Consider the following 111868-nt stretch of genomic DNA (forward strand, 5'->3'; position numbering starts at 1 on the left):
TTTTGAATAATCCAACAGAATTATTTATTTCTACACAACAGTGCATAGATATGCAATATTATTATAATTGTTTACACTCATTAAACCTTGTTTAAAATAAATATATTATATTTTTCAGCCTTGTCCGTTATTGATTTCCTTTAAAATTATCCTGCCGAGAGACTAATCCACTGAACTATTGAATTGGCAGTTCGAGCCATAAGCTAACCCTTTAAATTCGAACAGTAACCTTGTAAAGTCAGAAATGAATATTTTTATCTTTTTTTAGTTATTTTTTATAATGAATGTAGTAATGTCTCTATAAAATTTTTTTAAGGAGCATTTGCAAACATTCTTCACTTAACCCTTAGAATACATTTTGTCACAAATATGACATAGGTAAGTCGATAGAATCGTATTAAAAAAAAGCTAAATACATTAATAATGAAATTATTAATAGTAATAAGTGTAATTAAATAACGTATAGAAATATATAGAAATGATATAATTGCATTATAATAGTTAAATAATCGAAATATATTAAGTATGTAAAATGTATAATTATATATAAAGAATTGATTAAAACATTTTTGCTTTTATTTTAATTAAATGTTAGAATTGAAAACTATAAAATCATGCAAAACAACTTATAAATAGGATCAATAGTTGAACATTTCTAGATTTCGATTTCAACCTTTTAAAATCAATTGATAGTTTAACTACAATTCTTAAATCCATAATTTAAATAGAGTTTCATTAAAATATTGTTTAATTTCAAAATTGAGTTAATATATATGATATCTTAATTATTATACCTATTATTATATTAAGATTCTTTATTCGATTTAAATTTTCATTATATATCTTCAGTAGTAGCCTTTATATAGTTCAAAATGTTTAAAGAGGATAATAAGATAGATAATAATCTATCCTTGAAAGCAGTTAAGAATAAAATTTAATTGCATTGTGTATATTTCCAAAACTGTTTAAACTTTTATATTACATGCTTTTATTAAGAATTTGATTTTTAAATATTTTGATCATTTTAGCTATTTGAAAGTATATAATTATTTCATACTTATGAATAAATAATCTGGTTAATGATTATTTTATAGCTCTATTGGTTGCAAAAATTAATTTTTTTTCATTAAAATTTAAACAAATTTAACGTGTTTTTTTAAAAGTTCATAAAAATATATAATTTATTATTTTACATATGAATACAATGATTTTATGTATAAAATATAGATATGTTACATAACCGACAAATTCAATAATACTTTTTAAATTTATCGTTAAATCTATATAAACTCTCATTTATAAAGATGGTAAAGTGAAAAAAATAAATATTTCAAATTGATTATTTGAAAACGATTACTCAAAAATTATTTAGATGTAACGTAAATGCTCGCTTAATGTGCCTACTATATACTTTATAAATGGATTGTATAGTGCAATAAATTTAATTATGCATTTTAATATAATTCTAATTTATCAATAGTCTATTAAGGACGAAATAAAAAACGACGATTAATCATTTTATTATACATATATAAATCATTAATAAATAAATACAATTAAGATATTCGTATGGTATTAATTAATGTTTATTTTGATTAAAATAAAGAACGGAAAACCCATTTATTGGAAAGTAAATTTTTATTAGAAAAAATAGTTTTTTAAAATCCAAATTAATCATCGAACTCGACCAGATGGTGAACGTAAATGCGATTTAATATATCCTGTTCTATAATCAATGATATCTCTTGATGTTCCTCCAGATATTCCATGTCTGTGTCGTCGGCTCCAACTAGAATAATGGCTTTTATACATATACGTATCAATATATTTTAATCATATTCCTCTCTCTCTCTCTCTCTCTCTCTCTCTATATATATATATATATATATACATGTACTTTTTTTAGCATTTTTGAGTGTAAGATTATTGTATTAAATTAAACAGAAATTAAAAAATAATTTTTAAAAACTCAATTTCTTATTATATGAAATTATTTCAAATTAATAGAAGATTAATCCAATATAAAAGCAGAAAACTTGGATATTTTTGAATATCGTTTCTAAAAACCAAGGTAAAGGTTTAAATTTATTTTAAAAACTTGTTAAAAACTTCGTATTTAATATGATTTATCTGCATACAATGTATTTTGAAATAATATTTAAAACGCGTAAATCTGTTTGTTTTACTTCTGATATAGATTTTTCGATGTAAATTGTTGTCTTTCACCTATTTTTATACAACATTATTACCGGAATATTATTGAGTCATGATTTGTAACCTCTGCATCTTTCTATTTTTTTGTGAACATAGTACAGATTTTAAAATTAAAAAAAAAATTTTATTTTATTTTTTCATTTGTTGATAAAAGAAAGCAATTTTTAAGTAAAGCTACAGATATAAAAATGTAAATTAAAATATTTTGAAAGTATACATCAATTGACTTATATAAAAGTGAAATAATGTTGAATAGTCACTGTTAGTTTATTTTATCGCGTATTAAAATATGCACTACAACAGTATGCTTATTAATTCTGGAAACTATTTTATCAGGAACAATAAGTAAAAAAAATCATTGTTTTAAATGCGCAGGTTTCCCAGTTGCCAGGCTCCACAGCATATTTCAAAGCTCAAGGCCAATTCAAGCTACAATTTCCTATTATTTCCACAGCCTGTGCCTAAGGAGATTTCCGCTCTATTTGAAGGCTCGTGCCCACTCACATGACTCATTTATTTAGAGGAATTTGCAACTCGCGCCAAGGTTCACGACTCACAGTCAAAGAACTGTAGCGTGTCCCTAAGAGCACGACGCAGTCACAGTTTCTCCACGTGGAACTACTCGAAGAAGCTTTACAACCTCTCCTTTTCTTATAAATTTCTTATAAGTAACAGTTGGAAAATGCAAATTCTTCCCTCTCACTCTACCTATTTTATTGAATGTCCTCATTAATGATTTATTCTAAGCAATATATTTTCTATTTCTTTTATATAATATACTTCCATTTAATTTAATTTATCACACTTAAAAATGATATCCGATTTTAAATTATTGTAAAATTGATTTGAAATTATATAAATATAAACATAAAAGTAAATTTTAAATAAAGATCAAGTGAAGGATATTGCCATTATATTTTTATTTTTAATTTTTATAGTTAGTTTAAAATACTTACCGTAATAGACGAGTAAAATAATCCGGCCAATTATTTGGAAACATTACTAAAAAGAATCCAATTGCAATTAAAATCATTCCAGCAAGTTTCATTCCCATGAAATGAGCTCCATATAGGATAACATCTAAGGCTATTTGAAAAAGATAATAATAAGTCATTAACATTCTTTGTAACATTATTATGTAAATATCAATAAATAATTAATAATGGTTTCTTGTTATTTTTATTATTATAATATAAAATACAGAAACATGACACGAATATAAATATATAAAATAGGATTAAGATAGCAATAGTTATAATTAATTACATTACTTCAACAAAATAATGTTGTACTCTGTATATAATGTATACATTTTAGAAAGATCTTTTATTTCAATTTTTTGATATTTATTTGACACGAAGAGTATTTGAATAAGTAAAAAGTATCTATAATATATATATAGGGATACACCTCTGACAAATCTGCAAATTACATATGTTTATAGGTAAATTATATTGATACATTCAACTTAACAATTTTTTAATTTAGATTTGACTAAATATTAAAAATATACGACAAGCTTAAATCTTAATAAGTATAATTTAAAATCTGAATGTCAAAAAGTATAAATGACAAACTATTTATAATAAAAAAATAGGTTTGTAAATGTTTACATACATGTAACTTTTATACTCATCTCAAAAACTTTTTCTAACGAGGAATATATTATTTATTTAAATTAATTTTTATATTAAATTTAAATTTTATTATAAAATAAAATACTAAATTTTCATAAATGACAAGCTTAAGAAATAGTTTAATCCTATTAGTAAATAATTAGTTTAATATAATTAATCAATATATTATCAAATTAGGATACTTCAATTTTTATATGAGTGGCTGTTGTCATTGAATCTTAGATAAAAGAAATAAATTAAGTAAATTAAATAAATAAAGAGATAAATTGTATTCTTAATAAAAATTTAAAAATTTAATTATTCATCTTATGTTGTGAATGAAAATACTGTGTGATAATATATGTAAAAATTACTTAAAGCATCAAAAATAAATAGCAAAGGATTATAATTTACAAATTAATAAATGATAATATTTTCAGATCAGATTGATTTTGTCACAGTTGATACAAGTGTACATAAAGATATAGAATTTAGGAAAGTAGATAATTACTCAGTTTACAATTTCATGTTGGATGATGTATGTTTATCACAATATGGAAACACATTGTTTCATTATATTGTCTTCTATTTCTTTTTGTTTTATTTTTAATTATTCTTAAACTATTATTTGTTAATGATCAATTGTATTATAGTTACGTATTTATATTAATTTGAATGTATTTATTGAATACAAAAATGGTTTGATATTAAATGACATGTATTTTTTTACTTTACAATTAAATACGTTTAGTTATTTTTTTTATCACAGCAAAGCAATATCATCTAATTAACTTATTAATTATTAAATTTTTTCATAAGAATAAAGCTATTTTTAAGTATTATATCAAATTTTAAATTTTTAAAGATAAAAATTAACATAATCTATATTTTTTCTAATAATGTTTTGTTATTTCTTTATGAATCATGATTAAATGAAGTAAATATGATAAAATGTCGAGTGTTAAGTTAAATAAACAAATTGAGTAAATATCCAATAAAACAGTTAACTGAACATCTTCGATTATTTCGTAGTTATTAGTATTTTAATTTTTGTATAAAATTCCATATGATTGAACTTGACTATTATTCGCGTTTGTCTGCATTATCGCCTAGTTTTTACGAGAAGTCATTAAAAAATGTTGTTATTGAGATAATATAGTATTTTGTGTTCTATAATTTTTATTTTATTTTTATCATTGCTTGCTCGAGTATGCTTTCAATTCTATTAATCAGATGTTTTAATAATTTTATCAGATGTATTAATGTTACTACATTCTTTTTCAAGTTATTTCATTCAATAATATAAAATTTAATTTGTTAACACTTATTACATATTTAGTTAATTGATATTAACACTTTTATTAAAACACAATTTCGCTTAGTTTGTTAAGAATGTAAGATTACATAAAAAATTTTTGTACATGAAGAAATTGAATAAGATAATTGTAAATTATGAATGAGTAAGCTCTTAGAAATTTAGAATCTGTGAAATACAATTTTAGATTTTTTTATTTTACTTAATATGAGATACAGCTTTGATCAAAATATCTTACTATATTCTTTTTATATTTATCATAGTGATGTTACTTTCAATATATATATATATATATATTAATATTTTTTATGTCAGTTATTATTCCTCTTATTCACAATTTAAAAAATTTAATCAGTATTTTGCTCAATTTCAATATTTCCTGTTAAATCATTAGAAAGTTATATATTGTACAATAACTCATCTAATACAGTTATCGAGTGGCTATAAGTTATTAGTATTTAGCATGTAAATATGTAATATGTTCACTATTTTTCTATCTTCATCTATCGATTTATATAAAAATATTTAAATAATTTATTTGTTACTTATTACATGTGTAGTTTTCGTTCTTTTTGTAAAAAAATATAATAGAAAAATATATACTATTAATGGGAACAAATTTTTTTTTAAAAATAAGAACATGTTTTCGTAATAAATTTGAAATTTCCTCCCCTGTGTTAAAACTTATTTGATAACAAATGACTGCTTAATTATATTTGTGTACACATGCGTCATTTAACAGGATAATAAATAATAACATTAAAGAATAATTAACTAAAAATTATATTACAAATTTTCCATTAATCATTAATCTTTTTTTACCCCTTTTTTTTATTCAGTATATCGTTTCCAATGATAACATTACATTTTTTAGTTTTTAATTAATATTTAAGCTTTGATAAAGTTAACAGTTATTGGAATATGAAGATTCATAGTTTTATTCCTCAGATGACTATTAATTAAATAATGTAAAAGTATTTAAAACGGTAATTTTAGGAATAATGATGATTTTACAATCATGATAATAAACATAGATATATTTATAAAGCTATTAGAAATAATAAAGATAGGTAGCAAATAATTAAGATTGAGTAGATATCTTCAACAAAGTTAATAATATAACATTAATTTAACTCCCATGCATTAAAATCTATACAATTATTGCTATGCAAAGTTATGTTAAAATCAACAATTTAAAAATATTTCTAGAATTATTCTGAAAATATTTATATAAATATTATTAGGATGGTTTAAAAATTCTTATACTCGAATTTCATTACCCAGTCATTTTCTAAGTATTATTATAATCGTATTCACCTGGTTTATTTTTATATATTCTAGATTGCAGCATATTTTTAGCTAAAATATAGAATCTTAAGTTCTTATTTCTTTTTCTTATATAACATACATTATTTAAATACCAATGTACATTTACATTGGTTATATCGTGTATTTTTGTTTATAATTGTTATATTATTTTTTTCACTTGTGTACATGCATTTCTCCTTATACATTTCTTCGTGTTGTTTTATTTAGGGCATTCACAGCATTTTATCTCTATTATTCGCATATTCGATACTGTATCTTGGTACAATGTGTGCTTTCTATAAGATACTAAATATGAATATTTTTATCACTTATAAACACCTATAGTATTTTTCTTATCTACGATTTGTATCATAATTCGACATTTTTCGTTTATTTGTAATGAGCGAGTAGTTCTACTATAAATTTCAAATAGTTGTTAATGTAAACTTCATTTTCAATATCAACTTTATTCAGTACATACCACTACTTGTTAAAAAATATTTTGTGTTAGTACATATATTTTGTTAAATAAGTACTATTATTTTTTGTTATAAGTCGATAATATAATTTATGTACACGAACGTTTTGTTTCTTATGTTAATGAGCAATTTCAAGAGGATATATTCAAACGGATACAAATGATTAAATTTGATAATCTATTTCGATATACTTATTTTAAATTGTCTTTATATTACAAAAAGATTAAAATTTTTTATAATAAATAATTACAATGTTTTTAGAATTAACTGAAAGGCCATGAGATGTTATGTGGCAGAAATATGCAGGCAAGTGGAAGGGACAGCGCATTAATTCAATATTTAACACATCTGTTTGTTGTGCTATATATTCCGTTTAATTTCTAAATACAGGAATGATTTTTGTTGATAAATTCAATTGATGAACTCTTGGAGTTCTGTGGCGATTGACACTTGCCGTTAGTATGCACTACATGCGGAGGTAGGAAGTTGAAAGTTTCCTGATACTCGTGACGAAGTGCGCTTGTGGTAGATTACCGTGAGGCGTGAGAGGTTGTAAAGCTCTTACTACTTCTTCGAGTAATGCCACGTGGTGAGTCTGCCATTGCTTCGTGGTTGGAGCACGAGCGGTTCTCCTTGTAGGCGTGTGCTTCGTGCGTGTGGGGCACGAGCGGTTCTCCTTGTAGGCGTGTGCTTCGTGTGCGCGGGGCACGAGCGGTTTCTCCTTGGGGTACAAGTAGTAGAATTAGTTAGTATAAGGTTGCGTGTACTTTTCAAAGTGGCCTTAATCCTTGAAATATGCTCGGTGATCTGGCTCCTGGAGAAACCTAGAGTTGAAGTTAGTGGCTATGGCGCCTGTTGAGTTGATACTGTTACCAGTGAAGACATGGCTTTGGACTCTGCTGAGAAGTGAGAGAGTGATGGCTCGTCGCGTGCTTGCCTTATATATCCACGCGGCAGCTTACTTATCTGGCAACAAAGCATTGTTGCTATACTGTAATGTTATACGAGGGGCAGAAAGAAAACTCTAGAAGTTTCGAGACTTCTAAAAAAAAACAACGGTTAATAAATTTGGAGAATTCCAAGCGACGTTACTACTGGAAAATAATATAAAATTGTAGACCATTTGAAACTAAAACATAACAAGTACAAGCAAATTCTCATACCCAAGTGTTTACAGAAACTTCAGAGCTAGAGACTAGCGATGTTGACAGTCAACGGTCTTGGAAATTGCTTCAATCTCAAACACAATTAATTAAATACATAATTAAACGTAATTGTAATCGAAATTTGTTTGAACGGACTTTATTAAACATAAAAATATCTAAAAAATACTTTAAATTTTTTAATATTAAAAAATATTATGTAGTCAGTCGCATATTTATATAATGTAAAAAATATATATTACTAAAACATTAAAAATATGTGAATAAGGAATTCAGTAACAGACATACAATTAGTAATAGATTTAATCAAATATTTTAATTAATATTTAAAACTTAAGATGCTTTTTTGTAATCAAATTACTTTATAAATGAGGAGCTGAAAAGGGAAGGTATGTGTTAGCGTTGCTTTTAGTAGAATGCAAGAAACGGGCATGAATTTCTAAGTTTTATTGAAAGGCAGACAGTCCTATTAATTAAATTTTAAAAAATGCGAACTATGTGATGTTGCGTTTATATCGAATTAGACGTCCTTGAATAAAAATTTATACTTCACATCATTATGCGGAATAATTTTGAATTTAACTAGTTTCTATTCTTAATATAAAGTAATACTCGAACACGGTATCTCGTAGTGTATATACATTTCTATACACGTGTGGTGCAATCACATTGTATTTCTTACTTTAGATGATTTAATATTTTTTATTTATTTACTGTTACTTTAATTCTTAAGCTTCCTTCTTTTCTTTCGAAATATTTATATTTTCATAAATTATATAAGGGATATAAATGTAATGAATTATGTACTGTAGTAAGATACACGAATGTACTCAAAATGTAATACTTGTACTTATACCATTTAATGAAAAAAAAAGATGCAAATGCTATAAAATTTCATTTTCTTTAATCACTATGACATCAGAAAAGCAAAGGAAATATTGACTTCATTTCTTATTTAAACAATTAAAAAACAATTAAATTATCCAAAAATTAAAGTTAAAGCATTTCATTTTCTTTAATAATATACATTAGAATAATTCGAAAAATCATAAACGCTAATATCATCACAGTTTACTCAATAAAAAATAGAAATTAGATATGTGTTATATAACGTATATAATATAACATATTTTATTCAGTGGACACATGTAAAGAAATTGATTATTAATGTATAATTATCTTCAATCAATTTTCAATTTTAATAGAAAATTAACAAGGATGTTAATAATTAAAAACTACCAGATGCTAAATTTATAAAATTAATAAAACTTAGAAAAGAATAAATATGCTATTTCTTTTTGCATACCATTATCATAAACTTTTTATAATTTACCTCATTAATTCTTTGATTAATCTTTTGTTTTTCTTAAAATTCATCAAGAACAGATTTTTCTCTCTCTTTTAAATACGAGTGCATGTGAAATTATTCAATATTTTATAATCGTGAATTAAAACAGCAAATAATCATGGCATAAGAAAATAGAAATGTATTTTTTAATTTCTCAATACACAAATGTTTAAAATATTTTTATGGGTAGATACTATATATATTAATATGTAATTCTTTTATTACAATGATAAATATTATTTAATATTGTTATTATAATTAATACAATGAAACAAACCAGCAGATACTGGAACAGCTGTTATTAATCCTAATGTTACAAATAGGTTATATGTTACAGCTATACTAAAATTTCCAAGCATATTAGCAGCTGAAAATATTTATTGTAATTAAGGATTTAGATTAAATGGTATTAATTCAATACTATTAAATTTTCAGATACCTAGATGTAAAATACTTGCTGCCAATAAGACTATCCATGGAAATTTCTCCCAAAGAATATATTCTACTCCAGAAAAGTATAGAACAAGACATATGGGCCATAGTAAAGCAGCATTGCATATACCAATAATTGAAAAAAAAAGAGATATTTCTCCAAATGTAGTATCTCCAATAACTTTTTTAAATAGAACCTATAAGAGATAATATAGAATTTTATTTAAAAAAGTGTATTTCATAGATTTTATTTATTTATTATTTTAATAGTATCGTTATTATTCATTAATTATAAAAATAATGAAGTGTTCTACAAATTGTAAAAGTACTGAAAACATTTTTATTATAGCCTAATTAATCCAGTTATACGGGAAGGTAGAACAGCTATAATTATCGAAATCAAAATAGTTATTTTTATTTTATAAAATCTATATATGTCTTCTAATGTAAGTAGTTTAGAAACTATTTTATAAAATTGATATAAATCATATTAAATTAATTTTATTTAATATACAGTGGTTTTTTTCAACATCTGATATACTAAAATTATTGATTTGAGGAGTTAATCTAATAATTTGTTATCATTTTTACTTGTATATGATTGAGTAAAACTAATTTTTCTATATATGATCATATTGATATATTAAATAATTATTGTTTTTTTATATATAAGATGTAAAGATTCGTAATTTTTTAATATACCAGTTTAACGTATTTTATAATTGAAAATATAATTTCTATTCTATATATAAATTTTTTATATAATATTAGGTTCGAAATAGTTATTTAATATGACGTGAATAAGAGATAGTGTGTTGTATAATATTTTTAACAGGTAGAACAATACATTACATAAATTATTTAAATGTCAAAATTGTTGGGAAGAATAAAAAATTAGTTAAAATAATCGTATTTGCATAAACATGAAGTATCCTTTTACGGCTGATAAAAATTTTCTATGCAACGGGTGTACTGCACAGTCAGATTCATTATTCAATAGAGTTTAATGGCTTTGTATGCGATATATTTGTGCTCGCTGTGACGTTATCAAGATTCACATCAAGAAAACGTATATTTTTATGTTTTGACAATAAGGAAATTATAATATTTTATAATCGTTGGTATTCTTTCTTATCTTTACTTTATCCTATGTTGCATAGAGCACTTTTTTCCTGGTCATTAATTCAAATGAAAAATTACTTTGAATTCTTTCTGAAGATTATATATTATTTGGTGACAACATTTGGTGATAACATTTGTCAAATAAGTTTTGACAATTAAGTTAGATTGTAAATTACATTAGTTTTTAATGCACTGCTTCGTTAAAAATATATAAATATTTACTTAAAATTGATCAATGTTGCAAATATAATTTTGAATTATTCACAGTAAATAATGGAATTTCATCACTGTGAAAGATTGATAAAATTGTTAAAAAAATTAATTGCTAACGAAAATGTAATGTATCTAGATGAAACTTTATTGAAAAAGTAAATATATTAAATAAGAATTAGAGTTGTTGTAAAAAAATGTAATTTTTATAATAAAATGTAATACTATTTTTTTAAATCTAGCTTTATATCTTTATAAATAAATTAAAATAATTTTTTACCATGAAATTTAGCTCGCAAATATTTATGTATTATTTTGTTTGTATTTTTCTTTAAATGTAGGTCAATCAAATCGTTTACACTTTTAAATTTCGAAAACATTTAATTTATAATCATTTTAAAAATCATAGTAGATTATAAAACATTTATTTATTATTACATTTTTTAAGCAGTCTGCAAACAAAAATCAATCAAATATCGAATTATTATTTAACATTATATAACATTAAAAACTAACTAAATCATACATTCAATACCATACTTGACCTAATACCTTATAAACAGCTGATCCAGCAGCTGCTGAAGCAGCTAGAACAACACCACCTAGAGTTGGGCTGCCTGTTATGCCATCCATATAAGCTAAAAGAGCGATACCAGTGTCACATAATATCACAGCAACAATCTGAAACACCAAAATAAATTTTTGTTCTATTTATTAAATGGCGAGAACGGGTAAGAGATTAAACTTAATAAAAATTATATATATTACTATATTTTGAATTAAGTATAAATTTTAAAATCTAAAATGATTATACAAACATTAATTTTTATATACTATGTTAACAAAATATATGGATTTATAATAAAGTCCATTGATATTAAATATTGTTAATTATTATTAAATGCATTTTAACACATTTACATAAAAAATTTCTTACACTTATTGTTATATGAATTTTTAAAAATATTTATTATTCAGAGATTTTTATCTTAATACAAATTGTATGACTTTATTCGATTTTGGATGTGTGTATATGCTAATTAAATCAATATTAATACATATTTATTTAATTTATAAAAATCATGAGTTTAAATCAATAAAAGCAGTGAAGCAATTAAGCACAGTTTCATCATCTGTTCGAAAAATTAAAACTTTAAAAAGAACTTAAAAGTCACATTATGAATACGTGCAGTTTAAATTAAAACTTTCTTTTCTTTGGCATTTCTTATCATCAACAACGTTCATAAAACTATAGACACTTCATATGAAATAAATAAATTCGTTTCAATTAAAAAAAAATGTTTACGCATTAACGAATAGTTAAGGCACAGAAGCGACAAATATGTATAAATCTAAGATGCAATTATTGATAATTTTTACCTGATTTCCACATAAATTCATACTCATTTTCAATTTATAAATGATCATGGTTTTTTTTTTATTTCATCTTCACTTTAATTTCACTTCATTAGTAACAAGAGATAATATATTCTAATTAAATAGATAGTTGGGAAAACTAGAATTACAAATGTTATTTTTATTTATTTTTTCTAATATATTTAGCAGTTGTAAAAATGAACATTATGTGATGTAAATTAATTGAATGATAATCGTTAGTAACTTGTAATAGATATTAATAAATATGTATAATTGCAAATTTATTAGTTAAATAATCGAGTTTTTGTATATTATAGTATATCAATAAAGTCTCATTATTTAATTATCAATTATATAAATAAATTATATTTATTATGCATGAAGGATGATATTGGCTTATTTAGCTTTTATGATATAAATAATATAAAATAAGATTTATTTTATATTTTATTCCTAACTTTTACTAATATGCCTTTGTTCTCTATTTTCTTTTTCATTCTTATTATTCTTATTTGTCGCTGTTTCCATTTTCTTTATAGTATACTTTCTTAAATCTTGATAAATTTTAATTATTGACTAAGTGCTTTTTTTTAGATATATTTGTATTTTATTTCTTAATTAGTCATTAGATTATATAAATTGGATTGCATTGTGTTCTAAATTCTCATTTGCCTATATATATTTTTGAGTATAACTGAATAAATATGTATCTTCTGCTCTGTGTACGAAGTCAAATATATATTTCCATACAGAAATATTAGCATATTAAACATTTAATTTGGATATTTATCTGTATTAAAATACTTTAACGGTTATCAATCATTATAAATAGAAAGTTTTATTTATATAAGTAATAATAAATTTGTTCTTTTGAAAATCCTACCACTAATATCTAATGCAACAAAATTCATTATTTCTCAAACCCTGATTTTTTACTATTCCCTTCTAAAACTGAATCAAAATTATTTATTTGCAATTTTAACATTTCTACAGGTTAATAGTAGTTTTTCATGTAAATCTTTTAAATTTTTTGTGAAGACAAAATACATTAACTTTATTTTCATTTATATAGATGAGTTATCTGTATTATACTTTACATTTTTTTAAATATTGTAATAAAATGTGTGAATAAAATATTTTCATAATTGTGAATCATCCTAGATTCAGGAATTATCTTATTTATTCATTAATCTATCCTTACTTACTTACTTCAACTGCTATAATATATGATTTCAGTTTTGCTTCAGCGAATCTTATATATATTATTACTTCTTATAACTATTAATTTTTAACTATTGAATCTCATATCTTGTATTTTTAAAATAATACTGAGTATATTGATAAGTACCGAGAATATTTTTTATAACTTTTTTTTCATTTAATTAATTTTGTGATTGGTATATTTGCTAGGCTAAGATTTGTATATAGTACTAAGATATTATAGTGTATCTGTATTTGAAATTACTTTGGTAATGATATTAATTTAAACTATTTTATCGTTACTTGATATCATATGTTATTTAAAGATTATACATTTTTTTAAGTCTGTTGCTTTATGTGCTAGCTCATTACATTCTCTCTATTTTCGTATATTTGTATTAGCAAATCTATTATATATAATCTATTATACGTTTTGTAATATTTACTTTTAATTTACAATTTTTTATTAAATTTTAATATTATTAAAATGTACTATGTTAGTTAATTCGTGAGGAAATAAAAATTGAACTATTATACCAATATGATAGTTTAATACTGATATAAATAATCCAATATTTTCTTTGTTGAATCATTCTTTTTCATCATTGTATAGAAATCTTACAACAATAATAATTTATTATTTAATTTTTTCCTCAGTATGATGAAATTCAATATCTTTGAATATATTTAGTGATTTAATTTTTTTTAATTTAAGCCCAATTAAAAGAAAATTTAATTATTTAATACTATAGTTAATGATTTTTGTATATTATTTTCGCCCTTATTGATATATACTTTGAACGTAGATTTCAATTACTTCAAGATTTCGTGTAACATTACAGAATTTTTTTTCTCAATGATATTTAGAGTCCTTTACATTTACTATACAATTTAATTAATCTATTAAACAATAATTAAAAAAATTCTTCTATTAAATATTAATATTGTTTGAGATTCAGAGAATCACAATTTATAATATGCTCAAAATTCAAACAAATGACAGCATTAGAAAGACACAATTTGGTAAGAAGCTACGAAATATGCTTCACTTGTTTAAGAGACCACACGGGTCTCTACAAAAGCTCCATATAATGCAAAAGATGCTCCAAAGAGCACCTCACTCTACTACACGAGGAAGGCAATAGAGAACTCACTAAAGCTAAAGATTTAAATTCATCATTCAGATATGAGATGATGTCGCAATAGTAAAAATACCGGTTCATTCTACAAGATCATTAATTGCCACGACCATAACCGTAATACGGTCAAAGACTAATACCGTACAAGTTCATTTTTTGATTGACACGTGCTCTGAACTTTCATTTGTCAACGAGAACCTCATCAGACAACTCTACATTCCTGGAAAAAGTACAATCCATCACATTCATGGTATCGGGGGAGCTCAACTCACTTAGACACAAGGTGTTGTGTCACTCACTCACCGCTCAATCCACTCGGAACTCCATAGTCATCATACAGACTCACATTCTTAAGACATTGACAAAAACTTTGGAAAAACTTAACATTAGCCGATCCGCAATATCTTACACCTCGATTAGTAGACATCATTCTTGGAGCAGACATGTATGGGTAGATCATCAAGCCTCGCGTCATCACCCGTTCTCCATCCATGCCAATAGCGCAAATATCCATTTTTGGATGGCTCGTGCTAGGATCTGTCAATTCCATAAGGATTTCGAACTCTACAGCACACCATACATCAAAATAGGATGACGAATATACGTTACAAGAACTACTGACGAGGTTTTGGGTTCAGGAAGAGGTAAAATCAAACAGAGATCATAAATATACACCTGGATATAAATATACCATGGAGGTATATCGTTCGGATTCCTCTAAACTCATCTACCAACCGTCTCGGTAATATATTCAACACAGCACGCCACTGCTGACAGAGTATGCCAAGGAAGTTTTCGAGAGAACATTTAATACCAACGTCAGTATCAACAATTCATGAAGGATTATGAAGATCTCAATCACATGACGAAGGCCTCTTCAGTGTCAAATCATCGAATTCAATATTATCTGCCGCCTAACGGTGTACTCAAATCAGACAGCATGATAACCAAGTTAAGAGTCGACATTATGCATACTGGACCCAATTTGAATCCAGATATATCAGACATCTTAATTTGGATCAAAAGACAAAAGCATCTATTTACCACCGACATAAAAAAATATACAGGTAGATAAGAATCCACAAGGATTACTGGGATCTTCAGAGAATCCTGTGGATAGATGAACTACAGGCAGAATTGCCATAACATTTGACAACAGTCTACGAAACAAAGGCTGCCCAATTCAGGCAGTTAGAACATTGTTTCAACTAGTAAAGGATGAGGGAAGCAGGTTCCCTCTTGCCGTGCCTTCCATCATCCATGGGAGATATAAAGTAAGCCCGAGTAATCGATACACGTCTTGGCAAGGATGGATTGACCGGAGTAGCTACACTAAAAACAGCTTCGACCACCATGGTAAAACCAATCAATAAACTGACAGTGCTACCAATCCTGAAACAAAAGGAATAATCGTGAAGTGAATTGCTGATGGTGGGCGGAATGTTTGAGATTCAGCGAATCTCTCGAATATTATCATTTTGGGGAAAAATTCCAACCGCTATCGTTTCAAGGAAAAACCTTTTCGGGGAAATGATTCAACGGTCATAACTTCTAAGAAAATTCTTCAACGATTGTTGGAGGTTTGGAAAAGCCGGTACATCTGAAATGATACAAGTGCACAATCACCTCCATTGTTTCTCGCACCACAGTTACACCTATTATTTTTAGCGCTATGACCGGCCCTTTGTTGTCAGCTAACAAAGCTGCCGCGTGGCTATTTAAGACAAGCGCACCATGAGGGGAATTAGTAGACTTTCAGTTATTGAGGCAGTCCGTCATGGCATTCACCTATGCAGACTAGTAGGCCAGCAAGCTACTCACCACGATAGAAAGAAAACACTAGCTGATACAAGACATACTCGCTGATCAGCAGCGTGCATACTAATTGTTGATCCTTGCAAAACCAGCAACAATTTATTACCATCAACAATGAGCATTCGTAATGGTGAACTACTTATTACAGGATCAGATCAAGACTACTGCATTACTGTGAGTAAACAAAGTCTGTACTTAATTATTGCCAGTCCATACATGACTAGCATGACGCTATTACAAACATAGCAAACCCATACTCTTAGGAGTATACTTAATTATTACCAGTCCTTACAATGCTAGTATGACGCTATTTTTAATAGCACAAATCACACTCACTAATAAGGAGTGTGTATAATAAGTTTCTGATCCTTATAACATCAACATTACCATCATCAAGGACCATCTCGGGTACATAAATCCCCCACCACAGGATCAGGTCCAAACAAAGGCACTTTTCTGATTACCATAGGATACACCTTTCCATCGCATAATTTTAACATATCAATGTCATTGTAAATAAACCTTAATAAATCATATTTATTCAAGAAGCACACACTGTACTCTACAGTCCTTCTATTTAACTCCTTCACAAGCACCCGCTAGGGCGGGCGGTGATTAAAAGCTATCGAAACATTGGTAGTTCGAGCTAAGAAATAAAACAGTTTCGAACAAATATAATAATAAAAATGTACATACTCGCATTTAAATTCGTAGTAATTGAGATAAAATGAATATTTTCTCTGCATAAATACAATTTTATGCTATAATAAATTTTTTATATATTTCAAAATTATTAAAATTCTTTTTTGAATAAATATATCTTTACTTTTTATATTATATAACCATATAAGCGTTTCCAAAGATTAATAAACAAATATCATCAATAACATTTATTAATTTGCTTTAATTTCTGTTTCTTATTTATGTATTGCATAAAATTATTCGTGTTATTCATATGTAAATTTGCTTATTTAATAAAATATTTTTATGAGTATTAGCGGTCATATTTACAATAGTATATATAAATTTTCCATTTTTTGTATTTTTATTTTGATAATTAATTTTAACTCTTAAAAGTCGTTAGTATAGCATAATATTTTATTTAAGTGATCATTTTTTCCCATAGTTTTGTCGATAGATGTAGGCAACCCTTTCAATAGATTCAACTTTTTATCCAACTAGTCATTAAATTTATGATTATAACCAATGCATAAACAACATTTTTATAGATAGAACTAATTTATGATTTCTTCTAAATATTTCCTCAGAATAATTCATGTGCTTAAATTAAAATTTTTAATAAAATATTGAATTAATTTTTATATTCTGAAATAGTTAGTCATACGTATATATAACAAAATTTGTTTTTAGTCTAATTAACTATTTAAATTGATATTCTAGCGAGATAAGTGTAAAAATAAATAGAAAAATATGCTATAATTTGTTTTCAGGTGAATTACGTCAATATTTAATAAAATATTTTTTATTTTAATTCATTAATATCCTTTTCCATTCGTTTATATAAAAACCTTTATTATTTATTTTATTATTATCTATTATTAAAATCATATTCGCCTTATAGACTAAAAATTCTTTTAGCAACCAATTTATTGGCAACCAAAAAATTGATATTCGCGTATTCTTAAATTACTTTTATAATAGTATATTTTTATTTAAATCTATTTTTATAAATAATGTTCTATTTAATTTGATAATAATAGTCTGTAAATCTTTTAAATTTTCAAAAATTTTGAAAGATACTTTTAAAAAACCGTAAACATGTTTTTAAATATACAAATATATTTCTTTTAAATGTACTATTATATGATTAATAATTATGCAATTATTAATTATAAATAACAATATTCCTTTATCTACCTTCAATAATATTCGATAATTGTAACGTTTCTGATGTTATTTATTAGTACACATTTAATTATACATCAAATGTTAATTGGTAACAAACCTTGTTTTCGAAAATGTTAGTTAATTATTAATACAGTACTAAAGTATTAATACAGTATGTATTCTTTGATATATTTTAAAAAATATTTTCTCCGAATTTTATTTCATTTTTTATTTTATAAAGTTTAGTTTGTTCGTAGATTACTATATTTATATGCTTGATTATATGTTTAAAAATTTTGAGATGCTTAATGCTAAAAAAATCAACAATTATTTCGAAAAATATGTTTTTATCGAGTAGTTTTTTTATTTATTTATTAATTATTTTGAAAAATTTGTTTTTACTAAGAATAAGAATTTAATAATCACTGTTAAATTTGAAGATGAAGCGTTATTTTGATATAAACGTGCTTTGATAATATTAAAAAAAAAAATTATACATACCCTTACTCCAACAAATTGTTCATGTAAAATAACCCATGATAAAAGATAAACACAGGCAACATTCGTAGCAAATAATGTCATTACATCAGTTGCCAATAATATGCGAAGTGAATGAATATACATATAATTTGTAGCAACCCAAAGTCCACAAAATAAACTACAACGAGTTAAAAAACGGCCACCACTAAGTCCTTTATCTCTAAATCCTCTTAAACTTTCAGTAATTATTTCCGATGGTGTTGAACATTTTGATTTAATAATTTGTGTTATAAAATATACTGGAAAATATAAAACTGTCCAATTGGTACAAAACCATGTTGTGAAAAATGGCGCATTATAAGAGATTGTTTGCTGGAAATACAAAGTTTTTTTATGCTTACACATTACTAGAAAAAATAAGGTTCACTATAAAAATGTGATTAAAATTAAAAAGTTTAATATTTTCACACACACACACACACACACACACACACACACACACACACACACACACACACAAATTGTACCTCATTTGTATGATATATTATATCTATGGAGTATCATATACTATCATGTACTATCTCTTCTTATATATGAAATACTATGGAACTAAAAAATCTCCAACACAAGTGTATGAATATAATTAGAATTAAACATTTACATTCTTTTGAAACATTATTAATAAATATATATAAATGCACGTTCATATATGCATGGCAATTGATTTCTATTTACTTTTAGTAAATAAGAGAGACTGACTACACTGGGGGGTACGATTTAGTATTTCCAACTAATTTCTAGTATATAATCCAGTCATGCAATGAAATGTCTTATGTGTTAATTTCTATATTAATAAAATTTACGTATAATCACATACACGTTAGAGTAATTAAATTAGTATTACATGTAAAAGTAAGTAAATTTTAATGCAATAATATAAATTTTATAAATGAACCCATACTCTTGTTCGAAACTGGTATGATTTCTGGGCTCGAACTCCCAATGTTTTGCTAATTGGAAGTTAAGAAGTGGAAGGGTTGCAGAAATCTGTAGTATGTGCAGACTCCGTTGACATATAGTTTATTAATAGCTACATTAGTAATAAACAGTATTCACTTGTCATAGAAGAGTGTAAACTTTTGTCTTGTCGCAATGATGCTGTTGCTTCTTGATGGTGACGATGTCGTGGCGTCTGCTAAAGTTCTAATTAGCAGGAATATGCGTATGTTCCCATATAGGACGTGTGGCCTGAAAGTGTATACAGTGAAAGCGTATACAATGAGAATTGCTTCTGCTAATGTTGTAAGAATTACCTTAAGACAATGCTTCTTGTAGCCGTATAGTTTCTCGTGATGTAATGTAAGCATGTATTCCTCGGGATGGCTTTATTGCGTGAGTTTAACTGAGTGACTAGTGTATGGCAGAAAGCACTAGCTGAATAGCGTAGTTGAATAGCGTTATGACTAATAACCGTTTGACTGAATAATTTACAATGAACGTCTAGGCATAGTATGCTTCTCTTAAATATTCGCGCGGCAGCTTATTTAGCTGGCAACAATGCATTGGTGTTGCTATACTGGAGTTTTACATGAGGCGCAAAACGAAAACTCCAGAAGTTTCGAGAACTCCGAGAAAAACAAGGCTTAAGAAATTTAGAGAATTCTAAACGACGTTACTATGCGAAGACCATATAAACATTGTAGAGCATTTGAAAAATTCAAAAATTCTTGTACCGAAATGTTTACAGAAACTAGAGAGCTAGAGGGACTAGCGATTCCGAGAGCCAACGGTCTTGGAAATTGCTTCAATCCCTAACAACTCAACATAATATAATTATCGATCAAACTCTGAAATTATGTACATGTCAAAGGAGAATCAGTTTAGGTATTCAATAGTTCATTAAAAAGGGCTTATTTCCACTTGTATAATGAAGTAGAAAATGCACAGCGTAATAATTTATGATAAATACAAATTTAAGATTATAGTCTAATAATTATCATTATTTTGTACTTCTTTCTCTCAAAGATCCATTTTAATATTCTTTTCTTGAGTGTATCTTTTAACTGTTTTAATCATCTTTTATTGCGTTCTCTAATTTCTGAAAATAAATGTACTACACAAGCAATTATTCTGAATGCGTTATTCGGTACATTATTTCAAACTTGTGAATGTGATTGAATTATATCCATCGAAAATTAGTAAGTGTATATCAATTAAACCTGTTGTAAGTAAATTGGTTGTGTTCATTAGTATTTATGACTAAGAATAATGACATAAAGTGCTTTTCTAGATTAAAAATAATTTGAGATTGTAAATAGTAAGCACTAATAATTGTTAATAAATCATCTTGATTCAAATAGTGTTGCATTATTTTATGAACTTTTATGAATTTTTATGAACTGTTATAAATTTAATTTAGAACTAAAAATTCCTTTAACGAACCCTAAAATCTCGAGTAATCAAGTATTAGCAGATTATTAGAATATTTATAGTATATAACATACTATGTGAATCATAATAATTAATATTAATAAATAGAAATGTTGATTTATTTAAAATTTAACGTAAATATGTTACGTAAAATTTGTAGTTGTATTAGTTTTATTTTTATAACAATGTGAATATAATATAATATTATTGTTGCGAAATTGATTTTTATACTCAGATTATAGTTAAATAAAATGCTGATAAATTTGTAATATTTAAATTTATCTTATGTTAATACTACGAAAGGTTCCCATATATGTTAAGCATTTTTTAAATTTATATATATATAATAAAATTTAAAAAAAAACCTGTATTTTATGGAGTTCTATAATGTTCCCTAACTTATGTATAATGATTTTAATACAATATATGATATATTTTTATTTTAATAGTATAATTAGTGAACCTACCAATTCAATTTATCCTAATATAAATTATTTTATATTCTTAATCTAGTTAATATAAATGAATTCAAGTGTTCTTACAGGAGACTAAATAAAGTAGTTTTTATGTCATCTAATACATTTTTTCATCGTTTGCTTATATCATCATATCATCATATTTTTAAATTATGGATGTAATAAAATATATTGAGTTAATTGTTTGTTTTGCCATTAACACATAGTACCATCGAAAAGGTAAAATATCAAATAAACTTTTAATCAATGTATTCTGAATTAAGTTTGTTAAAAATACTGGATAAAATATAGTCAAAAATAAAAGTACAATATTATCATTAGATTAAAGTCGATAATCAACGTCAGAGAATATAGATCTTAGAAGTTGCAAATTAATATCATACGAATAAAATTACATAAAAAGCAAATGTTAATGTAAAAATCAGATATTATAATACTACAATTATGTTAATTATTTTTAAGTACATATTCAATGTATATCTTTTAATACTATTACTGGATAAAATATACAAAATTATGAAAGGTTTAATTTGCATGAAGTTCTGTGATTTATTTTATAAATTTAAAAAAGTGTAGTTACCTTTTTAAACTGTTGATCTGAATAGGTAGAATTGTAAATAGCACTTGAATTAATAATTATAGTTTCTTTTTGAAAATAAAGGAACTTGATAGAATGAGTGGCACCAACCCAACTAGCAGTAACAAAAATCGTGACACAAACGCCAAAGTAAATCTATAATAATTATTAGATAATTATTTTCAATGTTAATATATTATAATGCGTTAAATTGCAAGAAATGTACAAATTTCTATTTACTACTAATAAGTTTTTTATATATTTTCTATATGAATATAGTAGTATCATAAAAGTTACGATAGTATCTAGAATTAAGATCGACACATTATTTTTTGACAGTTCACATTCAAATTTAAAATAAGCACCAATTAAATTATATACAAGATAGTCTTAGTTATATAGTTAATATTTATTGAACATAAGTGTAATTAATTTTTAACCTTAGGTCACCATTAGAGGAAAATAATAATTTGTCTTTTCTTAATTCGTTTTTCGAATTTGAAGTAATTAAGACAAAGAGAGTAGGAAGTTCTTTTCCAAACGTATCTATTATAAAAGTGTTTTAGTATTAGTTCATAATTCAAGTGATATAGTTCAGAGAATTTGGTATGAGAGATAGTAATAGATTTATATATCTAAGTATATTATCATAAAGCAATTTAACATATGATAGTATATATTTCATGTCAAATAGTTTCTAAGTCCAATAGTCGCATTCTTAATACTTAATGTTGTTTGCTGCGATCTGGGTAATTAATTTTGAACCAATATAATATTGATATTCAACTATAAAAGAAATCAAGTTTGTCTTGTATTATAGATGTTTAATTACAGTGAGCTAAGAAAAAAGATGAATGTAGATTTGGCTAGATTCTCAGCTGTCGCACATTATTTTTCTCTATGGATATAAGCGTTTCTTTGATAATGTTCTTTTTTGTTCAACTAATATTGCCGTCCCTGCCAATGTTGCATTTAGTAATACTACTTTAGTACTCCATCCATCAAGGAGTTGATACTTGTTGACTGTTTCATAATTTATTAACAAAGCAGTATATAAACTTACTTTAATACGAATTAATATGAAAATTATTTTACACATAACAAGTTCAAATCTGGTTTTATTAATAAATGAGACGTTCATATGATCTTTCTAAATTAATTTTTTCCAAAACTAATAAGATCTTTAGTAAATAATTAGTTATCTAATTACAATCATAAAATTGCCTTTACTAGATTACCATTTAAGTGGTAGAGACTCACAGATAAGTAACTCTAATTCGTTTTAATTCATTTTATTACAAATTAAAAGTTATTCTAAATTCAAATATGTAAATGAAGTATAAATAATAAGTATAAATTTATTTTGGAACAATTTGAAACGAAGTTATTGCAAGTGTTCATATTTTGTGAAATTACGTACTTTCCTTTTTAAGAAAAAAGTTATTTTAATATTTATTTTAATTATTTTAATTTATTTCAATATTTTCTCCATTCCTATACAACGAAATAGTAAATATAATAAAAATAATATTTTTATTATATAAACAATTAGGAAGAATTTTGTTTTTAAAACGTTTAAACAAAATTTTACGTATTTTAAGTATTATAATTATGACTATATCAAATTATTTAAAAAAATTTTATATTCCCAGCTTTATGCTGATATAATAATGTCAAGAAAACACATTGATCACGTATTTTCTAAACAAAATTTATTAAAAATAATAAATGTTTTAAAATAAGATATAATATAAACTATAAACAATAGCATTATATAAGCTTTTTAGAGTTTTTAATAAATTATAATTTTATTCTTATTTTATCAGATATTTAAAATTTATAACATCATTAAATGTATAAAGTAATTATTATCAATCGTGCTAATTTAATAAAATTAGAAAAAGGTGAAAAATGTATTAATTTTTTTAATTATTAACTTACAAACACTTTGTGACTGTTGTCTATAATAATAAAAATATTCTATCAATCATAGATGGACAATTACATTTAAACCTGTTAGTTCTATTAAAATGATCTTGGACATTTTAGATACTTTGATTAATAAATTTATTCTTTAGGTATTCATATAAAATTTATCACTGTAAAATTTGCAATGGTTAACAAGTTTATTTTAAAATATTACTTATTAATTTTGAATTATTTATGTTATATTAGAACAGAAATTTTTTATGGAAAAAATAAATTTTTTTTATTCATCTAGTTTTATGTAGTAAGTATTTAAATAAAAATGATATAGACATTGCAATAAGTGGCAGAATTTAAAATTCTCATAAATATTGAAGTTTGATAAAATATAATAGTATATAAAAACATAATATTAGTATTTTTAAGCAATATCGTCAGAGGTTTAATTATTTAAATTTAACATAAAAATTTGGTATATTTTAGATTAGATTAGTACTTCTGTTTGACAAACAATTAAGAATTTGTAGCAATAGTTATTTTATATGACCAGTTTGTTTAATTTATTGCATCTTACAAAAAATTGCCTATGTTTGTTTCTTATGTGTATGGATTCAAAGTTTTTTCTTATAGGCTATTTTTAGTATGAATTAACAATTTTCATATTATTTTTGTCTGTAAGTAATCAACTGATATTCATTGATCACTATACTATCCGTTACCTAGATAAATGTTAGTTCTTAAATCTTCAACCCAAATATTAATAATAATTATTAGTATAGTTCTTGGAAAAATATAAAAAAAAAAAAATTTATAAGTTATTAATTTTAATAATATTATGACAGATGTTGAAAATGATATATCACTAAAATTTTGTATAGTTATACTTGATTTTAGTTTTTTGCTAAACTGTTAAATGTATATTCTAAGTTTATAACTAGATTTACTGCTACATAATTCTTTAAGAAATATATGAATTATTAAAAACTGATATTGCTATTTCTTTATTTGTTCTTTTTTTCTTTAATATTGTCATCACATTTTCTCATTTTTTATTTATAAAAATTATTATAATAATAAATATTTTATATTACTATTTTATCTCAATATACTTTTGATATTAAAAGTATAAAATGAAAGTTCATCCATTATATTACAATTTTATTACATTTATAAAAAGTTTCAAATTTAATAATTATTCTATATTCTTGAGAAACATAAATATTTTCTATAGTACAAATACTTAATTAATTTTCATCCAAGCATTTAATGAATTATCTTAGTAATAATTTTTATTATATATGTACAAAATAATGTATTTTACATTACACATAATTATTTTTCTTAGGGAAATTTAAAATAACAAAACTTAATGTTTTTGTATTTGACCATTGTACTTATACTAGCTTTTAAAAAAACTTAAAGTATAATAAATATTTAAAATATTTTTCCTATCTTTTGAATTTTTTAAAAAAATTTATTTTGTAAAAAAATATTGACCTAATCTCATCTATAATGCTCATTTGATTTAGTATACTGAGTACTTAATTTGTATTTATGATACAATGTTAATAAAATCAATACAGCATATATACTAGTAATTTCTTTAAAGAATCAAAATTATGTTTTTTACAAATTTGATAATCCAGTCAGCCAGTATGGGATACAATTCCTCTGACAGTATTGGAAATAAAGAAGTAAATATGGTTGTATATGATGTCCATTCTATAATCTTGAATATTGCTCTTGTGCTTCAATAAATATAGATGCCTAAAAATATAAGGATGATGTCAATAAATTAGTGCATGAGTTTTACATAATCTTTATTTAATCCTGAATAGAAAAGACATGATTACATATATTAGTTCATCACAATGAATTATATAGCTAGCTGCAAAGCCCATCCAAAATTAAACTGAAATTATGTTTTTGCTAATAAAGTCTTGATTGTATTTAATGAATATAATTATTAATATATATATATTAAATTATCTAATAATACAATTATTGAAATTTTTAAAGAAGTTCATATAACCATTGCCTTATATACATGCATAATGGTTAGGTAACATAGGAAGAACTATGTTCCTTGATTTTAAAATTAACACCTATTCTTAATAACGTTAGATAACTATAAGAGAATTGAAGTGTTATTAAAAAATGAAATATAAAATAGTTTAAAGGTTTTTATTAAAGTTAAATCGATTATATAAAATATTTTTCAAAAGTTATTTTTTCCAAATATATTTGGCACAAAAATTTGAAATGGTATTTATGCAAAAATTTTTAATAATATATTTGTCACAATTAATTACGTTTACATTATAACTTCAGTTCATTGATTTTATAACAATAACATAATAAATTTTGAAAGAATATTAATATAGAATCAGTAACATTTTAAAATAAATATTAAAATTGTACACATTATGAAATTATCACATTTTACAAATTTCATTATGTAATCTAAATAAATATACATCTATAGCAAAATATATAATTTTTATACAATTATATATCGATATTTTTATATTTATAATTTATTAAATATTGTTTTAATTGTATCCAAAAAATTTTCTTGATTTAAATAGAGTATAAGACGAAGTGTTCTTATTGTCTAATATATTATTATTTAATAAAATTCACTTTTACCTTTTTGGCTAATGCTGCACAACAAGATTGATAAAAAGTTGAAAGAGATCCTCGATATGAGTAAGAATTATTAGAATGAGTTCTGAATTGAAATATTGGTTGATTTTGTGATGGACATTGATTAGTATTTATTCCACAACCTATTACAGCTGTATTTGTAACATTATTAATTGCATTTCCAGGAACAGAGCTATTAATTGAATCTGATGTTCTGCAATTGTTGATGCACTCTGAAGTAAGATTACAATAATGTGGATCATCTAAACACAAAATTTATTGTCAGTAAATTCTAATATTAACAAAAAATAATTTTTAAACATAGTTATATGAAATAAAATTATTATATATACTGATTTTTAATTAGTAACAAATTTAGATTAATAAAATATTTTGAAAACTTTGGGGTAACTAATTGTATAATGATAATAAATAATGTTAAATATAATATAATATATTATTATATAATGTTCTATATGAATAATTTCCATGATTATAAAAATAAGAATATAATTAAATGAATTCTTTTTAATAAAATAATAAATAAATTTTTTAATAATATTTATAAAAAAATTTTAATAAAGAAAATACACAATTTATATTTATTATTTATATCATATACGTTTATAGGTAAGAATTTAGAAAAACTAATTTACTGTTCATAAATGATATACCTGTTTTTTGTGTAGTATCTATTTCATTATTTTGTTGTTCATCGCAATGCGTTAACACAGATGGTCGGCATTTTTTAGGATGAAAAATTGTCGATACTTCGTTTGAATTTGAGTTTTTCATAGCACTATGAATTAATTTACAAATGAATAATTCTTAAAAATTATTAAGATCTTCATGAAGTCAAACTATGTTTTACATTTAAGGTTTATTTTTAATAATATTTATAAATATATTTGTATTTATATGAATAATTAAGAATTGTAAACATGTTTAAATTTTACAACATTGCTAAATATTGATATTAATTACAAATATGTAAATATTTTCCATGTCAGTATAAAATATTAAATATATTGGTTGATTTTACAAGTTATATACAAATTTATACATTACAAAGTCTTTTTACTAATCATTGATTATTGCTGCACTATACTTAGAAGGAATAGTTACACAGTTGCTTATTGCGCATGTGTTACTGCAGGTATTGCCGACAAGCGAATTAAATTAATAATAACAATAATATTATGTCGAGAATTCATTTATTCAGACAGCGATTAATTATTTCTAAAATTTGAAAATGAATAAAATAATACATATACTAAATATAGTTTTACTTTATAACCAACCGCATTCAAATTTTAATTGTAATACAAATCTAATTAAAATCCTAATTATTTTTTATAAATAATATTCTTTGATAAATTAATATTAGTTTTTTTAAGTTCATTTAAATTTAAACGATTAATTATATTCAAATTATTAAATAATTTACATTTAATCTATACTAAATGTAAATTAACAAAAGCTTTGATGTTTAAAATGTCATTTATTGTGTTAGATTAAAAAATTAAAATTATTTTATCTTTATCGATCTGGTATTTATGGAAAATAATTGTTCGACGATAATTCTTTATAATGTATTCGATTTTCATTTTTAAGTAGTTATAAGTTAACATTTTTATAAGTAATTACATTTTTTTCTATTCTTTTTATTTTTGTAAAAATATTGAAATTTCTCAGATGGTGCAACAGGAAATATAAGTAATGAAAGCGACCATAGTTTTAAAATATGTATAGCACGTATAGAAAAACATTGGTATACATTATGTAACTTTAAGAAAGAATTCTCATCACTTTCACAGATGAAAGAAAAATTATAGATCATATTTTATAGTCATTATTTATTCGGAAATTATTTCTGCACGTACAATACCGAATATAATTTCACCACTTTATATCTTAATTAATCAATGTTAATGATAAAGTTATTAAAGCATTTAAAAAAATATGCAGATTTAATTACTACTAATTTATAAAAAATATATTTAAGAATTGAATCATATAATAAAAAAGTAATAAACTCATTTATATAATGGTTAATCTAACATTTATCTACATCTTTATTCGATAAAATAGTCTTACCAATTTTGTTTAATGAATGACATTTGTAATTTTAGTACTAAATAGTTTATTCGTTATTGTTCGGAATTAGTATTGGAATATTTTCCGCATAGTAACGTCGGTTGGAATTCTCCAACCTTCTAAAGCTTTGCTATCCTGAAGTTCTCGAAAGTTCTAAAGCTTTAGTTTCGCACATATGCATTATTGCCAGCTAAGTAAACTACCGCGCGGATATTTAAAGGAAGCACATAACGCTATGGCGCTACGACTAGAAGATAGACAATCTGTAACGCTAAAACAGTGAAGTCATTATAAGTAATACACGTTTAATTCTCAAGTGCACAACAATTAACAAGCAGTCTAGGGTGCTGACTGCATTACAAGAACGAGCACGACTACAAGAAGCGCAATATCAAGGCAATCATCACAAGATCAGCCAAGGCAACTGTGCCACTAACAATCTAATACAGAAGTAACAAAAGGCCAACAAAACCTTTCCAATAATAGTGCGTCTAGTACAAGGCCAACAAGGCCCTTCCGAGAGTGCGTCTAGCACAAGACCAACAAGGCCCTTCCAGCAGCACGTCTAGCACAAGGCCAACAAGGCTCTTCCAATAAGGAGACACAACAAATTACCATCACGTGATACTATACGAAAAAGTGTCAAGAGATTTACAACCTCCTATCTCTGCATGCAGTGCATACTAACGCCACGTGGCAACCACCATGGAACTGCAAGATTCAACGATTCTCATCACCAATTTAGAACCATTATTGTGTAGTTTATAAAGTTAAACGCAATAAATAGCAGGAAAAGCAAATCTATGTAATTATTGAACAAATGCGCTATCCCTTCCACTTTTTTCCCACTAGGAAACTGGTGGCCATAGTCTAACCCAATCATCTTGGTCCTTCGATTCTAAACAGGAATTCTAAACAGTTATATACAAAAATATGTATCAATTGTATCAAAACAATCTAGAAATATAAAAAGATGACATTATAAATGAAAACAAAATTTGTTTAAATATAACATAATTTATATAAACGATATTAACAAAATTATTATAAGTACAATTATTTACACGTAGAAAGAATTTTCAAATTATCAGTAAAAGTTTTGAAAACATTTATATTTATTTTAAAATGTTATTGCAAATAAGTAAACAAATCGGATTTTTATATTTAAATACCCTTCGCGTTAAATTACCATCTAATATATCATGAACTTGTCATTTAACTTACAATAAACTTTTTATAATTTAAGATATTAAATAATATAAAGTAATATATTTATAATTATTTGTTTTATTCTTATATTTATATATAATTGTTATAAAAAGTAATAAATATCCTATATATCAATCTATAAAACTAACTTTTAGAAAGAATTTAATAATAAAGATATATAAAGCAATTTTTCGGTTACATTTAATTGTATTATAAATCAATGAACTAATAAAAAAATTATCACAGAAAATAGATATAAATATAAGAATGATATATTCCACTAAATTCGACTATTATGTGTGTACATAATGTTTTTAATATATATTTCAAATAATTATGTATGTTAATATATATAATGATATATAGTAATTTTTCTTAAGTAACTAAAACGTCTATCAGTTAGAAAGTTCAACTGGAAAAATTGATGTTGTACAAGCAATGAAATAAAAAGGAAAGAAAATAATTAAATCAGCCATAACTTGAAGCCGATTATAAAACTAAATATAAATTATAAAAATATATTTAGTTTTAAAATTAAGTTACATATATGCAAAAGAGAAAGTTAAAAAGAAATAGGAAAATAGGAAAAAATAGAAAAAATAAGTAGAAAAACGAGAATGGAAAGTGGCAAGAAAGTAAAAAGAAAAAAGTTTGAAGCATAAATAGAAGCAAAAAGAAAAAAAGGAAAAGAAAATTTTTTAAATAATATTTTTATAATAAATCATGTAACATTTATTTATAGCTTATACATATATCTTTTTGGACTTTTTATAACAGCTTTTATGTATAAACAGAAATATCCGTGAATAGTTAATGTATGTAACCACCGTAATTCTTACTTTCTTTGTTTGATTTGTTTCTTTTAGGTTGATACTTTTCCGGTTTTTAATTTATAAATTCTTTATATCAACATTGTAATTTCCTTAGAAGTTATTAATTGATTACCTATTTAATGGATAACTGTTTCTTTTGTTAAATCGAGTAATTGCGTTAATCACTTGCTTATATTATTATTTTTAGCATTTTTCTAATCTATACTCACGAATTATAAAATCCCTTAATTAAATTAATGTATCAAAATAATAAATTTTAGATTTTTGAAACAATTTATATACGAATTATATGTTTTATTACATATATATTTACACACCATATATTATCATACATGTTATCATAATTTTTCAAGAGTTATATTAATTCACTATATCCGGCTCGAAGGACTAATTGTTAAATAGTTTATTAAATTTGCTGCACTCCTTAGTGGATGGTTGAATATTGATGTCGATTACATTTATCAATTACATTATTGATGGGTTGGGTTTACTTCTTATAGGAGAGTGTATCTATGCTATGTTCCATCACAGTCATGCAGTTACATTAACCCGATCCTGTGATGAATAGTTCACCATCGCGAGAGGCTCCGTGATAATGGTGACGATGCTGTTACTCATCTTGTAAGGATTAGCCATACACTGTCCGTGATAAGGAATAATTCGATACTATGTTTCTTTATATCTAATATTTTCTTAAAGTGGGAGAGATGATGTTACTGAGTTGTTGATTATTCCTTCCTACACTTTTTACTGCCGGTTAACGTTGATGAATACACATAGGAGAATGACGCGTGTTGCTTTCATAACGGCCTCACTAAGAGAGAGCTTTTGGCTCGACTCGTGATCGCACTAAAAATCCACGCGACAGCTTAGTTAGAGCTGACAGTAATGGATGCGGTTGTGTTACTAGATAGACACTAGATAAAGATTGTAGAAATTCCGAGAACTATAACTCCGAGCTTTAGGAATTCTGAAAACCAGAAGACTTGGAAAATTTCGAAAATCGTAAGGCTTATAGAATTCCGAGAACGAGAAGACTTGGGAAATTCCTGGAATCCCGAACAGATATGATAATTGTATACATATCAAAAAATAATAACAAGTTCAAAAGGAAAATAAAAAACATCGAATATAATATTGATAAGAATATAAGGATACACAGATATGTAAATTAAAACAATCAAGATAATATGTGGTAGTATCACAATGATAATAATCGTAAATATTACAGAATAAAATTTATTATATGTACATCTAATTAGATTATATATTTGTCAAAAATGGAGAGTAAAAAATGAATGAATAAAAATGAATAAAAACAGATGTGATAGCTTTTTCATTTAGAAAAGTGATTTAGAAGTTTAGAAGTTTAACAATCGCTTTTGCCCACTTGCTGCAATATACCATATATGAAATAGTATATTATTGTATATTAATGTGATACACGTGTAAATTAGTTAATCAGTACATAATCGAAACTGTTAAAAATTCTTTTCATATCATCATATTATATGATAATCATAGAGTGATATTGTTCAGTATTTTATTTTATTTATCAATTATAAAAAATAATCTTAATTATTGATCTTATATAATAATATAATAATTGATCTTTTAAATTCTGTATGGCAATGTTAACATATTTATTAATGTTATTAACATTAACATTCATATTTAAATGACTTATTCCAATAACATTATTTTGTTGTTTATAAAATGTTTAATATTTTTTGTTTATGAAACAATTCTGCCTAAACCAAAAAAAAACTAAACAATAAAAAAATACTAATACATCAATTGGATGAATAACATTTTACAATTTGTAACAATTATTTTTTATACAACCTTTATAGAAAATTACTCAAAGTAAAATTAAAATTTTAAAAGTTAAAAAAATCTATTTAATATATAAAAATATGATTATGTAGCTTTATAAATATGTGTGCATGTGTGTATGTGTTTGTGTATTGAATTTGTTTAATAAATTTAATTATAAATAAATATTATATACAGAGTTACTTCAATTTGCTCTTATTGTTTAATAATTTATTTAAAAAAAAATTAATTTTTTTATTAAAATAATTACTTGCTTTCTTAAAGTTTTGCGCAGAAGCAAACTAATCATTGGCTACTCTTGTAAATATATATAGTGTAAGTATATGAAGTGACAGTACAACAGGATTAGATCAATAAAAATTAGAATGTTAGAATTAATCGTGGAATAAATAGATGTATAGTATTCAACAAAATACATGTTTTTAATTTATAAAAATGACCTTTACAATAAAATTCGATATGTAAACAGTTGATGACATACCTTTCGTAATAAAAAATATAGAAAAATTCTATTTTTAATTTCTATGATGTTACTGTGGGTTGGTGGCAAATCAAAAACAATAATTATTGGAGTTTGTTTTTACTTAGCACAAGAACATTATTGTGTATATGATACAAAATATATTCAGCAAATAATAAAAATTAATAAACTAAATGCTATTAAAAATTCAATTTAACAAAATCAGGATATTAGTTTTGAGAAAAAAGGTAATTCAAGTTCAATATAAATAATCTACATATTTTTAATAATTCAAAAATGAAAAATATTTTTGTCTTAGATTTTGGCATAAGAATTTTAAATACACTATATGCCCTCATGCATAATATAAATATCAAGAATTAGTACAAAAATAGGAAAATTTATAATTTGATCTAAAAATATCAATAAAGGTTATACATCATCATTTTATAACATCTGTTTAAACAAGTATATTGAAGTTATTAATGTTGTTACTTTTACTTTCTTTATATATTAATTTAAGTAATTTAAATCAAGTTTATGATTGAAAATAATCATTTAATAAGAAATTTTTTTATAATATTATGGTGGCTTTTAATTGGTTAATTTTTAAAATTATTTTTATGATTTGATAATAGAAATATTTTATAACTTTGATATAAAATGTATATATATCTAACACTAAATAGATGATATACTAATATAATAGATTACCTAGTCCATTCTAGAAAGTGTAAATACAAATAGGGAAATGGAGTTTCAATAGTAAATCATTCTGTTTGTAACTCTTATTATAACAATGATCATGTATCTATGTATAATTATTAATTATATATATATATCTTCATTAAAGGATTGTATAATAATGAACATTACATAAACCATAACTTCAAAACAATATTATAATTTACTTTTAAAAAAGTTTTGATAAAATATGACCTTCATTATAGGAATATTATACATTCAGTTTTAAATAATATTTGACATATTGTAAAATTATACAAAAACTGATACATTTTTAATGAAAAACTTTAATTATTTGCTTGAAAACAATAAAGTAAAAATTTAATATAGACAAAAAATGAAGATTTAAAGTTAATGATATAATATGCTAACCTAAAAATGTATAAAAGAAATTTTAAATTGTCAATAATGGTTATTGAAAATTTTGTTTTAAATTAATTGCATTCTATAAATTTGCTTAATAAATTCATATTAGAGTAATCTGAAATAGAAATAATTTATGTTTTCGTAAGTCTTTATATCCAAGAAGAATCTTAAGCAACTGCAATAGAATTGGTGATATACTATCTAGTAACCTTAAAGTAATAAAAGTTGATTTCAATAGTCCTCGACTTTTTGACAGAGTAATTTATACAAAGGGTATAAAAGATATTTTAACACGCGACATGTTGCTATGGTTATCTTAATCAACCCGATGAGTAACTCAACCACGATGAGTATTTTTATTGAAAAGATTTCAGCATGTCAGTTTTTCATTAAATTTACGGAATCTTTTACATCGAGAATACATGTTCCATTATTCGACGGAGAATTTAAATTAAATATTGCCGTTATTAATGTTATAATTCTTACTTATTAACTCAACAATTTGAACCTTAAAAGCGAAATTATTACTTTATTATTTGTCTAAATTGTTATGCTTTATAAGGGTTTACATTGTAGATTTTTTTATAAAAAGAACACTCAAATCAAAATTATGTAAAATTAAAATATTTAAATAAAACGAAAAGGCATCAATAAAGATAAAAGATCGAATAAATATTAGTTTAAAAAAGATAATATTCTTGCATGTAGTACCTTTGGAATCGTGATTAATTACATAAATAATAGTTCATTCGTAATAATTAACAGGAAAAAAAAATTTATGTATATCGTGATTAATTCAAGTATGATTAGTAAAAAAAAAACAAAGATTCGTATTACCTTGAATCTAGTATTAAAATAAGGAATCAATGTTAAATTAAATATGAAGTTTTACATAAAAGAGGATGGACAATTGATATTTGGTTAACGATGGTCCTCTCGATAATGTACTTGTAAATAAATGAGGAATAAAGAGAAGTAAATAATTATTTTACGACTAAGTTTTCGTTGCAAATATCTAATTCATAAAGAGAAGCGAGATAAGGGAAATAAACTATGATTGGTAAAATTTCAAGTTCAAAAATGAAACAGAAAATCAAAAAAATATAGATATGACAATTCTAATAATTAACAAATTTTAAGTAGACTGAAATGCTATTTAATCAAAATACTAACTATTTTTAACTTTTAACTCATTGAATAAATTAAATGATAAAATGTGTATTCTAAAATATATCAATCGTCAGAAAATTTAGAGGTTCAGACATATTGAAAAATTCTCATATAATTAGAAGCTTATTAAATATTAATTATTATAGTTTTGGTTCCAAACATCCAACATAATTGTTTAAATCTAAACAAGTTAAAATTATTATTATGGCGTTAGCAAATATTTCATTGAGCAAGTGAATATAAAATTAGAAATTAGTGCAGAAAAAAATATGAGACTTACCGTAAACTCCGTTAATATATAATTTTTACGAAACATTCATATTTTTCAAAATTATATTAATATGCAAAATTCGATATAAACTTGATAAATTGCTACCATTGTAATTCAAATAAATATATTGATATTTTATTACGAATTTATACTAACCTAAAGGTCTAATTTCTATTTGTAGTCTTTGTTGTTATGCCAAGTTCTGCTAATTGCTTTTCTGCATTGCAATGATTTTTTACCAGAATAAAGTTCTGCTAATTGCTTTTCTGCATTGCAATGATTTTTTACCAATTACCCACCTGACATCGTCGACATAAAATATAATGCTTGCCAGAAGCATTTTTTAAATTTTATATTTATTTATCAAATAAAATTAGAAAGTATATAATGAAATATAAAAGCGTATAATTTTTTGCTTAAAATTGTATGAAATAATAGTGAGCATATTTATTTCGTTAAAAAATCATTAGAATGAGTAACAAGTATTAACAAAATAAAATGTGAAGTAAATTTTCAATTATCAACATTTTTCTTAATATTATTTAGAATTGCAATATTACTTTTTATTTAGATATAGTATAATTTTTTTTTAATTTAACAAAAAAAAATTGGGTATTTTAGATGTTATACAAATTAAAATTTTGTTAAGAAAATGACATTTAAAACAATAAATATTGTTATTTTCATTGTGTGCGTATATAAATTTTCAGTATTAGATTTAATTTTTAATATTAGATATTATTTATGTGATCTAAATATTGGTTTAATTAAAATTAGTATTATCTCATATGACAAGTATACAAACATATTTTAAATAATTTTTTATCAATATCTACATTGAATCTCTAAAATAAATTATATTTACAGATGTAAAAAGTAAATACGATAATAAATATTATTTCATAGAAGATTGTAGGAATAACAGAAATAATTCCGATTTTTAACGAAAGAAAGTAATCAATTATGTGATATTTTGTTAATGAAGTGCTTTAAAAAAAATATATAACTTTAAATAATTAATATTAATTTATTCTTTTTGAATTGCGATAAACCAGTCGAGTACTTTTTATACGATATAGATATTTATGATTCTTAAATACTTCCTTTATTGATGAATATTTTTAAGTTATCGGAGAAGTCAATAAATAATGCTGATTTCTGAAATTATTTTTTTCAAGGAAAATAATACATATTTTCATTGTTTATATTTTTATAATATAATTTTAATTTACAATACTTTTTTAATATTTGTAATCATTGTGTATGCATACGTCCAAACGTATGTATTTATCATTTAACTAATTCCAGATTCACATATGGAAAATAAGTCACATGCTGACCATAGCAATGTCTCCAACTTGTCAGAAAGTAATTGTCAGAACGTACGAAAGTTGATACCTGTGGATTTCGAATTTAAGGTTGAATGAACAAGTTATTTATATTAATGAGTATAAATATAAATTTTTTGATATTTTTAAATAAATATAAAATTACTAATTTTATTTAGTTAGATGATGACGAAGAGAGTAATGAATATGATGATGTAAATACTATGTTGGAACATAGTAATTTAGATGAAGAGATAAAAAGAAAAAAATATTATACTTCTACTAGACAAACAAGTAATTAATATATGTATAAAAAAGATAATATTTTACTAGGTCAAAGACTATTGGTAAAGGAATTCGATTAGGCAAAAATAAATATCACTAACTTTTTAATATTTAATTTAAATATAAGAAGTTTTACTTGGTATAATTTTTATAAAGATTGCTATGTGCATTTTTACATTTAGCAAAATTTAAATACTTTAAAACATCAGTTAATTATTATAAATGTTATTTTTTTAAAAATGCACATCTTTTAATATTGCAAAAGATGTATGTTTAGATTAATATATCAGTATTCTGCGTTTTCTATTACTATTTCTCATATCTGTATTGTATGCAGATATATTCTTATACAGTTCGATTTATACATACTATAAAGACTGAAAAATAAAGAAGCAAGCGTAATAATTATGTTCTTAATGCAAAGATAATTTTAGTTTCTGTATACAAGAATTCTTCACATTTGTAGTCTATCGATAGCCATTGTAATAACGAGCCTAAATCTTTCATTTATTCTGTAATCATAGAGAGCTCTTGTGATGCCTACTCTTGAAGTTTAGAAATCGCTTGAATGCAGTTATATATGGATGACATTTTTTATTTTAGTTTATCACATATTTATACCTTTCAAGGTATATCTATATAGACTTCTTTTTCAATTTAAGTTATAAATTTTTAGTTATAAAACAGATAAGGATTAGGTATTCAAATTGTATTAAAATTTGACAAAGAAAGAATGGTTTAATTTATATGCTTAATTAATTTCAGTAATAAGAGAGAATTGTAGTGTGAACCTAGACTTGTAAAACATTTCTAACTATACTTATTTAAAAAAGTCCATTTTGTTTAGGTTCAAATATCTTTCTGACTACTATTTTTTATATTAACTTTCATAATCATAAGAATTTTAAGAAACTTAATATTTGAGTAGTCTAAGATATTTCTTACAACTCCATTGTTCTTGAATATACCTTATTTGTATAATATCTAATCATTCTGAGTTGTATTGCACTCTTGTTGATCCTTGAGATTTTTATTAATGAAATTGCGATAGAAATAAAATAAAATTATATGAACAATTATCACAATATTATCACAGTTATTTTCTTTTTATTTTAATTCCCTTTCTTTATCTCAGATCTTCTAAATTTAATATGTTGTTTGCGATTATGTGAACGTCAAACGTAGAATCATAAATATGGAATTTGCATATCTATAATCGATATTGATTATGACCGTCAGTGTGAATCATGTAAATATTTTTATATTCATTAATAATTAAAAATTTGGCAGTATTATGTAAATTATTATAAGTTTTTACCTGTTTTTTGCCACCTTTTTGTTATAATTTATCAATCTTTTTCATATTCAGTATTTAAAATTCAATTTAAATTATTAATAGAAATTGTTACTTTAGAAAACCGAACTAAAATAATTTATCTTTTTAAAATCTCTCATTTATGGTATACATTAATATGATTACTTTGGGTAAGAGTAGTTGTTTATAAATTTAAGTTGTAATTTCCGTATAGTCTTTCAGAAAAATTTTATTGGTTCATATAAAGAAAATCTTTATTACACTATATAAACAATTTCTAGTTGATAAGAAATAATTTTTAATCAGGAAGTAAAAGATTTATTTTTTCATAATCAATATCTTATATTTAATTGACTCATATATACATGTTCAATTCATGCGGATATTATTTTTTAATTTATTTTATGTTATAGCGTACGATGTAGCAACGCAATGTTCTAGTAAAGAAGTATCTGCTAATAAATATAAAATAAATAAAAGTGTGTTACCATCTGTATTACCCACCAATATTTACACGACATATTCAAAACTTGAAAAACATAGTAAACTCGAAAGTACATCTCAAAAAACAGACTATGACTTCAAACAATCACATGAATTTGATTCAAAAATTTCCCCATCTAATATATTTGTATCAACAGCAATTAACAATCTGACGTTAAAAGATTCGAATTCTATAAATATTGGGTTAAATGATAAGGTACACTTGTGAAAGAAAATGTAAATATTTAATATAATTTTTAATGTTTGAAAAATTATTAATTTTTATTTGCAGAATAGGTATTCAAGTATAGGAGAAATGTTTCTTGAAAATAAACTTTCATTGACATTAGAAGAAATAGTTCATATTCGTTGTGTCCTTACCAAAGCTGAGTTGGAATCACTGCCTGCTGAAGCTAGTGTAAAAGAAGACGTTGAAAAACGAAGAGTATGTTTTTTATGTTTAAAAACTCGATTTGGTTTACTAGGACCATGGGGTCAACGATGTAGACTTTGTCAAAAAACAGTTTGTGTAAAGTGTTATTCGAAAATGAAAATTCCCACCGAACACTTTGCAAATGTTCCAGTTATATTATTATCTCCAGGATTATCCGTTTCTCCATCTTCCACTGATTCTAATACTGAAATTTCCAAAAATTGGTCTAAAAGTACTATTATTGGTTCAGCTCCAACTTCACCAGCAACAAAACGGTAACATTTAATTAGAATATTTGTATTCAAACTAAATATGATCCATTAATTTTGATGATAATATTAATATACATTAAAGTATTAGAAGGAATCATTTTTATTTATAATATCTGTTTGTATAATATGCATATTTAAAAAATTATATATATTTTATATACATATATATAATATTTATTTTAGATTTTGAAACATTAATAACATTATATTCATTTTTAATCAGAAAACTTTAACCAATCAACTTGATTTGAATTTAAAGAACATCTTAAAATTAACGAAATTATACTTATGTACCGTATTCAGAGTATTAAAAATAATCTGTTTGTTGAATTTGACATACAATTGGTTACTTTATAATGTGTTTACTTTTCCGATATAAAAGATTTGTCGTATGTCTTTATATTTTTAGACCATTTTGTTCGTCAAATATATTAAGAAACAAATGTATAATAAACATAATCTCATTAATAACGTATAAGCGTAGCTTTTGGCATGATGTTGTAATGAGACGCCATAAAAAAGGGGGAAACGTAAGGTGAGTCCTACGTACAATAGTAAAATGCTGTATAGTGTATAAGAGTAAATAAAGTATATTACAGTTTAAAATATACATATAATAGACACAATAATACTTAATAAAACAGATACAAAAATTGAGTATGAAAAATATAAGATAATTAATTCACAACATAAGCAATGGGCAATATCTTAGTAAGTTATTTTATGTTATATTTTAATAAATTAATATATGCCTTTTCAACTTTTGTACTATAAATAATATAACAGCGATTTATCCTAGTAAATTTGGCTTTTGAACGAGCTGTGTTAAATTACTGGATAAAATTTTGTAGTATATGAAATATTTTTCGAGACATAATAAATATTTTGTTTGATAGTAATATAATTAAAACAACTTATTGTAAATGAGGTGTGATTGCAATTGAATTTTATGTAAATATACGCACTCTTAATCGGATTTTTATATAATTTTATTTCTGTGCTTTATATAACAATAATGTATTTATACTGAAGAGTTTACTTTATTGAAATAAACATATAACTTAAATTTACATTGATTTAAGTGCATGTAAAAAATACTATTATTGTGAATTTTTAATAAAATATTTTATCCATTTCATCTCTTCTATTTCTAAATATACAGATTTGAAGTTTTTGATGGATTGTATATTTATTTTTATTCGAGTGCAACATTTTACCTATTTTACCTACAATACTATTATTAATTCTTATCCTTGACATAATTAATTTAAATCCATGGCACTTTTGCCACAATTTATCGATAATAACTAGCTAGTAAAAGCTAGAACAGTTTACATTTAAATTTTACTAGAGTAGAGTCAACTTAAGACACTATAGATTAATATCTAAGTTATAGATGACTATAATCTAAATATCTAATATCTATAAACTAAGAGAATATTTATATATTAACAATTTCGTATGTATTTTGTAATATTTTATCAAAAGTCTAGTTTTTAATTATTAATTTATATTTTTAGGCAAACATTGTTAATTTTATATTTACGAACTAAACAATTTTTTTTATATATCGCCATAATACACCACAATAAAACTTTTAGCATTTATATTTTATTGTTACATTCACATTAAGATCATTGTTTAACAGGATCTATCTTATCTATTATACAGTCATATTATAGTTATCTTTATTTTAATTTATTTTCTATTTTATCACTTTTGATTTTCGATTCTAATTACTATATAGAACTGTTAAATCATGTTAAAAAGTTTTTTAATTGTATTAAAATTAAATTTACAATATATATTTATATAAAATTTAATTAATTTAACATCCATGAACTAATCATACATGAATGAAGTAGCTAATTTATCCAATTAATACGTTCTTGAATAGGTTCTTGTAACCTATTATCATTGTTCACAATGTTTACAATTTTGATAACTGCATAATTTAAGAAAAATGTAATTTTAATAATAAATTGTTAAATTAACTATACATTTTAGTAATCACTAGCTCGGTAACAAATTTTTAATTTTTAATTAAAAAATTATTAAAGTAAAAAAAAACTAAAATATTGCCAACTTTAATTTATATTCTTATAATTACTCAAATTTCTATTTCAGTCTAATTGCCTATTTCTTATATTAAATATCATATTTCTAAATATCGAAATATTTTTAGTTCTTTGTAACTATATTCTACTAGATATTGTTCATATTTAAAAATTTTCATTAATTTATTAAAAAATATTATAAAATTTATTCAAGATTTTAAGTAATATCTACTTTTACAAATAATTAAATTTAAGTATCAAATAGATAATATTAGATTTGAAATTTCAAGTAGAAAATACTTTGATTAATTGTGTAATTTCATTAGTTATTTCATCTGGTAAGTGACTAAAAAAAGTCTTTTATACTACCTCTTCCATTTATTAAAATATATTATAAAGACTATGAAATTTCTTTATTTGATTATCTTTATACTTTCACAATTGAAAATTAATTTTTGGATAAACCTAAAACATACTTAAAATAAATACTGTTTTATCGTTTCTCAAATCTAGTCCTTATTTTATTAATTTGTGTGATTAAATTGTCATTAAAATGACAAGAACTGTAAATTTCTGTTTCAAGGAGTTACACCAAATGATAGAGGATTCCATCTGTGAAATCTGTGTGCGACAAACGCATTTGGTATACTTTTATATATCGTAGTCTCTTATTTATCTTTTTTTTCAATATAGAAAGTAGTAAAAAGATTCCTGTATGTAATTAATTTTTACCCAAAATCTAATAGAAAATAATCTCAATTTGTAATAAAATTGAAAAATATTAATGAAAAGATGTATCGACATACGATTTTTTTACATTATTTCATTGTCTCGTTCAAATAAATTGTTATAGATTTTAGCTTGGGATATGTGACTTTTCAATTATTTATGTATATTATCTAATACATTTATTGTGAAAATATAATTAAAATTAAATAGTAATATATTTTATTTTATATAGAATTCCCCGGAAATTTTTTGGAACCTCCTCTAAATTATCTAATATTGCAACATTTGGAAATATAGGCAGACTAAATAGAAATGACGAGCTAGATGCAGAACTTATCCATGGAACATTGATGGTTGTATGTCATGATTGCCGTATAATGCTTATTCAAATAATCAAGAATTCTCGTTTAACACGATCTAGTATCCGAAATAATGTCATATCTCGTTTAACTCTTGACGTCTTACCTGTATATGTTTAAATAAAGTAATTAAGCAATTAAATATTCTATTAGATGTGTTATTTTTATATAAATATAATTTGTATTAAATATAGAGTAATTTATAATTCTACTATATCTACGTAATAATATTATAATTATATATATATAATTATAAATATCGTGAAAATTATTATATCGCTAGCTTTACTACTATGGTTGTGCGACAATCTATTTTAATTGTTTTTTACAACTTATATTATATTTTCATTAAATTTTTATTTTTATTTATGTATTGGTTATTATAATAGTAATATTTTAATATATAATATTTAATATAATATTTTAATAGTTAAACTTTAATTTAAATAATTTATTAGTTTATTAATATATGTAAATATAAATAAATATGTAAATAAATTAATGTAAATATTCAAGATTCTCAAATTTAATTTATTTTAATTTTTATATAATTGAAATGGTCATTTTTTATTTATTAAAAAAAATAGAAAACATAATTAAACTAACTTAATCTAATATCACTTTTTCTAACAATTTTTTATTTAATATCGTGGATAATTAATTAACCATATTTTTATTAAAATTATATAATTAATTAACTATTAATGTATTTCCTTTTTTTCTAAAATGTATTGATAACTTACAAAAATACATTTGTATCTTTTGTAATTCATTAAGAAAAATATATAGTACAAGTCAAATTTTAATACCAACCTCTTTCTTTAATCGATGAATTTTTTTATAAAAATCTATTTAACAAATTAATGTATTATGTTGAGATAAAAATTGTTTACAATTTGTTACTGCTTTCCATTTATTTCAAAATTTTATAACATTGTAACTGTTAAGTTTTCTTCGTATTATTTCTTTGTGTAAATATAATTTTTGTATTAGATTTAATTATTAAATGCTGTAGTGATAGCGTTTATTTTTAATTTGTTTTTATACATATATGTAATTTAATATATAAATGATAAAAAATACATTCATTTATCGGAAATTTTTAGATATTTTATTATTTATTAGTTTTAAAAGAAAATCACGTAATATAGATCATGTAATTTATAATCCATATAAATAATAATTATATACAATTAAGCAATAATATACAAATTCTACTTAAAAACATATATTGGTATTGTAGCTATTTAGTACTGATATATTAAAGAAAGAAAATCAACAATACTATTTCTGTCACTTGATAAAAGCAGTTCTAAGATAGCAGGAAGTTACAATAAAGGGGAGAGATGTGTAAGAGTATGTTTAAATTGTACATACCTAATTTTGAATTATGAATATTTAATATGAATTCTTTTTAAACACAATTATTATATATGTGCGAGAAGTTAGCATGTATTGTAATATTTAAAAATATAATTGTTTAAGAATACAATATGTTGTTTTTAAACAAGTTTTATTATTTAATCATTTACTTCATTTTAATAAAAATTAATATTGCAAATTAATAATAACAAATAATCAAATAATTTTTATTAATTTTACAATTTAGTAATGTTGTAGTTGTAATATGCTTAGGGCATTTATAAACTTCTGAATCTTATTTGAGGCTCTAGCGCAACGAAGCTGACTGGAATTAACAGTGTGTTTAAGACTACCGAAGCTTCAAGATCAGTACATTGTCTAAGGTTTTGATCTTTGGAATATGTGTTCGATTTAATTTAAATAAATTTAGACTTAAATAATTTTTGCATAAAAAAAATTAAAAATTAATTTTTTTTATTAAAGAAAGTCAACAATATGAATAAATTTGCACTACTCCTTCTTTGTAATATATTGTTATTAAATAAAATTGGTAAGTTAAAAAATATTCATTATATTTACTACTAGCCTTACTATTAAACATGTTATGTAAAATACGTATATATATACTTTTTAATCGTCTAACTTACATTTAATTAAGATACTTTAAATGTTATTAAATAAATAAAAAAAAAGTGAAACTTGATCAGCGTTACTGTTGTAAACATTATTTTATTAAATTAACATACACAAATGTTTATTAAAAAAGAAGAATAATTTTATATTAAAAAATAGTAAATTATTTAATATTATAACAATATGTAAAATATATAATGTACTATACACATCGATTACATATTGTTAGATTATTACTTTATAAACAATATTGCATGTCAAGATCAACAAATAATAAATATTTATTTTAATTATTAATCAAAAACAAATTTGAATTATATATAGTATAATAATATAAAAAACTAAAATCAATCTTATTTAAGTGAATCATATTTTTAAAATTTAAAAAATTTAAAATGAGAATGATATACATTATTAAATGCAGTACTATTATATAGTAATAACTTATTAGAATTTTCCTATTTAATATTATGTAATAGAATTTTTTATAGAAATAAGTTTTTATTTTAAAAATGATTGAATTAAAGAGTAGACTGTGATGATTACTCTTAAGTAAATAAGTATAGTATTTTAGATAATCAAATCAACCCGTTATACATTGAAAATTACACAAGTTATTCTATGTTAAATCACTTATAAAACATGATGTTCTTAGAAATGTTAGTAATTTTATTATATTGCAATCACTGAAGTAATTTTATTTAATTTTTAGTTTCATTTGATGTATGTGTATAATGTTCTTCTAGGTATTAAAATATAAACATCAATTTGATTGACCTCAATTTTCATCTATAAAAAAATAATAAATATTTGAAATTCTTCTGCTTTTCATGTAATACTATACTGAAAAATTTAATAAATTAATAAATTGTTATATTTACTTGATACAAAATTTAAGATTTAATTGTAAATATTATTTACCTATATTATGATTAAATTTAACTATATTATGTTTATCAAAATACTCATTCTTTTATGGCCAGTGAAACATGTATTCATGCGTATATAACGACATATATTTTTTAATTATAATAATTTTAATGATTGTATAAATTATTAACTTTTTTCTATATACTACTAAAATACATACTAAAATACAATATTAATTTTACTTATTATTTTTAAATTCTTTTAAACAATATTTTTAAGTATATTTGAATATTGTATAAAATAATAGTTAATAAAATTTTTTTAATTCAATAAATTAACTATATAACTTATAAATATTATTTATGAAACTTATAAATATTTAATCATTTTCATAATATATTAGATATCAATATTTTTTCACTAATAAATAGATCGAAATCCTGATAATTATATCAGTATAAATAATAAAATTTTAAAATTAATTAATCATTTTATTTAAATGACTAAACTTGTAGATTAATAAGAACCGTAAATAAATTTATGGAATTATTGTTTTATTAACAAAATTTCTATAATACTCAGCTTGTATTCTTAAATTTTAATGTTACAAAATAAAAATTTTATAAACATGAACATGAAGTAATGTTATTTCGCAATATATCTTCACTTTCACAATATCAGATTACTAACAAGAGTAAAATTTGGTTGCATTCAATACTTGATCATAGACATAAAAATTTAATTTCAGCAGTTTGTAATAATTTAATTCATAGCTATAGCATAATAGCTATTATAGTAGTTTATTTTATAAATACTGATAAAAAATTCAGTAATTGATTTCCATTTATATTTTATTAGTTTAAAATAAAACAGTGTTAAAATAGAGTAAATATATTTAATATATTTTACATTTTTCTTCAATCAATTGTTTTAATGTAATATATTTGTATAACTAGAATTTTTGCCATAGTTTTATATTTGCTTATATATTACTTAGTATTATTTTGAATATTTTTATTTCCCTCATACGTATATTGGTAAAAAAGAAATAAATCTTAAGTTTAAATATATTATTGTATAATTATTGTAACATACCCTATAAATTAGTCTAATATTTAACGAAATATACTTTAATTGATTTATATTAATCCTTGCCATTGAAACGATAAATAAAAATGAACAATAAAGGTTAATAAAAATCAACATATATTAATATATATATATATATATATATATATTATTTTAAATATTCAATTAAAATTTTAATTCAATTGACTACTTAACCTAGTTTTCTAAACTTTAACATAGTTTATATGTTATGAATTTTTGTCAGACCAGTATATGTAATCATATAGTTTTAATTTTTTATTTTTTATGATTTTTATTTTTTGATTGATTTATTTGAGTGACTTGAGTGATGCATGAATTTTTTAAATGTAAAAATTTTATGGAAATTCATATTTAACACCTTTTAAGCTTTTTAAGTATTTATTGTCAATGTTATCAATACTGTAAATTGTATATTGTACAAAATACTTTATAAAAGTTATATAAAAATTTTCCATATATCTGACAATTATAGCTGATTATATTGTAACAAAAGGCAATGGATACATATTTTTGTTCAGAGTCTATCATCGGTATTAATTAGAATATCCCGAAAAACTCCATACTGAAATTTTAAATTTAAAATTTTTTTTCATGAGTTATAAACTTTGACCGTCATTAGATATACAATAAAATTTCACTGTTTGATACGCATGACTATCCATCTAATTGTATGGGTAGATTTATTCACTCTTATAAAAACCAATGTATCCTGTAATAGATTCATAAGTTATATAACAAAATTGAGTGAGTTATATTAAAAATGAATACTCCTTCTAAGATGTACTTATGTACTTAATACGAAACATTAATATAAAAAATATTAAGAGAAAGTAGTTGTTTGACGTAATAGTAGTATTGGTTATATTATTCAAATATACTATTTGATGTATATCTTCTTTTAATAGAAAATGAAAATATATTGATCGTTAGAATTAAAAAATTGATTTAAAATTTCTATTTATTATTATGTTTACTTAGATGCATGACTATTGAACATTTTTAAAAATATTGTTTTAAAAATATTAGATTGTATTGATTTTTTAAGATATTGATACGAATATTTATTGAGATAACTGCATATTATAAGGTATACTTATATTGTATGATTGATTAAAAAAAATAACATAAATATTCATAATTCATAATTATATTTGATATTAATAGTTTATAAATATAATTAGTCTCAATATTTTCCAGGTATACATGCTCTTCGATGTTATGACTGTAATAGTGTTACAGATAGTAGATGTTTTGATGACAAACCTCCAGATGCTCTAAAGAAAGATTGTTCAGAACTTCGTGATGGCTCAAAATATACAATGTGTAGAAAAATAACTCAAGTTATTGAGTTTAGCGTAAATGGATGTGAGTATAAAATTGGTTAAGAATAACATAAATTAAATATATTCAATGTGGAAAGAACTTTTTAATTTTATTATTTATATTTGATTAAAAAATATAAATAAATAATACATTTTAATTTAAAAAAATTAATTTAAAATTTATAAAATGTGTTTGAAAACTACTACGTATCTATTTATAATATACAATTGTAGTAAATGCAGTAATTAAATAACTTCAAACATTCATTTGATTAGTTAATAATATGTTAATATGTTAATTTAATATGTGTAAGCGAATTGATTTGTATTCATTCATATATAAAATGAAATTTTAGATAGGATAAAAATAAATTCACTCACACATACATACACATATACATTGAGTTTAACATTTTTCATATATATAAGAGAGAAAGAGGGAGAGAAAAGAAAGAGAGAAAAATTCAATATAATAAAACATGTTGTAAAGTAAAAATAAAAACTTATTTCCAATATTCCGTTTGTTCTGTTGTCTTTACATTGAGCAAACTAATATAATATAACAATATTTACTAATATAAATGAATATTTATCATTTTACAAAAATATCTGTGTGTAATATGTAACGAAATTTGGTACAATTACTGACATTAACTGTATATATCATAAATTTATCGGGGGGAAAGAAATTCACAGAAAGAGAAAAATTTACACCTATTAGTTATATATAATACTTAAGTACACAAAAAAGAAATAGCCAATTTTAATAAATTTGAAAAAAAATATAAAAAAAAGATAGAAGATTTTTAATTATGCCGATTGAGGATAAGATAAACAAATGGCAAGTGGAAAGGTAGTAAGGAACAGTGAAAAATATTCTAACAGCAGAGAAGAAAAATAATGAACAAAAAGGAAGATCGACATCGAGAATGCAAGAAAAAGGAAAATAAATAAGCGATATAACAATAAATAGGAAGATATTCAAGTTTGTAAAATGTGATATCAAAGAAGCATCTTGAAAATTAGGCAAGAATTAGATTTAGACGAACTGTTGTGATATTATGATCAGTAATTATTTTTAAATATCGATTTTAATTTTTTTTTTAATAAATATAAAAATATAATGTTAAAGCTGAAGTTACGCGATACTTACTTACCAGCTTAAATCTGTTCGGTATAAATTGAATAAAATCATCTTATAATGCAGGTTAAAGTAAGTAAATTCTAAATATTTTAATGTTTTATCTAAATTAATATTTTAAATTTCAATAGATATCAATTAGAATAATATACAGATTTTAATTTGTATTTTTATGTTTGGTAAAAATTATATGGAAAACTCCATACTTAAAAGTATAAAATATAAATATACATTATAAATATACATATTTTATATATTTATTCATTATTGAAATAATGAATTACCATGAATGCAGTATAAACGTGCTGAATATAATCAGTTTCAATTATTTGCTTAGACAAATTTATATGTATAATTATCAATTTTGTATTTCCTGTATATTGTATGCTTCTTTTTTAGAAGAAAAGCGTTGATAATAGTTTCAAATTATTTAATATAATCTAAATATGAATTATTCAAATAATAAAATTTATATTATATATTATTTAATATTTATTTTTTTAATAATGCAGGATAGCTAGCGGTATAAATATGGTTGTATAATTTGTAATTATCAACTCGTTTTATCCTAATTTAATATACATTTTAAATGCATGATAACAAAAATGAACATAGATACGATGAATAGAGTATAATGATATAATATTGAGGTAATATGAGATAGTGTAAATTAATTAATATTTGTAAATATAATACTTTTTTGTAGAATAATATTATTTATTAAAAGTAATAAAAAATCATCCATCAGATTATTATATAAAATTATTAAACTAGATTTTTTTTTATAAATATTTTTCTAAAATCTGAATAAAACATAAAATAATATAAAGTAAATGTATACTTTATATGCAATAATAAAAAAAAATTACACAATAACAAAATTTTATTTATACTTTTATTTTATTCAATAAGAATTTTATAAATAATAAAAACATATTATTATTTACATGAAACTTCGTAAAAAAAATGTCCAAATATTCCAAATAAATATAAGTGTTTTGGAATTTTTACAAATTTATTTTGAATAATATTAGAACAAAGAGCAAAATAATTTATTTCGTCTGTATATTGGAAACAAATTATAATTTTATAGTGTCGGAAGCAGTCTCTTGAATACTCGGTTGAAATAATTTTTCTACGCAACCTATGGTATTAAAATTTTAGAAAAATTATAAAATAAAATGTAATATAATCTGTTCAATATAATATAAATACATTCTATCTCACCATTTCATATAAATATCATATATTGAGACAATCCTTCATTCAATGATCACACTAGAATGCTTTATATTTTTGCTTACCATTAAAAATTATGATCGTCGTGCTTGAAACCTAATGAAAAGTCTCAAATTCCAAAGTATAAATGTTTTTATTATTTATATATCTTTATAAAGGTATACAAAATCTGAGTTTAAATTTTGATTGCATTATTTAAAAATGTAGTGTCAAATATTTTATTTATGCTATTATATTTACAGTTATTATAATATATATACATTTATATTATATTTTTTATTGTATTACCCGTTGCTAAACGTGCCTAAAAGCAATTTATAATGCAGAAGTTATTTCAAATAAGCATGTATCTAATTGATTTCCAGCCAAGAAAAAAGAATTTTTAAATTAATTACTGCCCCAATGTACTTGTTATTTATTATATAACGATACCGTTATCCCTTTCTCTCTTTTCCTGCTTTTCTATTTCATTACTTACTTCTCTTCTCTGTCAAATTATTCCACACTACTTGACATTGATCTATATGCAAATATACACACTATATACATGAATGTAACTTTTTGAATATACTTACGAAATAGTTAAAAGTATTAAAATTAAATTAAATTAAAAGCATTAAATAAATTTAATTATAGAATCTTATTAAAGGAAATTTAAAACTACAATGATTTTTTGCAAAGTTACAAAATAATTTTCACCTATAAAAATATTAAAAATTTTTCTATATGAAAATGAAAGAAATACGGAATTGTAAATAAATCTTCTATTACGATTGAAGTGAAAAATAATAATTTATTTATTTTACTATTGTCTTTTTCCAGTACCAGCAAATACTCGGGTAATTAGAAGTTGTGGCTGGGATGAATCTAATTATAAAGGAAAATGTTATCAAAGAGGTGGTTTTGGAGGAAGACAAGAAGTTTGCTCTTGTACAAGTGATTTTTGCAATGGTGCTTCTAACAACAAATTTTCGTTTTCATTGCATTACATTTGGGTATTAAATATTATTTTAATATTTGTAACTTTATAAACGATTATATGACAGCATTATAATAGAAAAATAATCCTGAACTTTTAAAGATTAAAAAGGTTTCAAATAAATAAACTTCCGTCTTTTATTAATTTAAAGTTTTAACATATTAAGTACTCAATTTTGTAAGGAAAAAATTTTATATTAAAACATTTAGCATATTTTGAGTATATGAAGAAATCGTTTGTATTATTCTATACTACTTATAAAAATAAATAAAACTTACCATTAATAAGGATTAAAAATTAATATACATAAATGATTTAATTTGTTTATTATATCATAATTTAAAAATAAAGCAATAAACATATTTAAAACAAACATCTAAGTCTTCAATTTTATCTAATAAGTAACAATCAATTTTGTACCTAAAGTAAAATATCTATTTTAATCTCTATCATTTATAAAAATGTGTATTGCAATTCTAATATAGTTTTTTTGAGTATATATAACTTTAAAATTAAAGTAATAAAGGATACTATTTCTTGTAAAGTATACGTAAATAAAAGATAAGATAATTTTTAAAATTATTACTATTCAGCATACTGCACACAATACACGTACATTATATACATAAATATTTAAATATTTATGCCTTTGCAGAAGTGAATATATATGAATACATACGCGCTCGCATATACATACATACATAAATATGTATGTATATATATATATATATATATATATATATATACACATACACATGACATGTTATTTGTACATTTTTAGGTCAATGTTTAAAGTATATTGTTACATATACACATATAAATATAAAATATAAAATGAAGTCATATATACTATTAAACAATTACAAATGTTAATAATGACCCCATATTTCAACTCAAAATAGTATATTGACACAAAATGAGTTCAAGATAATCATTCATCTTGTAACCATTTATATTAATATTAAAATAATAAGCATACTGTCGAGAATGTACTAACTATGTACTATTAGCGATAATTAACTTTTTTTTTCTTATAATACAAAATATTAATAAAGCTTTCAGCAAGTATCTTTTAAATATTTATTTTAATATATTTAATGTAAATAAAATCTTTAAAATTTTAAAGAATATGAAAATGTTTACCAAATTATAATTATTAATACAAATAAAGATATTACTACGAATAACCTTTACCCAAACTAGAATTATGTAAAAATAATATTGATCATTGTGATAAAAATGCAATGTACCAAAATCGAGGTTGTGTATTTTCCTCTGAATATTAACATTAATAATCACTTGATAATTGAAACTAATTAAATATGAATTATTTTATCAAATAAATAGAGAAATATAAGGCATAATCGAATGCATCATCGGTAAATTTTAATAAAATATGAATAATGTAAGCGTTGTTTGTGAATTGTCCAGGTACTTCAAAATTTTATAATATATTTTTTAAGTCTTTATCTTAATAGTAAAATCAGGTTATTAATGTCAAGTAAAGATATATTTAAAGTCAATTCTTAAATTATAAAAATAAATTTACATTCTTGATCATTTTTGTAAATTTCCTTTAATTCCTCCTAAATTATACACATATTTATGCAAAAAAAAAATACAATTAAAAATTATTAAGTTACATTGTGAATAATTGTGAATAATTACAGTATTGTCATGAAGTATTATTTCGAAGCGGTATTTGTAAATGTAATCAAATTAATACTAAATCAGTTTATTCCCTAAAGTAAAACTAATACCATATTTTTAAATTAAAAAACACAAATAATACTTTTATAAATAATTCAGTTTAATAATAATAAAATCATATTCCACATTTTTAAAATCAATTGCTTATAAAATTAAAATTATTATATACTGAAATTTATGAAGCAGCATACATTTTTAAATAAATACTTTTGATTAAATGTGGAAATATATATCAATTTATTTTCATACTTTTATAAAATTATATTTATCAATAATTAAATTACATGAAATTATTTTAATATTATTTTTTATATTTTTAAGAACAATAAATATTCTACTTTGTATAAGCAAATATTTATAAAGCTATTACTGTTAGCAGAATAACTGTCTTCAACAATTACAATTTAAAAACACAATAATTACTATTAATTACTAAATGATACAAGAATAAAATAATGAATTATTTTAAACAAAATAATTTATGTATATATATGTTATTAATAAAAAAAAATTAATTGAATTATAATTTTTACGCTTTAACAGCAAATAAAAATAAAAACAACGAAGAATATAAAAAGAAAATCTAATTACTCCCCCATTCAAAAAAAAAAAAAAGATTAAAAGAATACTTTCTCCTTATCACATTCGGTTTTATGATTAATATTATGTAGTTTACTTCGTATTGAAGATTAACAATATTAGAAATAAGTTAAATATAACATAGCATAAGTATTTGTAAATAAAATTTCATTATATTGATAGATATATTGATTATAAATGCTGATGAATATATTCATATAATTCAAAATATGAAAAAAAGTAAAAATTTTTCTACATAAAAGTAATTCTAATAATTTTATATTATTCTTTTATTAGATATAATTTATGTATACAAATTCAAAATAAATAAGCAACAGAATTATTTGTACAAATGCAAATATCTATTAATAGCTTTAGCAAATTATCTAATTTAACAGCTATTTGTATAAAATGAGATTAGGTAGTTAAAGATAAGAATATGATCAATTGAATTATAGTAAAATAAAAAATATTTACTAATGAATTATGTAATACTTAATGTACTTAAAAGTATAACAATATAAATAATGATTACACGATATTGTATATTAAAAATAAACTGTGAATATTTATTGTTAGTAGATAGTATTTATAAAATTAATTTCAAATTGTTTTATCTACATGTATAATTTCATATGTTATTTTAAATAAAGTATAATATTAGATTCTTTCTATAAATGAAATTAAATAATAAAAAATTTTACCTAAATATAGATATTATTTATAGTAAAATAAGTAACATAAAATTAAATAACGTATAATCTAAATAATATTTATATTGTAGCTGATTGAAATGATATTAAAGATAAAAGATTTTATTATTTATATAAATCAAACAGAAAATATGTAATAATAATCTTATTTTATATACAGTAAATTTATAAATGGTAATTTAAATAATGAGACCTTCCGCAATTTAAATAATTACTGGAACAAAACAGATCTGTTTATTGAATAATATCTTTCTTCCCTTGGGTAACTTTTGTACAAATCAACTAACTTACTTGACATTTAATATGTTGTGAACTTTATAAAAAAATTATTATTTTTTTATAGTTTCTTTAAAATTGTTACAAAATAATAAATGACATAAATTAGTTAACTCGGGAAAAATTTAGCTACAATAAGATATATATATATATATATATATATATATATATATATATATATATATATATAAAGTATTATTGTAAAATTATGAACGTTTATTGTATTTTTTAATGTTTTTTAATAATTTCTTTATGAAGATAAAAACAGAATAAATGATTAGAAATTTAATTGAATCGTACAAAATTGAAACAAGGAAAGGAAGATATTCGTTAAACAGACCTGTCTTGTTCAAGTAATTATTTAAATTGCGAAGGTCTTATAATTAAATCACCAATTATGTGACATATATATAGTGCGTGTGTGTGTATGTGTAATCTTAATAAAATATAATAACGTAAATAAATAATATATGTAGTAATTTTATTTTAAAGTATAATTATATAATAATTTGAAAGTTATAAGTTTAAAATGGTTTATGAATACACGTTTTATAGGTCAAATAAGTAATTGTATCTATATTATTCATATTATTAATTCCATAAACATTTTTCATTCATCATACATAATTTTTACAGTTTGTAATATTTAAAAATTATTTTGTTCAAATCAAAATTAGGATGATCAAACTCATGAATTAAATAATTGACCCAATTACTTATTTAATATTTACATTCGTCTATATATATATTTAAATTATCTACCCTTTAATTTCATTTTTTTTATTTATAACTCTTTAAAAATTGCGTTCTAAATACACTTATAATTTTTTATAATCTATTTAAAAACATATCCCTCATTTTTTTAAATATTTGATGCTATATAATAAAGCTATTACTCGTTAAGTAAAGAATAAACATTATTGTTATTATCCACTCTAGTACACATACATACAAATTATTTCTGATATTGTTTAAAAAATATACCTTATTTTAAAACAAAACTCTTTCATGGGTTACCTAAGAATAAGATAGCCCTACTTATATATAATTTGTATATTAATAAAAATATTTTCTTATACAACAATGGATTGATACATTTGGCTTTTGGACTATATATTTATAACCAAATCTGATCGCAATTTAATTCTGACCGAAATAATAGTGCATTCGCCATCGAAGCAATAGATAATTTAAAGTAACTATAGAGTAAATAATTGACTCGAGTTGATTATTTTGGATATTTCTCCTTTTTTGTAAATTTAGCACAGTTTACGTTTATAGCAATTTTGTTAGCTTTATTACCAATTTAATTTTTTATCTTATATCTATTATATTAATTTTTAATTAATTATATTAAAGTCCTTAAAATATTCAATTAATGCTAAAAAAAGTGGGAGAGGTATGAGCGCGTGCAGCATTGTTTGGTAAACATTGGCCAACGGACTCAACGAATGCTTCTAACCGAAAAACTCGAACATACGACTATAATTCCGAGAAATATTAACAAATGAACCCCAAAAAAGCTATGCGCTATTGCCGTCACGACAAATAGCGGCATAGTAACAGCCACCGATGCGCTATCGGCGCATCCAGTTCGTACGAGAATGTGAAAGGAGCTGCACGTGTCGCGATTGCCCTGCTAGTACCAATCATGCACTCTTCACGGCGGGCTTGCTATCCAACCTTGCCATCACCATTGGGAGGCCATAGCAAGCATCAAGCAACCTAAGGACCTAATAGCGATGACACAACTATACTGGCACCCACGCCTCAGTAAGCAACGCAGATGCTCGTTGCTTACTATTTCTTCTAGTTATCAAGCACCCGTCACGACAGGACCGCGACTACTCTACATTCGCGGTTTACGCCCGCATCGGTTCCTGCCAACTCAAGTAAGATGCGACCAGACGCTCGTTCTTACTACCTCATCACACAGTTCCCGCCACTGCATGCAAGTAACGCCGGCTCTCGTTCTTGCATTACCTCGCCACTCTGCTAGCTCATCACACAGTTTCCGCCACTGCATCCAAGTAACGCCGGCTCTCGTTCTTGCATTACCTCGCCACGTGATCGCCACTCTGCTAGCTCATCACTCAGTTCCCGCCACCACGTGCAAGCAACGCCGACGTTCGTTCTTGCATAGTACCTTACAACCTTGGAGCTTATGGACATAAGCTGTGACGTCACACGGACGTTCTCCTACCACTTCGTACACAACAGCTCACCCCTTCACCGGCTGCCAAGACGGCACTAACTTGCTTCCCCTACCACCACGAGTTGACCACGCCTACTAAACCCAAGAAGAAGGGGAATCACGCTTCAGGCCATCAAGAACACACGCACAGCCTCATCGTCACCACTACTACTGAAGAAACACAAATATATTCACTATATCATACACTCATTCTAATAATTAATAGATTATTAACTACTCATTACTTATTATATTAATAAAAGTAACGACTACAAACAAAAAGGACTGTATTGAATAATTGCATTGCCCCTTCCACTTGCCAGCAAGCCTCCACCCACCATCATAAGGAGGTTTTTAGTCTGATCCCAGACAGATAGAATCTTATAAACATGGTTATAGACAGTCAAATTATTTGCATGATCAGGCACAATCGCTTCTAGAGTAATATCTTCAAATATCAAGTAAATAGAGGGTAATTCTTATTAAAACAATAATAAAAATAATTATTTTGAGAGAGCGTACAAATTAATTTATTAAACTAAATTGTATTTGCAGAGTAGTTTAATTCTGACAAAATAAATACATATTTTCCTTTTAAGTTAGAACGTAGCCTTTTACATATACTTATTATTGATATGAATAATGAATATTAATGCTAAAGTAATTGTAAAAAATGCGATAGCTGAAATTATATAGTTATATTTCCGTGTATCATTATTTAAAAAGTATTTTCAGTATGCAAATATGCTTACGTACTCGATAGATAAATTAATATAAAATTTATAATATACACATAAAATAAACTTTAGTGATTCTTAAATACTGAATATACTGCTTACTGATATTGAACGTAAAAATTTATAAAAAATAATAACGAAATATAATCATAAAATTTCATATAAAAGTAATATTAAAGATAATTATGTTTGATCTCGTAAATTTATTATAAAACGATATTTATAATACTACCGTTATGTACAATAAGTAAGTTATAAGGTACAATATAATATGTAATATAATATTTATTTATTAATATTTGATTTACCATATATTTTATAAAAAAGGCTATTGTTCGGGATTGAAGCAGTTGAAAGCGGAATACAAAAGTGGGAGAGGTATAATCTCCCGGACATTTACGTTTACAAACACAATTTAGCGAATTCGGGAAATTTCGCTACGCTGAAAACTCGAATATACGATTATAATTCTGAATAGCAATGCCGATGAACCTTACAAGGCTATATCCTACCGATGTCACGGCAAAGATCGGCATGCAACAGACACCGGTGCGCTACCGGCGTCGCAAGCTCTTACGAGAATATTTAAGAGCAGCGCTTGACGCGCATCTTCACTGTGTTAGTAATAATTACGCAGTCAGTAAGACGGGCTTACTATTCTATTTTCAAGCATTCATACTACAGTCATCACTCACTGTAGCTATACAAGTACGTAATCATTGCGTAATAAGCTATCTAACAAACCAATAGTGATGCCACACTCTCAGAATCCATTAAACTAAAACTTAAACTTATATCTAAGTAGCGCTAGTGCAAACGTAAACTAAGAATGAAATTATCGAACTACAACTACAACATACATTATCGGATCACACCGACGACTAAAGCAACAACAACTCAGGACTTCCTTTAGTAAGCATCGGCTACAACAGCGGCAGCTCTCACACACTCCTACGTAAGCAGTAACGGCAACGCGTACGTTCCTTACAACTACAACAACAGCGGCGGTTCTCACGCACACCGACGACTAAAGCAGCAGCAACTCAGGACTTCCTTTAGTGAGCATCGATTACAACAGCGGCGGCTCTCACGCACTCCTACGTAAGCAGCAACGGCAACGCGTACGTTCCTTACAACTACAACAACAGCGACGGCTGTCACGCACACCGACGGCTAAAGCAGTAGCAACTCAGGACTTCCTTTAATAAGCATCGGTTACAACCGCGACACTTCTCACAGAAAGAAGGAATCACGCCTCGCACCACTGAGATCATACACACTCTCATCAGCACGTAAAATAATTTAAGAAACATCATCATATAATTCACTCACACTCTCCATTCATACACTTTTGTGACCATTAACTAATTATTATATTATTGTATTTAATAAAAGAAAGACAAGATATACTGTGTGTAGAATTGAATAATTGCATTTGCCTCCTCCACTTGCCCGCAACACCTCTACCCACCATCAACGAGACGTTTTCAGTCTGATCCCAAACAACTATGTAAGTTAAATTTAAGAGTAATACAAATCTTTAATTAAATATTACATTTAAGGATAGATAAATCCAATAAAATAGAAATAGTTAAATTATACAACTCAATTTAAAATTTCTAATTATGCTTTATTGTTCATTACTTAAATTCAATTAATATACTGATAATATATAAGTATATTTTTCTTAAAAAATTAGAAATCTAATATAATCAGATTTTTTAATTAAAAAACTATTATTTGTCTTTATTGAACAAATACAATATATACATTGAAAAATTGTTGAATTCAGTTAATGGATAAATATAATTATAAATTATATTTTTTCACTTCTAAATCTTTAAATGATTATAATATTTTGAATTACTATATAAACAAGTACATAAATAAATGATATAATCTGATTCGAATAACCACAACATTATTTTAATTCTTCATTTTTCTATTAGTAATTTTTTATCACGTATCACTTTTATTTTAAAATAATCGGCTTCAAATTTTATAGCTACAATTTTTATTCTTGATACAATTAAAAAACTAGAATTATCAGGAATTTCATCATCAATTAGATCAATTTCATCACCAATATTAATTATATTACTTTTTTTTTTAATATTTTCTCCATTTTTACGTATTTTATTATTGTAGAAGGCAAATTCAATTTTTCTGCAAAATAAAAACACTTAACATTATAATTAATTATACTTAAAATTAATCTAATTAGAAATATAAATACTTTCTGGATTTTCCAAGTCCAGTTTTCAAAACGACGTCTAGTCTCAATGAATTCAGTGTAATATCAATTACCTTTCCACCTATATGTTCGATATCATGGATTTCCTCAGCATTTTCATGTATCTATTTCATAACATACAATGTATAAATTAAAAGTAATTTAAAATTTTAGAGTCTTGAGCTCAATTTCTTAAACCTGAAAATTTAGGTCTTCACAAAAAACAATGCTACAATTATTATATATGCTAATATAATATATGCTACAATTATTCAGTAAACTTACAATTATATAATTAGCAATTTCATATAGATAATAATCGAGATTATAATTATGTGAATATATAATTTCTTATTAATTACTTAAAATTTTCAAATCTTTAACACTTACGGTATACAATTTTACATTCTAATCTTAAGAAATATTTTTAATATAATAATATTCTAACTATAAATAGTTTCAGTTTTAACAATATGAAATACTAGTGGTAAATTTTTTGTAAATACAAACTCCCCAGCTGCAATGTGTTTGTGGACATATCGATAAAGTGTGTCATAAATCACTAATGATTTGAGAGAAAAGGTAAAAACTTCTCAAAAAAATGGTTGACACTTATTTTTTTGAAATAAAAAGACTTAAAGGCGTACTCATAAATGGAAGAAAAATTAAACAGCTACTATATAAACGACTTGCGAATGTTCAGAAGTTACTGATTCTTACAATAATTTCATTTACTATCGATACATTAAACCATATACATGTTCATTCATATATTTTATTATGTATCTATTTCTTACTATGACTGCCATTTTATTATCAGTTGAATTAAATGTGCTCTGGTTTCGAAAATTCAATATAAGCTTCTTATCCACATAAAAGTACACGAATAAAATAGAATTTGTATATAAAAAATAACTTGGATCTTTAATGAGTTCACATTTGTTCACAACGTAAAGTATTTGAACCAACGGTACTCCAACTGTTTATTCTCTTTGACACATAAGGAATAAACGAAACAATAATTTTGTTAGTTTTTGTTTTATATCCATTTTATTAAGGCAGTATTGTTAGACTGCTATTTCGTAAATACAGATATTTGTATACAAGCAAAAATGCTTATTACAAATTTCTAGTAAAATTTAGCAACAGGATTAACTGCTATAGCTATTTTTATCATTTAACTACAGGAAAATTTACATCTTAGAATAATTTACTATAAGATAGTAATTGCAAGAACAAATTATACATAGTTATGCATAAAATCTATACATACTTATCTCTATACATATAAATGCTATTTATTATCTGGGGCTATACAATAAATTTGAGTGATTCACATAAGCATAGACGAATTTAACATTTAAAATTAATAATTTTGATAAAAATTAAAATATTTAAAAATAGATTTTTATATTAAAAACTTCATATACACATTGAATAATATGAAATAATAAAACAATGAAACAAGTTATTTTGTAAAAGATTAAAAATGAATTAAAACAAAAGCTATAAATTTTGTATCAAATCATTATTTTTTATAATATCACAAATGAAAAATATATATGAAGTTTTATTTTACTAATATATATAGTTTCAGCTAATGCAAGAAAATATTTTCTATGTTGATATTAATTTTGTATATTTTTTAGATTTAAGTTTGCGACTAAATTTTAAATAAATATAAAAAATTTTATTGTGAAAATGGATATAATTTGGATGTAATAATGGATCGTAAAAAGTTTATAAAATATTTTTATATATTTTATTAACTTTTTAAAAATTATAATGTGCAATTTGTAAAATATGATAAATATTATTACACCAGTAAATAAAAGAATGTTAATAGCATATATTTCATATGTTTTTTTAAGATACCCATTCATCATATCTCAAAGAAAATGCTCAGTAATTGTTAAATCAATATGGAACTTATTACATAATGATTTTAAATGTGCTATAGGATACACCTTCTTTAATAACTATGCACGTTGTGAATACGTCATTAATATTTTTGTACAATTTTATAGAATAAATTATCAATTGGACTAAAATGTATATTATTAACAGTCTGTATTGAATTGTCAAGAATTAAAAAATACTAGGATAATAGTAAAATAGAAAATACTTTAAATACCATTTAAATAATTAATCAAAAGCTTAATCTAACTCAACAATCTAATATGATTTCAATTATAAAATGATGTTGATCAATAAGTGTATCAAAAACTTTGCTTCCTTAAAATTTCAAGCTGATCTGTTTATTTAATAATACAATACATGCACTATATATACACTAGATTTAATAAAAGATAAAATACTAATGATAGTTGAATAAAGGTTATACTTATTATCATGACCTATATTAATTTTTTAAGTTGACATTTAATATTTTTGTTACATACAATGTTTTTATTTCAGCTATATTAATTTCTAAATTTAATGATGACTAGTAATATACATATTTAATCATTTTGTAAATGCTGAGTAGAATACATTAACATTTTATTAAAGTTATACAAATTTCTGTACTTGACAATAATTGAATTGACTTGTTACTTCGAATATTTTTATTTAATATAAAACAAAATTTAATATATTGAATCATCACTTTAAGTTCATAAATAGTAATCCAAAAAGCATAAAGTAATGAAATTATAAAAACATTTTTATTGTAAAGATACATATAATATCTTGGAAGTTCTGCTTTTTTAATCTATTTTATATTTTTATTGATTTTTAGTTTTAAAATAATTTCATAACATGCAACTATTAATAAAACACTATATTAAGTCAATAATTATGATAAAAGAAATTGTTATAAAGTTATTGATATACAATTTAGTAAAGATCTTTTTATTTAAAAATGTTTGTAATCTTTCTCTATGAATGAATGTATATCACCACTTATTTTTTTATTAATTTAGAATAATAGAATAGCTTTTGCTATTATTAAAAAAATAATTAATTAATTTGATTTATTTACATTTAGATTCTTTTAACCAGAAGTTTTTAACATGATTTATTTGTGGTACAATATCTATTTATTAATTTATTAGTTATATAAAAAAATGATACTTCGATTCCAATAGAATTTTTTCAATGAATTTCCATAAAAAGCCAGAAAGTTAAAAATGATGAAAATAATAAGTCTCATTTCACTATTAAAAATTTAAATTAAAATTATTTAATATAATTCATTTATTAAAAAAAAAAGAAATTTTATATAATTTGTTACAATAATAATAACATAAAAGAAAATTATTTTCAACACACAAAAACTAGTTAATATACTTATTTCCAGAAATTGATATCTATAATTAAATGTTTTTTATACCAAAACTATTTCCATTAAATTTTGTTATAGAAGGTAAGACAATAGGTGTTCAGTTGGTCAGCACAAACTAGCATTAGATTTTATTACATAATTCTTTTTTTTTTAATTTTATACATATGTTTATGTTAGAATTCTATTTTCATATATTTTATAATTGTATTTTAAAATAAACCTGAAACTAATCTAAATCAATATTATTGAATTAATTTTTTAATAGAAATACTCGTATTGTATAATTCTTAAAAGTACTGAACTTTCATTCAGCTATAATTAATTATAGTTAATAAATGGATCAAGACTTAAGGTACTTATATTTGTGGTACTTATGATTTTTTAGATCATTTATGGAAAACAGTTATATTAATTTGTTTTTATTTGATATAAATTTAATAACATTTATAATAATATTCATTTTAATTTAATTAATGCTCGATATTTGTTCATTTTTTATAATGTTATAAAAAAATTAAATAAAATTATAAATATGAACTTGAATAATATATTTAATAATTTGTTTTAAACATATACAATAAATTTATTTATATATTATATCCCCAATGAAAATTAATTTTAAACCCTCTAAGTGGTCAAATGAATGTATTTAATATTTTTAAAAAATAACTATTTATTATATTAATAATTATATTTTGATTTAAAATTTTCAATCTATCAAATTATATACAGTGTGAATATTTTAATTATTTTTTAATTTTATAGACTTATAAATGCTTAATTTGACTGATAAAACTGCTTATTAAATCTAATATATTTTACCAAAATACCAAAACCAAAAATTAATTTTATTTATACTTTAAAAAAGATAAGTAGATTTGGAGACATCTGTATATATTATATTGTTTTTGTCTTTATCTGCTAATTTATGAATGTACTAAATGTAAAAATTATTTAATTTAAAATTCAATTTTTAAAAAATGAATTTGTATTAATCAAAATAAAAGTTTTTGATTAATTTTAAACAATAATTATAGAATTGGATAGTAATTACAGTTTACTGTATTTAAAAATATTTAAAAAAAAATTCTAGTTTAATATTCATAAAAACTTGGTTATGATTAAGTATAAATATTGTAAATACAATAATGTTTCGATCTTCGAATACTTAAAATTTTTTAAATACATTCTTTTATTATTTTATCAATAACTATTATAAAATGTATTCATAGAAACTTACCGATATAGTATTTTTAATGTCTTTGTATCCGTATCTTTTATATATTTGGAGTAATGAAGAATTATTACAAGTAATATTTTTTAAATATGATGTATTTAATAAATTAATATAACAAATTTTTCTAGTATAAGATTTTATATGAGAATTAATTTTAAATCCTCCAAGTGTCCATATGTATCTATTTAACATTTTTACAAAAATTATCTTCGTATAAATATAGCTGCTAGTTACTTTTAGAACATTACATTATATTGAAATACATAACCTACATTCTGATTGGTAAATTTAAAAGTAATTATATTAGATAATTAACTTAATATAAGTTAGTAAGAATATAGGGAATTAGTAGATTCGTATGCGCTCTAGGTTCTATGCCATTCAATTTAAGTAATGCCTGCATATGTGCATTTATATACTTTATATTATGTATGTCTATAGTATATATATTAAAGGCCCAAAAAAGTTATTTTTATCTGATACCGAAATATATTTCATTTATAAAACAATTGTAAATTATTTTAATAATACAAGTTTGTTTTTAATATTCTATCAATTTCTTATTTTCTTTTATATTTTGAATACAGGGAATATTTTTACTTCTTTTGCTTTTTATATTTAACATTTTCGGAAGTAATAAGATAAAATTCTATATATATTCGTATTTTCTAGAAATATATTAATGAATTGAATTAATATAACGTAGAAAAATAATTATATTGAACACTAATTCCAGCTTATCGTTCAAAATAATATTTCAGCTTTACAATTTTTCTACCATTTGATGAAAATTTTCATCTTAAGTAATCGTTCTATACGTCTGTAAAAATATCTATTTAAAACATATTCTTACATTTGCAAATGTATATTAAATTGTTGAATTAAAGTAGAATTAAATCATATAATAAGTAACTTGTATTAATTGTAATTATATTTTTTGTGAAGTATCAATAAAAATTTTCTGTTAGTTCCACATAGAAATAAATCATAAAGATGACAAGACTTAATTTATATAGCTTATATTTTTAATTTTTACAAATTTTTAACTTAAAATCATAAATTGTATTTTTTTAAGAAAATAGTATTTATTAAGTTTTTCTTTTAATTTAAATTGTATATACATTATTTTTATGTATTAGAACTTTCTGACTATAAGTTCCAACTGAAGTGATATGTAATCATCCAAAATATGATTAGAAAAATAATATTATTTAACGTATACGGTCAGATTGTTAAAGTCCAGACATGCTCGAAGTTTTTTTGCTTTTATTATTATTTTGTTAAAGAATCGTCAGTTGTCAAGCAGTCAGTCATCCATCATCAATAATAGTTTATATTGCAATATACGCCTGTGATTCTGTTAATGCTGACAAAATAAATATATTCATATATTTATAATTTATTATCTATATAACGATAAATTTTATTTAGTATATTTCTGGAATAGTTAAAATTTTAAAAAATATAAAATATTTTATATACATTTATAGATTCAATTTAAAAAATGGTTACTTAAAAAAAAATTAAATAGACAATATTATAAATATATGTAGTATATAGGTACACTGGGAAAAATATCTATAATCCAATATAAACGAATTAAATATTAATATATTAGAGAAAATTACATAAATTAATTAAAATTCTGTAAGTTCATATAAATAATAAAAAATATATTTAAATTAAAATAATAAAATTATTAATAAATATAATTAATTAATAAATTGATGTAAAATAAACTCAATTCAAAATTTTATTCTATTAATACGATAGAAAATTAAAAATAATAATTATATACTATTTTTATTTAATACTACAAAATAATAGTTCCAGATATTTATTAATTATTTTATTATTCTTATATTTAAATAATAATCTTTAAATATTATTTACACAAATAAATTTGTAGATTCGTTAGATAAATGTATTTGGTTTAAATTATAATCATTTGCGTGTCTCATGTCATCTCCTGGCCAAGCTCTTCCTGGACTACGATTACTTTCTACTGACTTTTGAACAGAATCAACTGCTAAACTGACCGTAGCCGTATCGCTTATTCCATTACTATGAATGCATCTTGAATTAGAAGATGATCTCATATTTTTCCGCATCTAAAATTATAATTCTATTATTTTATATAAAGTGATTTGAATGATAGTTTATATACAAAATTTTTTTTGAATGTAGGTTATGTATTGATTAAAATTTATATATTGCAAAATAATAAAATATTATTTAATTTTATAGATATTACTTGAATGTAAAGCGATTGATTTTTCTGACTTATATAAATAAATATCAGTTGTAGTAGTAGAGTGTGAATATTTGTTTCGTTTAAATAGCAAGTATTTAATGAATTCATCATTTCTTTTATTCTGTTGAAAAAAATAAAGGGCTGTTATTGCGGCAATATCTGCAGCTAATCATATTAAATGCAGGTTCATGCTTTTTATAGCGTGTCAATATTAAAGACAATGAAGCATCTTCTTTATAGTTTTACCTGCCTTTTCAATCATAAAGAGGAATTTTATAACTTTTACTTTTCTTATCTTCAAGTAACATTAGGATATTACTCTTGTTGTATTGTTATGGAACCTAACTGTTGCAATCATTTTTCTAAATTCTGATATATTTCACTTCATATTTGACTATTTCCTTATGTCTTGATATCTTATCTGTAGGTATTCCTGTCCTTCATACTTATATGCAACTGGTATTACAGTATTAATTCATAAAATGCATTATTTTAACATAAATATACAGCATTATTACATAAGCACTTTATTCTTCACATATTACTCGAGTTTGTTAACATACTTGTTTATTAATATAATTAACTGAGTTCGACTTTCTAATAATTCAATAATATTTCTTTAATTACGAAGCTAGAGACTATTATTTAATTTTATTTTTTCAATATAGAGCAGAATTTTTTAGATTATACTAATAGCAGCATTTATTTAGGTTCTTTGGATAGAGTTATTATCAATATCTTTATATTGTTTTTTATTATATTTTCATCAGTATTAGAACGTAAAAAATAATAGTTTTGATGTGAATTTTATAATTATAGCATCAGATCTTTTAGACATTGTTTTGTTTAGTGCCTACATGCCTATGTGCCTACATGTTTAGTCTATTAATGTATTGAATTACTTAATATATTATAATTCCAAAAATGTTATAATGTTAAAATTAAATTTTGACATTATTCATAATTTTTTCTAATATTTTAACACAATAGAACTGCCTTTATTTTATAGTTATTTTGCAATTAAAATTTTGTAAGATCTACTTATTTCGAAATTCATGGAAAAAGAAAGTAATCAAACTCATTGTCAATTGTTTTACATTTTATGGAGACTTAATCATGACATGACAAATAGTTTCTTCACTTATACATATACAATTATTTTCGCAGTCTCTAGCTACCCAACAAAATATGTCTTTTAAAAACAAGTTTATGCATTCAATAAACAAAAACTATATTAACTGAGTTCAGCAATATCAATTGAGACCAAAAAAGAATTTATTTTTAATCGCAACGAGGATTCTATCACAGATAGAATTGGTAAAGGAATCAAATAACATCTAAAATAACTGAATAGAATAATAAGAACGAATAATACGATTAAATGAAATGAAATTGGTAATTGAATTAAATAACATCTAAAATAACAAAATAGAATGATAAGAACGATGAATGCTCTACACCGTATTACTCTGTTTAATATGCTAGAGAATAAAATGCAGTAACAAAATATACATAATTTATATATTTTTTAGCTTGATGTTGTAGAGGATCTATAATCTTTTCTTACATGCAAATCGAAAATTGAAAAATTTACCGAATAATTTACTTGTGAAATATTTATTGAAATTTTTAATATAACTTTTAAAAAATATATGAACAAATATTGCACTTAAATTATTTATGTATTTTTTTAAAATTTAGTAAATTTATACAATCGTAAAATATTCTTATTATGATCAATAATTTATAAAAATTGCATTGACTATAATATTATAAATATCGATAAAACTGATATTCTTCTAAGATCCGTGATTTTAATTTAAAAATTAGATATGAAAGAGATTAAAATTATCCATTAAAGTTACTTGTACTTTCTTTTAGTTATATGTTTGAAATTTTAATGTATTTGCATCATGAATTTTATAATACATCCAAGTAAGTATTCACTATATCTATTTATATATAAAGATACAACTGTTTAAATTTGAAACTTTCTGAGCGATATTATTAAATTAATTATTAAATATTCTATTAAATTAAAAAATGTATCTGTATTCAATAAACCTAAATAAAATTATATCTTTTTTAATTTTCATTATTTTCGCAGACTAAAAATTTAACGTTGAATTTTTCAAGTTTTATTGAAAGAAAATGATTAGTACCAATTTTTAATAATCCATATTTAATTTAAGTATGTGATATTAACTTTTAACTATTTTCTGTTCTTTTCGTTATTTGTAAGTATAATTTTCACACTAATTATTTGTTTGATATTTATGTTGGTGGTAATTAGACTATAAATAAATGAAGTCTAATTGTTATATTTGCATTTTACTTCTATAAGTGCATAAATTTGTATCACATAATATGTTAGCATTCCTGAGCAAAAGTGAAACTCGTCTTTTGTCTAGCAATATTTCAGGTTAATGTTTGATTTATCATTAATTAGAATGTTTTCTTTAACAGAGTCTAATATATAATCAATGAACAATGAACAGTTATTGATCTATTAATTCTCTTTATAATACTTTGTTTCAGTTTTTATATGAAATGATTGTATTTTTCCATAAAAGTTTTGGGTACATAAAAATTAGCAAATAATATTACAGTAATAATAATAAACATAATCCATACGCATACTTGTGACTCTCGAGCGTATAAGTGTATATATATTATAATCTCAATAAATTTTAGGTGAATGCAAAGCACTATATCTTGCTTTTGTATTCAAGGAAGGTAATATTTACAATATAGCGATATATATATATATATATTTAATTAACTGTATATATAGAAATTGTTTATTTTCATAGGTATTATTGTCATTATTTAATACTAACTTATTTAATACGTATTAGAAATCTTACTTTTAATTACTGAAGCAAAAATTCTTTGTATTATATTTGGTAATTATATCTTTATAAATAATAATATATAGCAGTAATATTACCTCTACTGTTCCTCTCCATTTATCAGCAGCGTGTCTTGCTAATTCTATTTGTTTTTGTTTCCTAATTTGATGTTTCTTATAAGCCATTTCAATAATTATAAGCATAATACCACCGATTATTCCGGCTCCTACCAAAATAAATACTCCAGCCATATTTTTCAATCCTAAAGTATTAGGGGTTTTCTCAAATTGTTCACATTGTTGTAGGTTTCCTTGTAAAATCCAATAATTATCTAAACTTTCCATGAATCCACCTAATAAATAAAAAGATAATCATTAATAAATTATATGATTATTTGTCCTTTTTTATTTAAAACTTCATCAAATGTAATTAATTAATTAATTATATTTTTATAACATTTTTTTGTACATTTCTTTTATACATTTGAATATTTGAGATATTTGAATTTTTAAGTATAATTTTTTACAAACAGTATTTTATCATATTAAGACTGTGCATAATAAAAATTATATTTACAGTTCTGTTGAAAGAGCTGTCTAAAAATAGAGTACCGCGCGAAGAAGGTCAAGTATCTAAGATTAGGTGTGAGCTCCCGATGTTGATAGGAGGATTACAGGCTAGTGGACAAGATAGTACATGTATTCAATAAAAAGTAGTTTTGTTATTTAGTTTTGTTTTATTTATATAATTGCACTAGTTGATTATAATGAGTTTTCTTTTATGATTGAGCGCTTGCTTTTCTTGATTTGTATATGTTATTGCCACTAAGCGTTCACGTACGTCGGATGGAATAATACACACAGAAGAGCGAGATCGTAAATCCCCGCGCTTCTTTGAATATGAGCACGTGGCGATTGCTATAATTGCTTGTATTTGTGTTCTGCAGATAGCTTTACGTATCTGCAGATTGGCGCGTATGGCTTGATATAGTTATATATTAATTAGGAATAGAACGTTACCTCGTAGTTCTGCACGTTATGTTTAGCTATGTTTGTGTTGTTTCTTGAATTTGCCTCGAGCGGCTACTTGCAATTGATTGTCTATATTGTGCGAACTGATATTCGTAGTTATCGATTCCCTTTTTTACTTGTCTTGCACTGCTGCGAGTGTATGATTTGATTATCTAGCACTTATGTTGAATAGAATAATCTTGCGTGATTAGCTTGGACTTTCTGATTGTTTGACTGCGTTTAATTGACTTGTTCTTTTTCTGTTAGATAAGATAAGTGATTGTGCCTTGCCGGCGTCGGCTTTTTAAAGCCTTCTCTCGACCATGCGGTGGTCAGTGAGAATTCCCTCTCTTTTGGTCTCGCCAATCAGAGCTGTCTTGTCGATCATGGCGTCGCCAATGAGATTTCGTCTTATTAGTGTGTCCAATTAGAAATCTTTAGCTTATGGCATTTCTAATCAAGGCGCCTTTTGAGTTGTGGGGTCTCCCACCAGTGAGTCTTTTCAAGATGGAGGCTCCAATGAGAGCGGGACTTGCTCAACTCCCCTCCATGACGAGGAACTTGATGCCGCGCTTTTCCCTCTCCATCCCAGTATCGTCGCATACATTTCATGGAATCATGCGCGTTGCGATCGGACAGTGTTGTGAAGGTTAGGTGTAGCATTGTTTTTGAGTGGATCATCTGGCTTGTGTTTGTCAGACTAATTTTATAATTTGTTTACGCCAGATGTTTCGTCGCCAAATCTCGTCGCATTAGTTTTATTACGTGTTTTTGCTGGACACTTGGACCTTTGTTCCCGCCAGATGTGCTTATGAATTGTATTATCTTTAGATATTCGAAGTTTTGCTGAATTGTTTAGATTTAGTTAATCCGAGGCGCGTTTGAATGTTTATTCCTTGAGTAGTCGAGAGTTCGCTTTTTTCGGAACTCTTATCTTGAATTTTCCAGATGTTAAATGAGCTGGGAGTTTTCTTACATTCTCGAACAAGAGCATTTATCGTGATAATCGAATATTTTAGGTTCGATTGTTGACTAAGTGAAATAATATATTTTTTAATATTTTTTTTTAATTCATTATTATTATTATTGTATTCTTAAGATAATTTTGTCTAACAAAAAATTTGATATCTATTGTTCTTTATAATTTTTTAGCTTCTAGTGAATACTAATAAAAAAACATTACAAATTATACATGATAAGTATAATAAGTTAATTTTATGTAATATTCATAATTTTATTTAGAATTTTCTTAGATATTTCTTTTATTAAATCAAAATAATAGATCTTAAAATTCGCATGGCAATCATTTTCATGACATCAATCATGCTGCTCAGGATTGAACTACCCAGCAATGAAAATTTATTGCTTTATTTAATATGATTCCATTACATTTATATTTATTATTAATGCGTAATATTTGAAGTATTCGCTATGAAAATTCTCGATGAAATTTAAGCCTTATGTTGTATCCGCATAGCAACAAAGAAAGATTCTCGAATTTACTAAAGCTTAATTTTCGACAATTTGACAGAATTTCCAAGAATTCTACGTGATCTAAGTGTACGAAATCATATATAAAGAGCGACAGACGATGAAGCAAATTAGTCTTGTTCAGTAAGTCAAAGTGAAATAGTACAAGTCACAACAGTTAAAAGTTCTACACGTCTGTCTACGGGAATCCGAGCAAGGTATACTTATTTGTTTACAATATTTATTATCTATTGCTGGCTAGCTATCGGTGCCCCGACATAGACTGGCATTTCCAGCACCTTTTTTAAACTACATGTAAGTTTCGCGGCCCACGTCTACACTATTGGTTAGACCCACTCAACTTAATTCTTATCAGACCGCTAAGGATGGCGCCGATACTGACTAGTGATCCCCGCCAAATTATCATTACACTCGTGGCCCACACCTACACTATCGATTAGGCCCTTGCAACTTGATTCTTATCAGACCGCTAAAGAGGGTGCCGATACTGACTGGTGTTCCCCGCCAAATCATTAATGTGGCACTGCGATTATTTTATCGGTCACATCGCAACGAGTTGGTTCTGATCAAACCACAAAAGAGGGCGTCGACAATCCGTAATAGTCCCAACTACCTTCACGAGCCGAATCTTGCTTAGTAAAATCTATCGCTGATTCACACGCCTAAGCAGTCGCGAGCTGGACAACGCTCAGTACAATTCTAGCGCCGACTCAGGTGACTAGGCATTCATGAGCGGAACAATGCGCCACTAATTTGATCGCCGATTCAATCAACTAGGCATTGGCTAGCCGAACAACGAGCCGCTAATTTATCACCAAATCGAACGTCAAGCTTTCGCGAGCCGAACAACGCGCTGCTAATTTCTCAGCGAACATCAAGTATTCGCGGGCTAAACAACGCGCCGTAAAATTGATTGCCATCAAGAAAGTTGCAAGCCCAACAGGGCTCTCCGAAAAGCCATGGTCGAATGTATTGTTTAATAATTCTTGAACTGAAGAGACTCCTTTAATTTAGGAACTAAATGTACCCAGTACTCCCAATTTACCTTCTCAGACTTGCATTCCCAGATGACGTTCCAACTTAATGGACAACTGCCTAATTACTGCAAATTCAACAATTCTCAATAGAATCAGTAACATAAACATCACTGTAACAACTACTTTAATAAAGGTCATTAAAACCAATTGTGTTTAATTTGAATTAATGAATTAACCTCTCGCACCCCCCCCCCACCATCGCCATTAAACCGGTAGTACGGTCTAACCCATCCACCGTGATCTGTGATCATACTGGTGGCTGGAATTCCAAACATTTGATGACCTTCCAAATACTTCGCGAGTCTTGCGATACTGTCTCCTATAAGGATCGCTGATGAGAGCGCCCATGGTCTCACGACTCTTGCGATTATCTCCCTACTAATAATTGCCGAAAAAGAGCGCCCATGGATTCACGACTCTCGCGATTCTTGCCACACGAATAATCGCCGATAAAATCGCCCATGGATTCGCGACTCTTACGATTCTCTCCCCCATTAAAAACAATAACGCGTGCCCAGTACAACCAGCACAGTCTTTGCCTTGCACTCCCGGACGACGTTCTACAGTTTATGGTCAACTGTTAAAACACGACGGGCTCAACAATTCTCATAACGATCGGTAACAACAACTACCAATGTAACATAACCTTAAATAAAGGTCACTAAAATCAATTGTGTTTACACTGAATTGATGCATTAACGCCCCCCCCCCACTAAACCGGTGGTACAGTTTTATCCAACAACCTTGATCTTCGGACTATTCTGGTGGCTGGAATTCCAAACACATGCAAATTTAGTTTTTTTCTAGATTCTTCATAATTTATTTTATATTTTATTTACTTTTATTTAAATAAATTATGTTGCAGAACACTTTACAATTTAACAAAAACTTTTGTTCTATTTCTATATTCATAGTCTTTAGCAATTCGTAAAATTAAATAATGTATATTACACTTCTAAGAACTTTTAGTTAATATGAATACTTTTTTTTACCGGATAGAAATAGAATTTTTTTAATGTAAATATTAACAACAAAAATTATCTTTGAAGTTTTCAGTTACAAAAATATTAGTTATAGAACAGGTATATGTATTTTTTAAATATTTTTAATAAAGTTTCTAAAATTTTGATTATTCGACATAATTTAATCAAATTTCTTAAATTAATGATCATATTTTCTTAGTCAACCTTTTCAAATATTTTTTCAAGAAAGTATTAACAAATTTCTTAACTATTATCAAAAATATACTTATTTGTTTTCTATTTATAACTTCTTAAAAATAAAAAACAAATTTAACATTGAAAATATAACTTAATCTTAAAAATTCAATTTCTATATACAAATTTTCATTTCAGCCTGTTATCTAATGTTAAATTTAATCTTGTAGTTAATAAATATTATATTATATTTATAAACTCCATATAATGATACCGACGTGACTGCAATTCATATTTTGGATAACAATACCAAAATAGAATATATTTATATGTAGTTGAATTAATTAATTGATATATGATAATTTGGATTGAATTTTAGAATATAATAAAATTGATTTAATATAGAATACAATAAATTTATAAATTATATTTTTTATTTATAATCTATGTTTTAGTTAAATGACGAATAAAATGTATAAAAGTACATAAAAGCTAAATGTATTCTAAAAAGATGACATTAGCATAACTAGCACAGATGGACTACCTCTTCAGATACCCTTTCAAGTTTTATTGAAAACTCTCTAGGGATATTAAATTGCGTAGGATAACTAAATCTGCATTTGATTTACACAATACGAAGTATTAACTAAAATTATATATAATACTGGATATATAATATTTAGATAGTAAGTTAAAAGTTCTAAGTATTTCATATTATAAACAACAGTTCATAATCAAAACTAACTTAAATCAAATATTTAAAATTGAAAATATCGAAGAAACAATGAAATCAGAGTGTTCGAAAGTTTGGTTTCTGACTCGAACTGCCAAGTTCAATAGTTCAATTTATTTGTCTCTTGCCTTAGCGATGCTTAGAAAAGGATACACGTGGAAGGGCTGTAAGTATGTATAGTGTGTAACTTCGTTTAGGACATCGTTTATTTAGTTGTATTTACAATTAAATTATTGTTGTTCTATATCCATTTTTGTGGGAGAGAAGAAATTATTCTATCACAAGGATGTAGTTGCTCCTTGGTGATGGTGGCGATGTCGTTGACAATGTTATGGGGATCATCAATGGATTTTGTATATTCCCTGAAGGGGAATATGGCTTGTTGAGATCTATGCTAACGTTGTAAAGGTCAACAAGAAGAGTATACCATACTCATAAGGTGAGCATGGGAATGTGATAGTGGTAGTTAGCAGCGATTAGCAAAGAGAACCGACCATGCTCATAAGGGGAGTATGGGAATGTCTGTGTGGTAGTTATTCCTAATAAAGACCAGAATGATATACCTTCGAGTGTAGAAGGGTCAGGTACTATGCTTTGTGTAATCGACTATTTTCTAGAACGGCAGTCAGCCCGTGACTAGTTGTTGACCGTGCGCACTGGAGAATTGAACTAGCGTTCCTTGGAATGGCTGCACCGAGAGAGGATGTGTTGCGTGACTTTCTCTTTGTTATAGACTCCGTGTGATGGTGTGGCTAGGGCGTAGATGACTGGCTAGGACGAGTGACTGATTGTGAGGAATAACTGATACTGCACACTTAATGACTACTGACACTATGTACTGATTGACTGCTTTATGTTAACTACCTGGAGTATTCACACGTGCTTCCTTAAGTATCAGCGCGGCAACTAACACTCGAAACAAGACTTAGATGTTGCTATGTGAAGGCTAAGCAGCCTTGTATAACATACGAGAATTCTAAGCTTTTGACTAGTCGGGAATTCGACATGCGAAAATGTAAACTTACCAAGAACCGAAGGCCTCGAATGAATGCTCCAATTCCGAACACAGAGTAATTGAATTTATGAGTTTATAAAACAGAATTGAAAGTAATTTAATCTGCTTTAAATCTGCCTTAGCGTTTAAAATGATCTTAATCTTTTTTGCAAAAATAAAAATTTTCAAAAATTCAAACGAAGTAATAGTTATTTGTCCATTTTTTAATCTGTTGCTTTTCTATTCTTATCGTAATAAGTAAATGGGGATTTCAAATTTTTAATTAGTTTGTTTTTAAATTCATATTATCACACAATGATTGTATTATTTAAAAAAAAATTTTTTTATTAATAACAATGCAAGAAATAGATATTCTAAAAAACTTTTTATTTATTATTATATGTGATTACAAAATGTTCTGTGACTGTTTTGCATTTTTTTGGACATCCAGCATTCTATGAATCATTTCTATCGTTTTTATGTTATATTATTATGTGTTATTTATGTTATAACTGTATTACTGTTATAGCACAGACTTTATTGCCATTCGATTATAATCGAAAATTTTCTCAAAAAATTTCTTTTTTATATCCCTCAATATTATAATATAAAATAAAACACAAGAAATAATTTCTTGAAATGGTATTTTCATTTGTTTTCAAAGAAACTCTTTTTGCGGGTAAAAACTGTGTAATATAATATATCTGATTTATTGTTCTTGTACTCTTCGACATATTTAAAACTGTTTTAATTGTTAATATTGTGATGATTTATATTATGAGACGTCTATGTTCTACGTACGTCAATTATTTATTAATCGTTGATCTTCTGTCTAGTTCAAAATGCCTAGTTTAAAGTTCGCCTTATTACGCCAATACCGTTTTCACATTAATAATTAGTACCTGGCTGTTTATAACTTAATATTGTAACTAGTTAAATTGCATCCGTATTTAGTTAGTTGTGCGAATTTAGTCTGTATTAAGAAAGTACTATTACCAACTTTGTCGTTTATCAACAAAATTATTTATGCCTCAGTATCAAAATGATTTAAAAATTCTTTTTCTAGTTTTAGTGCATATTTATTATTTAGTTATGTATACAGACTATATATATGTGTATAGCTTAAAGTTTTACAGCGAAGACGCGGTATCTCCGTATTTAAGTCAACAGCAATTAAATAAACGTTCTTGTAGCGTATATAATATTTTAATTTCAATAAAAATTAATTTATTAATGAAAATTTTTTATATTTTGGTATCTGAAATATTAAATAAAATATATGATTTTATAAAATTCAATAAAATGTAATGGCTCTCAGTTAAATTATCGCAAAATTGGATGGATTAGTTTCACGCGAAGTCAAGACCGTTTAACAGTAGCTATTTAGAATATTTAAAATTAAATCATACGATTATTTATCAGTTTATACATGTGTACATGACGTATATTTAGTATCGCTATTAAAAATTATTCATATTATATTAGTTATTTCAATACTGAAAATAAAAGAACGGTTATACTTATATCTACCGGTAGTTAGTACGAAATATAAAAGTAGAACAACTTTTAATATGGCTGTATGTTAATTTGTGCACTATCAATGATAAGATTAAGTGATGTAATTACTAGAATTATATAAAATATATATTGCATTTATTGAATTAACTGTGATATCAACTCTCAAATACTATTTTAAATGATAGGATTCTTTTTTAAATTACATTGCATGATGATGGCTATGTTAAAGTTTTTTTAAGTATTCTTTTTAGCTGGTAGTTCATTCGAACGAACCTTTTACATCCATACTGTTGTTAACAATCAGAGTAATAGGTGTAGCCGTTTAAATCGAATAACTTGTAAATACATTATATATTAAAATTAAATTTTTAATTTTAAAATAATTAATATTTCCATTTTTTATAATAAAAAACTTGAAATAATTTTTAATAATTTAATATTTTAATTAATAGCAGCAGATTAAAAAAGTTAAACGTACCTAATTAAGACACTCGTTATTAAGTTATATAATTAAAAACAACGTTAATTATTTTAATTACTGTTATAGTTTTAATTCGCAACAATTTTTAATAGATATTTTTAATCTATAATACAATTTATATATACTTTCATGAAAATCCAACACGGCCAACGTGACTGCATCTGCCCACGGAGATCGCTTCTGCATTCCAATTCCATAACCTGACCTACCAAAAAGTTCACCAGCTGTTACTAATTCACAATCTTGAGCTGCTTCAAATTCTAATCTGGAACTGTCCCATATGAAAGCCATTAATTTTCTGAAAACAATTTTTTAATACATTTTATTTTTTTAATAAATAATTTATTAATTATTGTTTCATTAATTCTTTAATATTAAGAGAATATATATACAAAAAAATAAATTCCTTAATTTTGATTATTGAAGCATTGGCAATAAGTGTTGGTTAAAAAATATTAAATTATTTATTAGGAACGTCATTCTGATATTTACGATATAGAATAAAATATTTTTTTTTCATCTGTCTAATATATCATTAGAGGCAGTTTAATATTAATAATTAGTAAAATCAGAAAACTAAAAGAAGTTTATTTGCATTGAATTTCATAATGAATTGAATAGAATAATAACCAAATACAGTATACATGAAATTGTTAATTATCATATATACATTTTTATCTAGTAGACAAAATTTTAAGATATATGAATATTAAAGAGCTTATAAGTCACTTAATGATAGCATTTTGTTAGTTTTTTTCATGATAACAGAAAAATAATTAAAGGTTGTGAATATAAATAATTGAATGTAATAAAAAAGTAATTTATAACAATAAATTTCAACCTATAATAGTAAATCATAGATAAAAAATTTGTAGAAACAAAAATAGAAAGATTAAAATTTAAGAAGTAACCAATAAAATTATGTGTACACAATGTATTCGACGTTCCGGCTTGTTTTACCAAGACCGGTTCGAAAATTGATGCCGTTGACAACTCGGAGACAACGGGTGTAGTATGATAGCGATGAAAGGTCACATGTGGAAGGGATATCATAATAATACAATATAAATATGGCTGATGTATGCTGCTTATTCTGTTATTTATTTGACGACAAGGTTTGTATAGTATTACTATTATTAATTATTGAAATAACTCTTGGGGTGGATTAATGTGTTTGCAGTGGTAAACGTATACTCATCTACGCAGCGTGATGGTTTGAATATGAGCACAAAATAGCGCGAAGTTTGATTCGTCGACACTCGCGCTATTTGGATGAGCACGTGCGTAATTGAGGTTATAGTTGTTATGTAGCGCGACACATGTAACTGTTGTTACTTCATAGATATGCTCGTATCGTAGCAAGCATACCTTGTCCTGATATTGGCGTACTGCAATAAATTAAGATGGAAGTAAGAGTTTGAAGGGCTTTTACCTCATGAAGGATACTGCTACTTGTTGTGTCTTCTGCGAGAGTTGAAGGGCACGCTGTGGATTCATAAGCGTCAGAATTTGAACTAAGGTGAGGGTAAGGCCGGCAAGTCTCGCATCAGTTGATTGGAATTATTCCGCACTGTCTCTCTGGTGAGAGCCTTTTCTTCTTTGGTTCTGCTTGTCGATGACGTATTCTGAATCTTAAGTTTTAGTTGATTATTCAAGCGGTGATACTACTTACGAAGACTAATTGTCGACTTGTCTTCGGACTCCAATAGGTGGATATGTCTTCGATCCTTTTGAACTTGTAACGACTGTTTCTTGAATTGCGTTAATGGACTTACGGGCATATGTTGTCGTTCTTCTAGAACGTGTAACGACTGTTGCCTTGAACTGCGTTAATGGACTTCCACTTGACACTTATTTGAATAAGGACTTTATCGAGAGTGTTTGAATATTGAAAAATGCGCCCCTTAAATACATTTGCTGACCATGAACTTCACTTGAACCCCTTCCCTTATTTTTCGTCCAATCAGAGACTCCTCCCTTACAGTTGAGAGCAGCGCCTCTTGTGGCTTCTTAGTTAATTAAGGGCGTAGTCGTCTCTTCGTCTGCATGACAAGAAGAGCTCTCGTTTCCGCTAACGCATCTGGCGACAGCATGACAACTTGTTGACAGCGGGAAGGTGGTGGGGCCCGCTAGTACATATTGCTTGAACTAGTTACCGAACGGAGCGAATGAATATGAATATGAAGTTATTTTATTATATACGTCCTTCAAATAATGATACATTTAATAAATGAAATGACGTATCATAATTTAATTTCTAAATATCAACCAAGCACAGATAAGTCTTGGACAGTATATATTTAATTCTTTCAGTATGTATTAGATAATTTTTATGACATCACTTGCATTAAATTTAGAGTATCTATAGGTTAAATTGTCAGAAAAAGTAAATACCTACCGAAGATATTAATATCACGCCCATATGAGCCGACACCATCTAATTTGATTACAATAAAATAACTATATATAATTTGTATTATTCTGTATATGAAATTCCTTGGGAAATGATTTTATTAAAAATAATAAATAGTATTGAATTGGTGGAAAATATTAGAGCAGTAACAATAATCCTATGTAATCGATTGATGAAAAAGTACTTGCAATGAAGATTTCATTTTCTTTTTAATGATTTTATTTTGTTTTTATTGAAAAGCACTTATTTATTCCAACATTTTATTTGTAAGCAACGTTCAACTATGTATATCTATATTTTTCCAAATATTACTCTCTGCTACCATAATAAATTGATAAATATTATAATTATCAAAAGATTTGGCCAGTTAAATCACAAATATGAAATTACTAATCAAAAACAAATAATTAATATTGTTAAAGTAATTATTTTACACACTGATGTAAATTGATTTTTAATATTTTTATTATCTTGTTATCCATTATTTTTGAAAAAAATTTGATGTATATCATATCGAACACAATATTTACTTATATATAGGATTTTATTAATGAATGGTAGAGTATTATATAATCGTTAAAAAATTTATTTAGAAAAAATTTTGGTTCGCTGCAAAAATATTTTTTTATTATTAAGTTGATTTGAAATTTGGTTATTTCATTTGATAATATTCAAAAAATATATATATAAAAGATTTTCATTACAAGTGCTCAAGTAACCAAATAGATAAAATGGCCAGTTTTATGTAAATTTACAGTAATTTTCCGTGGTACTATAACATTCAAGTATTTAAATTTGCTAGATAATTTTAATAATTTGATGATTAATATTGTGATATAAAATATCTCATTATCCATTACGAATTTAAAAACATTAATAAACAAAATTTAAATTTAAAGTTGCTCATCAGTTTTAATATAAATTATAATATATCATAAATATAATCAATTAATAAATTTCGCTTATTTGTTATCTACTAATATTAAAGTAAAAATATTTAAATATTTTGACACTTTTCGATCCAAAACTGTTATATAACTTTTTTTTTTTAATTTAAATAATGTACTGTTTCTTTATATGTAAAAGTAAAAAATGTAATATATATTAATTTTATCTTTTGCTATAAAAATTATAATTTGAACATCTAAATAAAATATGAAATTATAATAAAATTTTCAAAAATATTTGAAATTACATTTTTAACTTACCCTATTTTAACATCTCGAATAGCTTCTTCCGCAGTATTATAATTATTTGCTTCCATTGTTCGATACATATTTGATAATTCTACTTGTCTTCGAAAATACATATCTACAGCAGATCCTCTTACGGTAGCACACGTTAGATTTTCCATTGTATTTCTTAACTATGTGTATAAATATTAAAATAAATAAAGAATTTGTGAAATCTCATATAATTTCAATTAAATTGAATTATAGTAAAAATTAATTTTTTTAATAGTAGAAATTGTACATCTACCATTCAATCCCTTCTATTGCACATGATTAACAAATTCATTGACTTTACTGGAAATTCATAAAGTAGCCTAGATTGTTCTTATATTTATACCGAAAATTAATAAACTATTTTATCATTTATCTCAATTTATTTTTAACTAGTTAATTCATCTGTTAATTATATATAATAAATTGTTTAGAATTAGACTAAGACCAGCAGTAGCCTGGTGGGAGAAAAAGTGCGAGCAAGTGGAAAAGGTAGAGCATTAATTCAATATTTAACACATCTGCTTTTCGTGCTGTTTATTGCGTTTTACTTTACAAACTATACTATAATGATTCTATGTTAGTGTTGAGAATCGTTGTAGCGATTGGTGTTATCATGCATTACATGTAGAAATAGGAGATCGTAAATCTCCAGATTCTCTTGACGTAGTACGCTTGGTGGTAAATTATTACACTGAGAAGTAAGAGGTCGTAAATCTCTTGACACTTCTTTATATAGTGCTCGTTGGCACTGGATCCTTGAAATCAATTCTGGTCAGTAATAGGTGGCTATGGCCTCTAGCATTGGAAGTACCCGTTGGCAAAGGATTCTTGAAGTCTACTCAGAGAAACGTGGCTATGGCACCTTGAGCTGCTATGTGGTGGCACGAAGCATTTAACTGCCGACTCTGTCGAGGAAACTTCTTTCTTCTTTCTTCTTGACGACTCCAACTGGAGTTAGTGAGTGAATAAGGTCTTCTCCAATCGGAGTCTTCTGGCGGCAGCATCTCTACTTAGAGCGCCTTTGGAGCGCCTCGGCTGCAGCATCTCTAGTTGGAACGCCTCAAGCAGCTGCGTCTTTACTTAGAGAGAGTAGTTTTCTCGTGGCTTTCCCGCCAAGAGAAACCCCTGACTCAAGCGCCCTTGCTTGGCTTATCCAAGTGACAATATGGCTAGACTTGACAACAGTGGATGCGATTGTGTACCGTTAGATTTTTAATTTTTGGTGTAACAACTATTTTCAGATGTCTAATGAGTTGGGTTTTCCAGAAACCTAATGACTTGTTTTCTCGAAATTTCGAACATAAATCATTGTGTTACTTTTTGATAAATAAAATCTATATTTAATATGGCCTATGATTTTTTTAGTTTCATATAGCTGATGTACTATAGTAAAGACTTTTTTCTATAAATTCTATAAACTTCTTATAGAAAATTTGTGGGCATTATAAAGAATTTAACTCTCACTTTGTTTCATCATATTTTTAACACATTAGATTTATAATACTAGATGATTATTACGATATAAAGTGCATTGCAGATTAATAAGCGTACAAATTTTCTATACTTAATCATTAAAGTTAATAATAGATTTGAGCAATTTTATTTTACTTTTTATTTGCATAGCTTTTTATGTTCATTACAGAAATTAATAGCTGTAAATTTTTGTTAATATATTCTGTAAGCTAAAAAAAGTATTATAGATATTTATAGTATTCAATGGGCTCGCCGTATATAGTTTTTATATAGATGTTATAAAAAATGGTTATATAGGCTTGTTCGGAATTGATGCAGTCCCATGAATTTCAAACAAAAGAACGGTCATACGCGCGGTCCGGCGTACCGCATGTGCGCCTAGACTGACCGCGCGTGCAGCAAGGCTGACCATCACGTGCGCCCAGGCTGATCCGCACGTGCGGACTGAGGCGGGGACTCGAGCAAAATGTTTACAAACAAAACTCGGCAAGTCCGAGCAAGTTTACGATTTGAAATATAATTTACTACCAGCACTCACAAACAAGGGACGCCTTCGAAACTTCTAGAAACTTCGTTTTCTCATACCAAAGGAAAATTTCTGGAAGGGACGCGCATCGACACTGTTGCCGGCGCTGAAGACGCCGCATGCACATTTAAACGCAACGCGCCATGAGGCGACGCTCATTCGTAAAATCACTTTGCTCTCACTCAAGCGTAACTGCCGGTCAGTGCATAGTATACTGTAAAGACGCCGCGTGGCCATATTTTGTGCATAGTATACTGTAAAGACGCCGCGTGGCCATATTTTCGGCAGCATAGTAAAGAGTACCCGCGTGCATAGAAAAGGTAATCGGCAGTTTTAATTAGTGATTACAGTGAATCCAATGGAATAGTAATCAAGGGGGACATTAACTACACAGCATCTAATACACCCAGTCTGCAGTTCACCAGGTACACCCTTTTATTAATAAAATAAACAAGTCACATCTCACGCTATAGTCGATCGGGCACACTTAAACTAATCCTCGACATCGTACAGGCCCGCTAGCATACTTACAGGGCACACTTACGCTCTCTCGAACTAACGCTCGACATCGTACAGGCCCTGAACAGCTGACTCAAGAATCACTGTGGTTCACGCACATTGGTCACAAAAGAACAACACAGATCGACTAATAGACTATAAATACACATTGTTAAATCCTTCACGAATTATAAATCTTACCATGAATTGTTTTTACCTGTGACTAGATTCTTCTGCTGTCCCCTTACATAATTAAAGACACAATTGATTACATAATAAATTCCATTAAACATCTGACACCACATCGAGTATAACTATTCATCCATCAAGCATACTTGATTCTACACCATCATCCCATGCTACCTCACAAGCATGATTGACTGACGACATCAGCTGACATTGACAACATCAGCATAACCTCAAAGCAACACAGTTATATTCATAGAAACCTTCATAGTATAAGAATTACAAGAACACATCATTAGATAATCCAACAGAATTATTTATCTCTACACAATAGTGCAATATTATTATAATTGTTTTATAATCATTAACCTTGTTTTAATAAATATATTATATTTTTCAGCCTTATCTGTTATTGTTTTCCTTTAAAATTATCCTGCCGAGAGACTAATCCACTGAACTATTGAATTGGCAGTTCGAGTCATAAACTAACCCTTTAAAATCGAACAAGGCTTGTTCGAGAATGAAAAGAAAATCTCTCGAATTATATTTACTAGAAAAACTTTCAACAGCTGATAAAAGAGAATTATCGAATGGATACAATAAACTAAGAAAGTCTTGCGAAGGTTGCATGAGACTCGAAAAGGTTTGTACATCTGTGAACTCGTAAACAGCCATTTATGGCCTTTTGACCTGCAGACGTAGTAATTGTATTGAATGCAATAAACGGCCGTTGCGAGTTCACATCAAAACCCGACTAGATTGTTTTATATGAGTATATTTTGAGGATTAATATATTTTTAAACCATTGAATGAAAAACATTTCTTAAAATCCGTTGCAACCCGAAACTCGGCACGCGCGACGCTCGACAATCTGCGTCGCACGTGTGCCTTCAATGCCACGAGAGCATACGCATGCATTGTTGTCAAGTACGACAAATGTTGCTGCTTGCATAGGCCAAGCAAAGACGCTTGACCAAAAGTCACCTCCACCACGATGAGTCCCGGAGAGGGGTAAATCTTCCACTTCACGCATTGCCGCCAGAGATACTCCTTCGATATTTTCATTGTCTAAGCCTAATTTCTTATGAAGTGGGAAAAGGGCGTGCACATTCACCATGCCGCCGAAAAGCAGCGCGCCCTGATTGGAAAACTAAGACCAGATGCTCCTTGAGTGGGGACTCATGACAAGAGGCCTTAAAGATGGGAACAACGCAGAAAAAGTCGCTATCCGCGGGGGACAATTGAAACACGCTGTCCGCGTGGGCAGCCAAGGGCTGTGGACAGTCAAGTACTGTCCGCAGGGACAAGTCAAGAAAGGGCTCGAGTGGGCAGTCTAGGGCTATCTTAAGAAAAGTCAAGTAATAGAAATTAATTGTCCATGGAAGCCAAGTCTAAAATTCACTCAACGCAGAAATAAGTGTTAGTAATTCAGAACAAGACTACTGCATCCTGGTGAGTATAAGAGTCACGTCGCACGCACTAGGTTTGCCTCACGCAATTTTGTCCAACTCACCGCCGGATCAGATCAAGACTATTGCATCCTTGTGAGTATAAGAGTCACGCCGCACGTAATTGCTTTACCGCGTGCAATTGTATCCAAGTCACCGCTGGATCTGATTTAAACTACGACATCGATATGAGTACGTTAATACACTTTATTTTTTCAATTATTGTCAGCTGGCGGCAGAACCGGCATAAGATAACCATCAACATTATCTCACACTCTCTGACAAGAAGTGTGTAGTAATTATTTACCTGTGCAATTTTCATCAATTCAATGATTTAAAAGCATCTTGTGTAGTGGTTCATCCTATATAAGAAGCCGTTCGAGAAGTCGTATCTTCATATAAGATTTAAGAAGATTCTACAACACCCATATGTAAATTGTGTAATAAATTGTATAATAAATATATAATTAACCAACTCTCATGACTCTTGTACAGCCCCTACATCTCACTCCTTCCCGAGCGTCTGATAAGCATTGGCAGTTCGAGCCAAGAATTACATCACTATAACTTTCGAACAAAGCTTATCAGCTTTCTAATTTGTTTGAGTCGTATGTTAAACTTTAGAATTTTAAAGCTTCTCTCAAATTATTTCTTTTATCATAAATCTGTTTCCTTTCTATCGATTTATTTATTTTTATTTGTTCTTAGAAATAATCGAAATTCATTAGAACATTTTTATTTTTCTTTAACGCTTTACATATTTGTTTTGTTTTTATCTATTAAATTTTTTATATAAATAGCTTTTGTGCTGTAATTATATGGATTTTCGTTTTCAGAATTATATTTAATTTCTATATTATTAAATGTTATCAGTGCCATTTTTAATATTTTCATCTATACAATATACAAGTTAGTCAAACACTTTTTGATTAATATTTTCTATTTCTTACATTTTTTATTAGTTCCCAGATAATATTCAGAAATTAAAGGTTTTTCAATTTGGATATAATTTCGGTTCCATTCTTTAAAATATTTTTAAATACTTTCGAAGGCAAGCCGTTTTACTCTAACCCTTCGAAGTGAGAGTAATTATTAAGAGTAGCTTAGAATTTTGCAATATAAGAATATATGGATTTATTAATAACATTTATTTTCTTTTTTATTCCTCATGGAAACTTTCCAACCAATCTTAATGTGATGAAATTACTTAAAATTTGGAACATTTTGAAAATCTAAAGAAATATACTAAAAATATATGGTTTATAGCTTTTGTACATACTTATACAGATATTTATATTCTTTTTTATTAATTTGATTTATGCTTTAAATAAAATAAATCATATATATGTTAAGTTACATTTTCTTTTAGGGATATACATAAACATACATATATAATGTTCCAAGAAATACTATTTTGTTATAAATTTCTTAGTTTTATACAAATATTTACGTATTTACAATTGTATTTTTTAATTATATAATTTACTTTATTCAATTTAAAATTAATAAGAATGTTTATATGGTTTTCGCATAATAATGTTGTTTGAAATTCTCCAAATTTCTTACGCCTTGTTTTTTATTAGAATTCTCGAAATTTCTAGAGTTTTCTTTCTGCGCCTCATATAAGATTCCAGTGCAGCAACAACAAGGCAAGCACGCGGCAAGCCTCGTTCTCTTGCAGTAAGCCGACCACAGTGAACCCTCTGCGTGAAGAAGCCATGGCACGGGTCTCGGTCTGCTTCCGTGCGCGTATTCAACAGGCTTATAGGCTCATTGTGTATAAGTCATACAACTGCGCTATTCAGCCATTGCCTTTTGCCTTGTACCAGTCGCTCAGCTATATTTAACAATGAAGCCATCAAAGGAATACACGTTCAATCGTTAAGTGCGATACACTTACAAACAGTCAAGGGTGCTGACTGCATTACGAGAAACTACACTGCTATAACAAGCAGAGACCAAAGCCATCCTCATTGTATATATCTGAGGTCACACGTTTTAGATAGGTGTGTGCATATATACCCTTCAAGCCCACACATCCTACTCAGGAGTGTGAGCATACCTCTGCTAGTCCTTACAACACTAGCAGAGGCCACGATATCGTCACGATCAAGGAGAAAACTCATCATTGAGACAGAGTTTACACTCTTCTATAAGACGTGAATTCTGCTTATTATTAATGTATTTGTTAATAAAGCATATGTTAACGAATTTTTCACATACTACACATTTCTACGACTTTATCCATTGACTCCCATCTAAATTATTAAAGCTATCTAAACACTGGCAGTTCGAGCCAGGAAATAACACCATTTTCGAACAAAATATTAATTTTAAAAATATTTTAAGACATCTAATTTATTATAAAATATTATTAAATTTTAAATACTTACCCTTGCATCATTTATACCGGTTAGTTTAGTTTTTGGTCTTTCTAATACAAGAAAAGCAGCTAAATTAGCTGTATACGATGCAACAATAATCATTGCAAATCCAGCCCATACCATCCCTAAAACTCGAGCAGAAAAACTTCGAGGTGTACCTGATTGATATATTATAAATAACATTTGTTAAAGGATTGCTGTATTTATTTAATTATTATTAATTTTAAAAATATGCATAATATATATTAAATCAATGAGAATTTATATATTTTTATATTATAAATATATATTTTAAAAATGGAAAAAATTGTATAAAAATTAAATAAAAAAAAATTATAATCAATATTTTTACAACTTTCAAACTCTTCTAATAACAACAAAATATTTGCAGTATAATGTATTGACTAAATGATATATTTTACATTAAAAATGTTTAAATTATTAAATTTTATACGCTTGTTGTTAAGCAGTTAATTAATTTAATGTTAGACAGAGTTTTCTAAGACACTATTTTCATACTAGTGTCTTATTTTTTTCTTTGCTTTATTTTATAATTTTTCCTTTGAATCATAATCAATCTCCTAACTATATTTTAATTAAAAACTTTTTTTAAAATTTATTTTAATAATCATTATTTAATTTAAACCATTAAATCATTCTTTTTCACCTTTAATTTTATTTTTAATCTTCAATAAAGCTTTTTTGAGTTTTTTAACGAAGAGTCATAAATTTGAATTTATAGTTTAACATTCTTCGTAACTTTCTTTGTTGACTCTTAGGATTAATATTATATATATATATATATATATATATATATATATAACGTATAAAATACCTTCTCCTATTCCACTGTTGAGTAAAACTCCCCATGCAAACCAAATTGCACTTGACAGATTAAGAGCATCTTCTTCAGTGCCATCTGCATTTGAAAGTTTAAATCTACCGAATGGTGAAAAACGATCTAATAAATATAAAACTAGAGCAACAACATGTACAGATACCATAACTAAAATCCATAATGTATTACTGAATGGTTGTAAAAAAGACACCAACGTTGAAGATCGGGAAGGCTGAAATTATAATTTAAGAAAAGTTAATTTATGTCAATTTAATAACATTTTTTTATTGTAATTTAAATAATTCTTTTTATATAAAATAATACTGTAGATGCCTGTTCAACTTTAAGGATTTATTTTATGGCTCGAACTGCCAATTCGATAGTTGAGTGGATTAGTCTTTCGTCATGATAACTTGAGGGAAATAATAAGTGGAAGGAATGAAAAATATTATGTACAACAATGTTTATTATTTATTAATAATTATAATAATATTGCACTGTTCTTGAGAGAATAAGATTATTCTATTGTAGTAATGAGGGTGTTTCCTTGTGTTCTTGATTATTGTAGATTCTATGGATATTACTGTGTATCTTGAAAATTGAGGTTATGCTGATGTAAACATTAGCCTGTGTAGTCAATCATGCTCATGAGGTAGCATAAGAAGATGGTGTTTGAATCAAGTATGCTTGATAGATGGAATGTTTTGATGGAAATTGGTGTGTAATCAATTATGTCTTTAGTTATAATGGGAACAGTAGAAAAGGACTAGTCACGTGCGACTAGTACAGGACTAGTCATGAATGACAAGCCTTCGAACTTTGAAGGGCTTGATGAAGATGTATTTATAGTCGATTATTTGATAAATTATTGTCTGGCCTTGACAACGTAATTGACGTATTGCGTCACCTGTGTCGACTGTTTGAGGGGCTGTACGGTGTTCGAAGTGTTAGTTCGAGAGAGCGTACTGTTTGCTCGTGTGTGACTAGCTTAATTGATAATATAAAGAGATGTACCTTGTAAACTGCCGACAAGGTGTGTTGATTTACTGCGTAGCTGATGTGTCCCCTTTGATTACGATTCCAACAGACTTCACTGTAAATCACTACCTAATCTTGCTGATTTCCTTTTGATAATCCACGTGTAATTTTAAATTGGTTGCCGAATATGCGGCCACGTGTCGTCGTCACAATATATTAAAACACTGAGTAATAATAACAGTTGAGTGAATGCGAGGTAGAATTACAATGAGCGTCGCCGCATGGCAAGCTGCCCTTAAATATACATGCAGCAGGATGCAACGCCGGCAAAAGTGTCGCTGCTTATCACTATACCGAAAACTTCATTGTGACGTTATAAATGAAGCTTCTAGAAGATTCGTAGGCGTTCCTTTGAGTGATCTTATAATATATTGGATTTCATCTCGTTAAACTTGCTCGGACTTGTCGAGTTGTGTTTATAAACAATCGCCCGAGCACGCGTGCCGGTCCGAGCGCGCAATTGCGTCAAATTGCGTCAAACCCGAACACTGCCCAAAGTCGAACTCTGATTGGATACAAAAAAGAAGAAGGGAACGCTAGTGGAACCGGATCAGTGAATTATTTAAGCAGGATAAATGTGATGTACCGACATTTATTTTCACGGAGGAACAGAGAAAATTCGATCAGCTGAGTCTTGTAAAATATCTTTCTACTTCTGTGGTTCAATATCCAGTTACATTTAGTCTCGTCAAGCATATACTGCCCAAGGAGTGAGATTATTGTCATCTCAATAAAGAGATACAAAAGAAAGTTCAAGTGCAAGCAGTTCCTGCATGGAAGCTTCGCATCAAGCTTGTGAGAAGAAACAGAAAATTTTACACTACAACTTCCAAGTAAATCTTACCTCTAGTGTTTAATTCTTCACTTTAGGGCCTACTCATTTCCAAACCGCAAGCAGTTCGTGTCCAGAATTTCTTGCGCATGCTCACTTCGTAAGACCAGCAATTCGCGCCATTCAGTGGTGCGCATTCCTGTAACTTGTATCTCAGGCTCGTGTTCACTCACACGGCTCACTATTTAGAGGCAACGTACCAAGATCACAACGCAATATCTCTTTCCAGAGTAAATCACTATCTCACCCGTTACGCCCAGAAGATAAGGAATTTTATCACCCTCTAGTTCTCTAATAGAAATATACTACAACGCCACATCATTATTCAGAAACATAAAGGTCATTTATCACTTCGTCAAGATTAATAATCCCTAAATTGGAAGTAAATTGAAAAGTAAATGGAATAAGCAGCAATAAGAATTATATGTGTTAATTATTAAATCAGTGCATTAACCCCTCCACTTGCCCACGGATTCTCCCATACAACATCTAGTGGTTTTTCTTAGTTAATTCTATACATTTGGTTCTTCGAGCCGGATTAGTAAAATTAATTTTAAACACAACAAAATAACATCGGATGTAGTTGCTCGAAGTCAAGGGTAGAACTGGATATAACAATAGCTAATGATTTAGACTATTTGTAATTTGTGGAATTAATGGAATTAACAGAAATGTGAAAATTAATGTCCATAATTTTACCAAAACTTCATCGATGCGGTTTTAAAATCGAAACTTGCAATTTTTTTATGAATGCTTTATAAAAGTTTATATATATGTAAGATAATCATTTGTACAAAATTATTGATTGTACAGCGATAATAATATTCTACTTTCTTTTTTCAAAATTTTCTATTACTCGTTTATTCTTATGATAATTTTTCATATTATTATTGTAAATGTTTATGTTACGGATTAGAGCAACATCGAAGATTTTGAAAAGAGGGAGAAGTACAGGCGTCGGACGCTTATGTTTGTAAACATTGATTCTGCGAATGCTTCAATGTTTACGCCTTATTGTCTATCGCTCTACAATATTTCCGCATAGCAACGAGGATTGTCAATTCTCGAATTTTCCAAGGCAGTGTCCGTCCTTCTAAATTTCACGAATATTCTGTATTAATATTATGTAGCTTCGTTCTGATGTCATCAAGACTTCTGTCTAATACAAACTCTGTTTAATTTTTGATATTATCACTTAATATAATCAACGAAAAGATTTTTCATGTTGTATTATAATATATAGTATCATAATGTATTATATTTTATTATAATCTTCAAAGATTTTAATAATTATATTAATTTTCATATTTTAAATATTATGAGTCAATTTTTATTTATGAGTTATTTAACATAACTAAAAGGGTTAAATATAAATCTTTATAGAAGATAAAATTGTAATAGTCGTTTGTTTTTAACTCGTTAGTTTTATAGTATTTATTAAATAAATATATATATACGTTATCATTTAAAAAGAGATATGCATTTTATATGAGTACGTTTCAATTACTTTTTTCTTTTTTTTCAGGCGGAGATATTAATAAGTATTATATTTTGTATATAATGCTATTTCTGTTTATAAAATGTGTAATGATCAAAAATTAGTATTAATATAATTATTTAAACAATTGTTTTAATATATTATAAAGACCATTAAAATTTACACTCACCTTTTTTTCAAGAATTGTTATACCTTGATATTTAAATGGTTTACTAAATTCGATAAACTCTGCGCGTTCTGGATTTATAGTTAATGGAGCAACTATCATATCTGCCCGTTCATAAACAATTTCTCCAATAAGACCATTCCATTCTTTTCTATTGGTATCTTAGCAAGAAAAATATTATTATATCTTGATATTTATTCTACTTACTTGAGGTTTATTTTCGTAATAAATTTATTTTAAATGTTATTTATCCAAATTATGAAAAAATTATGCTATAGTCTTATCTTAATTTAATTTAAATTGAATTTTTCATAAATTTCAAAATTACATTATTTTTATTTTTACTAATATGATAAACTAAATTAGAAGAAAACTTAATCTGTATATTGTTATTACTTCAAAAATTTATGATTGTAGGAACAAAGAAAAAAAATTATAGAATAACATTATTTAATATCCTAATGTAAACAATAATGCAATACATAAATAAAATAAACTAATGATAAAACATTTTTATTTATAAAGACGTGTAAATCTAAATTTTAAACCAATTTACAGGAATGAATAGAAATAAAAGATCGTGTATTAAGAGCAGAATCTAATATTATTGGTGAGAAGTTTTAAACTTCTTTGAGACTGTATATTTATAATGACAAAGTAAAAATTTGTATTCGCTAAATAAGTGGATTAATAAAAATGTACATGCTAATACTTCAAATGTATGCTTATAATTTAATAAGTGTTAAGTTAGAAATCTTGTTTTGTTAAATAAATATATAATAGTTATTTCTAAATTATATTTTAATTACTTATTAATAAATTAATAACTATAATATTCTAGTTTAAATTATATAATTAATGTATAGTAATAAAAGGATTTTTATATTTTTAATTATTCTAAATGTAGAATTAGAAGTTAGTCAATAAATGAATGTGTAAATAAATTATCTTATTTTACGATATAAAATTCAATATTATTGTTATCAAATTATTTATTAGCTGCGTAACTTCGGTTGAAATTATTTCTCGATTTATCGACTTATTATTGTATTATTTGAGAATCTCTTGTTAAAATAAAAAACTGTATATGTCTATATAACTACATCTTTTAGTAGTTATAAAATATTAAATAAAAAAAAATTTTTTATTTATTTTTTTATAAATAATTCTTATATTATAAATCAAATATTACAGCTTACAAATTTTTACTTAAATTCCTTTATATATTTTTTATATATTTTTTATTATTAAGGATAAATGTAGAATAATTTTTAATTGAGTAATAAGTAAAATTATTTACTATCTTATTATCTAATAACATTATCATAATTATAAACATATGTAGTATTCTGAGAAAAATTAGATACGCAAATTCGACATATTTGTAAGTGAATAAAATAAAATAGATAAAATTCTACCCTAGATTTTGAGATAATACATTTATTAATTTTATAATATGCTGAATTAACAATAAATAAAATATAAAATGTAGTTATAACTTGAAAAAATATTGGAAATATTTACAAAGTTTGAAATCAACTTATATATAATTTATTATAATATTACATAAATAACAAATAATAAATTTGAAGAATATAATATTGTTTAACTTACTATTACTTTTATAAATATAGCTTCCAAATTGTCCATCTGGAGAAAGTGATAAACTGTATGTGAAATTAATTGTCTTAGCTAATTCTTTTAATAAATCTACGCAATATCCTTTGCAGCAGTTAATCTCTGTGGCAACTGAAATATAGTTTATTTACTATGCAGGTATATATATATATATATATATTTTTTTTTTATATATAATATAGTAAATATATTATAATAAATAATACGATTTTGAAAATCAATGTTTAAAAAGTTTATAAGTAATATAAATATAGAAACAATTATTTCCGTATAATTACAATTAAATCATTAATCACGAATAACGGTAACGAAGAATAAACATCTATCTTGTTTAACTTAGCGATAAAAAATAAACTTAAAAAAATTAGAATATATATTAAACATTTAATGTAGTTTAAAAATATCAGCGTGGAGGAGCGATTTAATAATTAAATATATAATATTATTTGAAATAATAAACTGTAGAAATTCATTTTCTTATACAAAATATAATTAAGTATTTTATCATTTCTATATTATATATTAAAGTTATAAAAATTTATATTGAGAATCCTAAGGAATAATGATAAATATATTTATAATAATAGGTAAGTTTTTTTAATATTGATAATTTTATAGTCCTAGTTTAATTATTTTTGGATTATCTTTTATTATAATTTTTGCTGGAATAAATAAAAAAAAAAGGATGGACATGTAGCATATTTGCAGTGATAGTATCTCTATGGTTTCAAGGTAAGGTTAATAGCTGCAGCATCCATAATGAAAAATAATGCATTGACATACATAGATATTAATATGCTTGCAATGGCATACATTGGTAAACATTTATAAAAATAAATACTGAAAAATTAATCTTATTTTACTAAGGAAGTTTTTATGCAGTTAGACCAGAATATGGATAAATTTTTAATCAATTTTGTTTTTTGTCTCTCTCCATCTCTCCTTATTTTGTATTCGTATATCTGTCTATACACACTATCTTCAATACATAAATTTCTATACCAAAGAAGTTCGTAGAGCTCAGAAAATAAATACACATAGTATTTACTATGTACAATACAAACATTCGGAACCGATTTCTGCCGACGAATTTCTTTTAGTTCTTAATTCATTACTATTATTTATTCTTATTCTTTGTTCTTATTCAGAATTACAAATATTCATTGATTTCTTTATCTATAAAGCTGGAAATATTAACAAAACTTTAATTTTTCTTCCTAATTTACAAACTTTGCTTTTCGAATTGTTGGCGTTGTTTGATCTCATCACAACTCAGAGTTGTCATTTCCCGAGCTTCTATCTCCTCTTTTCAATGCATGATTTATTACTATCGCTTGTATTTTTAGTTATTATATTACCAAAAGGCGCTTCCACAGTTAGAAAATGATTTGGTTTTAAATTAATTCCAATTAAGTCAATAAACTAAGTTAATTGCAAATAAAAGTTTTTATAATATGATTATAAAATAAATATAAATATCCTTATTTTGCTTTGAAAAGATTTTAATGAAAATAAAATATTTTTTTTTACACTCATCAAATAATAAGAATGTTTATTATACAAAAAATTCATTTATAATAACTATATATTTTTCAATTTTAAATGTATTTAGTGAATTATGTTGACTATATTATGACAAATATATGCTAATGTAATACTACTTTTTATGTAAAATTGAGTAAAATAGCACTTACACAAAGTATGCAAAAATTAAATATCAAGTTAGAAATGTAGCATTCTACCAAAGAATCAGAAATTAAATAATACAATAGACCCGCAATTATTTATGTGATAAATAAAAGCAAACAGTGGCGTTTTCTATTATTTTTAGCACGATGAATAATGCAATGCAAGCGATTTAATCTTCTTTACTGATTTTTTTGTCTTCAATATTTAATATTTTATCTCTGTGATATAAATATAAACAATTTTGGAAAACTGTCTTAATTTTTTTTATTTCTCTAAATAATAAATATTTAAAGAATTAATTAAAACAATATAAAATTTTAATGTGTGGATTAATGCATGCCAATTTCATTTTTTTTTAAGTCGTCCAAGATCGGTTTATAAAAAACAATTATTATCATGTATATATTTTTTTCACATAGAAAAAAATTGATACATTATACTCCCATAGTATAAAACTATACCATTAATTTATAAATTATAAAATTGATGAAAAATGAATTTAAAAAGTTTTTGTAATAAATATTGATAGTATTTCAAATAATAATTCTAATACGGTTTTTGTAGTATTTTTATTTAATTTTATTTAATTACAATATTAAGTTTAAGGCATCATTTTCGAAAAATTAATTAAAATTCTTATCACTTACAGTATAATAAATCATAATGAGCAATAAATATAATTATAAAATTCATGATAATAATTTAATTATTTATATTAAAATATTTACATTACCATCATTTTTTATGGATTTACCATAACTTGGACACAGTATTTCATCAGAAAAACATTTATATTCTGCAGATTTTCTTACATAAACGAATGGTTTTTCCTCAACTGTTAGTACCTTTAAGTGCGTTGGAATAAGAAAACCTTCAGGTTTACTTTTTATTTTTCCTGGCCATGTAATAATCGAGTCATTGATAGCTAATTTCATTTTACTAATTTCCTGTAAAATGAGACTTATTATTACACTCTTTGTTAAAATAAAAATTTGTTTAAAAAAATAACACAATTATATTATTTCAAAATATTATTTTACTATTTAAAAATTATTTCTGTGTGTATTAATCGTTAGAGCATGATAATGGATAGATATTAATATATATTTACTGTTTTCTTATTTTTATAATTGATTGAATTTTTAATATATTTAAATTACTATCATTTAGAAATTAAATTTGCTATAACTAAGAATTTTTTTACATTCGTGATTTCGTGTGCAATAAAAAATAGTACAGTATCATTTTTATATGCATTAATATTGCTTCAAAGTAAGCATAATAGCGAATTTGATACACTTAGTATACACACACACACACACACACACACACACACACACACACACACACATATATATATATATATATATATATATATATAGAATAGTATATTATTAAACAATGTTTCTAAAATATGTCTTTTCTTTTATTATATTTTAAGATAGCTGAAGAAAAACATATTTACATTTTTTATTATTCAGACATATATGAATAATCTTAGATTATTTTAAATTATTACAATTTAATTATTTATTATGAGAAATAATCATAATATTTTAAATTACAGTACTATAATATAAATATTTAATTGATAAAAAGTGATTAATCTCTGATAAAAATTTATTAAATCAAAGTAGTGAAGAAAGATTATACGTTAGAATACTGGATAGGGGAAATTATTTTTAACTAGATGGTGCAATCTCATCAATACAATAATTTGGTCGACAAATTTATATTATCTAAATGAATGTTAAGAAGTTGTTAGATAGAAGTTGTTAAAATAAATGTTAGATTTTACATATTAAACATATTTATGTTATATAAAACAATATTATGACTTATAAAAGTAAGTATATAAGAAACTACTTTATTTTTTTAATTTTTAAATATTTAGTTCCATTTGTTTTGAAAAATAAATGGATAAAAAATAATGGATGAATGATCGACAATTCTATTAAAAATTACCATCATAAATAATAATTGATTTAATAAACAATATATATTATATTTATATATTATAATGTTAATTATAGTTTTATATATAATTAAATGAAATAAAACGAATTTAATATTATTTAAATTACATAACATAATTTATGAAAGAGATACATTATACTATTTTATCATGCTTAATACAGATAATTATCATATATATGTATATCCATAATAAATTTTAAATTTATTAAAGTTAATTCTTAAAATTATTCATGAAATTCTAAAAAACTATTAAATACCGATTTATGAATTATAATAATTAATTTTGAGTTGATTTTATTTAAATAGGGATGTGATTTCTTTTTTCATATTAAAGCATTTTCCTTGATCAAATTTATAAAATAAATAAGATTAAAAAATATTTATCATACGGAACTAAAGAAGTAAAGTGAATCAAATATAATTAGTACATGTTTTATATGTAAATTCAAAAAGTCAATTACATAAAAATCACTTTTCATTCGGTACTGTTCTACGTTTTATATTTGTTAAATTTTTATTACTTTTCTGGGAATAAATAAAGAACCTTTATACAATACAGACAGAATGATTAGGATAATGATCGACATTTTTCCTTATGTTATTCCAAAAAATAAAAAGGAGAAGTGCTGCAAATAAATAATTTAAAAAAATATTGTTTTAATTACAAGAAATTTGATAATTGTAGTATTTTTTCTTTCTAAGCTGTTATAGATTGATCTTTCTCATTGTATATGTTATGTACTGGTATTATATTTGATTAGTAATAATTGAACCTCTAATATCAGTAATGTATCTGTTGTACAAATTCGGTCACAACTGAGTAACACTGATATATTAAATCACTGATACTTTAACTCTTCTCACAGATATATAAGACAACAAAGTATAGATATCATTTCTTGTTCAGGTTGACAAATAATTCTGTTTAGTGAAGAAGTCTAAGGTAAAATCTACATAAATAAAAATATTATATTATATATCTAATGAATAAATTTATCTGTATCAATACTTCCTTATCACATATACTGCATTACTGTAAAGATTCATTCAGCTATTCTTCGTATTAAAAAGAAATTTATTCCTTAAAGTTATTTGCAATTGTCCTCTCTTTTTCAAAACATTATTAAATATTGAAATTCAATTGAAATTATATTATATACTGATAGATAACTAAAAAATTTACTGATATATTTACATTTGTTAAATATTTTAAGTTATATATAAGTTATATTTCTTATGTTTACAAGAAATTATTTAAAATTACAAAAAATAGTATTTTATAACAATTTGAATTTCTCGTACCAATAAGTTACCTAGAAGTATGACATCCATACTGTTACAATGAAATATATAAGCTAATTATCTACAAAATTAAATGAAAACTGAAATTCATCTCGAAAAATATTAATTATATAAGAATAGGGTAGTTATAATTTTTATAATTATTCAATCTATTACAAATTATTTGTAGCTCTCTATTTCTTTATTTCTGTATTTGAAATACATGATACAAATAACTTTCATTACCAAGTCATTCTGTAAATACAACGATTTTTAAAGAATATTAGAATACATTAGTTCTCGAAAAAATTATTAAATATGGATAAATAGTTTCCATTTTTAAAATTATTAATGAATTGATTGTCCATCTTTTCCTATTTTTAATAAATTGAGATTTAGAAAAATTATTATAGTAATATCTATATATATATATATATATACCAAATGATATATATAAATAAATACATATATAAATACCAAATTCAAACATTCTTGAATACTAAATTAGATGATTTAATAATTGATAAAATATAAGATTATTTAAATTTTTATAATCTTCGACCGATTCTTCCTTCTTGTCGAATTGATTTATGTAGGTAATTTCTAAAATTGTCTTAAAATAAGTCTGAACTTAGCAAATCTATAATTAGCTTATAAAAAAGCAATAATCGTTATGATTAACAATAAAACTGCTACTAAGATAAAATACTTTTCAAATAATCAATTATTGAACAATTGAAAAAGTTTGTTATGAAATTATAGTCAGCTTGCGGTTTAATATTTTAGTAGAATCGATTAAGCAATTTTTATTCATATCAAAATTACTTTCTATCAGTGATAATTTCATGTTTTTCATATATAATCTCATAATAATTTACAATAAAGATAAATTATACACAAAGAATCACATTACTTCATTAATAAATTAGAAAAATACTATTAAATTAAGAATATTAACTAAAAAAATATTAAAAAAGAGAAAATTATAATAAACATAAATATTTTGGAATTGAAGGTTTTATAAATACCAATTTACGAAGTTGTCATTAATTTTGATATAACTTACTATATTCCAGTGAATAAAATAATTATTACTTGAACATGTATGACTTTTCCATATAGAATATTAATTAAAAATTATTTTAATTATTGTTATTATATTACCATACAATTTACATATAAACTTATTTATCCAAAAAATGAAACAATGTAACATAGAAATATATGAAGTCAAATGTCAAATGTACAACGAATTTGTAGAGTATATTAGTTTATTAAACAATATTATTATTCAAAAAATATTCGCAAATGTATGACATTTTTATAATTTTGTTCAAAGCAATAATGAAATAAAATATGTAATATAAATACAAATCTGTCTACATTTAATTTGTAATAAGAATTTCGATATAATTCCGTTTGTAATTATACTCTCCTTCCTTCTCCATAACTATAAATGAAAATAACTAAATACTTGTAATTGACAATGATTTTATTAAATTTTTTGAAGCAGTTCTAGCATTAGTTACAAATATCCTATATATCCTAATAGCTATTGCAGAATAGTTCATATTAAGATTTAATGATCAAAAGAATATATATACTGACTAGCAAGTAGTTTTGAACAAACTATATAGAATATTTAAAATATTACAAAGAAAAATAATTGGATAAATATGTTTTCTACAATTATTTAATCACAAATGAAATGGATATTTCCATAAATTTTTCTTAAATCTGAAGTTTCTACATAAGTTAAATTCACATATAATTACAATCTTTTCATCTTTACTGACTAATTTAATGTTATTAAATAAATTTTAATTAATTGAACTAATAGTATAAGAAATTTAGAAAAGTTAAGAAAAACAGATTGAATAATAAATGTTTAAATTGAATGGTATTCTTTATTAACCATTAGTAATGTACGTCATATTAATTTCTTTTAACTCTTGATAATATAGATCATAATATATTAATACTTTTAAGCTTGATAATATATTAAATGCCTTTAAATCCTAGAAATTTCATGTGTTTAACATTCCTAATATATATTTATATATATTATATTTATGTTAAAATTAAATTCTTTTAATTGTTTTAATAAAGTAGTATTATTGTCAATATAGCATAGATTATTTCAAGATCATTTATTAATACAATCATGTACAGTAAATTCATAAGTGAATCCATAACTTAAGACCAGAAATCTTTTTCATATATTTAAAATCTCGAGTTAACCTTGACAATAATCTGAAGATTCCCTGTATGTAATTATTTTTTAAGATCCGTATATATAAATGTAATTATGAGATATGATATTGTACAATATATGTATCTCATAAATACAAAATGTTTACTTCTAAAGATGAAAATATATATATCTATATATAATTCTCTATTAATTACAATATTAGTCATTTTTAAGATTCAATAATAATTATTAATTGGAAATAGATGAAGATAATTTACTATAATATAATATAATTTTTATATTTAAATGGATTTATTTTCGATTTCATGTTAACATAAATCTCTTTTTCTTAGAATCATAAAATACAAAGAATAAAATCTTGTTTTTTCTTTTCTAGATTTCCTTACTGCTTCACATTATAGGTAGTTTATAATAATCGGGAGTTTATTAGGCAAGGAAATATTTTTCATAATTAGTAAATGAATACAATACACTTTAGAATTAAAACTATTTATTAATAAAATGCAATTGTGAGATAAATTTATATTTCATTTTGGTTATACATATTTGTATAGACTATAACAATTTATATATATATATATATATATATATATATATATTAAATTAGGATAAGAATTGATATTGAATTATATTAAAGTGTTCGGAATTGAAGCAATTTCCAAGACCGTTGGCTCTCGGAATCGCTAGTCCCTCTAGCTGTCAATTTTGTGTAAACATTTGGGTATGAGACTTATCGAATATTTGTTATGTTTTGGTTTCAAATGCTCTACAATGTTTATATGGTCTTCGCTAGTAATGTCGTTTGAAATTCTCCAAATTTCTTAAATCTTGTTTTTTTTAGTTCTCGGAACTTCTAGAGTATTCGTTTTGGGCTTCATGTAAGATTCCAACGCTACGCTATTCAGCCAGTGCTTTCTGCCATATACCAATAAGTCAGTTACACTCACGCAATGAAGCCTTCCCAAAAAATACACGTTTAATCATCAAGCATACTACAATTTACAAGCAGTCAAGGGTGCTGACTGCATTACGAGAAACTATATGGCTACAAGAAGCATATTCTCAAGGTCATCCTTACAACATTAGCAGAAACCATTCTCATTGTATACGCTTTCACTGTATACACTTTAAGGCCCTATGTCCTATATACGAGTGTGTGCATATTACTGTTAATCGTTGCAATATTAGCAGACGCCACGACATCGTCACCATCAAGAAGCATCAGCATCATTGCGACAAGACAAAGTTTATACTCTTCTATGAGATGTGAATACTGTTTATTACTAATGTAACTATTAATAAACTATATGTTAATGAAGTCTGCACATACTACACATTTCCACAACCCTTCCACTTCTTAAATTACAATTATTACCTTTCCAATTATTAAACAAACATTGGCAGTTCGAGCCTAGAAATCATACCAGTTTTTAACACAAAGAAAATACCTTTTTGGTAGCAACATACGTCCCCAAGTAGCAGTTAAAATTATCAAGCCTATTATCTCAAGATCAAGACCTGCAAGGAAATAATATACATAGAATATTATAAGTTATTGATAACATTTTTTTCATTCTCATATATATTTATAAAATGTAAACTTTCAGCATTCGAAAGTATTTTTGTAGATTCTAACAATACCTATTTTATCTGTATTTAAGAAAATAAAAAAAATTATACTCTGCTTGCTTTTATTACAAATTTCGTTCTATTTATCTATAATTGAATTCTTTTAAATAATTGATTCAATAAAATTTGAGGAATTAATTCTTACCTGTAGTTTTAATGTGAAGGAGAACAAAAAATGATATTTAAATTTAATACTTTTATTTAAATTTTTAAGTTAAAAACGAAAATACTATTGTTCTAATAATACCGAGAGTTATGTCGCCAATACAAGTTCAAAATAGCTTAATATTTACTTAGAATTAAAATTACAGAAAAATCTCGTAAATCAAAATGCTTTAATCGTCATAATATACGTTGTTAAATAATGTAAGAACATAATTATCTTAAATATTGCAGCATAATATATAAATACTCTATACTTACCACATCGTTGTCAACTTGTTATAATAATGTTGATATTGTCAATATTGTTTAAATAACATACGGTGTAGGTGTAAAAAGGTGACTAATGAAATTAGACGAATCCAGCTCAAATTGCGGCACTAACAAAACACCAACTGAGCTTTTTAAACCACAGAATCCATTATTGAACGCAATATAATTTAATTAATAAAAGCCTCTACCAGACTTATTTATAGTAGTAAATTTGAGGAAAACAAAATTATTAAATGGCTGATCATAATATACGGATCTTATTTATGTAAAACATTTTTATCGTATCTTCTTTTTTTCTCACATATACAAATAATTACATAATATAGACCATAATATGTAACAACAATACAATTATTGTTCCTAATACATTCAGATTTAAGTTTCATTAAGTTTTTTTATGTAATTTTAATCTTTATTTTATAATTTCGTAATTTGGATTTTACCTTTTCTGAAAATATATCAAATGATTATTTTATTAAATAAAATAACTATAGCTAGCTTTTTTAGGATAATTAATAAGATTTTTAATTGAAAATAACAAAATCTTTAAAAAGCACCTACATGAATAAAACCTCAATTATAAATTTATCAATATAAATTATATATTTTCTTTTTATATATTTAAATTAAAAATCAATTACAAAATTTTATACCAATTTCGCAATTTAAACTTTTTATTTAAGGCACATTTGCGTATTCATATCTATATATATATATACTTACCGAAGAATAAAAATATCGACCAACAGATTTAATTATATTATTTGATTTAACATTTATTATATCATATTCAGCATACATACGATCTCCATTATCATCAAAAGCTATTCGTCCTGTAGCACCATTATTTATACTTTGCTGCCGAATATATCTATAACAAATTTTAAAAAAAATTAATATTTAAAAATGTAATAATTTTGGATATTACTTTCATTAATTAATCATAAATATTATATATAATTTAATATACTTATTCAAACAGAATTTTCCAAATATATAAGTTCGATAGCTTTATAATAATTTGCCGCCCGCCCTAGTGGATGCTTATAAAGGACTTAAGTGGAAGGGCTTTAGATTAATACAGTGTGCGCTTCTTCGTTAAATATGGTTTATTATGGTTTATATGCAATTACATTATTGATGTGTTGGATTTATGTGATGGAATAGTATATACTATGTTCAATCACGACGATCCAGTTGCGTGGAACTGACCCTGTGATGTATAGTTTACCTACATGAGATGTTACTTGTTGATCGTAATGATTTGTTGCTGATTTTGTAGCCTGGCATTTTCTTGATATAAAGGAGATAGTGTCAATATCTTTATCTTGCAGCATAGGAGAGCTCACGCGTCTTTCTCTTATGGTGGCCTTACTTTAAGAGAGTATGATTGAGTGAATAGCTCCGGAGTAACTAGCTCATAGCTGAATAGCGCGGCTGACTAACGCCTGTCTCGTGGTGTACTTGCTTTAAATATCCACGTGGTAGCTTAGTTAGCTGGCAACAATAGATAGGTATTGCTATGCGGGGACTAGATAAACATTGCAGGACGTTCGCGAATAAAACTTTAGAAGTTTCAAGAATTTAGAAAAGCAAAGCTTTAGAATCTTAGAGAATTCTGAGAAATATAATATTTACAATTTCGAGAACTAAAAGACATAAATTTCCGACGTTCAACAGTCTTCGAAAATGCTTCTATTCCGAACAATATATGAAAGTAATGTGATAAAATGTATTATTTCTACTTCTATCTTTAAACAATTTTATAGTAGAAGAATTATAAAATTGTATACGTAATATCAAAATATATTAAACAATTGGTTTATGATAAATGAAGGATATTTATTATAGAATACAAGTATTAATATTTTTGCTATAATAAGTATTTTATGGCAGTAAAAAAACTTTATTAAGTCTATATAAATAGGAAATCAGTAGAATGTGTGAATCAGCACAACATACATTTATTCCAAAATAATTGTATTATATATAATCAGCAATATTTAAATAACTTATTGAAATGTTTTACATCCTATGCTTTTTCAATAATATATTTGCATGTTCTTTAAATATAAGAATATAATATTAAACGATAAAAATGAATGAAAGCTTTAAAAATATTATTCCAGAGATAAATAAGATAAGAAGATAAATAACAAGTAAATAAGCAAATGCTGAAACTAAAAAATGATTATAGTATGTTTTTATAGTAACATTAATTAAATAGTCAGACCAGAAATTTTTGAGCTATTTGAGGTGGAAAAATGAAAAATAAATAAAATAAATGTAGGGAGATATGAAACATATCTTTAAAGTCTAAAAATATATACAGTGACATATTTTATAATTATAAAAACTCTGTAAAAAGATAACAAAGAATTAACAAAATAAAATATTATACTCATCCTAACAAACTTCATTCGTTATATTATTAATATTAAATATTGCATTCATCTTGTTTAACTTCTTAAATTTATATGACGTTTTCAATAAAAAATATAAATATATGTTATTGTCCTAATTAATATTTTTAATAAAATTAATATTAAATACAAATTCATTTTCTTAAAGTCAAATAAGCTGTTATACTTAAATCGATGCCATTCTGTAATCATCCTACTTAAAAGAAAACCTGATATATTATTATTAAATTGATAAGCTAATGATTATATACTATTTTTCAATCAATTACTTATATATAAGAAAAATGTAAAAATCTTGATATTAAAAATGTTGATAAACAGTAATGAAAGTAAATGTCCAAAAAAAGGAATGTAAGGAATTAATGGTTATTTTACATACGGACTAAAGTAATAAATACATTCTGATACCATATAATTCAATTTTTTTATTATCTACTTTTTCAATTAACCTAGTTCTTTGCATAATATAAGATTACAAGTTGTACTTGAATATAAAGAGAATTTAATATAAAAATAATAGAATAAACAAAATTTCAATTATATTAATATAATATTAATTTTTTATTATACCTGTTAAATGACTATAGTTAAATTTATTTAGTTAATGGACCTTTCTATCTCTGTTGCGCAACATATTTTTTCAATTTAAATTTTAAAATTTATTAAATTATATATTTATGATAATTCATATTTTACATTCATTTAAATACAAGATTAAGTGTAATAATAATTACTTACTCAAAAAGCTTTTTTCCTGTTTCCCAAATAGAACCGGAATTGTCACAGTCATGAGGTGCTTCTGTTATACTTTCAGTTTCATTCATTTGCCGCAAAGCCGATACTAAAACGTATCTTAAAAATAAAATAATTATGTGGTGATAATTTAATACGTTATTTATAAAGTTAGGTAGATATTTAAAAAAAAATGAAATTATTAATATTAATGAAGCAAATTTAATATTTGACATATTATTGTTTGAAAGAAATATATATTATATTAAATAAGTAAATACGTAAAGAAATAATAAAATTGTACACAAAATTTTTTTATTATTAATAAAAAAAAGAACAAAAATATATAAAATATTAAAAAATTACATAAATTTCAAAATAATTCTCTCTTGCCTTTTCTGAATATAATTTTATCGTCTCATAATTATGATTTATCTATTTATAATTTATATAATTAAATCATATTTAAATATTTAATTATTTAATAAATATATATTGAAAGTTTGCTATAAGTTAAACATTTAATATTCATTATCAAGTTATTTAACATGTTTTTTATTAAAGTTTTCGAAATTTGGATGAAGAAATAATTAGCAATTAATAAAATATTAAATAAAGTTAAAAATTAAATAAAAATATATTGATTATTCGATAGTGGTATTATTTCCTGGCTCGAACTGCCAGTGTTTCGATAGCTTTAATAATTTGCCCCAGGCTCGAGCAGATGCTTAGGTGGGAGTCAAGTGGAAAGGTTGTAGAAATGTGTAGTATGTACAAACTTCATTAACACGTGGTTTATTAACTGATACATTAATAATAAGCAGAATTCACTTCTTATAAAAGAGTGTAAACTCTGTCTTATCTCAATGATGAGTTTTCTCCTTGATAGTGACGATATCGTGGCCTCTGCTAGTGTTGTAAGGACTAGCAGAGGTATGCTCACACTCCTGAGTAGGATGTGTGGGCTTGAAGGGTATATATGCACATACCTATCTAAAACGTGTGACCTCAGATATATACAATGAGGATGGCTTTGGTCTCTGCTTATTATAGCAGTGTAGTTTCTCGTAATGCAGTCAGCACCCTTGACTGCTTGTAAGTGTATCGCACTTAACGATTGAACGTGTATTCCTTTGATGGCTTCATTGTTAAATATAGCTGAGCGACTGGTACAAGGCAAAAGGCAATGGCTGAATAGCGCAGTTGTATGACTTATACACAATGAGCCTATAAGCCTGTTGAATACGCGCACGAAAACTAAAGGCTTGATCGTTGCGTGTCAGTTCTGCTGGGATATACCGAGGGGTCCATGGCGGTCCTGCTGACGCAGACCGAGACCCGTGCCATGGCCTCTACTGGTAGAGGATTAGATCGCTTCACTGTGGTCGGTTCATTGCGGTCGGGTCACGGCAAGATGTTTGCAGTAAGCGCAGTTCAGTAAGATGGAGCTTCAGCAAGAGAATGAGGCACGCCGCGTGCTTGCGTTATATATCCACGCGCGGCTCACTTAGCTGGCAACAAAGCATCGTCGTTGTTGCACTGAATTCTTAGACCATATAAACATTGTAGGACATTTGAAACCAAAACATAACAAGTACACGAAAATTCTCGTCCCAAGTCTTTACAGAAACTTGAGAGCTAGAGAAACTAACAATGCCAATAGTCAACGGTCTTGGAAGTTCCTTCAATCCTGAACATTGATACTTTCTAAATATAGAAAATTTTGCCACTATATGTATTCTTCATGAATTTAAATTATTCATCCTTCCATAATATAAATTATCAAATATAATCAAAATTATATAAACTGCATTAAAATGAATCTCTATTATCTTAACATTTATATATAATTTCTTAATAATGGTTCTTCAGATTTCAAACATTCATTATATCAGTCTGGAAATTAAAGTATCAGATTTCAAAACATTGAAATAGTATTTTGCGTTATATTTTCAATGTGATAAATAAAAGGTTAAAATGTTCTCCTTTTAAAGTACGAAAAACGTAAGACCTTAAATATTCTTTTTAAAAAATATTATATTTTAAAATAATTAGATCAATGTTTCAAATAATACATATATATATTACTTACAAACTATCTTTAATATGGCTTTTCTCATCTGTAGCGTTGATTAATTTTAATCCTAATACACCTTCAGGTATATTTTTAGAGTTTAAAGCTTGTTCTGTAACTAACCATACATATCCAGCTCTTGTCATATTCAGCTCGGCAGCGTTATCAAAAATGATTGCCGCATCTTCTGAACTATTATAAAAATTATATTAAAAAAATTATTTAATGTTAAAAATAAATGTAGTTATACAATAGAATTAAATATTATAGTAATAGTACATAAGTAATATATACAAGAAGTATGATAATTAATTTTACTTCTTTTTAATTATAACATAATGTCAAAGTGTCTAGGTTTTGGGAATTTCCCAAGCAGTATAATTACTGAGAAAACCCCAAACGTTAGAATTTCTGAGAAACCTTCTAGTATTCTGGTTTCTCGGAAACCCCGTAGTATTCTGATTTCTGGGAAACCCCAAGTGTTTTTCTAGCACCACAATCACATCCATTGTTATCAGCACTAATTAGTCTATTGCATGGATATTTAAGGCAAGCACATTTCGACCAAGAGCTCACTTACTTACTGAAAACACCGTAGTGAGCAAGCTCTATTTAAGTAAGGCCACTATAGAAGGAAGACGCGTCAATTCTCCCATGTTGCAAAAATAAAGTTGTTGGCACTATTTCCGTCAAATCAAGAAAAAGCTAGACTACAAAAACATAACAAAACAAACTCGAATTAAGGAGTGGACACAATTTATACTGATCCTCGCAAAATCAGCAATAATTTATCACCATCGATAAAGAGCATTCGCAATGGCGAATCATTCATTACAGTATCAGGTCAAGGCTACTGTATCACTGTGAGTAAACAAAGTCTATGAATAATCATTGCTAATCCTTATAAAATTAAAGGGGCGCTATTATTAACAGATCATAAGACATATTCCCTAACAAGGAGTGTGCATAATCAGTTGCTGATCATTACAAGATCAATAACAACATCATCACCATCATCAAAGAACATCTCCTGTAGATAAATTATTGACCACAGAATCAGTTTGAAGCAACCGCATCGTCGTGATTGAACATAGAGCGGGCGGCCAATTATTACAAAGCTATCGAACACTATTCTATTTATGAATAAACCTTTTTATTTCTACTAATTATAGTTTAGCTCCCAAAGGAATTATTAGTTCTGCTGTACTACAATAATTACTTTAAAATAAATTTTTTACAAATTTAAAAAACTCATAAAAATTGTTTATTAATATAAAAACAATAATACATAAAACTTACGATACACCATCACATACTCATTATTGATAAAAGTCAAGTAAGTTATATTATATTATTATGATTTTTGATGATATATAAATTTTATACCTAAAAAAAATATCAAAGCTCTAGATCAAAATATTTTATTTATGTACTTTATTACAACTTTATTATAGTCTATGTATAATTTGTTAATAGTTTGCATAATTAATGCAATTAAATTATTGTTCAAATTTATAATGCAAATTTTTTCAATTTTTTTTTTTACTTTGTAAATTGCGTGTACATTCTATTAAAATAAAATATAATTTTTATGTGCAAATGATAACCAAATATATTTGAATATATTTTAGTATTTTTACAATAATATATTTTAATGTATTTAAATCATAATATTCATTTTATATACTTACGATGCATACATTAAATAAACTCTTGATTGAGCATTTTTTAATTCTAGTAATTGATCTTTGAAATTTTGAAGTCCTGGTTCAAATTCAATAACATATTCGACCTATAAAAGAAATATAAAATTACAGTCTCTAAAATATATTTTTATGATAAAATTATTAATAATACAACTAGGCTGTAATGACATAGTTTATTAAACGATTTGGAATCATATTTGTTTATATAATAGTTCGTCAAATATAAATAACGTTTATAAATAAAGAGAGAACATGATTATTATTGAGAAATCGCAAACAAACTTATTTTCAATCATTCAAATCCTTTACACAAACGCTAAAGATTTGATTTCAGTCGACTGGCAAGCATTTTTAGAACATACTCCATTTTTTAATTTAGATTATATTCAAATGAATATATTACTTGATTTTTAAATTATAATGATTGTGAGAATTGCACAGAAAATACATTGTATAGAATTAATTTAATGGTAATATATTTCTGTTCGAAACTGTTTGATTTCTTGGCTCGAACTGCCAATGTTTCGATTGTTTTAATTTACCGTCCGCCCTAGCAGGTGCTTGGAAAGAATTTAAGTGGAATGACTGTAGAAATACAGTATCCACTTCTTCGATAAATATGGTTTATTTACAATTACACTATTGTTTTGTTGGATTTTTATATTATGGAAAGGTGTATACTATACTCAATGTCATCGTTACAGTTGCTTCGAACTGATCTTCTGTTGAATAAGTTATCTACTCGAAATGCTCCTTGATAATGATGATTTGAATTCTTCTTGCTGATTTTGTAATGATCAGCAATGTTTAAGCACACTTTTTATTAGTGAATGTGCTTTATGCTATGTAATAATATCGTCATTCTAGTCTCGTAAGGTCTGGCAATGATTATAATAGCTTACTAATTTTGTAAGGATTAGCAATTTCGTTTGCATAGACTTTGTTTACTCACAGCGATGCAGTAGCCTTCATCTGATCTTACGATGAGTAGTTCACTATTCGGAATGCTCCTTCATGATGGTGATGA

General features: G+C 25.0%; 4 protein-coding genes across 8 annotated transcripts in view; 2 read left to right on the top strand and 2 right to left on the bottom strand.

Annotated features, from left to right (window-relative positions):
* Positions 1 to 1629: 1629 nt before the first annotated feature.
* On the bottom strand, positions 1630 to 28275 carry LOC105360940 (putative thiamine transporter SLC35F3). Of its 5 annotated transcripts, XM_011497969.1 has the most exons (10): positions 28190 to 28274; positions 27796 to 27920; positions 27125 to 27384; positions 22553 to 22705; positions 19088 to 19438; positions 11760 to 11888; positions 9883 to 10072; positions 9721 to 9810; positions 3171 to 3300; positions 1631 to 1789 (listed from the first exon to the last, which is right to left on the bottom strand). In XM_011497969.1, exons 1-10 carry the CDS (start codon positions 28207 to 28209, stop codon positions 1675 to 1677), a joined length of 1563 nt encoding a protein of 520 aa, XP_011496271.1. In that variant the 5' UTR covers positions 28210 to 28274; the 3' UTR covers positions 1631 to 1674. The 5 variants fall into 5 exon arrangements, with proteins under 5 accessions (XP_011496273.1, XP_011496272.1, XP_011496271.1 ...); XM_011497971.1 differs by lacking the exon at positions 22553 to 22705 and having other exon boundaries at positions 1630 to 1789; positions 28190 to 28275; XM_011497970.1 differs by lacking the exon at positions 9721 to 9810 and having other exon boundaries at positions 1630 to 1789; positions 28190 to 28275.
* Positions 28276 to 33933: 5658 nt separating this feature from the next.
* On the top strand, positions 33934 to 43510 carry spir (spire type actin nucleation factor). The gene is made up of 6 exons (XM_011498241.1): positions 33934 to 34024; positions 37416 to 37525; positions 37615 to 37729; positions 39449 to 39735; positions 39811 to 40226; positions 43242 to 43510. Exons 2-6 carry the CDS (start codon positions 37424 to 37426, stop codon positions 43486 to 43488), a joined length of 1167 nt encoding a protein of 388 aa, XP_011496543.1. The 5' UTR covers positions 33934 to 34024; positions 37416 to 37423; the 3' UTR covers positions 43489 to 43510.
* A 1703-nt stretch (positions 43511 to 45213) lies between these two features.
* LOC105361135 (uncharacterized) lies at positions 45214 to 52076 on the top strand. The gene is made up of 3 exons (XM_011498242.1): positions 45214 to 45280; positions 48541 to 48708; positions 51868 to 52076. The coding sequence occupies exons 1-3, from the start codon at positions 45226 to 45228 to the stop codon at positions 52074 to 52076; spliced, it is 432 nt and encodes a 143-aa protein (XP_011496544.1). The 5' UTR covers positions 45214 to 45225.
* A 14048-nt stretch (positions 52077 to 66124) lies between these two features.
* Nmdar1 (glutamate ionotropic receptor NMDA type subunit 1) overlaps positions 66125 to 111868 on the bottom strand; it is a 59963-nt gene continuing 14219 nt past the window's right edge. Inside the window, exons 4-16 of the mRNA XM_011498243.1 lie at positions 110827 to 110927; positions 107068 to 107181; positions 104630 to 104777; positions 97103 to 97316; positions 94657 to 94791; positions 93046 to 93203; positions 89506 to 89740; positions 88680 to 88828; positions 82138 to 82295; positions 78642 to 78814; positions 70194 to 70447; positions 66942 to 67100; positions 66125 to 66151 (exon numbers count right to left, since the gene is read on the bottom strand). Of these exons, the coding sequence (XP_011496545.1) occupies positions 66125 to 66151; positions 66942 to 67100; positions 70194 to 70447; positions 78642 to 78814; positions 82138 to 82295; positions 88680 to 88828; positions 89506 to 89740; positions 93046 to 93203; positions 94657 to 94791; positions 97103 to 97316; positions 104630 to 104777; positions 107068 to 107181; positions 110827 to 110927 (2025 nt within the window). The remainder of the gene's footprint in view (positions 66152 to 66941; positions 67101 to 70193; positions 70448 to 78641; positions 78815 to 82137; positions 82296 to 88679; positions 88829 to 89505; positions 89741 to 93045; positions 93204 to 94656; positions 94792 to 97102; positions 97317 to 104629; positions 104778 to 107067; positions 107182 to 110826; positions 110928 to 111868) is intronic.

The sequence above is a fragment of the Ceratosolen solmsi genome, unplaced genomic scaffold (assembly GCF_000503995.2).
Source record: "Ceratosolen solmsi marchali unplaced genomic scaffold, CerSol_1.0 scaffold14, whole genome shotgun sequence".
In the NCBI taxonomy this organism is placed as follows: domain Eukaryota; kingdom Metazoa; phylum Arthropoda; class Insecta; order Hymenoptera; family Agaonidae; genus Ceratosolen; species Ceratosolen solmsi.

What these genes read in the sequence shown, in the direction of transcription:
- LOC105360940 (XM_011497969.1), bottom strand. Translation starts at nt 28,209, where the DNA reads ATGATTAGTAAAAAGACTTT. An exon ending in CAGATCAACAGTTTAAAAAG is followed by an intron (nt 19,439 to 22,552) that starts GTAACTACACTT and finishes TTGTATTTCCAG; the next exon opens with CAAACAATCTCTTATAATGC. An exon ending in CTGGATCAGCTGTTTATAAG is followed by an intron (nt 10,073 to 11,759) that starts GTATTAGGTCAA and finishes TATCTCTTATAG; the next exon opens with GTTCTATTTAAAAAAGTTAT.
- spir (XM_011498241.1), top strand. Translation starts at nt 37,424, where the DNA reads ATGGAAAATAAGTCACATGCTGACCATAGCAATGTCTCCAACTTGTCA. An exon ending in ATATTGGGTTAAATGATAAG is followed by an intron (nt 39,736 to 39,810) that starts GTACACTTGTGA and finishes TTTTATTTGCAG; the next exon opens with AATAGGTATTCAAGTATAGG. An exon ending in ACTTCACCAGCAACAAAACG is followed by an intron (nt 40,227 to 43,241) that starts GTAACATTTAAT and finishes TATTTTATATAG; the next exon opens with AATTCCCCGGAAATTTTTTG.
- LOC105361135 (XM_011498242.1), top strand. Translation starts at nt 45,226, where the DNA reads ATGAATAAATTTGCACTACTCCTTCTTTGTAATATATTGTTATTAAAT. An exon ending in ATTGTTATTAAATAAAATTG is followed by an intron (nt 45,281 to 48,540) that starts GTAAGTTAAAAA and finishes AATATTTTCCAG; the next exon opens with GTATACATGCTCTTCGATGT. An exon ending in TGAGTTTAGCGTAAATGGAT is followed by an intron (nt 48,709 to 51,867) that starts GTGAGTATAAAA and finishes GTCTTTTTCCAG; the next exon opens with TACCAGCAAATACTCGGGTA.